The sequence below is a fragment of the Lactuca sativa genome, chromosome 4 (assembly GCF_002870075.4).
Source record: "Lactuca sativa cultivar Salinas chromosome 4, Lsat_Salinas_v11, whole genome shotgun sequence".
NCBI classification, from domain to species: domain Eukaryota; kingdom Viridiplantae; phylum Streptophyta; class Magnoliopsida; order Asterales; family Asteraceae; genus Lactuca; species Lactuca sativa.
In genome coordinates this window covers 296,868,448-297,012,626 of record NC_056626.2, presented here as the reverse complement: position 1 = coordinate 297,012,626, position 144,179 = coordinate 296,868,448, and the positions used below count along the sequence as shown (strand labels likewise).

The 144,179-nt window shown below is 39.0% G+C and overlaps 1 protein-coding gene and 3 pseudogenes across 1 annotated transcript; all 4 read right to left on the bottom strand.

The window, feature by feature from the left end:
- Window positions 1-10,181: 10,181 nt before the first annotated feature.
- LOC111882887 (protein CELLULOSE SYNTHASE INTERACTIVE 1-like) lies at window positions 10,182-24,835 on the bottom strand (annotated as a pseudogene).
- A 956-nt stretch (window positions 24,836-25,791) lies between these two features.
- Window positions 25,792-27,439, bottom strand: LOC111882896 (tyrosine decarboxylase). The gene has a single exon (XM_023879272.2). It carries the CDS (start codon window positions 27,437-27,439, stop codon window positions 25,946-25,948), a length of 1,494 nt encoding a protein of 497 aa, XP_023735040.1. The 3' UTR covers window positions 25,792-25,945.
- Window positions 27,440-46,518: 19,079 nt separating this feature from the next.
- Window positions 46,519-47,274, bottom strand: LOC111882886 (AP2/ERF and B3 domain-containing transcription repressor RAV2-like; annotated as a pseudogene).
- An 856-nt stretch (window positions 47,275-48,130) lies between these two features.
- On the bottom strand, window positions 48,131-104,388 carry LOC122197530 (protein CELLULOSE SYNTHASE INTERACTIVE 1-like; annotated as a pseudogene).
- Between the last annotated feature and the right edge of the window lie 39,791 nt (window positions 104,389-144,179).

The following is a 144,179-nucleotide window of genomic DNA, read 5'->3' as shown; positions in this document are numbered from 1 at the left end:
TAAAATATGTTTCTTCGAAAATGTTTTGATAACGTATTTATCGTGTTTTTTGTGGGAAAAAAATTCCGCAACATTTTTATGAAAAGAAGTACTCTGATTTTTACAAAGCATAAACAAAATCGGTCTTTTCTGGCCGTGAAAAATGGGGATGTTACAGTTGGTATTAGAGCATTAGTTTAAGCGAACTAGGAATATGGATTTATTTTTAGACTTAAACTTAGAATGTTGAGCAATGATTGTGAGGAGTGTGTCTAATAGATTTAGGTGATACACCTGAATAGACACAAGCACTAGCTTATTTTAGGAATGATGCCTAAGTTGCTTTTATGTGCTAAATGATTTGTTATGCTATAGTTTGATCGGATCTATGGTCTGTTGCCGACTGGATCTAGAAACCTTATGTTTATAGGATTCTAAACGTACGAATACGATATTAGAACTAGCATATAAATGTTTCGAAGTGATAAGGATAATTAAACATCAATCCTAAATAAAGATCTAGATTCACCTTATTCGGTGTATAGATCAAGATGGCAAGGACCCGTAGCAGAAACGTGAATGCAAATGAGAATAGGAACCAACCCCTGGTGATTCAGCAAATACTTGTCGTAGTAGAAGATATACCCGAGCCAATCACCATGGCTGGAGTACAAGCCATGATTCGGACTATGTTAGCTGAACATAGGGAAGAAATGAGGCGGATGTCGAATATGGACGAACCTACTATGCCCACTGAGCAACCCGAGCTGATTCCCAAGCAATCAGAGGAAGGTAACTACAGCCGCCAAGTGAGTCATGTGGGGACTCAAGGTGAACGAAAGGATGGCCTGGAGAGGAGAAACGCCAAGGATGGGCGAATGTACAAGAATTTCTTGGGTGCGAAACCACTGAGTCTCTCAGGAAGCCCGAAGCCGGTTGAGATTATGGATTAGATCTCTGAGATGGAGATGGTATTTGAGAGCTGCAGCTATAGCGAGAAACATAAGACTATCGTCGCAGTAAGGCAGCTAAAAACTGGAGTCTTGAGCCGGTGGAAGTTATTGGCAGATACGATGCCAAGAGGAGAAGCCCTAAGGATGTCATGGGAAGAGTTCTTGGAACAATTGAAAATGCAGTACTGCTCAGAGATAGATCTGATAGACCTAAACAACGAGTTTCAGAACCTAAAGAAAGGGAAGATGAGTGTTGATGAGTATCCCACCGCATTCACCGAGAGGATGAAGCTATTTCCTTACATGGCTCCTACTGAACTCTCCAAGATTGATAGGTTTGCTAACAGATTGCCCACTGACTTTGGCCCAATGGTCAAAATGGCAACAACCTTGAAAACATTTGTTAGGGCAGCTAAGAACGTAGAGACCCAGCTAAGAGAAAAGGGTCTAGAAAAAGATAAGGCAGGAGAGAAGCGGAAATTTGAAGGATCTTCAAAATCCAACAAAGAAAGGAAATTCTCAAAGACTGAAGGAGGAGGAGGAGGTGAAACTAAGTGGTGCGAGAAGTGTAAAAAGAAACACTTCGGGAAGTGCAACGAAGAAGTGACTTGTTACAAGTGTGGAAGGACTGGTCACTATTACAAGGATTGTACACATAATGATAAGGTATGCTACGAATGTGGAGGCAAGGGGCACCTGTCTAGAAATTGCCTAAAGAAAAACGAAGCAGCAAGGACAAACACACCACCAAGGCCAAGGGCATTCCACATGATCCACGACGAAGCGGAAAACAACGAGAGGAACCAAGGATGAGGAACCCATACCCGAAGATCGAGTTATGAGGCAGCCAAAGAGATAGAATCATATGATGTAGCCTATTAGAGGCATAGTCTAGGGTGAAATTGAACACCTATGTAATAGTTTCAAGAAATAATAAAGCCTTCGTTTTGTTATCTAATGTGTTAAATTGTTATGTGATTTTCTTGCATGGTGACTTGGAAAACTGCGAGACAATACTTGGGATGAGTATGAGTAGGTGTGAAAGGTAGTAGATGCATATACTACCGGAAGCACAGGACTCACACTTGGATCAGGGAAAGTCACAAGGTTACCAAGAAGCTAGTAATTGATATCGTTTTATTCAAGCATGTCGTTAACATCATTTCGGTAATGACTAAGAAGATTGTTGTTATTCCTACCCTAGTGGTCATATCAAATTGAGTCCGACTATGATGAGTATGTTACGTGGTTCAGAGAACCATGTTCGATGTAACATCCGACTTAAGCGAGAAGATTGAAGATAGTTAATGCGATTGTGATCGTTGTTAAAGTAAAAAACTTGTAGTTAGAAGTACTACGATGTGACTAAATCAAATAAGAACATGAAGATCATGATTGGAAGTCTAACATGAGATAAATAGCGGATGAAAGATCGAGCACCGCCTGTAGTCAAGGAGTCTAAGAGTTAGATACTCGTTCGAAGAAACATCAAAGTTATGACTTAGGATGAAGAGATAATGTATGGAGTCACCATGAGAGCCCTGTTTCGTTGATGATTCCGGGACGTAATCATCCTAACGGGAAGATAGTTGTAACGCCCGTAGATCCGGGCTAGTCAATTTGGAGATAATAGGGGTCGAAAATGACTTTTTGGCAAAAGATTATTTAGAATAAATAATCTTAACCAAGTTGTAGGATATGTTACAAGGTTTCCGTACATATAAAGAACGCCGAAATCCGAGTTATAACGCAGAAGTTATGGCCCGTCGAAGTTTTACGGCAAAATCGGCACGACACGGAGTGACGTAAATAGTGAAGTTACGATAGAAGACTTTTTGGCCTTATTAATCTAAAAAAATTCATAGAATATGTTAACCTGAGAGCGTCCATAAAAAGAACGCCCAAATCTGACTTCGTATGAGGAAGTTATGATTTTTCTAAGATTTGGCATAGCAGTGCACGACCTGAAACTCGAATTTTAGTTCGAGCGGTTTTTGGCCTACACGACCTAAATGAGAATTGAAGATCTCATTAATAGGAACTCAATCGTAAAAATATGGACGAAAACAGAGTCTGTATGTAGAAGTTATGAGTTTTACGTGGACATTTAACAGTATAATCACCTCGTATTGTTAAATTTAAGATCGGTTGAGAATTAGCTGACGGAGTCAAAATAAAAGTTGTAGATCTTATTTTTACCTATGGGTGGATATAACGAACATCAAAAAAGGAGGTCGTATGTGAAAGTTGCAGATTTTAGAAGTCGGAAGTGTGTTATGCGAAAATGGGTGATGTGGCACAATCTTGTCCATTGCTTTCTCCCCGAGTCTTGCCACAAGATGCTGACATGTGTCACCAAATTCAGCCATTTTCACCCTATAAATAGAACCACTCTCACCCTCATTTTCTTCACACCTTTCCCATTCTTTCTTCTCTTTACTCTCTCTCTAGAACCTCTCTCTAGCCCCGAAACCCCCCGAAAAGTCTAGGGATCCTCCCTAGCACGAGGCGGAAGCCCCGGAGTGCTCGACGGCTCCGAGAACAAGAGCTTTTCGGCTTGCGAGCACTGCTCCAAGCAAAACCCGGTTTTTTATAAAACCCGTTGTAAGTAAACTACGTCTATGCTATTTTTAATAACTTTTATTTAATTATAATAACGTTATTAGGAACTTATAATAAGTACTTGGACTATAATTATGGGTTATATAAGTATTGTTTAACGCTTATATAATAGTAATAATAGCTAGACTATTAATTAGTCTCGGTGAATAATAGACTAAACTCTAGTGGTAATAATACTAGGTTTCATCGAAGGAAAATAGAATCGTTAAAAGCGAATCGCTGCCCGAGTTTGGAATCATCACTTTAACAAGTGAGTGCATAGTTACTTTAATCTTACACATAGATATGAAGTATTTTAAGATAAATTACGTGTTATATGTGCATATTGTCTGAATACTTGTTGTCTATGCTGTTGAAAGATTTTTATACATGTTTTAAATGATTTAAACTGTATACGTCTTTTATATATACGAATATGTTGGGTATGACATGGGTAGATGAATGATTAGAGATAAAAGATGATGTGAGTACACATTGGCAGCTATAGACTTAGTGCCTAATAAACATTGGCAGCTATGGACTTAGTGCCTATTTGACAAATACTGGTAGCTATGAACTTAGTACCTGATAGGAATTGGTAGCTATGGACTTAGTACCTATTAGATAAACACTGCTAGCTATGAATTTAGTACCCGATGAATAAACTATAGCAGCTATGGAATTAGTGCTTTACGAACGAGCACTGGCAGCTATGGATTTATTTCCAGTCCTATAACCCTGGAAGCAAGGGACTTCGGAATAAACGAATGCAGGATAGATGAATCTTAGGATAGATCCTTAATAGTAAAGAAGATAATGGGGATGGGTAATTGGGTTGATTGTTTGATTGTTTAAACATAATAATTATATTATTGGGGGTTGAAAACCCTATGTACTCACCAGGTTTCCCAACCTAACCCACTCTGTTTATTTATATCATAGGTGTTGATATGAAGTCACATTACACTGAGAGATTAAAGAGATGTAGATCACTAGTGTAAATAAATGTAAGTTCCATTTATGCTTATGTTTCTGTATTAACGATGACATCCCAAACGTTTTAAAATGAATAAAATATGTTTCTTCGAAAATGTTTTGATAACGTATTTATCGTGTTTTTTCGTGGGAAAAAAATTCCGCAACATTTTTATGAAAAGAAGTAGTCTGATTTTTACAAAGCATAAACAAAATCGGTCTTTTCTGGCCGTGAAAAATGGGGATGTCACACATTTACTAATAGCATTTATTTGGAATATCTTAAATGATTGTTTAGGATGAAGTTTCTATGATCCTACTAATTATTATTCCAAAAGACATATTCCTAGAAAGTTCCTTTTCTAAGTGGGAGCGACATGGAACTTTAAAGGCTAAAGAACCATAAATAAATGCATAATAGTTTGGAACTAGCAAGTTTTTCAACAGTTGTTGAACTTGTTTAATAGTTAATGAGAATCTAATAGAACATATAGAGATGCATTCATGTATGATAATCAACTATGCGCTTGATTATTCTTCCTCGGTATAGTACGTCTATAAAGAGTAAGTGAGATTTTAAATGAGAAAACATATATGAATGGAGATCTTTTCAGATTTAAGCCAACATCTCATAAGTAAGAATCTTTTTTTCTTATAATCAAATTACATAGTGTGATTTCTTTAGAAATCAAGATGACTTTTTTGTTTTCTAGAAAGCTAGTGGGAGCATAGTAATATTGATAGTCTTCAAAGGTTCAAGATATAAGACTCCAAGATATTTTATCTTGTCAGTACCACATGACATAATTTTGAGCATGCCTCAGAATCATGGTAAAATAGTTGAGCTAGATAGTATGATTGTATTCCATATGTTTCTACAATTGGATTAATCATATATGGCATGTTATGCGTAAAGTCCAGATATGTTGTATTCTTGGAGCATGATGAAAAGATACTAGTATAATTTGAGAATAAGTCATGGGATGACTGAAATGAACATTCTAAAGTACTTATGAAGAACTGAAGAAATATTCCTAATCTATGGAGTATTTGAAAGAAAGTTATATGTAAACTGTTACATATATGCTAAACTTCCAAATAGATTGAGATGGTCCTCAATCATAATCTTATTATGGATTGAGAAAAGTTGTATATATAAGAGTTCCATGTAAATTTTAGTTGTAGCTACATTACAAAGTAAGAATACATTGTTTTTCAAAGAACTACATATCAATATACTTGAATGATTAGTTCATTTATGACTATAAGTAATCCCACATGTGAGTATTGGTATCTAAGTAATACTTAAGCATCTAAAACATTGTCAAGAGTTTTCTTTATATACTAGATATATATGAAACAGAAAATCTTAGTATTCGAAAAGTTTATACAAATGAAGTTTGTTGAATCTACATAACAAAATTTATTCATTGGCTAAAGCATGAAAGTCACGTTGGTGCTATAAGACCTTGTTTTTTTGAGTGATTACATTTAATTGAAATTTAGTATTTGGATATTAGAGTAGTGCAAACATATAGTGTACTAACTTGATATAATGGATATAGTCTTTTCATTAAATAATCGTTGTGTGCTATATTAGCATTTTTAATCCTTGAATAACATGGTTATTCTAAATGTCCATAATCATTCATAGTTGTGTTGGATCTGTATGCCCAAGAATCATTAATGGAGTGATATTGCTAATAATATAAGATCCTATAGGGTCATACATTTATCAAGTTGGGACGTTTTGTATATTTATTATTAACATGATTATTAAAAAATAATATCAATTTGCATTTACTTAGAGAACAGTTATTTTTTTGTGAAAATAATAGTTTTAAGAGAGTATAAATAGTTATTATTTCATATGCTATGAATTAAAAAGGCGTGCACAATATTTTGGACTAGTTTGATTCTTTTGTCTTTTACCTAAAGACAAAGTTTATATTTTATAAACTGGGAGTTTATAAAAATAAATATTGCTCCTCTTTTCAAGAGGTATGGCCAAAAATATTAAAATATTGGCGTTGCTTTTCAACCTCCATGCCTTGTCTCCAATGCTTCTAAAGGCTAGAAATACTTTAGAGTATTTTCAATAAAAAGTCTTTACTTTGCATGTACTACATAAGAGATGCATGAGGCTTGCATTTTTGCTAAGTTTTTGGTCTTCTTTCCCCTATTCTTTCTCTCTAAAAATCGTGAGTATGAAGAAGCTCAAACTCTTTGAAGTTTGCGGCTTTACTTTGGTGATTAGAAGCCCTCTTGAGTTGTCTCCTTTAGTGTTTATTTGAGTTAAGCACTTAAAGTTTTAAGACACTCAAGAATACAAGAATGAACCAGCATTCCAAGTACCTTACTCTTGATGGTGAATACTTGTAGATAAATCATATTCTTTGATTATTGGTATCTTCATCAAGACCCCAAAACCAAGTGGGTTCAAGGGCTTCAATGGTTATCTCTAAAACATCCTATGGTTGTTTTTTATTTCATTCTAACCTCTATAAATGGATCCATGATGATTTGGTTTTGTTATGAACTAAAAATAAACTTGTTATTTCTAAAGTCTTCCGTAGCCGGTTTTTGTGAAAAAAACAAACTTATATTTCGTATCAAAACCCAATAGTGGTATCAGAGCCATCTTTTATATGCTAGAATGATGTTATTTTTGATAATATTTGTTTTTTGGAAAATAAGCATGGATTTCTTTTGGTTAAGAAAAATCCATATTTGTCTTCTTTGGCAACTTCATGGTTAAATTTGGTTATTTTTATATATAACCATTTCTCATGTATTTTGGTTATATAAAAGTTGATTTGGAAAAAACAAAGAGTTGTTTGTTATCATATTAGGTATGTTGTTGTGTATAAACAAACCATTTGGACCTTTGTGTTGTGTTTGCTTGATATTTATTTATTCACAAGATGAAATAGATAAATAGGTATTTTTTATTTGTTGATTTGTTGTAATAGATTAGTTAGACTACTTGTATTTCTTTTTAAATGTAACGAGATGAAAAAATGACCTCTTTGAAGATGACTTAACCATTTAAGACCATAATCCAAACCATAAGCTTCCACTTTTGGTTTTGGGCTTAATTATAGTCTTAATGATTTAAGTGTTGCAACTTTCACAACATGAAGATTTAAAGTCCTTTTGCAAGCAAGAGTTGACTTGGCATTGCTTATATTCGTTCATTTAACTTGCTTTTATGTTCATATATGCTTAATTGTGTTTGATTATATTAATATATCATATGTTCATTTATGTTTTTTTTTATCTTTGTTCATTTATGTTCATTCGTTTATCATGTTCATGAACATAAACGGACAAACATGAACAATGTAATTTTTAAATGAACAAACATGAACAAGAAAACTCGTTCTTTTATCCGTTCATGTTCATTTATTTGTTTGGTTAACTTAAACGAATGAACATTAACAAGCCTCGTTCGTGTTCGTTCGGTCCATTTACAGCCCTACTTCCAACAATCAAGGCCCAAGTATGCCTACTCGTCTTTGCTACATAACTAATCCTACGGTCATAAGCAATTTGAATGAACCAACTCGATATAATTATATTAATACAAAATTGAATTTCCACCTTCAATTGACCATTTTCTCTTTTTTTTAAATCCCACAAATGTTGGAGGGGCAATTAAGTCATTGGTGGTCCTCTAGATAACATGCAGGGACAAAGGTGGAATATGCGACTGGAAAGACTGGATTTCTTGTCCATTTTACTTTGAAAAAATTGCAAAAATGGTTCCTATGGTATGCAAATTTTTGGGGTTTTAGTCCAAACCACAAGTTTTTTGGGGTTTTAGTCCAAACCACAAGTTTCTTTGCGTTTTTGGTCTCTCGGTAAACTGAAAAGACTATTATACCCTTCTGATATATTTTTTATGCTTTTTCTATTTAATTTAAATGAAAAATAAAATAATTATCTAATTTGGGGCCTCTCTCTCTCTCTCATCAAGTAAAAAGATCGAGAAGGAGATCTAATCACCATCAACGCCTGAGCTGAGATCTGCAGAAACTTCAAGTGATCCTCACGGTACGTTCAAACTTTACCTAGTGGAAGTTACTCTAGATAAAGAACCAACATAAAAGCTCTTCCAAAAAGAACAACTTCCCATTGTTTATGAGGGAAAATCAGAAGGAATCACAAATTCCAAAGAGGAATGGATTGTCCAGTTCTCAAGACTCTTCAAGATACATGTGGGATTCGATACAGTTCCATATTTAGATCTTCATGAACTCGGAATGGAGACTTACTCGGAAGCATTGGAAGATACAATCACAACAGAAAGCTCCCAGAACCTTTTCGACATAGTTCGATCAAAATTCCAAGAAATGCCCGCTTTAGCTTTGTTCAACCTAGGTAACATCCACGTGAACAAAGCAAGAAAATCAATTGTCATTATAGAAGATGATAACACTAGAAAAGAATCAGTATTACAACAAGTGCAAATCAGATTTGAATTCTCCCAAAAAGAATACGAAAAAGCAGGGGAAAGATACGAACAATCAGCACAAGTCAAACCTGATTTTTACGAAGGACACCTGAGAGATATCTTTTGTTTGAATCTTGCATAATCCCATAATCAAATCGAACGAACCAGTAGATCATAGAAAATCTTTAACAACCGATTAATTTTGATGAATGTGCAGATTTTGCTCTATTCTCTGATTATGACCTAATAAGCTTCAAAAAGGCAAGTAAAAAGGAGAATTGGATGCTTGCAATTGATGACGACATGAACGCCATACTGAAACCTGTGTGATAAAACCCAATTCTAAGAAACACAACCTATTTGTTTCACTTTTAATTTGGGAATAACATACAAAGATCAGACTTCTTTTTAAATACTTTATATAGGCAATCGACCTTCTTTATGGAATTGGGGATGATTCAGGAATGTAGGCTGGTGGGTTTTATGAGAGATAATCATGAACGAGGTGGAGGCGGAATAATGAGGTGGAAGAGAAGATAGATTGAGGTCTATGATTGAATAAGAGGATGGTGGTCGATTTTGAGTTCTAGGTATTAAAACCTGATAAGAGAGAGAGAGAGAGAGAGAGAGAGAGAATCATTATTTAATATATAAAAATACTTATAAAAAAGAAAATGGAAAATAAATCTAATAAGGGCAATTTAGTCATTTTAATTTTACGAGGGACCAAATCTACGTACAAATATGGCCAAAAGGACTACAAATCCAAAAAGTCAGGGTTTAGACAAAACCCCAAAAAATGCATACCGTAAGGACCATTTTTGCAATTTTTGTCTTTTACTTTTAATATCAGTGTAACTCACTCCATATAGTTGTTTTCCTTTTTTGTTTGTTATTTCTATTTTGAACTTCCAGTTCCCTCCCTAGTTACTTGCTAGTCCAAGGTTCTTTTAATTATAAATTGTCGCTTAAAAAAACTAATCCAACAGTCATAAGGGTGTTCATGTAAATGATTGATAAACACGTAAATGATTAAAAAATACAACCCTAATATAATACATAATACAACCAAAAAAATTCTCATTATTTTGGTAGGTTGTCGTCAAATAAAAAATCAATTTCACATTAGTTTAAACTAACATTCACACATCTTACTAGAAACAACAAAAAGACACTGCAAACACAAGTCGGGTCCAGTTTGAATCAAAAGGTTAGAACACAACAATTACAAGAAACAACTGTTCATGAGGCTATACTTTGAAATCTACAATATAAAGCGTCATTTAAAAAAATTATATACAAAAAAAGGTTCAAAAACAAGTTACTTGTTTGACCATTGAAATTCTATTTCAAGATTCCTCAAGGCACCATTTTTGCTTTCGGGCAGCAAAGCATACTCACCTGCCACTACCCCCAACATCCCCACTTAGTGAACCTATATTGTTACTTCCCAAACGAACTCTACACAAAAAAAATATAAAATCCTCGATAATGTGTTTATTTTGACTTAATGTCCTTTATAGTGAGTTATTTAAGCATTCAACTTTCATTTCTTTATATTGTAGCATTCTACTTCAATTTTATCTTATTAAGACAGTGTAGTTTGAAAAATCTATTAAATTATAGTAAAACATTTGTTACATAGCAACACTATACGAGAAATGACAAAATGTCTAGGGACATTTTCGAGATCAGAGCGAAGAGCACATCCACGTCTTTTCCACAGACGAGAGTTGTAGAGTGAATCTATGTGTTGCCTTTTTAGATGGGTCATTATCTACGCATTTCATTGTAAAGCTCCTGCAGCCTATATACCTTTCCCATCGTGCTTTTATTTTTGTATGAGATGTTTAGCTTCTAGCCTTTAGGAAGACTTTCAAAGGACCGAATAAAGTTCTCATCCCACTTCGGATTAGAGCATGTTGCAACCACCTAAAGAAACAAATTCAACAATATATTAATAACTTATTTTTGAATTTTAATAAAAATATAGTTTAAAATTAATAAATATAAATGTACCTTGGTTTTCCTGGAAGGAGTGTTACCAAGTGTAAGCTTGCAGTACACAGTCAGATTACACACCGATTGTTTTCATATTATTATTGTGTTTAATTATGGCCATCAATGTCCCCGGTAAACATTGACAAACAAAAACTCGGCTTTTTCTTGAAACCGGGGTGTGCCAGACTAGATCAAGTACTACAACAAGGGTATTGCATATGCAGCAACATTTCATTTGGATCTAGAGATATCAGCAGGGCATGCAGACCACACTAGCCTCAAAATAAATAGTGCGTCCAATACAGCTTCATGAGTTGCTTCTATGCCAGTTTTGAGTGATGTCACTAAATGTGGGAAGCTTAATGTTGTGGGTTCAAAGGATCTTAAACGTGGGAAGTTTCCAAAAACTGCGTTTAGGGCTTTTAAATACTCCTCATGGACTGTCCCAGTTGCCTACAAATCCTTTTCAATAACAGCTGTATGAGTATTCAACATATGAGATAAAGGCTCAGTAGATAACATACCTTTTTTTGTTTGTTTATTATAGTATCTTTCAATTTTTTCTTTTATTATGATATTATACTTTGAAGAAGTCTAAGTAATAGCTGTGAAAATTGCTTTATATTTGCAGATGCACGACCATTTAAAATAAGGGATGAAAGATCATCAGAAGGAGATAAATTAAAGGTTAAATGCAAGAAATAGCATGGTGCTTTTGTTTATTTGTGTGTTGTATCCTGCTTTAATTTCTATCTTTTACATCATTGTAGTTTCGGGTTTCTTACTCAGGGTTAAATGCAAGAAATATAAGTGTATCTCCATTGATTTCTATATTATAGCATCTTACTTTCATTTGTTCTGGTTACAACATTTTACTTAGTTATAGCAATGTCATCGAAATACAAAGCATTTTTAACTACTTTGGGTATATTTTTCAAAATAAAATCTTTGTACTCTAATAAAAGAATATGTTTATTCTCTTTTTGCCATTTGTCATCCTATTATGACTTCTAATTAATGTTATGTCATTTGTCAACCTATTGGTTCTCCATTTCAAATTTCAAATTTTCCACTCTACTTACATTAAATTGATAACATTAGAATAAAAATTAAAAAAAAAATAGTACAGATTATAAGGTCATATAATTTCATGTATTTATTTAAATCAATGATTACAATTTTATATAACTAAAAGAACATCTCTTAATTAATAATTCATTTAAAATAATTGATTAATAATTTTGAGTTTTTACTATGAAAGTTTAATTAATTTTGTAACCGTAGGAACCACAGGTTATAAACTAGTGCATTATAAAGAAAAAGACTGAAATCACAATGCGACACTTTGGTAATTTTTTTAAGGTATGATGCCTTATTAAAAAAATTTTGAATGTACAAATGTTGTAACCGAAAGAAATGAAAGTACGATGCTATAATAAACAAATCAAAAAAGTTTGTTGCCATCGTTTGATTAGGGATGAGCAAAGGAACCGATCTGGCTAGAATCGGCCCGAACCGGACCCGGACAGGGACCGAAGTCGGCCGAAATTAAGAGCCAAACCGGACTGCCGGTTCTACCGGTTCCCGGTTCCTACCGGTTCTTGTCGTGTCTTCAATGTTGAAATCGATCCTTGATAAATAGCAACAAATTGTTCCGGTTTTTTACGATTCTACCAGTTCCGGTTCCTACCGGTTCCCTGTTTCAAAAATCTACAAGAATATTGTCACACCCCCAAACCAGAATGGCGGAAACATTCGGGGGTGGATGACTTCACGTAGTATCACAACCATTGAATATTGTAAAGAAAGTAACACAACCATCACATATATAATGAAAACGTATGTTGTTGCGTTATACATATTAGCAAAAGAATATTACAATGAGATGATAAATGTTTAATAATAAAACATCCTTAGTGTTCCCTTCTCCAAAAGTTGGTGGTTACCTGTATTACTGATTCCCTGAGAAATACAAGTGGTTTCGAAAAAGTGTCAACAATTAAGTTGGTGAGTTCATAAGTGTTTTGCATTGAAAAGTATGTCCTTTTTGATGGTAAATCGATGAACGAGGTTTTCAGAAAATCCAATATTTTCTATAAATGATTTGAAAAGTTTCCTGTGTTGGAGTGCGTTTGTGTTTTCCATACTTGAATAATAGTGATAAAATTTGTGTTAACGATAAAATGGAAAACTGAAATGCATATATGAATCTCGTAAATCAAACTTGTTTTTATACTTTTATGTGAGTTTTATAACCATACTATTGACACTGACGGCCTATAACAACATTCTTTAGGTGTTGTAGTGTTATGACATTTGTCACCCCAGACCTGCCGGTCTAACTATACCTAATAGTTTAGGTGCGGGATTGTCAATCCCGTATAGATCTATACACAAGTATCACGCTCTCTCTCCAAGAGATTATAGTATATAATACATTACTTGAAATGCATACATACGAGTACGTTGAAGTTTAAATGTCTCACATTACTTGGTATGAACAGATTTACGATAATAAAGACTTTACTTCTTTTGAAAGCATTTCATTTGTCGTGATGTATATGTAAAATGTATGAATCACTTGAATACAATGCTCATTATAGTTTCTCAAAAGTATGTTCCCATTTGGTAATAACAACTTTGTGATATAATAGCCCTTTAAACATAAAGTTATTTTTGTATCGAAACCTTATAAGAACGATAATATAATTATGTTTATAAAATGATACTTTGATTCGTAATGTACTTGTATTCCCCCCCCCCCCTAAAACTTAAAAAGAATTGAAAAGTAGGGGTATGAACTCACTCGTTAAGTTTGAAGAGAGAGGCTAGGGTCGAGCAGAACTTCGACCGCGGATGGTTGCGTCGTTGGGCTCTTCGGGGATCTCTGCAGCGTAAATCTTTCGTCGGGGGCTCGAGTGCGGAAACCGAGGTCGTCGGGACAGCTTCTTGTGCTTTGAAGTGTGTGAGAGTAACTGGAGATTTGAGAAAGTGTGCCTAAACTCGCAGCTGATGCCATCTATTTATAGTGCTGGGAGAGTGAGTACGTGGGGCGTAATTTTGGAGTACGCTGGGCGTACTCACGTACACGGCGCGTACGTCGTTACGCTGGGCGTAATATAGCGTCATGGCTTACGACTCCTGGCTAGCTAAGCGTAGAGGGGGCGGGCCGATGGGACTCGACTCTGGGTCTAGTACGCGGGCGTACTCCCAGAGAACGCGGGGCGTAACCCGGCCTGTCCTTTTCTAAATTCCGTAACTTTCGCGTACGAGCTCCGTTTTTCATGTTCTCTATATCCACGCGTAGGTGAGATTATGTTCTACAACTTTCATTTAGACTCCGTCGGCTAGTTATGACTTTATTTTTAATGATATATTTTTAATAGACTGGGCCTTCTAAAGTTCGTTAAAAATTCATAGGTTCTTTATTCGACGTCGGTTTTCGTTTGTCTTTTTATTGTTTTATTACCACTGAGGAGATCTTCAACTTCCGTTTAGGTGGCGATAGCTAAATAACACTCGATCTTCAATCCGAGTTTTTAGCCCTCTACTACTGTTACGAAACTTTCAAAATCCGTAACTTCTTCATACGAGGTCCAATTTGGGCGATCTTTTTATGCACGCTCACCTTTCAACGAGATCCACGACTTTTGTTTAGATACTTAAGGCTAAAATGTATTTTATTGAGATTTTTCTTTTTATGTCAAATAATGTTTTAACGTCGTGTCGTAAATATATGAGTGGTTATAATTTCTTCAATATAACTCGGTTTTGAGCGTTCTTTATGTTTTTGGAAACCTTGGCATGATATCTAATATTCGATGCAGCCCAACCTTGATACTTGAACGCTTTATTTTCGAGGTTAATTTTGTTGTATTTAGCTTTCGAGTGTTACAATGCTTTGGAAAAATATAGGGTTGTCACATCATCCCCCTGTTAAGGGAATTTCGTCCCGAAATTTAATCTAAGATAGTGTTTACTGTTTAAGGAAAAAGATGCTGGTACTTTTGTTTCATCTGATCCTCGCGTTCCCAGGTGTATTCAGGTCCTCACTTGGCGTTCCAGCAGACCTTTACAATGGGTATTCGGCTTTGTTTAGTCCTTTTGATTTCCCGATCCATGATCTCTACTGGTTCCTCCACAAACTGGAGGTTTTCGTTTATTGCAATTTCGTCTAGAGGGACAACAAGGGTCTCGTCGGATAAGCACTTCTTTAGATTTGATACGTGAAAGGTAGGGTGTACGTTGTGGAGTTCCTGAGGTAGTCTAAGTTTGTAGGCCACTGGACCGATCCTGGCAAGGATCTCGAATGGTCCGATGTATCTAGGGTTCAGTTTTCCACGTTTTCCGAAGCGTATTAAACCTTTCCAAGGTGAGACTTTGAGTAGGACATGGTCTCCAACTTGGAATTCCAAGGGTTTGCGTCTCTTATCTGCGTAACTCTTTTGTCTATCCCTTGATGCTTTTAAACGTTCTCGGATTTGAACAATCTTCTCCATAGTCTCCCTTATGATTTCTGGTCCAGTGAGCGTGTTGTCAGTTGCTTGTCCTTTTGCTAGTTGCGTGTCCCCCACTTCGGCCCAGCACAAAGGTGACCTGCATTTGCGGCCATAGAGGGCTTCGAACGGGGCAGCTTTGATACTGGTGTGGTAGCTATTGTTGTACGAGAACTCGACCAAGGGTAGATGTGTGTCCCATGCTTTTCCAAAATCGATTATGCAAGCTCTCAGCATGTCTTCTAGGGTTTGTATAGTTCTCTCGCTCTGGCCGTCGGTTTGTGGGTGATAAGCGGTACTCATGTCTAGTCTTGTCCCCAAAGCTTTTTGTAGCGACTGCCAGAACCTTGAGGTGAATCTACTATCTCAGTCCGAGATAATGGATATGGGCACACCATGCAGTCGTACAATTTCTCTGAGGTATGTCCTTGTTAACTTCTCCAATTTATCCGTCTCTTTGATCGATAGGAAATGCGCTGACTTAGTTAACCTGTCGACAATTACCCAAATGGTGTCGAGTCCGCTTGTTGTCTTGGGTAGTTTTGTTATGAAATCCATGGTTATCCGCTCCCACTTCCATTCGGGTATTTCTGGTTGTTGTAATAAACCCGAGGGCTTCTGATATTCCACCTTGACTTTGGCACATGTCAGGCATTTGCTCACGTAGGTAGCAATTTCGGCTTTCATGTTTTGCCACCAGTACAACTCCTTGAGATCGAGATACATCTTATCGGAGCCGGGATGTATGGAGTATCGTGTTTTATGGGCTTCGTCCATAACGATTTCTCTGAATCCACCAAACTTTGGTATCCAAATTCAATCCATGAAATAACGAATTCCGTTGTTCTTGGTCTCAAGGTTCTTATCCATTCCCGTTAGGGCTTCTCCTGTCACATTTTCGGATTTCAAGGCTTCTATTTGGGCTTCCTTGATTTGCGTGAACAGGTGTGATTGGATCGTCATAGTTAGGGATTTCACTTGGTGACCTGAGTACTCCTTCCGACTGAGTGCATCAGCCACTACATTAGCCTTTCCAGGGTGATATTGAATTTCGCACTCGTAATCACTTAGTAGTTCTATCCATCGTCTTTGTCTCATGTTGAGTTCCTTCTGATTGAGGATATGTTGGAGGCTTTTATGATCAGTGAAGATGGTACATTTTGTGCCGTAGAGATAGTGTCTCCATATCTTCAGAGCGAAGACGACTGCCCCTAGTTCAAGATCGTGCGTTGTGTAGTTCACTTCGTGCGTCTTTAGTTGCCTTGAGGCGTAGGCGATGACCTTCCCTCTTTGCATTAAGACACACCCAAGTCCTTGGTTTGATGCATCACAATAGACCACGAAGTCCTCCGTTCCCTCTGGCAGGGTTAGGATGGGCGTACTACATAAGGCTCGCTTTAGTGTCTGAAATGCGCTGTCTTGTTTTTCTCCCCAGTCGAAGGTCACATTTTTCTGGGTTAGGGTGGTAAGTGGCTTGGCAATCTTTGAAAAGTTCGGTATGAATCTTCGGTAATACCCGGCAAGTCCCAAAAATTGCCGGATTTCTGTAGGGGTTCTTGGAGTAGTCCAACTATCTATTGCCTTTATCTTGGAGGGGTCCACGTATATTCCTTCTTTGCTTACAACATGTCCTAGGAAATTCACTTCTCGAATCCAAAATTCACATTTGGAAAATTTTGCGTAAAGTTTCTCTGCCCTTAGTGTTTCCAGTACTTGGCGGAGATGTTGGTTGTGTTCTTCCTGGCTTCTTGAATAGATAAGTATATCATCTATGAACACGATCACGAACTTATCCAGGAAGGGACGACATACTCGGTTCATCAAGTCCATGAACACTGCTGGAGCATTCGTCAATCCGAAGGGCATTACTACAAATTCATAGTGACCATAACGTGTTCGGAAAGCCGTTTTGGGGATGTCTCCTTCTAGTACTCGCAGTTGGTGATAACCAGATCTTAGATCGATCTTTGAGAAGTAGCTTGCTCCCTGTAGTTGGTCGAATAGATCGTCTATGCGCGGTAAGGGATATCGGTTCTTGATCGTGAGTTTGTTCAGTTCCCGATAATTGATGCACATGCGAAAGGATCCGTCCTTCTTTTTCACGAATAGGACTGGCGCTCCCCATGGTGAGAAGCTCGGTCTGATGAATCCCTTGCTCAGCAGTTCGTTTAATTGACTGGATAGTTCCTGCATCTCGACTGGGGCTAAACGGTAAGGTGACTTTGCTACAGGGGTAGCTCCGGGGATTAAGTCGATTCTGAACTCGACTTGATGTTCCGGTGGGATTCCTGGAAGATCTTCTGGGAAAATATCCGGGAAGTTGCAGACTTCTGGAATGTCTTTAATGTTTTTCGATTCTCATTTCTTGTCTACTACGTGGGCTAGAAAGGCATGATATTCCTTACGAAGATACTTTTGTGCTTTAATACAGGAAATGATTTGTAAACTTGAACTAGGTTTGTTGCCATAAATGACAAGAGTTTCGCCGTTTGGCAGATTTAGGCGAACAACCCTTTCGTGGCAAAGGATATCGGCATGGTGAAGGCTCAACCAGTCCATACCGATGATGACATCGAAACTTCTTATGGAAATGGGCATAAGATCGACTCGAAACAAGCGCTCGTTTAAATTTAGTGTGCACCCTACGTACAAATCGTTTGCGTGTTCTGTTTTACCGTTTGCCATTTATACAGTGAATATTTTATTGAGTGGTTGGGGTTTTTGATTAAGTAGGTGTTTGAATTTATGACTCACAAAACTTCTCTCCGCACCGCAGTTAAAAAGTATGCATGCATAAGTGTTGTTGAGTAGGAACGTACCCGTAACCACCGTGGGGTCTGCTATTGCTTCATTCTGTCCTACTACCAACACTCTCCCTACACCGCCAATATTCCTTTCCTTGGGATAATCCCTCCTGAAGTGTCCAGTCTCTCCGCACCCATAACACGCCCGGCTTACTCCAGTGCCTGAAACTCGAGTGATTGGTCGTGTCGGTGCTTTACAGAAACGGGTTGTGTGCCCTTTCCTGTCACAGTTCTTGCAGTGCATCTCGCGACAAATACCATGGTGATGGTAGTTGCACTTGCTGCACTTGGGCAGATTCCCCGCATATGGTTTTGTTGGTGCAGAGGTAGCAGGAGTTTTGGTGGGGGTAGTAGCAGCATGAACCGCAACCATTTGCTTCTTTGAAGGTTCTTGCGAAGTTTGCCCCTTCCTTTTGTTCCAAAATTTATTCTTGTTGTTGTTGTTGGCATTGATTTCATTGTTGCTGTTCCCTTTGGTTGGTTCAGCCATAATCGCCGCGACTCCTTGACAGACACCATGATCAACAAGAGATTGCGCTAGTTCCTTAGCGCTGGCGAAAGTCAAGGGTTTGGAGGCTAATACACTTCCTCGAAGTTTGGGTGATAATCCCCAGATGTATCTCTCGACCTTTTGGCTCTCCAGGGTTAACATTCCTGGGCAAAGTGTTATTAAGTCACTGAACCTGTTGGTGTAACCTGCTATGTCCGAACCTACCATCGAAAGGTTCCACAGTTCCTATTCAAGCTTCTGAATCTCGCCTCTTGGGCAGTATTCTCGAATTCTTTTCAGGTTTTCCCAACCCATGGAGTTTGCCAACACCAGGGTTAGTGTCTGGACGTGGCCGTTCCACCATGTCAGGGCGCGTTCAGAGAAAGTAAAAGCGGCAAACTTTACTTTGCTTTCTTCAGGACATGCACAGATTTCGAATACAGCTTCCGTTTTCTCTATCCATTGAGATAGAGCCAATACTCCCCCAGTCCCATAAAAGGGAATAGGTTTTCCGTTGGTGAAGTCTTTGTAAGTGCATACCCCTGAACGGCTTTGACCTTGGCCATTTGTAAAACTGTTTGTTCCTCCCCCCGATCCATTGTTACTCATTTGTGCCATTGTTGCAGTTACAGCAGCGGTTACAGCAGTCTGGAACATAACGGTGTCCATAATTGGAGGAGGTGGTGGAGGTGGTGTTGAAGTTGAGTTTCTGCGTGTTGATCTACGAGGAGGCATGTTCTGGTAGAGAAAAATAAGAATGAATACTATAAGTTTCTAATGTTTTGACAATCGTGTGTTAGTTGTATCTTGTAATTTGTTTTGACTTTAGTTTATGGTTTCAAGGTAGGCATAGAAATTTAAAACTCGTAATTTTTGAGAGGTATATAATAAGAAATACTTCATATTCATTCATATAGGTCACACTTGAGGTGTGTTACATTACATATCTTGTTCGGGAAAATTTGACCCTCCTAGAGGTCTCCGATTGCAGATACAAAAGGGAAATAAGGGAAAAACTTTTATCCGAAATCCTAATCTATAACAAAATTGTTGGGCATCGAACGAGCTCTACTTGCGGCGTTTGGAGCTAGACTCGGCATCCGACCGTTTGACTCCCATTAGTCGCCTCTCGAGATCTGCTTGTTGTTCCTTCATTTCTCTTATTTTTGCCAGAGCCGTTATCATTTGGTTCTGAAGTGTCCCCGTGTAGATTTGGGTATTCTCATGTAGTCCTTCCAAACGGCGGATGTCAGCGGCGTTACCTTGGGTAGCAGCATTGATCTCGCGAACTCTGGCTGCTTGTTGGTCCGCCTGGTAGTTCTGGTTAGCTATAGCATTCACGACGACAGGAAGTGCTCGATCAGCTGAGCCTCCCCCACTAACATTGTAAAAATCTCGGCACATGCCGAAAGGAGGGCGTACACCTTGCTGGCGGCTCCAGTAGTAGAGGTGGCTTCCCCAGATGGGGATGGGTCCCGGTTGATATGGTCTGATTACGGGAGGATGAGGGATGGGAGGGTCGTACACTTCTGGCTCGGAGTCTGTCCCGCTAGAAATCTCCTCGATCTCTTCGTCGACTTCGAATTCCTCTCCGACTTCGACTTCGAATTCTTCCTCGATAACCCCTTCGGGTTCTTCCTCGATCTCTTCTTCGATTTCCTCTGGGTCTTCTTCTATCCAACCGCCGTTGCCTTGGTTTGGGTAGTAGGGATCTCCTGGTAAATGGAATCCGGCCATTTGTCTGTACTAGGATAGATGTATGAGAACGTTATAAGAAAAGAAATTTCTATTTAGCGACTTATTATTTTTAACTATAACTTTTATTGTACAACTATTTTTAATAATACTTCTATATTATTTCAACTTGGCGAAACTAAAATAATTTTGTATTTGGTAAGTTTTCGGCTTATTGTCCACTATAACCATTCCTCGACGTACGTTGGTCAAATCTAGGATAAATATAGTTGATCAGGCTATATTTATTCTCGACATGATTACATACCCCGGGGATCAATCGTAGTGGCGTAACTTGCCTTAATACTTTTTAGTAAAACTTGTTATGATTCGAGATTAATGCATGCTTTGTAAAAATGTATATCTTTTAAAAGAACGTATTTTGTTCAAGAAAATGTTTTGTCAGAGGGTTTTTGGCCCCCCTTGCATTTATAGTTTGTATATCGTATGTGGTTCGATATACTTAGTTCACTATAAACAATGCTCTGATACCAATCTGTCACACCCCCAAACCAGAATGGCGGAAACATTCGGGGGTAGATGACTTCACGTAGTATCACAACCATTGAATATTGTAAAGAAAGTAACACAACCATCACATATATAATGAAAACGTAGGTTGTTGCGTTATACATATTAGCAAAAGAATATTACAATGAGATGATAAATGTTTAATAATAAAACATCCTTAGTGTTCCCTTCTCCAAAAGTTGGTGGTTACCTGTATTACTGATTCCCTGAGAAATACAAGTGGTTTCGAAAAAGTGTCAACAATTAAGTTGGTGAGTTCATAAGTGTTTTGCATTGAAAAGTATGTCCTTTTTTATGGTAAATCGATGAACGAGGTTTTCAGAAAATCCAATATTTTCTATAAATGATTTGAAAAGTTTCCTGTGTTGGAGTGCGTTTGTGTTTTCCATACTTGAATAATAGTGATAAAATTTGTGTTAACGATAAAATGGAAAACTGAAATGCATATATGAATCTCGTAAATCAAACTTGTTTTTATACTTTTATGTGAGTTTTATAACCATACTATTGACACTGACGGCCTGTAACAACATTCTTCAGGTGTTGTAGTGTTATGACATTTGTCACCCCAGACCTGCCGGTCTAACTATAGCTAATAGTTTAGGTGCAGGATTGTCAATCCCGTATAGATCTATACACAACTATCACGCTCTCTCTCCAAGAGATTATAGTATATAATACAGGACTTGAAATGCATACATACGAGTACGTTGAAGTTTAAATGTCTCACATTACTTGGTATAAACAGATTTACGATAATAAAGACTTTACTTCTTTTGAAAGCATTTCATTTGTCGTGATGTATATGTAAAATGTATGAATCACTTGAATACAATGCTCATTATAGTTTCTCAAAAGTATGTTCCCATTTGGTAATAACAACTTTGTGATATAATAGCCCTTTAAATATAAAGTTATTTTTGTATCGAAACCTTATAAGAACGATAATATAATTATGTTTATAAAATGATACTTTGATTCGTAATGTACTTGTATTTCCCCCCCCCCCCCTAAAACTTAAAAAGAATTGAAAAGTAGGGGTATGAACTCACTCGTTAAGTTTGAAGAGAGAGGCTAGGGTCGAGCAGAACTTCGACCGCGGATGGTTGCGTCGTTGGGCTCTTCGGGGATCTCTGCAGCGTAAATCTTTCGTCGGGGGCTCGAGTGCGGAAACCGAGGTCGTCGGGACAGCTTCTTGTGCTTGGAAGTGTGTGAGAGTAACTGGAGATTTGAGAAAGTGTGCCTAAACTCGCAGCTGATGCCATCTATTTATAGTGCTGGGAGAGTGAGTACGCGGGGCGTAATTTTGGAGTACGCTGGGCGTACTCACGTACGCGGCGCGTACGTCGTTACGTTGGGCGTAATATGGCGTCATGGCTTACGACTCCTGGCTAGCTAAGCGTAGAGGGGGCGGGCCGATGGGACTCGACTCTGGGTCTAGTACGCGGGGCGTACTCCCAGAGAACGCGGGGCGTAACCCGGCCTGTCCTCTTCTAAATTCCGTAACTTTCGCGTACGAGCTCCGTTTTTCGTGTTCTCTATATCCACGCGTAGGTGAGATTATGTTCTACAACTTTCATTTAGACTCCGTCGGCTAGTTTTGACTTTATTTTTAATGATATATTTTTAATAGACTGGGCCTTCTAAAGTTCGTTAAAAATTCATAGGTTCTTTGTTCGACGTCGGTTTTCGTTTGTCTTTTTATTGTTTTATTACCACTGAAGAGATCTTCAACTTCCGTTTAGGTGGCGATAGCTAAATAACACTCGATCTTCAATCCGAGTTTTTAGCCCTCTACTACTGTTACGAAACTTTGAAAATCCGTAACTTCTTCATACGAGGTCCAATTTGGGCGATCTTTTTATGCACGCTCACCTTTCAATGAGATCTACGACTTTTGTTTAGATACTTAAGGCTAAAATGTATTTTATTGAGATTTTTCTTTTTATGTCAAATAATGTTTTAACGTCGTGTCGTAAATATATGAGTGGTTATAATTTCTTCAATATAACTCGGTTTTGAGCGTTCTTTATGTTTTTGGAAACCTTGGCATGATATCTAATATTCGATGCAGCCCAACCTTGATACTTGAACGCTTTATTTTCGAGGTTAATTTCGTTGTATTTAGCTTTCGAGTGTTACAATGCTTTGGAAAAATATAGGGTTGTCACAAATATGATCCCGGTCCCGGCCCGACAGGTTTCATCGGGTTCTGGTTCCGGTATCGATTCCGGTTCCGGTACCGGTTCCGGCCAGTTCCCCGATCCATATGTTCATCCTTACATTTGATCCTTTTTTTAATAAAGAATTGTACTTTAGTCATTTTGAAAGTAGAATCTAGTAATAGAAAGAAATGGAAGTCGGATGCAACAATACATAGATAACTAGAAGTAACATGGTATTCCTTGGATAGCCTAATATGTGGATACCAGTTACGGTGTAATTGATGGATTTTGAACATTTTAACACTCCTATGATGTACATGCAACCCTATAAACATCAGATCTATGTTTTCTCTATTATACATGCAAATATTCAATATTCGAAGGTTTCATCCTAACTAGCATAATATGAAGCAACTATATTATAAAAATCTAGTAGAATGACATACCTTTTGATGAAGCTTGATGTTTTTAACCTTTAAGAGACTAGTGCCCCAAGTGTTGTACCTCAAATGGTTCACACAACACCAAGAACTCTTGGAATAACCTGAGAATAAGGATACTTTCACCAAATCGGTTTTTCCCTCTTGTGTACACACTCTAGTGCTCATTTCATGAACATGGGACCTCTTTATATAATGTGGAGGATTAGGGTTACATTTATGTAAACCCTAATGCCCATGACCTTTCATTTCCATAGGATCAATGGGTTAAACACTCCATCGACTATCCATGAAAGCTTAGCCCTACCTAAATGAACTTGGCCCACCATTTATGTAAGAGTTCATATTTAATTAGTTCCTTTTGATACTAAATTAATTATTGATCAATATTAGTTAAATAATATGATTTCATATTAATATTTATAATATACTAATATAAATCATAAGTATCTTTTTTCTCATTTTGTATATCCAATTGTTCTGATGTCATGCAACCCAAATGGACCATGCCAAATCGGGTCAAGTACATACCAATTATAGTTATGGACTTAGACACTAATGCAATAGTAATGCCATAAAATACAATATATTTTCATCTATTTGTGTATTATATCATCATATTTCATTTCATTCTATTAGAGCATTGTACTTTCAATATTTTCTTATTAGGCAATTATACTTAAAGAAAATCTACGCAAATATAGCATTTTAATTTCAATTTTTTCTTATTAGGACATTATACTTTAAAAAATCCACTCAATTATGGTAGTAAAAATTGGTTTGTATTGAACACATTGTTATCACCAAGTACATTTTTCAAGGTATAATGTTGTGGAATGAAGAAACAAATATAGGATATATGTGCCCAAGTAGATGTAAGAATTTATGGCTTATAGCTCTAACAGTCTCACTAGACGCATATTCTTGGATGGTATTGTTGGAAAAAAGAAGCATGATAAAATTGGTTGCATAAAAAACACTAATTATAAATTGAAACAAACACTTTATTTTTCTAAAGAAACTTTATACAATCAAATGCATGAAAAAATTGGTTGCATAAAAAAATACTAATTATAAACTACGAGTTATCAAAGAAAATATATTTGGTTATTTCTTTTCCAAAAAAAATATCAAACATATTTTCCGAAACCAACGTTTACCAAACATGATAATAAACATCTGTAACATGTAAAATAGACTTTGATATCATTTAAGAGTTTTGAAAAGTTAAATCTTTCAAACATGTAAAAAAAAGACTTTGATACCACTAAACGAGTATTAGAAAGTTAAAATCAATAATTTTTATAATACAATTTATAAACAGCAAATAAAAATGATTTAAAATAATTATTATTTTAAGATTATTTTAACAAAACCACCAATGATCCATTAATATGAACTTAGAAAGAGTATGAACAAATTATAGCGTGTTTAGAAGACTATCTTTAAATATTTGATCCTATTTGATTTTGAGGAGTTGTTTTCACTAAAAATTACTATATAATTCTCACAAAACATTGATGTGCCTTATAATCACAGTAACGTGCGTTACAATTCTGTTTTGTAAGATTAATCTCTTTTATTCAATAATATTAAATTTTATTTTACATTGTCCCTTGCCAAAAGCTTTGCGGACGACATCTATACCTATTTTGGCGACTTTTTTCTCTTCCCCACACATGTTTTTTCTTCTACCAGGTCGTGTGATATTTTTATTTTTTATATAATTATAATTATAAATATAATAGTTTAGTAGAAAAAGAAGACTTGACATAGTTTTTTCTTTTAAATTTCATATGTCGTAATATGTTTATTTAATTAAATGTTATCTTTAACTAATTTTTTTATAAAAAAAAAATTACGATGTGCATCACTTTATAAAAGTGTAGGTGTATATTAGTTATTTAAAAAAACACATTTGAGAGAGAGAGAGAGAGAGAGAGAGAGAGAGAGAGAGAGAGAGAGAGAGAGAGAGAGAGAGAGAGAGAGAGAGAGAGAGAGAGAGAGAGAGAGAGGTGTTCAACAACTTCTTAGGATTTTTTTGGCATGTCGTCTTAAAGGGCGACTTTTACCATCCAGCCACCGTACGATATGGGACATTCACTACGTGTAGCTAACTAGCTATAGAAATATGTTTATTTATCTTTTTCATTTAGAATTATTTTATCATAATAATATTTATTGAGGTAAACCCCATTTATTGTATCTCACGTAGACATGTTAATTTCAGAATGCCAAGATAGAGAACATGAGATATATGTTGAGTTGCTTCTTTTAAATGATTACATAGATTCGTCTTTAATCTTCCCGTGGCTGACCATTAGAACTGGTCTCTGGTCTTTGGTTCACCGAGAAGGGAAGTTGCTTCACCTTGCACCAACTCCCAAGCCATATTTACATGTCTGTCTTCGGTGAGACCTGCCCCCACAGAAAATCGGATAATATAAACTCCTCCAACCACCGAATGTGTCATGTAAACTCGCCCGGTTGCATTCACCGATTCCAATAACATCTGGTTCAATTCATTTGCTTTATGGTCGTTGTCATGGTGCTGACTAATAGCATATGGAGAAACTCTAAAACAAACCATAGAAAAGTATCTAGGCGCCATAATCTCAAACCTAGCGTCCATGTTGACGAGCCCTTCAAAATCCTTGGCCATTTTCACATGCTTTCTTATGTATTCCCTCAAAGCAGTCGTCCCATAGCTCCTTAGCACCATCCATAACTTTAAGGCTTGAAATCTTCGTGCTAGTGATATCTGCCAGTCTTTGTAGTCGACGACTTTCCCTGATTCAGTGGATTCGTTTGCCATCAACTCTGAGGTTGTGGAGAGTGGTTTGGTAAATGAAGCTTTGTCTTTAACCCAAAGGCAGCAGCAAGCCAGATTTGTGAGCAGCCATTTGTGAGCATTAAAACTGAAGGAGCTTGCACCCTCGACACCATCAAGGAAGTGACGAAACTCAGGGCAGATACATGCACTTCCAGCATAGGCAGCATCCACGTGAACCCACATATTATATTTGCTAGCCACCTCACACAAAGGCCCCAATGGGTCCACGGCTGTCGTTGAGGTTGTCCCAACAGTTGCACATAAATAGATTGGAATTAAACCATCTTCAAGATCTCTTTTAATCATCTCATCTAGGGATTCTGGAGACAGTTCAAAGTTCGTTGACCTAGTTGTCAAGACTTGTCGAACATTCTCAGGTTTTATCCCAACAACTTTTGCTGACTTGTGGAAGGAAAAATGGGTTTGGTCAGAACAGTAGACTGCAAGATTCTCTGTGTTGTCTCTTCCAATTTGATCAAGTGTCTTCTCTTTGGCAGCAAGAATTGTGCAAATGAAGGCTTCACAGGTACTGCCAAGCAAAACACCACCACCTCCACCGTTATTACTTGAAGTTGAGAACGACTGGGGAAGCTGGAGTAATTTTAACAACCACTCCATGACGATGATCTCTAGTTCTGTTGCTGCAGGGGAAGATTCCCAGTTGAATCCGACAACACTAAAACCATTGAGAAGCATTTCCCCTAGAAAGCTTGCCGTGTTTAAGCTGGCTGGAAAGTAGGCAAAAAAATTTGGACTTTGCCAATGTGTTATGCCTGGAATAATATCCTTCTGCACATCCTTCAGTATATCTTCAATTGACTCAGGGTACATTGGAGCACAGTCGGGCAAACTTTCTAATAGATAACCTGGTTTAACTTGGCTTCTAACAGGGTACTTTTCTATGTTCTGGTAATAATCGACAACGAAGTCAGTGACCATATGGCATTGCCTCCTGAATTCTATTGGGTTCAAGGGATTCATTGTTAATTTGTGATATGCCAAAGAATATAGTTGCTATATATATACGATTCTTGGATACATAATTAAATTCCCCCTACAATGACTAGTAGTGTGCTTTTTTTAAATAATACCTCTCTGCGGACAATTAAACATCTACATTTACTATACTACTACGTTATACTATTAGGTGTAAGACCCATGTACAAATGGGTTAATTAAAAAATATATAAATATAAAGGTTTAAATATTTAACAACTTTGGATTTATAAGAAAATAAAAAAAAATAATAACTTATTGAAATTGAATTTTTTTTATCTTTTAAATCTAAATAAATAAGCAAAATAAACTAATGATATTTAATTTGGGAATTTTGAAATAAGAAGGTAAATCTATTAATTAAATTGATATTCATTTATTACTACATTTATTGTAATTATGACATTAAATCAGTATGTGAAATTTTTTAAAATAGAAAACTTATAAAATGACATGTGGAAAAGAAATTAATTAAAAATAACCAAAAAATGACATTTGGCAAATTGAATGAATGTGTAATATGTATCAAAAAAAAATTCATTTATTAGAATAGATATATATGGGAAACATAATCACTAGTAGTGGGTTTTTCCCAAACAATAACTTCTTTGTGGATTATGAAACATTTGCATTTATTAAATTTTAAATATACGGAAAGTTATATGCGTGATATGTTGAAAATATTCAAACAAGTGACTATAAAATCTCATACGTTGTAATTCCAAAGAAAAGTTGTTTTCCGGCCACCATTATTAAATCCTATTTAATTTGTTGACAAAAGAGAACCTAAGGTGATGCCTCCATTCCAGGGGAATGTCCTAGCTTCAAACCACACTACCTTTGAAAGTGCCAAGTGGCTGGCACAGCGGCTCGTGGATCACGGAGTCCGCACCCCATCAACAAAAACAACCCTAGCCATCCCAGTACCTCCGAAGACAACTGACAACAAGCGGAAACACTAGGGTAACAAGAAGGAAAAAGCGGTGCGGAATTCTGCCAAAAAGCAAGAGGTCGTTGTTGTTCATGTTGCAATAACACCTACTGCTACTGCACCAGCAAAGCAGTATGCTGGAAGCTTGCTCAAGTGCAACAAGTGTAACTTCCACCACACTGGACCCTACTGGGAAATGCAGTGCTCTAACTGCAATAGAAAGGGACACGCTATCCGTTTCTGCAAAGCTCCGACAAGGCCAATCAATCAAGTCCCCGGTGCTGGAGTGGGCCAAACTTGCTACTGTTGTGGCGAGGTGGGCCACTACAAGAGGAACTGTCCGAAGGCAGGGAACACGGGCGGCGTGGGAAGAGTTTGGCTATAGGCCACGAGGAAGCTGTAGCCGACCCCATAGTGCTCACTGGTACGTTTCTCCTTGATAACTCTTATGCATGCATACTATTTGATAGCGAAGCGGAGAGAAGTTTCGTGAATCAGAAATTTGCTCATTTAGTTAAACAACAACCACGCGCACTTAAAGAACCATTCATTGTAGAAATGGCTAACGGGAAAACGGAGAGCACTAGCAGTATATACATATGATGTATTCTAACTCTAGACAGCCATTCATTTCCCATCGACCTCATGTCGGTCTCAATTAAAAGTTTTGACATCATTATCGGCATGGATTGGTTGAGTCTTCAGCGTACCGACATAATGTGTTTTGAAAAAGCTCTTCGCCTTAATCTTCCGTCTAGTGAAACCCTTATTATCTACGGCGACAAACCCGACACGAGCCTTCGTATCATCTCAAGTATTCAAGCCTGGAAGTACTTGCGTAAGGAATATCGTGCATTCCGTGCTCACGTTGTCGATACGTGCCAAGAATCGAAGGACCTAAAGAACATTCCTGTAGTACGTGACTTTCCCAACATCTTTCCAGAAGAACAACCAGGATTACCACCGCAACGTCAAGTCGAGTTCAGAATCGACTTAGTTCCAGGAGCTACCCCAGTAGCCAAATCGCCCTATCGTCTAGCACCAGCTGAGATGCAGGAACTTTCCGATCAACTTAACTAACTGCTCAGCACGGGCTTTATTAGACCAAGTTTCTCACCATGGGGAGCACCGGTCATACTCGTGAAGAAAAAACACGGATCGTTCCGTATGTGCATCGACTATAGAGAACTCAACAAGCTTACTGTCAAAAATCATTACCCTCTGCCTCGCATAGATGATTTGTTCGACCAACTGCAATGGGCGAATTACTTCTCCAAGATTGATCTGAGATACGGGTATCACCAGTTGCGAGTGTTAGAGGAGGATGTTCCGAAGACAGCCTTCTGAACTTGTTATGGACACTACGAGTTTCTAGTGATGCCATTTGGATTGACGAATGCACCCGTCGTATTCATGGATTTGATGAATAGGGTGTGCCATCCTTACTTGGATCAGTTCGTCATTGTATTCATCAATGACATAATTATATACTCTCGTAGTGAGGAGGAGCATAGTAAACATTTGCGGTTGATCTTAGAAACGCTACGGTCAGAGAAGCTCTATGCGAAGTTCTCTAAATGTGAATTTTGGATCCGAAGAGTCGAATTCTTAGGTCACGTGGTTAGCAAAGAGGGAATTCACGTGGACCCTTCCAAAATTAAAGCCATTGAGAACTGGTCAGCACCGAAGACGCCTACAGAAATTCGTCAATTTCTAGGCCTCACTAGCTAGTACCGCAAATTCATACAAAATTTCTCTAGGATCGCGAAACCGCTCATTACATTGACCCAGAAAGGCGTAGCCTTTCACTTGGAAGAGAAACAAAAGAAGGCATTCCAAACGCTAAAGAGAGCCTTATGCACCGCACCGATACTATCCCTCCTAGAAGGATTAGAAGACTTCGTGGTCTATTGCAATACTTCCAACCAAGGGCTCGGTTGTGTCCTCATGCAACGGGGTAAGGTCATCACCTATGCCTCAAGACAGCTGAAGACACACGAAGTAAACTACACCACACACGATCTCGAACTAGGAGCAGTTGTGTTTGCTCTGAAGATCTGGAGACACTACCTTCATGGTACGAAAAGCGCTATCTTTATAGACCACAAAATCCTACAACAAATATTCAACCAGAAGGAGCTCAATATGAGACAACGACGGTGGGTCGAGCTACTCAATGACTATGAATGCAAAATTCGTTATTATCCGGGTAAAGCCAACGTAGTAGCAGACGCCCTAAGTCGGAAAGAATATTCTGGTCGTAGAGTCAAATCGTTGACAATGACTATCCATTCGCATCTTTCCACACAAATTATGGAGGCTCAACTTGATGCCTTGAAACCCGAATACGTGACGGGTGAATCCCTGAGAGGGATGGTGAAAGAACCCAACTTTCGTATTTTTGAAAGACCCAAACTTTCATCCTTCACAATATCATTACTCCAAAACATGCTATTTGCATAAAAGCAATATTTTACATTGATAAAGGGAATTACAAACTATTGGATACAAACCATCTATTACAAAGTGTTATATATATTACATAACTACCCAGGATATTGTAATTTATACAAACATAAACTGTAGTACAAAAGTACTATTACAAACTATTCTAAATCTTTCAATAGTATGTAAACATACTAGTTACTTATCACCTGCAATTGTTAAACATTGATAGGGTAAGCGGTGACGCTTGGTGAGTTCAATAATAGATACAATATAACGTTATGCCATATATATACTTCAATGTGGCAAAATCAAAGAGGAACAACTAGACATATGTGAAATCATGTGACAAGCGTTCATATCAATCAAAGACTTTATTCAAAGATATACTTTTCAATTCTTGATATGCATCAATAAAGCTTTGGCCCAAATGGCATAGAAGACATGCAATTTCTGATTAACATCTTGTTAGATTTCAGGCTTATAGTCATGTCTAACCATTTGCCAATGCCATAGAATAGAAGTCATTCTCTTACGGTGACATGCTCTACATGGCCAGAGGCTACGTACCAGTACCAATGTGAATCTAAGTCCTTTCACTGATCACATGGTCAAAGGTATTACAATTGCTATAAACATAGCGAATAAAATCACATGGGAAAAATAACTCAGAATAATAACACTGAAAAGCACATAGCACATATAACACATAACATACAATTGTTCTTATATATTGAACTCACCTTGAATTAACCGGGGGTCAAAATAGTAATTTGGGCAGCACTTCGGCTTTAAATATGACTTTCTATGTTGAAAACCGGGAGCTTAATTGAAAATCGGGCTCTGCGAAGGTAGGGCTTCAAAACCGAAAAGATAAAATTTTTGGGCTTCTCGGGGGTCTCGGGACGTGTTTCGGGTGCTAAAATTGATACCGGGGCTTCGGGGAAAGTCAAAATAGTGAATATATGAAATTAGGGTGAAAAAGTGTTAATTTTTCAAAGTTACCCGGGAAGGCTCGCAGCCTCCCTTTATATAGGGTGAGAGGCTTCGGAATTAGTGGCTGGGAGGTGTCCACGTCGCACCTGCGAGGCTCGGTCCGGAGGGGGTGACGAAGCTGCTCGGTGGCATCAGCAACGAAGGGCAGGTGGCACGAGAAGCGAAGGCCACGAGGCCTGCTGCGAGGCTCGGACAGGAAGCGATGCGAAGGGCGCGTCAGGGGCTCGTGGCTGCTTCGGATTGGGACATGCGTCGCTTCTCAGGCTGGGCCACGTCTCCGGTGACGCACCTGCTTCGTGCGAGGTGACGTGGCCGGTACTATTCATGCGATATTTCTCGTGTTTCGGGCCCCGAACTTCTAAAATCCATAACTTTCGCATACGAGCTCCGTTTTTGACGTTATTTATATGCACGCGTAGCTAAAATTACTCTCTATAACTTTCGTTTAGACTTTGTCGGCTAATTTTCATTATTTTTAATATTATTATTTTTAACAGACCGGGACAGGAAGATCCGTTAAAAATTCATAACTTCTTCATCCGACATCCGTTTTTGTCAGACTATTTACCGTTGTACTACTAATGACGAGACCTTCGATTCTCGTTTAAGTTATGTTGGCTAAAAACCACTCGATCTAAAATTCGAGTTTTTAGCTGTCTATTGCTAAGCTGAAACTTCGAAAAATCATAACTTCCTCATACGACGTCAGATTTTGGCGTTCTTTTTATAGAATTTCTCGGTTTAACGAATACTACGACTTTCATTTAGATTACTAAGGCTAAAAAGTAGTTTATCAAAAACTCACTTTTTACGTCATTCGGCGTCGTGCCGGTTTTGTCGCGGATCTTCGGTTGGTCATAACCTTTTCGTTATAACTCGGATTTCGACGAGGTTTTCGCCTACAAGTTTCTACCGAGATTTTCTACAACATCAAATAATAAAATTTTACTTATTTAAAATTTTATATTTTCGCTAAATTTCACTATTTTGGCTATTAATTGGAATCTCATAAGACTTCCAATATTTCCTGAGTGATTCTAAACATAGTTTTACTTCATTTCTAGTAAAAACCATATGTTAGAACTCAACACTCAATTTCACATAGTAATTCATGATTTTATTCATTACAAAACGCGATTTCAAAACGTGTATGTTACAGATGGATAAAAACTTGGAAGTCGAGGGTGACGGAGCCTTATATCTCATGAACCGGATCTGGACACCGAAACATGGTGGCTTCAGAGACTTGGTCATGACCGAAGCGCACAACACTCGATATTCTGTCCACCCAGGTTCAGATAAGATGTATCTGGATCTTAAAAAGTTATACTGGTGGCCTAACATCAAAGCAGAGATTGCTACCTTCATGAGTAAATGTCTTACTTACGCCAAGGTTAAGTTCGAATACCAAAAACCCTCTGGTTTACTACAGCAACCGGCGATACCGGAGTAGAAGTGGGAACGGATCACGATGGACATCATAACCAAGTTTCCCAAGACAACGGGTGGTCTCGATACCATATGGGTAATCGTTGACAGGTTGACAAAGTCCGCATACTTCATGCCCATCAAGGAGATTGGCAAGATGGAGAAGCTCACAAGAACATACATTAGGGAGATCGTACGACTGCATGGTGTCCCAATATCCATTATCTCCAATAGATATAGTAGATTCACTTCATGGTTCTGGCAGTCGCTACAAAGTTCCCTAGGAACGAGGTTGGACATGAGTACAACCTACCATCCACAGACCGACGAACAAAGTGAGAGAAATATCCAAACATTGGAAGATATGTTGCGATCCTGTGTGATCGAATTTGGGAAGGCATGGGATACTCATTTACCCCTTGTCGAGTTTTCCTACAACAATAGTTATCACACAAGCATAAAGGTTGCACCATTCGAAGCCCTCTACGGCTGAAAGTGTAGATCCCTTTTGTAAGTCCCTAATTTTCCTGTGTATCAATCAGATCCGTTTGATGGTGCGGAATCCCAATCAAACGGATGATGTCATATCACAATAAGAAGAGAAGAAGAAGAGGAATATTAAGAATCTTGATTGTATTGATGATATGAATGAAATTCCTTACACAATAGATTCTCTCACACAATATGCTCTCTCTTCCACTCTCTTGGCCATACAATCTCTAGGGTTCATCAATCACTACTCCTCGCCCTAACACCTATATTTATACTTGGAGAACATGGGCCGGATAACATGGGCCGTAAACTCAACCGTAAACATGACCGTAAACTCCAAAAATATTATAGAAAAATACATTTGCCCAGAAAAGCAAAGTATAAACCATATTTTGACCCAAAAATCTCCCCCTTGGTTTATAGCTTTCTTTTCTTAATGACCCAACAAGCTCCCCCTAAAAAGTAGTTGGCTTAATCTTCATTGGGAGCTTGGCTTCAGCTTTAACCTTTGATTTCTTCACATCATCAGGATGAACATATGAATCTTCAATGAATGACTTCATCTTGAGCACTTGATGTTTTCTTTAGAATTTGGCATTGAACGCACATTGGGTGAGGAGGCTTGACGTACTAATTCTTGAAAGATGGCGCTTTCAGCTTGAGAATCTTCAGAGAGAACATCAGAGAGAACAAATCTTCTGGATCACTTCAACAGGTTCTTAGATAGCAGCAGACTGATTGAGGAGGCTTCAATGCAATCCATCACATAATCTTGAATTTCAGCTTCACTTTGCTTCTGGGGTTGAAAGATTGAATTTGAAAGAATAATCTTCATTTCTTGCTCTTTCGAATGAGAATTCTTCGATGCTCACGGACGAAGCCTTTGACTCAGAAAGCTTCGATACAAACTCCATGAATTTCATATTCACTTGAAATCACTTTTCAAGACAAAACAAAACTAAATGAAAACTTAGAACAAATTAAAACAGAAACAAAAATATATTTTTTTGGATTTTTCTGAACAAGAAATATAACTTTTATTTTAATTTTCTGATTTTTGTTTGTTTTTTTTTTTAATTTTAACTCTCCCCTAATATTTAAATTAGAAGAACATTATGAACAAACTTAACAAAAATAAAATGATATCTAACTTTAAGAGTGATTTGGGATCAAAGTTGTTGGACAACCTTATTCCACTTGTCGGTACCCTTATCTTCACATCTTCGTCTGATCGATCGTCAGTATTGTGGTCCACTTAAACACGAAAAATTTGTGATAGTTTTTGGACAATTTACCAATGACATGATTCAAGCATACACCTAATTATAAATTTTTGTTATCATGATTGGTCCTAAATCTTAAATAAATTTACCTTATGACCATTTAACTGACTACAACCAGGGATATTATTGTCCACCTAAATCGAGCAGCGAGATCTACAGACAATCTGTATGTGTTCAATTTTAAGTGTACCAGAACGTGTTTCCCACTTCCTGACATGCCCCAGCCATCAAGAACTTCCAGAGTACTCCTTACACTGGGTGAGCAGACAAGCATTCAGAGAGAAGATAGATTCAGAATTATATAACTAATTACTTTAGAGGGGTTGAGAAGTAGAAAGTTGCATATGCTGTGTACCAGGTCGGATTTGAGGTCACACAAAAGAGACAACATATGGCTAACAGATAAGAGGAATTTCATAGATATAACATGCATAGAAACAGAGTTGCATATGTTGCAATCCAGGTCGGATCTCTTCCAATCACGCAAAGGGTGCAACATATGACTAACAGACAGAAAGAAAGAAAATGATATTCTACAGACCTAATTTATCGGAATTTACTAGTCGCCCCATCCAACCAAAATTAAGGACAGAATCCGCACATCGAGGAAACGTAAATCCACAGTTCTAGATACGGGTTATTTAATGTGACCGATAGATTCCCATGTATATCTCCCTGTTCAACCTATCCGAGCGTCGTGACATCAGGTTAAACGGATCTAACTAGGTCAAAGTTTGTCAAGTCCTTAAATTCATTAGGTTCAACTCTTCCTAGTCAAGTCCATTTAAAATCTTTCGTGCCTACCAGCACATTGAGTACAGAGCGTAGACGATTCAACTTAGGTACGTTACACCAATTCAGATTGCCCATTATCACTTGCTAATTTCATTTCCCAAAATATCTCCTGCAAGCACATTCCATTAAAACCACATTTTTGATTTTCTGATTTTCTAATGTTTTTGGATTTTTAAAAATTTTCTAATTTTTGATTTGTTTTTATTTCTCCCCCTAAATTTGTGCATATGAGAGAAAAGAAAGTAAATGCGCAAATTTAAACTATCCTAAAACAAAAATTAGTCTTTAAAGCGAATCAGCTTAAGAAAAACTCAGTAGTATAGAGAAGAAAACGCAAACCGTAATTCACCGATTGAATCTGCATTCAGAAGGTCTGAGAACAGCACACGTAATCTCAGAACAGATTCGAAAATTCTTTACGTCATTAAGCACTAACCCCATGAGTGATCCCTTCCTTTCTTTCCTTCCCGCAAAGGACACATACTCTTAAATAATGTTCTGAGTGTTGTATAATTGAGAGATGTCTCCTATCATGTGCCTGGAATAGCCACTACCAACAAACTGAAGTATGATGTTATGCCTTCATAGCTGCTCCGACACAGAGCGAGATCAGTTAGTCTTTGGAACCCAGTCCATTTTGAAACTGGGTCGACCTTTGTCATCAACGCACGATACTCTCTCCCATGACATATCCTGCTTATCACAAACAGAAGATGTAGAAACGTTAGAAGCGTTAGGAGATTTGGGAGAGTGACCCTTCGGAACCCATCTGTAGTCGGGTTTAACCCATTTCTTTTTTGATCGGATGGGTGGCTCAGTACTTGATTTGGAACTTGAAGCCAGCTGTCGAGATGACGTTGACCTAATCGGTCTTTGTTTCACTGGAGCATCTCTTGGATTGGGCTTCTTGATCGGCATTCCCTTCTTGCCCTTGGGATTTTGATTCTTGGCCTTGGAAGATTGATTCTTGGCCTTCTGCGCGTTCCAGTCACCATTTTCTAAACGTGACATGGAAGGGTTTCCTTTGAAGTATCTCCCACTTGGCACATTTTTCCATCCTTGTGCGTTGTAGGGAACGTATGTGCAATTAGGACAATTTTTGGCAATGTGTCCAGGTGTTCCACAGTGAAAACAAGTCTTTTTCTTCACTGTGAAGTTGTTTCTTCCTGCCCCTGGTGGCGTATCCTTACCTTGTCTCTTATTGATCCCAGATGCACACTTGCAATAGGCAAAGTTATTTTTCAAGGGTTGTATCCACTAGAGAAGTTTGGAAATTTTAAAGAGTTGGATAAAATCACGGAATCATATGGTTTGTCTGAACAAACCTCATCTGAGCCGGCGTCTGCGGAAAAATCATCTCCAAATAACATTGTCATTGATATTTCAGAGGATGAGGGAACTGAAAAGGAAGACACACCAACTCCTGATGCTCAAGTAGCTTCAGAACATGAAAAGGAGTTAGGTCATGATCAAGATGATGCAGAAAAGAATGTTGATATGGGAGAAAATGTTGTGGAAGACAGGAATGACTCTTTCAGTGATCTTGACCTCACAGGTTTCAATCATGATGACATTGCTGCTTCCTTAGCTAGCAGTGCGAATGTGGTGTCGCATGAGAACCTTGATGCCATTTTCAACAATGTCGATGACGTTGTTCCTCCAACAACTGAGACCAGGAAGTCAAGTGGAACATTTGGAACTGAAACTCCAACATCAAGACAAATGGTGTCTACTTCAATTCCTATGGAGATAGTTATAGGATGTTCCCCTCCTGTATCTATTTCTCCTACAACTGAACCATTTGTGAGTGTTTTTACTCCAGAGTCTGACCAACCTCAGTCTAAGAGACAAAGAAGAGATGTGAGACAATCCGAGCTGATAGCAAGTTTGATTAGCGGCCTTCCTACCCCTCCTGTTACTACTGCTACCACCAGACTCACAACAACCAAGATGTTTCCAACAGGTTCAAGCTCAGCATTTAATTTCGGTGGTCCCTCTACACCACCTGGTTTCTCAATTCCAAGATATAATCGAGATGCTGCATCCGAAAGGTTGGCGTTGCACATGGCTGAAGAACAACTTCTGACGCCAAATCCTCGAGGAAAGGGTGTTTCCATTGAAGAAGGTGGTTCTAGGGGCGACAATCTAACCCTTTTTGGTTTGTAAAAGGAAATTTCAGTTCTAAGCCAAAAGAATATTGAGCTAGATATTCAAGTGACGGAACTTCACACTGAGAATGCTAAGCTTAGTATTCAAGTCTCCAAGTTGCAATCTGATAAGTCTAGTCTTGGGGTACAAGTGGCTGAGCTTAAAAAGGATAAAAGGTTGAAGACTAAGCAGATCTCTGACTTGCAAGATCATTTCAATCTGCTAACTTCAAGCTATTTTCAATTGAAAAAGAAACTTGAAGAAGACCTTGGAGACAAGTATCAAACACCTGTTGAAGAACAAAGGATCCATCTTCACGTGCAAGCTTTCCCAGTTGATTTGCCTGTTGGTCAATCATCTGGTGTTGCTAATTGTGGTGATGATGAACCTCCTCTGGCTCCACATATGACGGAAACCATTCGTCGTGATCAAGAAGAAGAAGTAAAGAAAGGGTAACTGTTGTTCAAAAGGAACTCTAACCTAAATGCTTCTCGAGACGAGCCATTAATCACAATGACAGATCTTGAAGTGGTTCGGTTCCGAGATACTTTTCGGGACCGATCGGGAATTGCTTCTTGGGGATTCCATGATCCCCTTAAGATGTGGATTGTAATACGCAAGAGTGGTAATTCTAAGTTGTACAGAGATATCCATGCTTTTAGCTCATTTACAAGGATTGATTTGACAGAGTTATCTCGAGCTCCATTCATCAATCTAACGAGCAATCCACAAGTTACTCAATTTAAGCATTTCCTTGATGATCAAGTCAAAAAGGGGTTTCCATCCATGCCGACTGCAGAATCTGTGATTTTTGAACATCTAGATGTTATGGAACAATCAACCAACAAGCTGTTGCAAGTAGTGATGTGGCCCGCAACGAAAGAAGTTAAACAGTTTCCGGTGCTTCAAGCTTATCCAGATGGGTCTCTTAGTTCGTTGGAGTGCTGGGTTTTGATGAAACTACTTCTGGTGCAGTCATTAAGCTCAAAAATGGATGCATCAGACTCTATGATCGTAAAGACCTGTTACAATTCCGGAAGTGGGATATTCATTATCTCAGCAACTTTCAAATCAAGGTTGTTGAAGGTATCTATGAAGACGGTGCGAAAGTGTATACGATAAGGGTTGCTGAAATTTTGAACAAGCGCATGTGGAACGGAGCCATGGGGCAAATGGATATTATGATAGTTAACAAGGGATGACCTTGGGCTAGTCCAAACCAAGGGGAAGATTGAAGGGCTTAGAATAATGGTTTGGTCTAGGTTTTGTAGTTAGTGATAGGGGTGTGTGTGTAATTAGTGTTTACTGTCTTGTTTGCGGTTGTAATAGAGTTTACGGCCGTAAACTCCTCACGGTCTCGGGTGTCTATAAATATAGGGTTGTGTAAGACGTATTGGTTGTTGATGCCTTTTGTATTTGGGGATCCACCAAGTTGTATCATACGTTTAAGGTTATAAAACATATGCAAGCTTGGTTTGTTACATCTTTGCTTATTGATTCGTTTTGTGTGATTGTTATTTGCTTTTGATCACTGGTGAGATCCGATTTTGGACTTTACATTCTGTGTTGGGGGCTAAGGTGGGTGACACCTAGTTAGCTAAAGTATGAGTTCCTGACAGCAGTCTCATAGGTCCGGATATCATTCAGGAAACGACAGAGAAGATCGCTCAAATTTGTGAACGATTGAAAGCCTCTAGAAACCGACAGAAAAGATACGTAGACAAGCGAAGGAAACCTTTGGAATTCTAGGTTGGTGACCATGTTCTTCTGAAGGTCTCACCCTAGAAGGGCTTGATACGCTTCGGAAAGCATGGAAAGCTAAATCCAAGATACATAGGTCCTTTCGAGATCATCGCTAAGATCGGACCTATAGCTTACAAACTCAACCTACCCCGCGAACTTAGTAATGTACATTTTACTTTTCACGTCTTGAACTTGAAAAAGTGTCTATCCGTTGAGACTCTCGTAATCCCACTCGACGACATCGAGATCAATGAGAGCCTCAACTTCGTGAAGGAACCAGTAGAGATCATGGATCGAGAGGTCAAGCAAACGAAGCAAAGCCGTAACCCAATAGTGAAGGTTCGCTGGAATGCCAAGCGAGGACCTGAATTCACTTAGGAGCGTGAGGATCAAATGAAATTGAAATATCCTCAACTTTTCGCTTAGTTATTTGTAACTACTTAATTTCTTAAACTCTAATTTCCGGAGAAAATTCTCTGTAACACGGGGATGATGTGATAACCCGAAATTTCTATCTTGTACAACTATTTAACTCAATCAAAGTCAAACTTGTTTCTGTTAACTTTTAGCACCGTTTAGAGTCTGTTTGAGCATTCTAAGCCTAGTACATCAAAGGATTAACTATTAGGACGTGTCAACTGAAGTTCAAAACTATCAAACATGCCATAAACCCCTTTATAAGGAGTTTCTGGCCAGGGCACATGAGTTTACGGCCGTTAACTGATGGTGGCCGTAAACTCTTGGCTATAAGTATGAAGCTTGGCCATCTTTCATCACTTTTACCATTTCCAAGCCAAGAAATCGGGTTGTGCTCTCAACTATCATCAAGGATCTTCACTTTTCCTTCAAAAATATAAGTGTTTTATCCCTTGATTTGTTACTACTTCTTGTTAACTATCATTACCCATTGATTCCATCCATAAATTCATCTCTTGGTTAGATCTTCAAGAAACACCAAGAACACACACTAGTGTTTTGGTCCAAAAATCAACATTTTTAGCGTCTATATCGTAAGTATTACTTCCTTATACTCGATATCTAGTTGAAACACATGTTAAACACCTTGAAATTGTCTATTTCCCATGAACAAGAGGTGTTTATGGCCAAGAGCATCTCCCTTGGCCGTAAACTCTAGTTAAATGTGCAAATGAGCCTTAAACTCTTTCTAAGGCTTGGAATTGAGGCTAGAATACTTCCTTGAGGTTTGTAAGACCTTAAAAACACCCATTTGGCACAATTCATCATGAGTTTACAACCGTAAACTCATGTGGTCGTGAACACATTAGCCGTAAACCCTAGGGTCGTGAACACTTGGCCACAAACACTAAGTGTGGTCGTAAACTCACCTTATACAATCATTTGTGATTTTTACCTTTCCATTCAAGTGTACCCTAGTCCCTAAGGTGTTTCCCTTACTTGATTGGTTGTATAAACACTAATTATATACATATATGTGTCATTATATTCTAAATAGGATTCGTGTGTGTGCTCAAGTCTTCACTTGACACTTAGCATCCTATACCACTCTTTCATCCAAACCACTCACTATATGTGAGTTCATACCCCTTAATCTACCTTTTAAATGATTTTAAATGCTTTTACAGGGGGTAATACAAGTTGAACATTATAGTTATCTAATCAATCACATGTGACTAATGACTATCAAACATATGGATTTCATATACTTCAAAATGTTTATCAAACAAATTTATTACAAAACATGGTATCAAACTCTTTTACATGTTAAACTCTTTATTAAAATCTTTTTATATGCTAAACCTTTCCTTTAAACTCTTTTAAAATTATATATTTTTAAAACCATGTCTATGCAGATATAGTTATATAAATAAGGTTGAAAGGACTTAGGATTGATGACTCACTTCATTTCCTGTTCCTTGTTTGGTTGTGGACTTAGAGTACCCTATTGTTTGTCCAAGTTTCGTTTGATCCTTAGTTATATATTATCTATATGTATATAGATATAAGAGCTTTTACCTCAGTTCCAACACCTTTGGGTAGCAGAGGTGTATATACATACTCAGTCATTCAAACAACATTACTAGTAAACTATAATAGGTATAGTTTAGAGGTATATTATTTACTATTTCTAGTACAATGAAACATACATGAGTCAGTTCATTCATGAGTCAATACAAACTTACTATTATGAGAAACAGAAAGAACATACTATTATGAGAAACTAAGAGCACATACTATGATGAGAAACAAAGAGAACATATTATACACTATACAAAGAGAACATACTATACACTATACAGACATGGCGTAGTATACATATACAAGAATACTATAACATAAATGTGATCCACTACTTCGGTGCATGGCGTCACTGCTGTGTCTCGTTTTGTAACCAAAGTCTCCTGGATGAAGAGCGTGAATTTGTGTATAGATCTACACTGGACTGACCATCATACACCTTGCTACTAGCTACAGTGGGACCTGCAGGTCTATGGGAGATGAATGTCATAACTTTTCGACGTATTTGAACGTCGTGTTTCCACTAGTCAATCAAGTATGGTTACAACATATCACATTTTACCTTAATTAACAATTGATTTAAGGTAGTTAGTACAACAGTAGCCAATACATACAATACTACAGTACTACATTATTTTCCTATTGCATTCACTTTGTGATCTTCTCGCATAACCGATAATGTAAACTATATCTTGTTAATGATAGTCATATTTAGGAAAATACACACTTTTACATGAGAACAAACATACAGAACAGTCGGGTCTTAGTAGAAGACTACATTTCAGTAGAAAATATAGGATTTTCTAGGAAGTACAAACATTTACATTACACTGTTACAAAGATTTGCTTCAAACTTATACAAACAAATGACACAAAAATACTTACGAACTCACCAGCTTTAATGCTGATAAATTCTTTCAAAATAACTTGTATTCTTAGGTCATTAGTAGACAGGTACCAATGCTAGGTTTTGAGAGGACGAAGCAGCTTCCAGACTCCTCTTTATTTTGATTATTCATTTTTGGTGTGTTATAAACTATACACAGAACACTTGTATTTGAATTATACTATTAATGTAATGGATGATGTTGTTGCTTGTTTACTATTATGCATTGTTGTGATATTGTACATGATGTCCTTTGCCCCAGAACCTTTCCACCGTTCCGGTTTTGGGGTTTGACAATTTATGACTTCAAACCAACCAAGCATTTCTTATCAAGCAAAACCTGCTATGAAACTAGATCTACAACCAAAGAATCATTAAGATAGAAACTTGAGGACTTACAAATGGTCTAAAGAATGATTCCAAAGATGGAGAGGAGATGTTGCTTGATCCTTAGGCTAACACCTTCTTCTTTTTCTTCCTTGAAAATGCAACAAAACACCACAAAAAGTTGAACACATAAGAACAAAGGCTAGGGTTAGGGTTTCTGATCTTGAGAGGGTAATGGAGGCTGAGTGATCACGAAAAACAAGCCATAATGCCCTTTAAATAGGGCCCACAGACCAAGGATTATGGTTTTCTACAAAATCAGCTGCCACGTTGTTGCATTTATGGCCACGCTGTGGCGCGTCATTAAATCTTGTGATCATGAAAACATCGCCATGCCGTGGTGAAGCTCCACCATGCCGTGGCCATCTAAGACTGAAAACTTAAAGTATAATAAATCGACTCATACCTAAAATGGTAGTTATAACTCTCCACCACTTGAATTAGACTTCGTCATTGAAGTCTGGTGCTGTAAATAACTTGGGGATAACGCTCCTTCATCTCCTCCTTGGGTTCCCATGTCCACTCGTAACCCTGTCGGTGCTACCATTGCACCCTTACCAACTCAACTACCTTGTTGCATAAGATCTTGGTCTTCTTGTCAAAAACCTTCATGGGTCTCTCCATATAGTTTAGGCGCTCATCCACCTTGTTATGTCGATATTAGTTGTGAAAATTCAATTTGGTGGTTGTCTTTAGGCGAAGCGTCTGTAAATAGTGAAGGTCCACATGACTTCGTTATATTAATGAATTTACTAGGCATCTGTGAGTTTCATACTGTTATGTATAGTCCTAGTATTTTTTGAATTTGTGAGTACCCTATAAATAGGATACGTACCTAGAGGGTAAATTAACTTCCGTATTAGCCTTTCATTGTACGAAAATTCTTTCTGTTTTTCCGGAATAAATGTGATGAAACCAGATCTTATTTAGATCAAACTATTATTACTCTATTTTCTTAATGGATCGACTAAAACTCAATTCTAAACAACTTATCAATTTGTACTAAATCAAGAATCATTACATCGACTAAATAATCCTTTCACATTTTTATCTTATTGAGTCGATCTTCCAATTCAATATTTCCGCAAGATAGAAACGTAATTGTTCATTTAATCGATTATGCATCGGTTTTTGTCAGTTGATCATGCATCTAATTCATTTCTCATTAACAAATTCCTCATTTCACTCAATTTGATGGAAAATCTTAATGTTAACAAAATGATGAATTTCACAAACTTGCTTGGATCTGCAACCAAGGTTCCAATGTTGATTCCTGAGTACTACGATCAATGGGCGGATTGTATGGAGTATTATCTTAATGCTATCGATGAAGACCTTTGGAGATCTGTTTAATCTGGACCATATCATGTAGATTTAATTCCAGTTATTAGAAATGTTGCTATAACTTGTTTTCGTAAAAAAAATGAACAATCAGTATTCAACCAAGTTGCATGAGAGGTTGCGATGTTCAAAATAAAACAAGTAAAAAAAATGAAGATCAGAGTGACACAAGTGATTTACAAGGAAAGCCCTTGATCCTTGTTAGGATCTCCGACATAAAACCTTGGGATGTAATGATGATCACCTGCCTTGATGATTTTATTGATTGAAGAAGTTGATTACAGAGATGAATGTAGATGTAAGTACAAATATTATGTAAAAGCTAAGTAATTGTGGTCGTAGTTTGATGAATACATGTGTTATTTATAGTCTAATACTAATAACAAGAGGTCCAATAGCTCTTGGATCCTTCGAGATCAGCTTATAGACGTTATTTGACTTGGCGTTCTAGGTCTTTTGCATGGTCAAGATGATTCTTCACTGAGAATAAGTCTTTAGATAACTATTTCTGCACATGTGAGAAAAATAAAAAAAAAAGCATATAATTGTTATATATATATATATATATATATATATATATATATATCTATATATATATATATATATATATATATATATATATATATATATATATATATATATATATATTAGTAAAATAAATGATAATAATCAGGATCCTGAAGTATGTCTTAGGATCCTTAGGTTTGAGGATCCTAAATGTAATTTCGAGATCCTGGCCCTAACAATTGCCCCCAAACTATTCTTGTGAATTATTTTTAAGTTAGTTTGCAAATATTTAAAGGGATAATTTTGAAAAATAAAAGTGACAAGGGAGTTGAATTTTAAACCCTAAGGAATAGGATTTATCCGTTCAATAACCATCACTAAATGGTCAAATAGACCTTTCTCTCTCCCCTGCCACCGACATAAATAGAGACAATATATTAGAGATTCTTCCCCGAATCTTTTAGCTTTCATCTAAGGGTTTACCAGTCATCTTCGAAGGTATACTTCTCACTCTTTGTCCTTAGTTTTCTTTTCTCTGACCATGGGCAAGAAAATGACCCTTTCGCATAAGGACATTCTCGCTCCTCCTAAGGATGACTTTACCGATCAAAATATCCAGTCTTATGACAAGATCTGTTCTCTTGATGAGGATGATATCGAGTCACTAAAATCGGACGACACTTTTTCTGATAATGTTGTTTTCAAACTTTTCAACCTGAAGTATCAACCTGATTTCATTTCCTCCTCTTGGGTCTGCTTCCCTAAATACCCATTTTCTTTAGGTTTGAAGTACCCCTTTACTGAAATCATCTCCAAGTTCTTTGAGGCTATTAAAATCTCCTACATCCAAGCCATGCCTATTGTTTGGAGTATCTTGTTTTGGATCGACAAATTGAACCAGTCCAAAGACCCAAACATAGGTTTAGCCGTGTTGGATCATGTGTATGATCTTAATACCTTTGGATGTTCTTGTTTTCTTCTCAGACTCAAATCCCACAAGTCCCCTCTCATTCTGAAAACAAAACACAACGATGGAGCTTGGAAGGAAAAATATTTTTTTGTGAGACGTGATTCTATCTTTGGTGGGTATTCCCTACCGAAGACCTGGGTTAAAAAGGGTAGGAATAATATATCCTTTTACCGAGGATCTTGGAATTCACATTCCATTATTTTGTTTGATATTTTGTAGCTTTTAATTTTAAATAGCTCATTCTCATTGCCGAGTACACCGAAGAGAAGACAGAGAAGTTCGTTGTTGTTTCTATAGGTCTTTCAAATTTGATTGCTCTAGTCTCCATGAAGGTTCTTCCACCACAACTTCAATGGGTACTAGTAAGAATTCTTATTTTGCCTATAATGATTTATAATTGAAAACGATCATGAACTAATTAGGATCCTATGTGATGTGTAGGATCGAAGGTTACTCGCTCCAATGCTCAGTTTGGTTTGTTTGATCTTGAATACGATATGTCCAACGGCCGGATTGTAGTCAAGAAGGAAAAAACCACCTTTCCAAATTGGGTAAATGTCACTATAGCCCATTCAACTATCGTCATTTTTCCTATTTGGTCTCTAAAGTATTTTTTTTTTTTTTGCTTAATAGGTCATTAAACTTACAACTTACATGTCTATTAAGTCATTTTCATTAGTTTTTAACAGATCTTCCGTTAACCAGTTATTATAATTTACAAGAATGGTCCCTATGATTTCAATTTCATTTGTGGTTGGTCATTTGTTAGCATTGTTCGTCACATGCACCACTACCGTTCTTGAACATGTTGTAAAGTTGCTTGTTCTTGAATATTAGAACTACCTGACCCGTTTTTTGTCTTCCAGTCGATGTAAAGTTGTTTGTCTGAACTCGTGGATCTCTGTAAGCTCACAATGTCACAAGCTTTTGAGTTCTTTTCCTTCACGAATCGACTCCAACCTTTGGTTAAAATGTAGCTCTCTCTACTATTAAAGTATGAGTAACAAAATCACGAAATCTCCATACTTTCATCCCGATGTCTTCGAAATGTAAAAGAACACCTTTGGAAGTGCTTCCGGTTTGCAACGGGAAGTGCTTCTCTGCATGCTGCTGTGGTATCACTAACCGGTTCAGTTTTCCAATGTCGTTGGGGTGACTGTCTTCTTAAAAAGTTGTTCACGCGCGTTGACCGGGTTGTCACCCGATCTAAACCCGTTTGTAAAAGGTTTTTTTTAAGCTGCAACTTCTCTAACTTTGTTCTAGTTCATCATTGTATGTGTGTTTCCTCAACATATCGACGATCTCAGCTTTTGAATGAGAACTCAAGAAACTAGCTTCCAACCCCGCTTCATCGGCGTCAAGAACCATGCTGCCCCCACTGCCGATCAGTGGAGGCATAGTCACCAGTGCTGCAACTATTGAAGTTGCTTCTATAGTTGTTCTTTGATCATCAGTGGAACTTCCTTCCATTATAATTAGTGTTGTTGAAGGAGAGAGTAGCAAGAAGAAGAATGAGGTTTTATATATAGAGAGAGAAATATGATATATATATATATATATATATATATATATATATATATATATATATATATATATATAAATTGGGTGTAAGAGAAAGGTTGAATATAATAGTTGATGGAATTTCCCAATGTGAAGGGTGGTGGTTTTCGGAATTGAATGGTGGCGACGTCGGTGATGAACTATGCTGGTATGGGACCAACCACGAAAGAAATTCAGATCATAGGGACCATTCTTGTAAAATATAATAACTGGTTAACGAAGGATCTGTTAAAAACTAACGAAAATGACTTAATAGACATGTAATTTGTAAGTTTAATGACCTATTGAGCAAAAAAAAATACTTTAGTGACCAAATAGAATAAATGACGATAGTTGAATGGGCTATAGTGACATTCCTTCCAAATTTATGGTGTTACAGAAAATTTATTAAAATAAATTTCTAATAAATAATCAATTGTATCAAGTTGTTGTTAGTGTGACCCATTAGTATCATATGTTATTTACCAATATCACTTTAATATGACTATTGAGCATACTTGACCTTTCAAAACAAGCATTCACACATCTTACGAGAAACAACATAAAGGCACCGCAAACACAAGTCGGGTCTAGTTCGAATCATTAAATTACAACACAACAATTACAAGAAACAATTGTTCTTGAGGCTATACTTTGAAATCTACAATATAAAGCATCATTTTTAATATATATATATATATATATATATATATATATATATATATATATATATATATATATATATATATATATATATATATATATACAAAAAAGGCTCAAAAACAAGTTACTTGCTTGACCATTGAAATTCTATTTCAAGATTCCTCGAGGCACCATTTTTGCTTTCGGGCAACAAAGCATACTCACCCGCCACTACCCTCTGCATCCCCACTCAGTGAACCTATATTGTTACTTCCCAAATGAATTTTGCACAAAAAAATATAAAATCCACGATAATGTGTTTATTTTGACTTAATGGCCTTTATAGTGAGTTATTTAAGCATTCGACTTTCATTTTTTATATTGTAGCATTGTACTTAAATTTTATCTTATTAAGACAGTGTACTTTGAAAAATCTATCAAATTATAGTAAAACATTTGTTACATAGCAAAATACTATACGAAAGATGACAAATGTCCAGGGATATTTTCGAGATCAAAACGAAGAGGGCATTCACGTCTTTTCCGTAGACGAGAGTTGTAGAGTGAATCTACGTGTCACCTTTTTAGATGGCTAACCATCTACACATTTCATTGTAAAGCTCCTACAGCCTATATACCTTTCCCATCATGCTTTTATTTTTTGTCTAAGATGTGTAGCTTCGAGCCTTTAGGTAGACATTCAAAGGACCAAATAAAGTTCTCATCCCACTTCGGATTAGTGCATGTTGTAACCACCTAAAGAAACAAATTCAACAATAAATTAATAACTTATTTTTGAATTTTAATAAAAATATAGTTTAAATTTAATAAATATAAATGTACCTTGGTTTTCCTGGAAGGAGTGTTACCAAGTGTAAGCTTGCAGTACACAGTCGGATTACCCACTGATTGATTCATATTATTATTGTGTTTAATTATGGCTATCCATGTCTCTGGTAAACATAAACAAACAAAAACTCGGCTTTTTCTTGAAATCGGGGTGAGCCCGACTAGATCAAGTACTACATTAAGGGTATTGCATATGCACCAACATTTCATTTCGATATTGAGACATCAGCAGGGCATGCATACGACACTAGCCTCAGAAGAAATAGTGTATCCAATGCAGCTTCTTGAGTTGCTTCTAAGTCGGTTTTGAGTGATGTCATTAAATATGGGAAGCTTAATGTTGTGGGTTCAAAGGATCTTAAACGTGGGAAGTTTCCGAAAAGTGCGTTTAGGGCTTTTAAATACTCCTCATGGACTACTCGGTTGCCTATAAATCCTTTTCAATAGAAGTTGCATGGGCATTAAAAATATGAGATAAATGATCAGTGGAAAACATACTTTCGTTTGTTTGTTTATTATAGCATCTTCTTTCCAATTTTCTATTTTATAATGATATTATACTTTGAAGAAGTCTAAGTAATAGCTGTGGAAATTGATTTGTATTTGTAGATGCACAACCATTTAAAATAAGTGATGAAAGATCATCAGAAGGAGATAAATTAAAGGTTAAATGCAAGATATAGCATGGTATTTTTGTTTTTTTTTTTTTTGTGTTGTATCCTGCTTTCATTTCTATCTTTTCCATTATTGTAGTTTCCGGTTTTTTTCTTAGGTTTAAATGCAAGAAATATAAGTGTATTTCCATTGATTTCTATATTATAGCCTCTTACTTTCATTTGTTCTGGTTATAGCATGTTACTTAGTTATAGCATTGTCATCAAAATACAAAGCATTTTTAACTAGTTTGGGTATATTTTTCAAAATAAAATCTCCCTATTCTAATAAAAGAATATTTTTATTCTCCTTTTATCATTTGTCGTCCTATTAGGACTTCTAATTAATGTCACGCCATTTGTCAACCTATTGATTCTCCATTTCATATTTCAAATTTTCCACTCTAATTACATTAAATTGATAACATTAGAATAAAAATTAAAATTAAATTAATACAAATTATAAGGTGATATAATTTCATGTATTTATTTAAATCAATGATTATAATTTTATATAATTAAAATAATATCTCTTAATTAATAATTTTTTTAAAATAATAGATTAATATATTTGAGTTTTTACTATGAAAGTGTCATTAATTTTGTAACCGTAGGAACCATGGGTTATAACTTTTGTATTATAAAGAAAAAGATTGAAAGCACAATGCGACACTTTGGTAATTTTGTTAAGGTATGATGCCTTATTAAAAAAATGAATGTACAATGTTGTAATCGAAAGAAATGAAAGTACGATGCTATAATAAACAAATCAAAAAAGTTTGTTGCTATCATTTAATCCTTTTTTAGTAAGGAGTTGTACTTTGGTCATTTTGAAAGTAGAATCTAGTAATAGAAACAAATGGAAGTGGGATGCAACAATACATAGATAACTAGAAGTAACATGGTATTCCTTGGATAGCCCAATATATGGATACTAGTTACGGTGTAATGCCATAAAATACAACATATTTTCATCTATTTGTGTATTATATCATCATATTTTATTTCTTTCTATTAGAGCATTGTACTTCCAATTTTTTCTTATTAGGGAATTATACTTAAAGAAAATCTACGCGGATATAGCATTTTACTTTCAATTGTTTCTTATTAAGACATTATAATTTCAAAAATCTACTCAATTATGGTAGTAAAAATTGGTTTGTATTGGACACATTGTTATCACTGAGTACATTTTTCAAGGTATAATATTATGGAAGGAAGAAACAAATACAGGATATATATGTGCCCAAATAGATGTAAGAATTTATGGGTTATAGCTCTAAGAGTCTCACTAAAAGCATATTCTTGGCTGGTATTGTTGGACAAAAAAAAGCATTATAAAATTGATTGCATAAAAATACTAATTATAAATTGAAACAAACACTTTGTTTTCCTAAGGTAACTTTATATAATCAAATGCATGAAAAAAAAATTGGTTGCATAAAACAATATATTAATTATAAACTATGAGTTGTCAAAGAAAATATATTTGAGAAGTTCTTTTCCAAAAGAAATATCAAACATATTTTCCGAAACCAACGGTTACCAAACATGATAATAAACACCTCTAAGAAGTAAAAGAGACTTTGATACCATTTATGAGTTTTGAGAAGTTAAATCTTTCAAATATGTAAAAGAGACTCTGATACTACTAATGAGTATTGAAAAGTTAAAATCGATCATTTTTATAATAAAATTTATAAACAACAAACAAAAATGATTTAAAATAACAATTATTTTAAGATTATTTTAACAAAACCACCAATGATCCATTTACATGAACTTAGAAAGATTATGAACAATTATAGCGTGTTTAGAAGACAATCTTTAAAGACTTTGATCCTATTTGATTTGGAGGAGTCGATGAAAATCACAAAAACTCAATAAAAAATTTCTATATAATTCTCACAAAAATTGATGGGCCTTATTATCATATATGAGTAACGTGCATTATAATTTTATGTTATGTAAGATTGATCTCTTTTATTCAATAATGTTTAATTTTATTTTACATTGTTCTTGCAAAAGCTTTACGGACGACATCAATACCTATTTTGGCGACTTTTTTCTCTTCCACACTACCTGTTAGTGTCGAATATGTTGTAATGTGTACCGACCAAAAATTTCAACCAAATTAAAACATTTTAATTCATTCAAAAACCGTTACGATCATACATATTGTTCTCAAAATAGTTTAAACATCAGTGTATTTTCCCCAGAATCATATTACATAAAGCATAAACATGAGGAGCGGTACGATCACGCCTTCGCCTTGCCACGATCTCCTGAAGCACCTGAAACAATAAACCACAACTGTAAGCCCGAAAGCTTAGTGAGTTCCCCCAAAGTACTCATACACAAATAAACATATGCATCCAGCAAAGAACAACATATTATGGGTCCAATCAACCTTCCGGTTGGAATACCCTCGGCCCTCAACCATCGGGTTGGAATGCCTACATAACACGAGCCCAAATCATCCTATCGGGATGGAATACTCTCGGCCAACAACCATCGGGTTGGAATGCCCAAACACCTATACATACAACAATAGCTACTATGGGTCCAATCATCCCTTAGGATGGAATACCATAACGCCCGTAGATCAGGGCTAGTCAATTTAGAGACGATAAGCGTCAAAAAAATGAATTTTAAATGGAAGATTATTTGGAATGATTAATCTTAACTAAGTGGTAGTATATGTTACAAGGATTCCGTACATATAAAGAACGCCGAAACCCGAGTTATAATGAAGAAGTTATGACCTGTCGAAGTTTCGCGACATAACCGGCATGACACAACACGACGTAAAAAGTGAATTTACGTTAGAGCGATATTTAGCTTTAGCAATCTAAACGAAAGTCGTAGAATACGTTAAACCATGAGCGTGCATAAAAAGAACGTCCAAATCTCACTTCGTATGAGGAAGCTATGATTTTTCTAAGTTTCGACTTAGCGGTATGCAGCCCGAATACTCGATTTGAGATCTAGCGGTTTTTAGCCGAAACAGTCTAACAAGAATCGAATATCTCATTAATATTAGTAAAAAGATAAAAATATAGGCAAAAACGGATGTCATATGAAGAAGTTATGAATTTATAACGGAATTTTCCTGTCCCGGCCTACTAAAAATAAATAATAAAAATAAACTCAAAATTAGCCAACGAAGTCTAAATGAAAGTTGTATAGCGTAGTCTCACCTACGCGGGGATATAAAGAACGTCGGAAACGGAGCTAGTATGAGGGATATATGGATTTTTGAAGTTTATTAAATAATTAAAATATTAAATTTAATTATAAATTTCCGATATTATCCAAAGGGGGGGGGGGGGGGGGGAGTCAGCGATCTTATAGGATTTACGCCCAGCGTAAATCGTGAATCCAGACCCTATATAAAGGGTGCGAGGCTGCCTTATTCCTTTTCTCATGTTCTCTTCTCTCTCTCCCGTTTTTCCTCGATTTTCATGCAAGAAATATCCCGAAGCCCCGGTATCATTCCCAAGACATGAAGCGAGTCCTGAGGCCCCGAAGATCCCGAAAAGTGAAATTCCCGAGCCGAAGTCCTGCCCACGAGGAGACCGGTTTTGTGAAGATCTTCTAGATCTGCCGAAGAATACTACTTCTACAAGTCGTAGTGCTGTCCGAGCATCGTCTAATCAAGTGAGTGTGTAGTTACTTTCTTCTAACACATATATATGAATTATTTGCTATGAAATACGTGCTATGTGTTTCTATATGATTTGTCTATTTGAGATGGGCATGGAATTGATGTTTTATACAGGTGTTAAATGATTTAAACTGTGTAAGTATTTATATCTACGAAAATGTTGGGTAGAACATGTGTAGATGGGATAGTTTGTGACTATGGAGTTAACGCCTATTGTATAAACCTTGGTGACGATGTGACGTCGTGCCTATTTGATGAACCTTGGTGACTATGGAGTTAGCGCACGTTGAGTAAACCTTGGAAACTATGGAGTTAGCAATTGTTGAGTAAACCTTGGCGACTATGGAGTTAGCGCTTGTTAAGTGAACCTTGGTGACTATGGAGTTAGCGCCTGATAGCTATGGATTTAGTACCTAATAGATAAACTTTGGCAGTAATGGAATTCGTGCCAATTCCTTAGGTAAATCCTTAGGAATGAATGAATGAAGGATAGTTGGTTCTTAGGGTAAAACTTTAAGAAATAAAGAAGATAATGGGGATGGGTATTTGGGTTGATTGTTTGATAATTGAATAATAAATGTATTATTGTGGGTTGAAAACCCTATATGCTCACCAGGCTCCCAAGCCTGACCCACTCAGTTTTCTTTGTATCACAGGTATCAATACGAAGACATATGTGACTGAGAGATTAAAGGAGACGCATATCATTAGTGTAAATAAATGTAAGTTCTGTTTATGCTTATGTGTCTGTATCGGAACATGACATCCCGAGATTTTGTTATATAATGAAAATACTTTTCTTTAAGAAATGCTTTGATAAATTCTTATCATATTTTGTTTTGGGAACAAATTCCACAACGGTTTTCTTTAAACGATTACTCTGATTTTAAAAACAAAGCATAAACAAATCGGTCTGTTTTTTGGCCGTGAAATTGGGGATGTCACAGTTGGTATCAGAGCATTAGTTTAAGTGAACTAGGAATTTTGTAGGAAATTTCTAGACTTAAACATAGAATGCTAAGTAATGATCGTGAGGAGTTTGTCTAAAATATGTTAGGTAGTACACCTAAATTGACACAAGCACTAGTATAATTTAGGAATGATGCCTAAATAGCTTTTATGTGCTAAATGTTATATGTTTTCCATATATAATGTTATTTGTTCGGATCTATGATCTGTTGCCAACCGGATCTGGAAACCTTATATGTTTAAGATTCTAAGCGTACGTCTATGATATTAGAACTAGCATGTAACGTTTCGAAGTGATAAGGATGATATATGTATCTATCGTGAATGAGGATCTAAAATCACCATTTCGGTGTACAAATCAAGAATGGCAAGAACTAGAAGCGGAGTTGGAAATGCAAAGGAGAACAGGAATCAACACCAGTGATTGAGCAAATACCTGTTGTAGCTGCAGCACCTGAGCCAATGACGATGGCTGGTGTACAAGCAATGATCCAGGCGATGTTGGATTGTCAAATAGAGGAGACCAGGAGGTTGCTTCGACAGAATCATGAAGAACTGTCAATTCAAGTGGAAGAGCCCGAAGTAAATGGAGGGCATTCGGAGGGGGGGAACTACAGTGGAACCATTGGTCAAGCGAACCCACCAATAGTTCGCCAAAACAACCAGGATGGAGGAAGTGACGGATGTGGGTGCAAGTACAAGGATTTCATGACATCCAAACCACCGTGTCTTTCTGGGAACCCGACACCGGTGCAAGTCATGGACTGGATCTCCGAAATGGAGACAATGTTTGAAAGTTGCGAACGTAGCAACAGACAGAAGACCGCTCTTGCAATTCCTCTGTTAAAATCTGGAGTACTGAGCTGGTGGAAATTACTGGCTAGTTCGATGCCCAAGGGGGAAGCTAGCAAGATGTCTTGGGAAGAGTTCGTGGTGCAACTAAAAATGCAATACTGCTCTGAGCAAGATCTCCTAGAAATCAACAATGAGTTCCAGAATCTGAAGAAGGGAAAATTGAGCGTCACTGAATACGCTACGAGCTTTACGGAGAAGATGAAGCTTATTCCATACCTAATTCCAACTGAACTTTCCAAGGTCAACAAGTTTGCTAATGGATTACCAGCGGACTTTGGTCCGATAGTTAAGCAAGCAACCACTCTGAAGGCCGCCATCTGGGCAGCCAAGAATGTTGAGACCCAAATAAAAGAAAAGGGTCTAGAAAGAGCTGAAGTTGGAGAGAAATGGAAATGTGAAGGATCTTCAATAATCAACAAGGAAAGAAAATTCTCGAAATCTGTAGGAAGAGATGAACCTAAGTGGTGCGAGAAGTGTAAAATGAAACACTTCGGGCAATGTAGCGAGGAGATGACTTGCTACAAATATGGGAAGACAGGGCACTACGCCAACAAGTGCGCACCTATCAAGGAGGTGTGCTACAGATGTAACGAAGAAGGACATATTTCGAAAGACTACCCAAAGAAAAACACACCTCCATAGCCAAAGGCATTCCACATACTCCTCGATGAAGCAGAAAATGATGGGAGGATTAAAATATGAAGATTTCATTTCTATATATAAAGTCTGTATCAGGAAGTGTAGCCTATTAGAGGCGTAGTACAGGGTAAACTTGAACCTTTGTGTAATCGTTTCAAGAAATAATATAAACCCTGGTTTTGTTATCTGATGTGTTGAATGATTATATGATTTATGTATGGTGACTTGGTTGACTACGAGACAATACTTGGGACGAGTATGAGTAGGTGAGAATGGTAGTAGAGATCTATACTACCAGAAGCACAGGACTCACGATTGGATTAGGAAAAGTCACAAGGTTACCAAGAAGCTAGTAACTGATTCCGTTTTATTCAAGTATGTCATTACCCTTGTTTCGGTAATGGCTAGTAGGATGATGGTTATTCCAACCCTAGTGGTCATATTAAATTGAGTCCGACTATGATGAGAGGTCATCGAGACACGACCCATCGGTGTGTTACAATAGATAAAGGAATGTATTTATCCTAAGAAGAAGGAGTCCACAATAAGGATTTGTTTTGTAACTTGAAGGTTACGATTGAAAGTCCAATATAGTATGAAAAGCAGATGAAAGATTGAACATCACGGTTATTAATTAGGATGGAAATTTAATGTAAGGACTATTTCGTTGATGATTCTGGGACGTAATCATCCTAAGGGGGAGATAATTGTAACCCCCGTAGATCAGGGCTAGTCAATTCAGAGACGATAAGCGTCAAAAAAATGAATTTTTAATGGAAGATTATTTAGAATGAATAATCTTAACTAAGTTGTAGTATATGTTACAAGGATTCCGTACATATAAAGAACACTGAAAACCGAGTTATAACGAAGAAGTTACGACCTATCGAAGTTCCGCGACAGAACCGGCACAACACAACGCGACGTAAAAAGTGAATTTACGTTAGAGAGATATTTAGCCTTAGTGATCTAAACGAAAGTCATAGAATACGTTAAACCGTGAGCGTGCATAAAAAGAACGTCCAAGTCTGACTTCGTATGAGGAAGTTATGATTTTTCTAAGTTTCGACTTAGCGGTATGCAGCCCGAATACTCGATTTGAGATCGAGCATTTTTTAGCCGAAACACTATAAACAAAAACCGAATATCTCATTAATAGTAGTAAAACGGTAAAAAGATAGGCGAAAACGGACGTCATATGAACAAGTTATGAATTTATAACGAAATTTTCCTGTCCCGGCCTAATAAAAATAAATAATAAAAATAAACTCAAAACTAGCCGTCGGAATCTATATGAAAGTTGTAGAGCGTAGTCTCACCTACGCGGGGATATAAAGAACGTCGAAAACGGAGCTCGTACGAGGGAGATATGGATTTTTGAAGTTTATTAAATAATTAAAATATTAAATTTAATTATAAATTTTCGATATTATCCAAAGGGGGGGAGTCAGCGATCTTATCCGAGTTACGCCCAACGTAACTAGGATTTACGCCTAGCGTAAATCATGAATCCAGACCCTATATAAAGGGTGCGAGGCTGCCTTATTCCTTTGCTCATTTTCTCTTCTCTCTCTCTCTCCCATTTTTCCTCGATTTTCGTGCAAGAAATATCCTGAAGCCCCGGTATCATTCCCAAGACCCGAAGCGAGTCCCCAGGCCCCGAAGATCCCGAGAAGTGAAATTCCTAAGCCGAAGCTCTGCCTGCAAGGAGCTTGGTTTTGTGAAGATCTTCTAGATCTACCGAAGAATACTACTTCTACAAGTCGTAGTGTTGTCCGAGCATCGTCTAATCAAGTGAGTGTGTAGTTACTTTCTTCTAACACATAAATATGAAGTATTTTCTATGAAATACGTGCTATGTGTTTATATATTATTTGTCTATTTGAGATGGGCATGGAATTGATGTTTTATACAGGTGTTAAATGATTTAAACTGTGTAAGTATTTATATCTACGAAAATGTTGGGTAGAACATGGGTAGATGGGATAGTTGGTGACTATGGAGTTAGCGCCTATTGTATAAACCTTGGCGACGATGTGGCTTCGTGCCTATTTGATGAACCTTGGCGACTATGGAGTTAGCGCACGTTGAGTAAACCTTGGCGACTATGGAGTTAGCGTTTGTTGAGTAAACCTTGGCGACTATGGAGTTAGTGCTTGTTAAGTGAACCTTGGTGACTATGGAGTTAGCGCCTGATAGCTATGGATTTAGTACCTGATAGATAAACTTTGGCTGTAATGGACTTCATGCGAATTCCTTAGGTAAATCCTTAGGAATGAATGAATGAAGGATGGTTGGTTCTTAGGGTAAAACCTTAAGAAATAAAGAAGATAATAGGGATGGGTATTTGGGTTGATTGTTTGATAATTGAATAATAAATGTATTATTGTGGGTTGAAAACCCTATATGCTTAGCAGGATCCCAAGCCTGACCTACTCAGTTTTCTTTGTATCACAGGTATCAATACGAAGACATATGTGACTGAGAGATTAAAGGAGACGTATATCATTAGTGTAAATAAATGTAAGTTCTGTTTATGCTTATGCGTCTGTATATAATGAAAATACTTTTGTTTAAGAAATGCTTTGATAAATTTTTATCATATTTTGTTTTGGGAACAAATTCCGCAACAGTTTTCTTTAAACGATTACTCTGATTTTAAAAACAAAGCATAAACAAATCGGTCTTTTTTGGCCGTGAATTTGGGGATGTCACAAATACCCTAGGCCCCTCAACCATCGGGTTGGAATGCCAACATACTATGAGTCCAATCATCCTAACTGGATGGAATACTCCTGGCCCACAACCATCGGGTTGGAATGCCCCACTTCCTATACATACAGTACCTACTACTACTACTATGGGTCCAATCATCCCTCGGGATGGAATACCCCAGGCCCTCAACCATCGGGTTGGAATGCAAACTACTGTGAGTCCAATCATCTTACCTGGATGGAATACTCCTGGCCCACAATCATCGGGTTGGAATGCCAATCTACACTAGCAGACATGCACACATAACAAGCATACATAAAACACTCTACAGAACCAATACACTAGGGCCCTATCATCTTACCAGGATGGAATACCCCCTTCTACTGCTCAACATTCATAACTCGCGCGTACCTCCTACCAGTGTACATAGTGCAAGACCAACTACCGGTCTATAAATAATCACTACCCAACTACCAGGGCGCTGATTCAAAAGAACTAGCCATCATACAACTATCCCTTTCTCAAGGATACTAAGTTAACAAAGCATATTCTCATATCACTATCTCATCCACCAGGATGCTAGCAATCATATCATCACATAACATAACAGGCTCTAACAACAATTCAAAGGGCCGGCCTTGGTGCCTTAGACCGTTGAGTACAGTGAGGAAAACTCACCTTGCAACTGCCGGAATCCCACAAATCTCTGACTGCTGACTCGCCGGAAATCCCAACTATCATATGAAAACCATCCCATTAGAAACCATCACAACTTTCTAGACCAAGGGCCCACAACACTCATTAAGTCCATCATCCTCCTATTGGGCCAAGACCCAAAGTCATTTCCTCATGCAAAGCCCAATATTGGCCCAATTTACTAAATTGGGGCCACCTCACCAAATGGGCCTAGATCCAAGGTCCATAATAATTATTGAGTCCAAAATACTCCATCCATAATGTTCAGTCACGGCCCAAGCCCCACTAGCCCAATAACAGCCCAATCACTTAAGGCCCAAAATCAAAACCCAACAGAGGGAGTACGCTGGGCGTACTCCTCTTGGTATGCTGGGCGTACATCGATGCTCGCGGACTGGAATCGGGACACAGACCAGCTACGTTGGGCGTACATCAATTTACACGGGGCGTCATCTCGCTGAACTACAATTCCACATAAGTTCTTAATGGCTTAAGCTCTTAAGCCCAAACTTCAAATCCATAGACCAAATATGCCTAGGATTCATAAAGTCTCAAACTCCTCTTGGTACGCTGGGCGTACATCGATGCTCGCAGACTGGAATCGGGACACAGACCAACTACGTTGGGCGTACATCAATTTACACGGGGCGTCATCTCGCTGAACTACAATTCCACATAAGTTCTTAATGGCTTAAGCTCTTAAGCCCAAACTTCAAATCCATAGACCAAATATGCATAGGATTCATAAAGTCTCAAACTTTATTACTTGGGTTGTCCATAAAGCTCTTAACCCAAGGTATTAATCCATTAAGACCTACTTATATCCCACATGAGACAACCAAAGCCATTAGGACCACGTTTTTCTTACTCAAGACCTCTCTAATGGTCTGAAAGGACAGCTCATCTTACCAAAATCACGTCATGCATCAAGATGGGGGCTTTTGGGACAAGAATGGTGTCAAAACTTCACCATGCTTAGATCTACACAAAATAGATGTCAACCAAGAAGCTTTATACCTTTAGGAGCTCTTGAACCACCAGAAGACTTCTGATCTACACGTTGGCCTTCTTCCTCTACTCACTAGATGCAACACCTTCTTCTCAAAACACTCCAAATTCACTTCAAAAGCCCACACACTCAAGAAGTTGGCTATGCATTGGGGAAAGGGTTCTAAATAGTGGAGGCTAGGGTTTGGGAGGGTTGTGAGCTCTTAAGGTTGTTTAAATAGCCTCCACACCCGAAATATTAGGGTTTCTGGATGATAGACGTACGATGGGCGTAATTCCATTACGCTGGGCGTACGTCGAGGGACCCCGCGTTTCATTTAACTCTATTACGTTGGGCGTAACCCAGCCTACGTTGGGCGTACCCACGCGTGTCTCATGCCTGCATGGCCTTACTCTGTCAACTTTTTCCATCAAGTGCCATAAGTGACAATATCTTCAAAGTGCCATAGCTCCTTTATTCTAAGTCCGTTTCCGACAAACTTTATATCCACGAAAAGGTGGCGAAAAACCCTACACTTCTAGCAACACACCCTGACCCGAAACCTTTTCGAATAAAACCCATTACCCATAAAAGACCGAAACGCCCTTACTCTTTGATCTCGGGGAACCATAAATAACTACTCTTAGAACGGGGCGTTACAATTCTCCCCCACTTAAATATGATTTCGCCCACGAAATCGCCAACTGCCAACTCCGGCTATCCATAATCCTGAAAAGCACATTCACGCCCTTAAAGCGTGATGACCACCAAGGGAGACTAACCCCACTGTAACTCCCTCTCGAAGAGATACCTACCCCTTCTCATGCAGACTCAATACTTACCTCTCCGGAAGCCCTGAACCCAGAAAGTTAAATTGGATCCGTCTCCCAGACAGGCCGTCCAAACTAACCATTCCCTAACCTCTTCCCATTTCTATGAAAAGAAACTACTCAACCGTAGGAACCCGAATTCCCAACCTGAAAGCAGGACTACGAGTCCTACTCTACTTTCGACCACACTTGTTCTCTCTCTTAACTCATATTCGACCGAACATACATCGATACTCTTACCACACCAACACTCACGCCTGGCCCAATCAGCCACGGGCTGGAATACCAGGTATGCCTATGACGGGTCCGCTCATCCCCAGGAGGGAATACCATCGCATCCCTACACATCTTTGGTCCAATCAACCCCCGGGTTGGAATACCAAACACATCAGGTCCAATCAATGATAGGGTCCGATCATCCTCATGATGGAATACCCCAGATTGGAATACCTCCATATACATAGCTCAACCTATAACCATACCTAGAACCAAGGACTCTGTCCTTGCGTCACCCTCGAACCCTTCAGTTTGCCACATCTGAGTGTAACCCCACTCATACCTGCTTATCACAATATCTAGGTCCTTGACCTCCGACTGCAATATCTTACACCGTTCTCATCACTGGTCCAGACTGCTCCCGAATTTGTTAACCTGCTATCCCACTTTGCTCTGTCCAAACCTCCAATCTGGAGCCACTATCCCTCTCCTCTTACAAGGAGACTAAAAACATGCCCACGCATCAGCCAACATTGCCACCACGATAGATCCTCGCTATACATTACCCCTTAGCGGTGCTCACCGCTATCCCATATAATGCATACATACTCAGAGGCTGGTCTCATACCCAGTGACCCACACATAACCTGCCGCATTTCCTCGACACATGTAAGCCCTTACTATAACTGAACCGCCTCATCGCATCATCCCAATAACCGACGCTCAAGCCGCTCTAGACAACCTTCTACAACCAGCAGCTTATCTGAGAATTTACAATTCTCCCCCACTTATGGTACTAACCACCATCTACTGCGGCGAAGCTAACACGCATGCTCAATCGATCCCACTAATACACCGAACTTCGAGGAAACTTAGTTCCTGCTGAAAGTTCCTAAATTCTCGAACCATAACCTTCCTTTCTCACGAATTCCACAGTGGATGATAACCCTCTAAGAACCCTCAATGCTCGCTCCCCTCTAATACATACAACACTAAACATCTCATGCAAGAAACGACAGCTTATAATCACAGCATAAACAATATAACGCAAAAAAACATACCGACTCTCACTTCTGGCTTAGATCTGATCTCCTCGGTCACAAGTTGATAAGCACGCCCTAGAGCCTTCAGAGGCTCTGCTCGACCCTGACCTCCTTCAGTAAGTCTCAAAAGTGGCTGGCGTTGGGGCCTGCACTGACCTGGCAGCCAGTAGAGGACACTGGGCCTTCATATGGCCCACCTTATCACAATGATAACAAAGTCGAACCCCAGCCGCTGGAGTCGACTGCCTACAATCCCTAGCTATGTGGCCCTCCTTGCCACACTTGTGGCACCCCGAAGAAGAACGGAAACCACCCACGTGTACCTTGCCGCACTTCCCGCAAGTGCGACTCCTCTGACCTCCCTGTCGATAATCAGCGGGCCTCATCCGCTTCGGTGCAGGCTGCGACTGCACCGGGGCCCGCCTCTGCTCTCTCAACTGGAGCTCAATCTCTAACTCGCACCGCCTGGCGGCTTCCTACAACTCCAACAAGGTACTACACCTCTGCGTGGATACAAACTGCCTGATGTCCCTCTTGAGCATACTCAGATATCGAGACATCTGAGCTTGCTCCGAAGCAAACTTCGGGAAAAACATCGCCCTCTCAGTGAACATCCTGGTAATCTCCGTCACTGAATTTGATCCCTGCTTTAGTTCCAGTAACTCCTGAGCCAACCTCTCTCTCTCTCAACCTGCAGAACATAACGAGTATTGAACATCTCCTGGAACTGATCCTACGAAACCACAACCCGTTACACATCAGATCCAGTGGTCAACCTCCACCAATCCTTCGCCCCGAGCCTTAGAAGGTTCAGAGCACACCTCACCCTCTGATCCGCAAGGCATGAACACATGAAGAAACAACCTTCCACGTCTGACAACCACCTCATAGCAACGATCAGATCCTAAACTCCATCAAAAGTAGGGGCTTCGTATTGTCGAAATCCTCATACTGAAAACTCCGACTGGCTCCTCCTCCTGCCGTTGCCACAGCTGTTGCGGCTGCCACGGCCGCTGTCTCTGCAAGAGCTGCATAGCGCTCATCAAAATACTCAACCATGGCGGTCTTGATCGACCCAAACAGTTTTAGTAACTCAGCTCGGAACCTAGCAACAACCTCATCATGTAGGATATTACGAATCCTAGCATCCAACTCATCCGTACTCATCTGGCCAATGACATCGGGTGATACTAGTCCATCCAGGCCACCCTCTCCTGATCCCCATCCCGAACTGGATCCTACCTCCAAACGTCTCGCATCCGCCATACTGAAATGAACCATAAAAATCTCAGATTCCTCGCATGACCACCGAGAACTAACCTCAATCAACAACCTAGGGGTTGTGACTTCCTTTACATGCGTATGGGTCTTGTGCTTTCAGTAGTACGGGCCCATTCTACCTTCCACACCTACCCATATTTGTCTAAAGTATCACCACAACGCCCTAAGCACAAACATACATAGCAAGCACTCAATCCTCACCCCTAGAGGAATACCGAATAGCTCATAACAACGAAACCCTATGCTAGCAGGCATCATAAATTAGGCAATTCTATCATGCAATTCCTGAAGATCCCTAGCCTAGTACTAGCATGATGTTCTAACATATCTCAAAACAAATAACTTGTATAGTATTTTGGGGTAACTTACTGGCTCCGGCTGATCGTACCCTCTGTGTCCTCCTTTACTTATTTTGAAAACCATTTTAAAAACCATTTTTGAAAACCTCTCCTTGATTTGAGATTGGATTCACACGAATGTTCCTCCAATTCACTCAAACCAAGGCTCTGATACCAACTTGTAATGACCAAAAATTTCAACCAAATTAAAACATTTTAATTCATTCAAAAACCGTTACGATCATACATCTCTTTCTCAAAATAGTTTAAACATCAGAGTATTTTCCGCAGAATCATATTACATAAAGCAAAAACATGAGAAGCAGTACGATCACGCCTTCACCTTGCCACGATCTCCTGAAGCACCTGAAACAATAAACCACAACTGTAAGCCCGAAAGCTTAGTGAATTCCCCCAAAGTACTCATACACACATAAACATATGCATACAACAAAGAACAACATACTATGGGTCCAATCAACCTTCCGGTTGGAATACCCCCAGCCCTCAACCATCGAGTTGGAATACCTACATAACACGAGCCCAATCATCCTACCTGGATGGAATACTCTCGGCCCACAACCATCGGGTTGGAATGCCCAAACACCTATACGTACAACACTACCTACTATGGGTCCAATAATCCCTTAGGATGGAATACCCCAGGCCCCTCAACCATCGGGTTGGAATGTCAACATACTATGAGTCCAATTATCCTACCTGGATGGAATACTCCTGGCCCACAACCATAGGGTTGGAATGCCCCACTTCCTATACATACAGTTGTCACACCCCGAAAACCAAAGGCGGAAACGTTTCCGGGGTTGACTCCATGTTGAGTATCAAATCCAATGCACATAGTAAAGCAGTAATCACAAAACATTACATTACATAATATTGTTTACATTTGATTGAAAGTAAAGTTGTACATGTATTATACATATGTAATATAGACAAAAGTAAAGACGAATCTTCGGGATGCTCCGTCTTCTCCAAAAGGTTGCGATGTACCTGTCTAACGTTGACCTGAGAATACAAGCGGTTTGAAAATCAGCATAAAGCTGGTGAGTTCATAAGCAGTTTAGTTTTGAAAAGGCGAGTTCCTTTATGTTTCGAGAAAACTTGTTGATGAAGAAAATCCCATATTTTCTTATTAGAAACAGTTTAGTTATCCCTTGATACAATTTCGAAAACGGTTGATTATGACCTTCCAGGAAAATCCCATATTTTCCTTATAATTATAGTTATTCGATTGTTTCTTTGTTCGAGTGTGTACTGTTGTGTTACCCAGGAAAATCCCATATTTTCCTATATGTTGAGTTGTCTATTCGCATCTAGATTTGTTACTAACTGTTATGATATCCCAGGAAAATCCCATATTTTCCTATATGTTGAGTTATCTGTTCATTTCCATTTGATACTAGTTATTACCATGTGTATAATATTAGATAAGTATTATAACCCTTAGTTATTCTACCTTTGGATGACTACTATCTACTAACTTAGTTGTATTTTCGAAGTTTTGGAACCACACAGAAGTGTACATTACAGTAATTTCAAAGTTCTGTTAAGTTCCAAAAGAGTACATTTCACTGTGTATTCGAAGCTCTGTCGACATTCTGAGGAGGATATATTCGAAGCTCAGTAGAGGTCCAGAGGCGTATTTTCGTATTCATAGTCGTATTCGTATTCGTAGACGTATTCATATTCGTAGACATATTCGTTCTAAATTACATTCGTATTCGTATTAGTATTCGTATTCGTACCCCTATTTGTACTCGAATTCGTTATTCGTATTAGTATTAGTATTCGTATTCATACTCCTATTAGTATTCGAATTCATTATTCGTATTAGTATTAGTATTCGTATTCGTTATATTTGTTATTATTAGTATGATTTCTTTTACAAAAGATAATGTAGATCAAAACACTTTTCGAAAGAAATCTACAATTAACCTGCAATTCGAAACATCAGTTATCATAATCTTTGGAAATCATGACATTTAGAAACTAAAATCATTAAATTGTAAATCAGTTTAAGTACAAGAAACACTTGTACTTTTGCTTGTATTCCCCCCTGAAAACAGTTAAAAACAGTGAAAAAGGGTAGGAGTATGAACTCATCGGACGAGAAATGTGACGATTTCGGATGCTAAACTTTAGTCCGGGGCTTGTAAATGCGCGAGGTTCCTAAGTATAATTTAAAGATACACATTTGTATCTAATTAGGACTTAGATTAGCTATTTGTTAGGGACACTTGCTTCAAGTCGCGAAAACACTCCGATACAAGTGTTTGGAGGGACCCGGGTGGCGTTTAAGGATGGGAAATGACACTAGGGACTTGGGACTTGAGTTTACTCCCCATGAGTAAACTTTTAAATGAGTTTACAACCACAAAACACACACATACATGAGTTTACGGCCGTAAACTCATGTGGGTGTGGTTTTGGGTGTTTAAATGGCTTAAATGGCTTACATGGACATGGGAAATGGTTCTAGGCTTTGTTCTAAATGCATGGAATGGATTAAAATCACTAAAATGATTAATTTATGGGAGTTTACGGCCTAGCATTGGCTCCTAGCCGTAAACTCCTTAATCCTTATGAAAATGATGCTAAATGTTGTTAAAACCAATCACATGTGATTCTAAAAATTCCCACAAGCCTAGAAATGAGTTTATATGGGACATATGAGGGATTTATGGAGTTTACGGCCCATGAAACCCCCTTCATGGCCGTAAACTCTAATATGTCATGCCACAATGTGTTTCAAGGTCTAAAACTTGCATGAATGGACTTCTAAAATTCATCTAAAGGCTGTAGGGGTGTTTAGTTTGCAATCTAACACCAAAAATTTTGGAGTTTACGGCCCAAGAACAGGTCTTGGCCATAAACTCTTAGAAATCCCATAAAAGATGTGTTTAAGGTCTTTAAAGTATTTTTGGTTGGTCCCTTGATTTATTCCAAGGCTTTTGGTGGTGTTGGATGGCTTTCTAACACCTTAGAATTGTATTTAAGCCAAGTTTTGGGGAGTTTACGGCCCAAGCACTATCCTTGGCCGTAAACTCATCTAAATCCCCCAAAAAATAAGTTTCAAGTGTCCAAATGCTAATACCAAGGTCCTATAATTCATATCTAAGCCATAGGGGTGATTTGGAAGGGTTTAAAGGCATGAAAAACCCCATTAACATGAGTTTACGGCCCAAGCTTATGCCTTGGCTGTAAACTCCTTCAAAGTCCTCCAAATCATAGTTTTAGGTGTTCTAAGTCCATATCTTGAAGTCCCTTAGCCATATCTAAAGTCCAAATGAGTTAAGGAAGGAGTTTAAGGGCTAAAAACTCCTCTAAATGGTGTTTACGGCCTAGGCAGCCTCCTGGGCCGTAAACTCACATATAATGTCCAATTTTATGATTAAGTGTCTAATTTGGAAGCTAAACATGCTATAGATTAAGGCTAGGAAGGTACCTTAAGGATTTGAAGCCTTAAAATTGAGTTTTGGACACTTAATCTTTGGATTTAGGAGAGAAGTTAGAGAGAGAGTAGAGAGAGAAGGAAAAAGCTTCAAATGAGAGATTAAACATTCTTATATAGTTCCTAAAACTTGGACACGGTGGAATTCTACCCGATACCGGCCTTAAACGATGCTTTAGGTCGCACCCGATTGAGTTTCCGTCACCCGGCGGGGACGTTTCTAAAACTCATGTAACAATGTTTTTGGGCTGATTTCTTGAGTTCCTAAATGGATGGGACACTCATTGAATGATAATAAACATATTATTTCAGTTAACTAAACCCAAAAACAATATTGGGACATTTCGATTTCCGACGAGTAATACGGGTAGAATAGGTTTTCGACGATGAACAACTTCGGGTTGTTACAACAGTAAATACTACTACTACCATGGGTCCAATCAGTCCTCGGGATGGAATACCCCAGGCCCTCAACCATCAGGTTGGAATGCCAAACTACTGTGAGTCCACTCATCCTACCTGGATGGAATACTCCTGGCCCACGACCATCGGGTTGGAATGCCAATCTACACAAGCATACATGCACACACAACAAGCATACATAAAACACTCTACAGAACCAACACACTAGGGCCCTATCATCCTACTAGGATAGAATACACCCTGCTACTGCTCAACATACATAACCCGCACGTACTTCCTACCAGTGTACATAGTGCGAGACCAACTACCGGTCTATAAATAATCACTACCCAACTACCAGGGCGCTAATCCAAAAGCACTAGCCATCATACAACTATCCTTTTTCTCAAGGATACTAAGCTAACAAAGCATATTCTCATATCACTATCTCATCCACCAGGATGCTAGCAATCATATCATCACATAACATAAGAGGCTTTAACAACAATTCAAAGGGTCGGCCTTGGTGCCTTAGACCCTTGAGTACAGTGAGGAAAACTGTAACAGCCCGGATTTCCAGGTATACTTTATGTTTATGTCTTTGGTGTTTTGAGAGGGGACTCGGCAAGTTGGAGCTCAGACTCGCCGAGTAGGATCGCGGTTCTGGACGCGGGTTCGCGCCTGGACTCGGCGAGTCCAAGGTATGGACTCAGCGAGTCTGAGCTATTTAATGAAACCCTAATTTCTCGGGTTTAGGACCTATTTAAAGGGCCTTTAGGCCGTCATTTGTGCTCACCAGTCCCTTGAGTGAAACCCTAGCAAGTGTGAGCGTTTGGAGCAAAGTAGGAAGCCATTATTGACCTTGGAGGTATCTTTTTGCAAGGAAAAAAGAAGAATTAGCTAAGGGAAAGCAAGGGGAGACACTTCCTGAAGGCTTGAGGTCCAGAACATCGCATTTGAGGTATATTCTTCGAGCTATTTCTGCTATGTTGAGATTTATGTTGATTTAGGGCTTATTGAGCCCTTTTATGATAAGATCTAGTGCTTCCTTGGTCCCTTGAGTGAGTTAAGTTGTAGATCTGGACCTTTGGAGGTCCAGAGTGTCCCTTTTGCCTATGCATTTATGAATCTATGAGGGCTTTGGATTGGAGTCTTTGTGCTTAAGGTCAAAACTCCATTTATGAGACATAGGGTGTGTTATGAGCATCAAGTTATGGACTTTACATGATGAATTAGCGTAGGAAGGCCAGATCTATGAGTTGTTGGAGCGGATCTGACCTCAGAAGCAAGTTTGAGTTGGTGCATGGCATGGACTCGCCGAGTCTGAAGAACAGACTCGGCGAGTAGCATAAAGATTGTCCTTGACCACTCAGTGAGTGGTCCAGCCGAGTTATGAGTTGACTCAGTGAGTCGGGGCGAGTTAGAAGTTGACAGGTGGACTGAGACAAACTGGAACTCGCCGAGTTGTTCTTGAGACTCGACGAGTTGAGTCGGGGTGGCCCCGCGATTCTTACCAGCTGGAACTCGTCGAGTTAAGGGAATACTCGACGTGTCAAAAAGGGAATCCTAGAGAGTTGGTGAAAACGTCTAGACTCGCCGAGTCGCCTTAGTGCACTCACCGAGTCCGGTCAAAGTTGACCGTTGACTGTTGACCAGAGTTGACCAGTGTTGACTTCTTAGGGGTAGTCAACCTTAGTGTTAAAAAGTGTTAATTAGAGACATATGATGTTATAGGAGGATTATAGCTCGGAGGATCGAGCACGACGGATTTCAGGATTCGTGAGTCATCGAGATACGCGAGGTGAGTCTTCTCACAATACTTTACCTTGAGCAGGTAATCAGAGTTATGTGTCAGAGTATGTGTATGTTATGTGTATGCTATGTGTTGTACTGCATGATGTCTATGTGATTTATGTTGTGCATGTTTATAGAGTTGGAACCAGAAGGTTCCCAGAGTTAGAACCTGAGGGTTCACAGAGCTTGGGTGCACGGACCCATAGAGTTATAGCCTCAAGTGGCTAATATATGTGATATGTTTGTGGTATTTTGGGGAACTCACTAACCTTTGTGCTTACAGTGTTAGTGTTGTTGTTTCAGGTACTAGCGCTGACTGTGGGAAGGCGCCGGCTTGATCTGTACACACGCATGGGATTTTTGATATACATTGATCTAGGGATTTTGTATAATGTGAATTGAGATTTAAACTTGATGTTTTTACGAAAACTTAATGAGAAATGTTTTTATAAATTGTGAAAAATTTATTTTGAAATTCACGGTGTTACAAGTTGGTATCAGAGCCTTGGTTTGAGGGATTCGAGTACACCTTCGGGCGTATTTGAACTCAAACTGAGGATTTGAGAAGTATTTTCAAAAAAAAAAGTATAAAAGATTTTGAAAATGCAGAGCAGAGTTGTGTGTATGATCAGTCCAAGCCCGAATGGTGATTTCCCAAAATACCCTTATGTTATGTGATATTGATACTGATATGATGTATTCGCATGTTAGAGTAGGCTAGGTATTCCTATTAGGACTAGAGTGGCCTGATTTGTGATGCCTTAGCCTAGGAAGAGGTGAGCTGCTATGAGATGCTTGAGAGTGAGTAGGTAGCAGCAAGGAGCTTATGAGAGATTTATTAGAAGGAGGTCTATGCATGATAGAGTACTTGGAAATTGGGATCCGAAGAGGAGGACTTGGGGTGTATTCTGATACGGTGTGGACAGTAGTATTGGTCCCGTACTACTGAAAGCACCGGAGCGGTGTACAGCCCAAGTAAAAATCTTTGGAATACCAAGAATCAAGGAGGAAAGAGTTGACGAGTGTGAGTATGCTCGTAAGGGTTCTAATTTATCATATGTTGTATTTCAGAGGTAGATCATGGTGAGGACACGCTTGATGCCCGAGAGCAGTGGTACCAATGATGAGGAGATCCGTCGGATCATTTATGAGGAGGTGGCTGCGGCCATCAGGGCAGAGATACCGGAGATGTTTGGGTCTATAAAGACCACGCTGATTGAGACGTTTGATGAGCGTTATGCCGCTCTTTCTGAGGCTGCTGTTGCAGCAGCTACTGCAGCGATTGCTGCTGCGAGGCCGCAAGGTGGTGATGCGTTACTGTTCCGAGAGTTCAGCAACACAAAACCACCAGAGTTTGATCGGACCCAGGATCCGGTGGCAGCGATGAGGTGGATATCTGATATTGAGGGGTGCTTCTTCACTTGCTCATCTCCTGAGCATTTGAAGGTCCGGTGCGCTGAACCAGCTTCGCTTGGGAGCGAAGGACTGGTGGAAGTTTGTGACGGCGCATTATACGCCTGCTGAGCTTGCGGCAGTGACCTGGGAGAGGTTCACTGTCATGTTCCGAGATGAGTACGTTCCCCAGGTGGAGAGGGAACTTTTGGCACAGGAGTTTCTGACCCTCAAGCAGGGTACTGAGTCAGTTACAGTGATCACGAGGATGTTCCAAGAGAGGGCGATGTTCTGCCCTGAGCACGTGTCCACTGAGCAGGCACGTATGAGCTGTTATTTGAGCATTTTGAGGAGGGATATTCGGGAGTTCGCGGCGAACTCCTCGTACCGGACATTTGCGGAGCTTCAGGAAAATTCCCGGAAGAGGGAGATTGAGCTTGAGACTCAGGCCAGGGAGGAGGCGGAGTCTCAGGGTAGGGATCGGCGACCGGCACAATCTCAGCCGGCAGCCAAGCGGGCCAAGCCCGCTGATCCCAAATCAGGGAACCAGAAGGGTCGCACTTGTGGGAAGTGCGGCAAGGGTCATGATGGAGTCTGTCGAGCGGGATCTTGCTACAAATGTGGCAAGGAGGGGCATATGGCCAAGGATTGCCCCAAGGGGTTTGCAGTGTGCTTCCACTGCAATCAGACCGGACACCGGAAGGCAGAGTGTCCGCAGCTGTGAGGGTCATCTCAGGGAGCACCTCAGGGATCTGCCCATGCCGCCATCAGAGCTACAGAGAGTCGGCCAGTGAAGGCCGAGGCGCCGAGGGCACGAGGGAGAGCCTTTCAGCTGACCGCGGAGGAGGTCCGCGCAGCGCCCGATGTCATGGCTAGTATGTATTATTTCATATATTTATTTTGATGTTGAGATATTATGCTTATGTTATGTTATGCGTAGGTACTTTTCTTGTGAATTCTGTACCTGCCTTGGTGTTATTTGACTCGGGTGCGAGTCGGTCTTTTGTATCTTTGGCTTTTAGTCAGCATATCAGTGTTAGTCGTGAGGCGTTGAGTCGGACTCTGAGAGTTTCCATAGCTGATGAGAGGGTGATATATGCCACGGAGGTTCTCCAAGGTTGCGTAGTCGAGATATTCGGTGTTGAGTTCCCGATTGATCTGATTCCTATTGCTATGGGTGATGGTTGTGTCATTGTGGGCATGGATTGGTTGAGCAGATTCGGTGCGGTCATCGACTGTGAGCGACAGCTGGTGACCATACGAGACCCTAGTGGGGGAGTTCTTTCGGTATACGGCGAGGGTACACGTTCAGGATCGGCGTTTTGTTCGGCCGCTAGAGCAAGGCAGTGTCTACAGCAGGGCTGTAAGGGTTTTGTGGCGTATGTGATGGATACGCGGGTGGTTTCCGAGAGGCCAAGTTCAGTTGAGGAGGTTCCGGTAGTGCGTGAGTTCCCAGATGTATTTCCCGAGGAGTTGTCGGGTGTGCCTCCTGTGAGGCAAGTAGAGTTCAGTATTGATTTGGTTCCGGGGGCTGCGCCTAGCACCTCCAGAGATGCAAGAGTTATCCTCGCAGCTTCAGGAGCTGCTGGGGAAGGGATTTATTCGGCCGAGCAGCTCGCCGTGGGGAGCACCTATCTTGTTTGTCAAGAAGAAGGATGGTTCACACCGGATGTGTATTGATTACCGGGAGTTGAACAAGCTGACGGTCAAGAACCGTTACTCATTGCCGAGGATCGACGATTTGTTCGATTAGTTGTAGGGAGCATCTTGGTTCTCCAAGATCGATTTGAGGTCTGGGTATCATCAGGTGAGAGTGCGGGATGAGGACGTCCAGAAGACAGCGTTCAGGACGCGTTATGGGCATTATTAGTTTGTGGTGATGCCTTTTGGGCTCACCAATGCCCCGGCGGTGTTCATGGATCTCATGAACCGAGTGTGTACGCCGATGCTGGATCAGTCGGTGATTGTATTTATCGACGACATTCTGGTATATTCAAGATCTAGAGAGCAGCATGAGGAGCATCTGAGAGAGGTCCTCGGAGTTCTGAGATCGGAGAGGCTCTATGCCAAATTCTCCAAGTGTGATTTCTGGTTGCGGGAGGTTCAGTTCTTAGGACATCTCGTTAACCAGGAAGGGATTTTAGTCGATCCGGCCAAGGTGGAGGCAGTGATGAGTTGGGAGGTGCCGAAGTCACCCTCCGAGATCAGGAGTTTCCTAGGGTTGGCAGGGTATTATCGGAGATTTATCAAGGATTTCTCCAAGATCGTAGTGCCACTCACCAGATTGACCCGGAAGGGTGTTGCTTTTTCATGGGGCCCCGAGCAGCAGGCCTCCTTTGAGACACTTCGCCAGAGGTTGTGCGAAGCCCCGGAGTTAGCTCTCCCGGAAGGGATGGAGGACTTTGTGGTATTCTGTGATGCATCGATTTTGGGATTGGGAGCGGTGCTGATGCAGAGAGGGCATGTGATAGCATATGCATCGAGGCAGCTGAAGCCTCATGAGACGAGATATCCCACCCATGATCTAGATTTGGGGGCAGTGGTGTTCGCCCTCAAGATTTGGTGTCACTACTTGTATGGGGTTCGGTGTACGATATACACGGACCATAAGAGTTTGAAGTATTTGATGGATCAGCCCAACCTAAATATACGTTAGAGAAGGTGGTTAGATGTGGTCAAGGATTATGATTGTGAGATCCTGTACCACCTAAGGAAGGCTAATGTGGTAGCCGATGCGTTGAGCCGCAGGGAGGAGAGCACTCCACTGCGGGATGTGTGTTTGAGATTAACCGTGATAGCTCCGGTATTGGACGCCATTCGCGGGGCACAGGCTGAGGTTGTGCAACCTGAGATGCAGAAGAGGGAACGGGTTGTTGGTTTGGTTTCAGAGTTCGTGACCGATGGTCGGGGTCTTATGACATTTTAGGGGCGTATCTGGGTATCGTTTGTGGGGGGAACGCGCACCACTTTGATGGAGGAGGCTCATCGATCGAAATTTTCGATCCATCCGAGGGCCACCAAGATGTATTTGGATTTGAGAAAGGAGTATTGGTGGCCATGTATGAAGAGGGACATCGCATGGTTTGTTGAGAGGTTCCTGACCTGCCAAAGGGTTAAGGCCGAGCACCAGAGGCCGCATGGCAAGTTGCAGCCATTAGAGGTTCCCGAGTGGAAATGGGAACAGATCACTATAGATTTCATCACCAAATTGCCGAGGACTGCCAGAGGAGTTGATGCAATTTGGGTGATTGTGGACAGGTTGACGAAGAGCGCTCACTTCCTTGCCATTAGTGAGAGTTCTTCAGCAAAGAAATTGGCAGAGGTGTATGTGAGGGAAGTGGTATCTCGGCATGGGGTGTCGATCTCGATTGTTTCGGACCGTGATGTGCGTTTCACTTCCAGATTCTGGAAGAAATTTCATGAGGAGTTGGGTACTAGACTGCATTTTAGCACCACATATCATCCCCAGACAGACGGTCAGAGTGAGCGGATGATTCAGACGCTTGAGGACATGCTCCGAGCATGTGTGTTGGATTTCGGGAGTAATTGGGATGCGTATTTACCCTTGGCAGAGTTTTCCTACAACAACAGCCATCATTCAAGCATTGGTATGCCACCCTTTGAGCTGTTGTATGGGAGGAGGTGTCGGACCCCCATTTGTTGGGGAGAGGTTGGGCAGCGAGTGATGGGCAGTACAGAGATCGTGCTTCAGACGACAGAACAGATTCAGCAGGTCAGACAGAGGTTGTTGACCGCTCAGAGCCAATAGAAGAGTTATGCAGACAGACGCCGGTCCGAACTTGTGATTCAGGTCGGCGACTTCGTTCTCCTGAAGGTCTCTCCTTGGAAAGGAGTGATTCGATTCAGGAAGAGAGGCAAGTTGGGGCCCTGGTATATTGGTCCATTTCGTGTGATTGCGAGGGTAAGCCGGGTAGCCTATCGTTTGGAGTTGCCAGCAGAGTTGGGGCAGATTCACGACACTCTTCATGTGTCGCAGTTGAGGAAGTGTATAGCCGATGAGTCGGCAGTGGTTCCATTAGAGGATATTCAGGTGGATGCGAGCTTGAATTATGCCGAGAGACCAGTGGCCATCAGAGATCGGAAGGTCAAGGTTCTGAGGAACAAGGAGGTACCTCTGGTGTTGGTTCAGTGGCAACATCGGAAGGGATCAGAGATGACCTGGGAGCCGGAGCGTGAGATGCGTGAGCAGCATCCGGAGCTATTTTCAGAGCGAGACTTCGAGGGTGAAGTCTAGTTCTAGTGGGGGAGAGTTGTAACAGCCCGAATTTCCAGGTATCTTTTATGTTTATGTCTTTGGTGTTTTGAGAGGGGACTTGGCGAGTTGGAGCTCAGACTCGCCGAGTAGGATCGCGGTTCTGGACGCGGGTTCGCGCCTGGACTCGGCGAGTCCAAGGTATGGACTCGGCGAGTCTGCGTTGTTTAATGAAACCCTAATTTCTCGGGTTTGGGACCTATTTAAAGGGCCTTTAGGCCGTCATTTGTTCTCACCAGTCCCTTGAGTGAAACCGTAGCAAGTGTGAGCGTTTGGAGCAAAGTAGGAAGCCATTATTGACCTTGGAGGTATCTTTTTGCAAGGAAAAAAGAAGAATTAGCTAAGGGAAAGCAAGGGGAGCCACTTACTGATGGCTTGAGGTCCAGAACATCGCATTTGAGGTATATTCTTCGAGCTATTTCTGCTATGTTGAGATTTATGTTGATTTAGGGCTTATTGAGCCCTTTTATGATAAGATCTAGTGCTTCCTTGGTCCCTTGAGTGAGTTAAGTTGTAGATCTGGAACTTTGGAGGTCCAGAGTGTCCCTTTTGCCTATGCTTTTATGAATCTATGAGGGCTTTGGATTGGAGTCTTTGTGCTTAAGGTCAAAACTCCATTTATGAGACATAGGGTGTGTTATGAGCATTAAGTTATGGACTTTACATGATGAATTAGCGTAGGAAGGCCAGATCTATGAGTTGTTGGAGCGGATCTGACCTCAGAAGCAAGTTTGAGTTGGTGCATGGCATGGACTCGCCGAGTCTGAAGAACAGACTCGGCGAGTAGCATGAAGATTGTCCTTGACCACTCAGTGAGTGGTCCAGCCGAGTTATGAGTTGACTCAGTGAGTCGGGGCGAGTTAGAAGTTGACAGGTGGACTGAGACGAATTGGAACTCGCCGAGTTGTTCTTGAGACTCGGCGAGTTGAGTCGGGGTGGCCCCGCGATTCTTACCAGGTGGAACTCGTCGAGTTAAGGGAATACTCGACGTGTCAAAAAGGGAATCCTAGAGAGTTGGTGAAAATGTCTAGACTCGCCGAGTCGCCTTAGTGCACTCACCGAGTCCGGTCAAAGTTGACCGTTGACTGTTGACCAGAGTTGACCAGTGTTGACTTCTTAGGGGTAGTCAACCTTAGTGTTAAAAAGTGTTAATTAGAGACATATGATGTTATAGGAGGATTATAGCTCGGAGGATCGAGCACGACGGATTTCAGGATTCGTGAGTCATCGAGATACGCGAGGTGAGTCTTCTCACTATACTTTACCTTGAGCAGGTAATCAAAGTTATGTGTCAGAGTATGTGTATGTTATGTGTATGCTATGTGTTGTACTGCATGATGTCTATGTGATTTATGTTGTGCATGTTTATAGAGTTGGAACCAGAAGGTTCCCAGAGTTAGAACCTGAGGGTTCACAGAGCTTGGGTGCACGGACCCATAGAGTTATAGCCTCAAGTGGCTAATATATGTGATATGTTTTTGGTATTTTGGGGAACTCACTAAGCTTTGTGCTTACAGTGTTAGTGTTGTTGTTTCGGGTACTAGCGATGACCGTGGGAAGGCGCCGGCTTGATCTGTACACACGCATGGGATTTTTAATATACATTGATCTTGGGATTTTTTATAATGTGAATTTAGATTTAAACTTGATGTTTCTACGAAAACTTAATGAGAAATGTTTCTATAAATTGTGAAAAATTTATTTTGAAATTCACGGTGTTACAAAAACTCACCTTGCAACTGTCGAAATCCCGCAAATCTCTGACTGCTGACTCGCCGAAAATCCCAACAATCATATGAAAACCATCCCACTAGAAACCATGACAACTTTCTAGACCAAGGGCCCACAACACTCATTAAGTCCATCATCCTCTTATTGGGCCAAGACCCAAAGTCAAATCCTCATGCAAAGCCAAATATTGGCCCAATTAACTAAATTGGGCCCACCTCACCAAATGGGCCTAGATCCAAGGTCCATAATAATTATTGAGTCCAAAATACTCCATCCATAATGTTCTGTCACGGCCTAAGCCCCACTAGCCCAATAACAGTCCAATCACTTAAGACCCAAAATCAAAACCCAATAGAGGGAGTATGTTGGGCGTACCCCTCTTGGTACGCTGGGCGTACATCGATGCTCACGGACTGGAATCGGGACACAGACCCACTACGCTGGGCGTACATCAATTTACACGAGGCGTAATCATGCTGAACTACAATTCCACATAAGTTCTTAATGGCTTAAGCTCTTAAACCCAAACTTCAGATCCATAGGCCAAATATGCCTAGGATTCATAAAGTCTCAAACTTCATTACTTGGGACATCCATAAAGCTCTTAACTCAAGGTCTTAATCCATTAAGACCTACCTATATCCCACATGAGACAACCAAAGCCATTGGGACCTCATTTTTCTTACTCAAGACCTCTCCAAAGGTCTGAAAGGACAACTCATCTTAACCAAATCACATCATGCATCAAGATGGGGGCTTTTGGGACAAGAATGGTGTCAAAACTTCACCATGCTTAGATCTACACAAAATAGATGTCAAGCAAGAAGCTTTATACCTTTAGGAGCTCTTGAACCACTAGAAGACTTCATATCTACACGTTGGCCTTCTTCCTCTACTCACTAGATGCAACACCTTCTTCTCAAAACACTCCAAATTCACTTCAAAAGCCCACACACTCAAGAAGTTGGCTATGCTTTGGGGAAAACGGTTCTAAATAGTGGAGGCTAGGTTTTAGGAGGGTTATGAGCTCTTAAGATTGTTTAAATAGCCTCCACACCCGAAATATTAGGGTTTCTGGATGATAGGCGTACCCTGGGCGTACGTCGAGGGATGTAACAACCCGATTCTCAGGTATCGTTCAACTATAGTTTCTTGGTTTTGGCCCTACTCGACAAGTTCGTTGCGCTACTCTTCGAGTAGCAGCGGGATTGGATCGCAACTTAAGTGACTGACTCGGCGAGTCCACTAGTGGGACTCAGCGAGTAGGAGCTGGCAAGTGAAACCCTAATTCCTGGGGTTTGAGTCCCTATTTAAAGGAGCCTTAGCCTCCCTTGGGCCTCTTTACAGTCTCTGAGAGTCCCTAATTTGAGTGTGTTTACTTTTGTGAGTGTGTGAAGCTTGATTTGATGATTTTGAAGGAGAAAGCTTGAAGGAAGAGGAGGTTGGAGCAAGTAAGGTGGGGAAATCAGCACTATTTTCAGTTGTCATCTTCCAGAGGTATCCTAAATCACCATCTCTTTTGTGAGTTTTCCTTTTTATGAAGTTCTAGGGTTTTCTATGGACCTTAAGGGTTAATAAGTTGAACAATGAGTTGGATCTGAAGTTGTAAATTCATATCTGAACCCTCTCTAAGCTCTAGCAACATAAAGTCTCAAAATTGATCATGTATGAGGTCCCTATTGGGCATGAAGCCCCATTAAAAGCTTAGACTTGGCATTTAGAGCCTTAAAGGCAATGCATGTACGTAAAGTTTGTGACTTTACGTGATAAGTATGCCATAGAAGCCTAGATCTATGAATTGGAGCCACTGCATGGCTCAGAATAAGTCTGCATGGAAAAAGGACCGAACGGACTCGACGAGTCATAAGGATGACTCGGCGAGTCTGATGAAGAAAGCCATGAACTCGCCGAGTTGGATGAACAACTCGGCGAGTCCGATGAAGATCGTCATGAAACTCGGCGAGTTGATGAACAACTCGGCGAGTTGGATGAATTTCCCCCAAAGTTATGCACACGTGTGTACCCGTCGAGTTTCGTTTAAGAAACCCGACGAGTAGCTTTAGAGTTCAGTCAAAAAACGAGGGAAACTCGACGAGTCACTCAATGACTCGGCGAGTGAACCGGAAGCCAAGGAAACTCGGCGAGTAGCCGAGGGAACTCGGCGAGTCAGGTCAACATGGACTGTTGACCTTGACTGTTGACTTTGACCATTGACCCAAGTGGATCTGTTGACTTTTGAGGACAGTTCTAGAAGGATCAGAATCTTACGTATACAGTTCGTGATAAATATAGGTGGTGGGATTCGTGACAGTAACCCGAAGGTTGGAGCTGAGTTCTATGAGTCGACATTTCGAGGTGAGTTATCCTCACTATACTAATGGGTCTAAGGAACCAAGGCCGGCCCATTGGATTCGATATCCTAGTAGTTATTGTTATGTTGAGTTTGAGTTAGTGATGCATGCCAGTTGATGTGCTAGTCGGGTAGATCTGTAGGACTGCCTGTGATACTGATTGATTACCTGTATGTGCATTTATCTGTTACATGTCGACATGTTATGTGGGGTGGGTTGAGGTTGTACTACTCCGTGCGGTAGCCAACAAACCTGAGAGTATTCCAAATATGAGCTGAGGGACCGGTAGGCATTCCAGACTCATACTGAGGACTCGAGAGCATTCCAGATACGAGCTGAGGGCCCGGTAGGCATTCCAGACTCGTACTGAGGGCTCGATGGCATTCTAGATACAAGTTGAGGGCCCGTTAGGCATTCCAGACTCATATTGAGGGCCTGGGGGTAGTCCAGCTTGTAAAGCTGGGGACCCAGTGTATGTTGTTCTGTTTTTGATTGACATGATATGCTAATGTTGATATTGCTATGTGGACTGTATGTGTATCAGTATTTTGGGGTGACTCACTAAGCTTTCAGGCTTACATTTTCAGTTTATTATTTCAGGTACCTCAGGGGATCGCGGCAAGGCCAAGGCGTGATCGTACAACTCCTCCCATTATGTTATATTTCTGGGAAAAGACTCTGATAATAAATGTTTTGAAAACAAAGTTGTAATATTTTGATGAACTTGACATGTTTTTAAAAGTTTAAATTTGTTTAAAATTTTGGATGTTACAAGGGACCCCGCATTTCATTTAACTCTATTATGTTGGGCGTAACACAGCCTACGCTGGGCGTACCCACGCGTATCCGATGCATGCATGGTCTTACTCTGTCAACTTTTTCCATCAAGTGCCATAAGTGACAATATCTTCAAAGTGCCATAGCTTCTTTATTCTAAGTCCGTTTCCGACGAACTTTATATCCACAAAAAGGTGGTGAAAAACCCTATGCTTCTAGCAACACACCCCGACCCAAAACCTTTTCGAATAAAACACATTACCCATAAAAGACCGAAACACCCTTACTATTTGATCTCGGGGAACCATAAATAACTACTCTTAGAACGGGGGTTACATAATGTGTCGAAGTCTGTATTAGCAGTTTCATTAGTCTTTTATCTATTTACTAAGGCATTTTGTATTTCGAAGTTTGATGTTTAGTCCTTAGTATTTTTTGTATACTTTCTGATTCTCCTATAAATAGGAGTTGTACTCAAGGATAGATAAAACTTTTCCAGGCTTTCTATCTAAACATTCTCTGTATATTCGGAAATATAAGTGAGCTATAAACAAGATCTTATTTACTCCTTGTGTTCATATACTGTGATTACTCTGATTTCTTTTATACTCGATTAAATCTCAACTAAAATTGGTATTAGATCAGGAATCATCTTTTTGTGATCTGATTTTCATTCCATGTCAAAAGGATTTTGAATTACTGTTTGATTCAAAAAATTTCGCATCCTTTTTGTTTTCTGAAAATCATCTTAGATTTACAGTTGTGATTCGATTCTACAATTGACTTGTTTAATCAAGTGTTCGTCTTGTTATTTCTGTTCAATTCATCCGTTAATTAAAAAATTCCTAAAGTTTTTATAAGAATTCATCTACATATCCATGGAGAATTTTAACATGAACACAATGACATCGTATTCTCATCTCATTGGATCATCTACAAAGATTCCAATGCTAATTCTAGAATATTACGATCAGTGGGCTGATAGAATGCAGGATTACTTGAATGGTATAGATGTGGAACTATGGAAATGCATTACTGATGATGTAATTCTACCTTCTTCTGTTGAAAGCATTGGTACATCATCTTCAACTCTAAGCGTAACTAAACAAATTGAGAAGTTGAAGAGGAACGAGAAGAAATGCATGAGAGAGCTTCGTGATGCTCTTCCTCCAATGGTGTACAATCATGTTCGCTCATACACAACTTCAAAAGAAATATGGAATACATTGAAGGAGAAATACCAGGGGAGTGAGAAAACCAAAATCAGTTATGTGAAACAATGTCTGATTATATTATGTGAATTCAAGCAAAAAGACAGAGAAACTATTGAAATGTATTATGATCGTCTGAACGCGTTGAACTACAAATGCACAAGGTATGGAATCAAAAGGACCAACATGGAATACAACATTATGTTTGTAATGGGGCTCAGAAAAGAATGGAGGAATGTAAGCTTGATGATTAAGACACAACATGGCTTTGATTTTTCTACCTTAAATGATGTTTACAACTAGCTAAAGACTCATGAAACCAAAGTGAATGAAATGGCATAAGAGTAGAGGATGAGTTTGGGTGGTCCTTTAGCTCTAGTTTCAAAGGTTAGTGGTAGAGAAAATGAGAAGGAAATTACTAAAACAGAGGGTTCTGAAGATGAAGGTCTTATTGTCAATTCAGATGATGAAGTTGTTGCATTCTACTCCAACAACAAGGTGAAAAAGTTTTACAAGAAGCGATTTAGTTTGAAATTAAATCTGGAAAAACGAAGGGAACTCTTTCTAGTAAAGGTAATGAGGAGAAGAGGTTTGAGAAGAAAGAAGTAAAAGCTGAGGATTCGAAAAAAAAAAAGAAGTTGAAAGGTGATTCAGAGATAGATCGTCATTATTGTCATGGAGCAAACGACATGGCAAATGATTGTATGATGTGAAAGAAGAAGAAAAGAAGAACAAAGTGAAGGATGAGGCCTATTACTCTGAGAAGCTGGAAGAACTTAAGGAAAAGGCGAAAAATCTTTCACTTGTGGCTAGAGGCAAAGAGGAATATGAGGGAACATATTAAATATGGTCTTCGGGGTCTGATGATGAAGAGATGAGAAATACATCCCATGGGGCAATGTATGCTAGGTATGAAGAAGTTGAAGAAGAGAATGTGACTGGCAGGTGTTTGGTTTCGAAGTCAGGTGATACTGCACCAATGACTTCCAAGGTACGTTCTTTACTTCAATCTTTTAATATTCCTTCATCTACATATGATTATGTATTAACTGAGTTTGATACTTCTGTTGCTTATATGAATAATCTTGTTATTTCTGCTAGCAATTTAGCTAAGAAAGCTAGTACTCAGTTACTAGAAACTCAAAGAATCTTGGAAACAAAGAAGTATAAAATAGAGAGTTTAGAGTTACAGATAACGAATATTATGGTAGACATGGATAATCTTAACACTGATAATAAGATTCTTTTGAAACAGAGAAACATATATTGTAATACTACTAAAAGACTATACGGAAAGTTAACTTAATTACATCATTCTTGTGAAATCAGTAAAGAACAACATAGGATGCTTCTACCATTCTTAGTTTTCGAAAGGGAAAGAGTAGATGAAACTTCTTATGATTGCGAAAAGAATATTTCAGATTTTGATAAAGTTCCAGATAATCGATATGCATATGGAATTGTCAAAATTGATGAATGTTTGGACATTGATGAATTAGTTGACACTGTGAATGATACCTTAACCAAAAACGAACAATTTCAAATTTTGAAAAGAACCGAGAATTCGAAATATGACAATCAATCTAATTTTGCTGATATTGAACATAATTCTGACAATTTTAGCGAAATCAGTGAAATTGAAGATGTTGATTGTTCTCAGTTATCTATCATTAATGTCACATGTTTGAGTAAAGGCAAAGAGAAATATAATGATTTGTTAGCCAAGACTGACACTGATCAAACATCCACTTCAAAAGTTTGTGATTTTGATCATTTAAGTGTCAGAGATAGTCAAACTGATAGTGATGATGAAAGGTCAAAAGTTCCAAAACCATCTAAAGATGTTTCCAAAGAATGTGAAAAATCAAGAATTGTTGTTGATCAGGTGTATGGTGAAACATAAAATTTCGACAAAGTGATGACTGAAAAATGGGCTCATTATCTCGAAACAAATGCAATTGTGTATACCAAATTCAAATGCACCGATGATGTCATTTTTCCAAATCAAGTGTTTGTTACGACTGTGAATGTAATATGTTTTTGATAAGTGGAGATCTAATTGCAATCTCAAACCATTTCAAATGATGCAATATGTTTTTGATAAGTGGGGATCTAATTGCAAGGCTAGACAAAATTTTATGGAAATGGGAAGACCAAAGAAATGGTTTTGGAAGATGAAAACCGAAAAGACTGGGACTGTTTAGTCCAAGGGGCTATTTGGACTATTTAAATATAAGGGTTGTTTTGCTACTTTTATCTAAATGCAAGGTATGCTTACTACCATAAGGATCACCATTCTCTATGCATATATATGCGTAACATATGGTACTGCTTTGCTCCACAATGATTCACTACATACCTTATGTAAAACACATCCATTTGTTCAAAGCACATCCATCATTTCAAACCACGCACATTGTTGCATCGCCATTGTTGAATTCTATTACTTTCTTAAAAGAGGCGTTAGATTTTGAATATTTACAGTTTTGTTTGAGGAATTGTGAGGAGTAGTAGTATATTTTAGAATGTGTACGTGGGAGAAAGGAATCTATCATTTTTTAGAACCAGCAAATAGTTAGTAGGTAACCCGACCCGATGGATCAGGGATACCTGGCCGGCCACCAAGAGGGACATCATTCATCTCCAAAGGGAATGAAGAATCAAACACACGTCAATCCGGAGAAAATTCCGCCACATGTGCTCAGCCAGGAGTCAAACTCCTGACCTTGCCCACGACCTTGCCCACTGGGGCCTTTAACCCGGATGCATCACAACCAATAAGGTTGGTGATCACTTGTAGAAAGGAATCTATCTAGATATAAAGGAGGAGATTTTAACTTTTAAGTATTCTTTTTACTTCCTTCTATAATAGTTCTATTCCATCTTTAAATTATAGGGGAGTAAGGGGGTTTCGGTTGCTTAGTGGCCTAAACCAAATCATAGCCAAAACATTTGGTTAATACATGTTATTAATTAACCAGCGATTAGTTTCATTTTTAGTTAGCGGTTTAATCGGTAGCTCAGAAGCAACAGAAAAATGTTATCATTAAAAATTAAAATCTAAAACAGAAAATATGCTCAGCAAAAAGTCTTCTGCTGTTCGGCTGCTCCTTAGATTTGATCTTTGGCGGCTTGTTTGACTTTTGACTTCTATCTTTTGTTAGCATAAAAACTAAAAAAAGAAAGAAGCCCTCGTTTTGCTTTCGTATTTGGACTACGACAAATATAACTTTTGAAAGAGGTTGTGGACCCACAAGAGGAGGTTTTAACAAAAACGTCCCGCCTGAAAATGTATTTACCGGTATTTTAAATTTTGTTTACAATTAAAATAAAAACCCGCCTACAGCCACCTTCCCAATGCTGGAATTTTCTGTAGCCGCCCTGCGTCATTTTTTTTACTTTTTTTTTTTTTTTTTTTTTTGTTTCAAATGTCATATGTTTCTTTTACTCCAGGTTAGTTTTGTTAGTTTTGTATATACCAAGTTTTCTATATATTCTTTTACTTCATAGGTTTATAGGCTTTGTTATCTCATGCGAATTTATGATTTTATGAATTTTTTTCCTATATCTATTTCCTTTTTCTAGGATTTCGGTTTTGTAATCAATGGAGTATATTTTATGATTTAGAGTTAAAATGAGAGGAAAAAAAATCTGTAGACAATACTACAAAATGGTATATATGTACATTAAAGTAGAAATAGAATAAATTAATTTTCATGGAATACATCCGATGTACTTATTTCTATTAGTGATTGCACATACTCGATTTATATTAAAGATGTTTGATTATGCAATTTATGTTTTATTTTTTATTTGGTATCGTTCTTTTATATCAGTTTCCAATAATTTCTTGTAAATAATTTTTATTTTACAACGTTATGATGGTAACAATCATTGCTTTGCAAGTGGTTAACTTGTCTAATTTACCTTTTTATGAAACATAAGTTTCCTAAATCATGTGGAATGGTATTGTTATCAGTTACTATAAGTTTTCTAAAGAAAATAAAGAATTTTTGAATGCAACATAATTTCAAATGAATGCTATTTAAAGAATTTTGAATACAACATAAATCAAATGAATGCTATTTTATATTAATATAGTAGGTGTAAAACTCGTTTATTAGACGGGTTGATTACAAAAAATAAAATATTAAAATATAAATAATAGTTATTTTTTAAATAAAATTTTAAAATAAGGAATGAATAAATATATTAATTGCAATTTAGTATAATATTTATTACATTTGATATTATATATATATATATATATATATATATATATATATATATATATATATAAGTATAATTATTATATTATGTGGCTTTTTAATTTTAAAATTTGAAAAAAACCATAAATTGACATGTGAATATTATTTATTTAAAAAATATCACAAAATGACAAATGTCAAAACTTATTAGAGATTGAAAAGATGATAATTATTATTATTATTATTTTTGCTACTTGACATGCTATAGTTGTTTTTGTAAAATGATATCACAAAGTAAGCTTTCATTGAACCAAAATCTAAATTTTGTTTGTTTCCATCAAACTTTTAGGATCCGTATCCTGCGACTTATGGCTTCTGAGGTGAACTTAAATATGAGGAGTTATTGGTATGTAAAAGTTGAAGATCTATTGAGACCCGACATTAAAACATTTGCCAATGCTCCAATAACTTGACATACAATTGATGATATTAAGGAGGTGCTCCTTACTTTTTTTTCATCTTCATTCTGCTCTTCTTTCAGTAAATAAAAGATAATTATATGTATTTTTTTCACATTATGTTAACGATAAGAAGGAAATAAGGTTGAATTTTTGTTGTTGGTTATAAATTTGTAATGTGTACTTTAAGTTGTAAGAAGGGACAATAAACAACAGTTTATCTTGGTTGAAGGTTATGGAGAACTTTTGATTCTTGTAAACAAAGGTCATACAGTATCGGCATGTAAACAATTATTTATTCTTTACGGTTTTATCTTATACAAACATTGATTTGTATATTATAGCATCATACTTTCATTTTTACTTTGAAAGTATGTTTCTATTTCTTGCATCATCTTTTTAATAATTACTCGGTTGGTTGGTTGGGTTGGCAGTTGATTGAGACAGAAAGTCTCACATGAAGAATTTCCTGGTAATGACATTTTATAATTTTTTGCTTAATGTTGTGTCTGTTTTATTACTTGTGTTGATCTTTTCTTAATGTTTTTGATGTCCACAACCTGCTTAAAGAATTTAAAATCAATATTCGAAAGTGGTCTTAAACACATACAAAGCCTACATGTCCATTTCTCTTCTGGATTACCAACTGATGGTGAAGTAATTAGTGGTAAAAATTTCTCATTATTTGTGTATTATAACACCATACTTCCAATTCTTGCTATTACAACAAAAATTTCTAATTAGGACATTCATCGTACTCTGAAAACATTTACCATAGGTTTTAAAAGTACATTGCTAAAACAAAGAAACGAAAGTAGGACGGTATAATAAACAAATTTAATTGATAAAAGTATGTTGTTATTTCTTGTGTTTAATCTTTTGGTTTCAAATTTGTTATTGCTTTGGGTTTTCCAAAGTACAATGTCTTGGTAAGAAAAAAAACTATCCAGGGGCAACACTCGGGCTTCTTTCCTAGTTATAATTATAGATATAATAGTTTAGTAGAAAAAAAGACTTGACATAGTTTTTTCTTTAAAATTTCATATGTTTTAATATATTTATTTAATTAAATGTTATCTTTGACTAATTTTTTTATAAAAAAAATACGATGTGCATCACTTTATAAAAATGTAGGTGTATATTAGTTATTTAAAAAAACACATTTGAGAGAGAGAGAGGTATCCAACAACTTCTTAGACCATCTCCAATGCATTGAACTCATATGAGTTCAATGGATTGACACATGTACATTCCACTCACTATATAACTTTACCCATTAAACTCTACACTCCATTAAACTCTATACAATTTAATGGATTCCCTAATCATTTATCATTTTCTTTTTATTTATTGTTATTTTTTTAAATTTAATTAGCATGAAAATAAAAATTAAAAACTACAATTAAAATTTACATTAATTAAAAATTTAAAATAAAAAATAATTTTAATATATATATATATATATATATATATATATATATATATATATATATATATATGTATGTATATGTCTGTGTGTGTGTGGGGGGGGGGTGAGGAGAGAGGGTATAGAGTTCAATGAGGATTGAACTCCCTATTCTATGGAATCCTAGTCATTTTCCCACAATGGGGATGAAGAGTTAAGAAACTCTTTGATCGTTTAGATCTTTGAACAGGTTAATCACAGAAACGTTAAACAGAAAAATCAAACCCAAGAATGAATCAAAATATGTCGAATGATTCAATAGATTCAAGCCTCAGCAGAGCTCGACAAAGAACTTCCGCTGTAGAGGCTATTAGGGTTACAAACGATAAAGATAATATCTTTTAAATAATCGACTTAAAATCTACGTACTAAGATGCATGCAAGCATCTATAAATACTAAACCCTAGAAATAACCCACAGATGGACAGGCCCAATCCGGAGACAAAATGGACTAAAGAACGAGCCCAAGACGCAACACCCATCGGACCCTACAATCTCCCCATTTGCGTCAATTGGAGCGAGACTCTACTTCGGCTTGCTGGGTCCAACTGCAAGAACTTTCTTTGTGGTTTCAAACAGACGTGGAATGAGGGCAAGGATGGTCTGTCTGAAGCGAATGTACCACTGGATCATGTCGTCAAAATAATTCTTGTCATCTGCTGAATTCTGCTTGCATCGATGAATGATCCCCAGAACATGTTCCAAGCACGTTGTGGTGTGTAGGTGCTTATCTGCCAAGGCGAATAGGCATTTTTGGCCTTCATTCCTTGTGAACATGACAGAGTTTCGCTTCGGGTCGATTCTTCCCATCTGCATCATATTTAAATCACTCGCAGAGCCAACAGGAGAGATAGTAGGCTTTTTCTTGAAGATACTTGCGATCTCCTGATCCATCTTGGCAACCTCCATGATGTAGCATACAAGCATCCTTTTGAAGTGATCGATGATTGGCCCATACTCAGCTTCGTTGGTGAGGAGGATGTTATGCAAAATAATCCAATCATGTGGATTCAGGTTGGGAAGATCAGCAAGTGATATAGCATGTTCAGTTTTAGCAGAACCCCTCAGCACTTTGAACCGAACGTTTGTGAAGTTCCCCTCACGAAACGGTTTCAGGACCCGAACGTTGATGATCTTCTGAGCACTCCATCTTTGATACTGAGGTTGAGCAGACCTCAGATAGAATTCAACAAGCTCCCTATCAACCTTTGGGTGAGGATGAGGGACATCAGCAACATGATCAAAGGCACGGAAAATGAAGGCCTTTCGGGTCAGTGGCATATCGAACTGAGAGTCGACAGAATTGATCCGATCCAAAGAAACCACAGGTTCGAGCCACAAGATGCTAGGAGTTTCAGTTGCTTCTTTGATAAGCTTCTCGAGAGTCCACTGAGGAAATAGAGTTTTTCTACTCTCAAGAAGATCATGAGCCTCCTTCATTTTTCGTTCGTTCGCCTCGGCCTCTCTGGCAACGCGAGCGCTCATGTCAGCATCCTTTTCCCGGCCTTGTTTCTTCAAGAGATCAGTGATGGTCTCTTTATCACCATCATCATCACTGTCTTCAGCAATCTTCTCCCCTTTATCTTAAACACCCGAACCTGAGGCTTGACCTGCTAGAGGAGGTTCGGTTGCTTTAGTTGCTGTGGAAGTAGGAGGCGGTTGAGACAGATCTTCTCCCCCTTGTTTCGGATGGGCCACGAAATCAAGAAGCCCTTCAAGTTTTCTTAATAGGGCAAGAGCAGGAGCAAGCTTCTCAGCTAGAGTACGCTTCACAGAGTAATTTAGGATAGGATCATGTGCTTCGATGATGTTGGAGAGGGCAACGTGGACATCCGAAACACACGATGAGATAACCGCAGGCTCAGATCGGAGAGATGAAACTTCCTTTTCTGATTGGAAAAGATGAAGACTCTTGACCTTGAGAGCAGTAGTCTTGCGAGCAAGAGCATCCATCACTGAGTTTTCTGAAGCGAGATCTTCTTGCAGCTTTGTCAAGCGCTCCTCAACAGTCGCCTGGAATAATTTATTGTCATCATTAAGAGACTGATGAAGACTGGCAAAGGACTGCAGTTCGGAGGCAAATGAAGTTACCAGCTTCTCGACAAGAGAGTCAAGCTTCGCTGCATTGGATTCAGCGGCTCCCTGTAAAGACTGCAAAAGAGTATTATCATCAACAAATAGTTTTTCGACTTTTTCGGTCGCGGCAACACACGCCTTGGTAGAAGCGTCGATAGCAGCAGTGGCAGAGTTGATAGAGGCTTCATGAGCCTTGGTGAACGTATCAACTAGCCCCTGAATAGCAGCCTCTGAGATAGTGGACCGAGAGGAAGATGAGGAGGAAGCAATGAGACTATCGATTTTCTCATGAAGTACCTTGAGATGCTTCTTGGTGACAGGAGCATCATCGTCATCATCACTTTGAACTTGATACGGACTATAGTAGACCGAGTCAAACGTCATGTCCTCTCCTCCAAGAAAAGGTTCATCATGTTCTGCTGAGTGATTGGGAGATGAAGGAGAGGGTGGAGATTCGGTTGTGGTAGTAGGTTCGGGTGTGGATGTATGTTCGGTAGCTGGTGGTTGTTGTCGTAGCTTCAGTGAAAACAGGAGGTGGTACAGGGATAGAGGTGGGTGGTATTTGAGTAGTGGAGGTTATGGGGGGGGGGGGGGGAATGGAAATGGAGATAGAGATTGGAGGAGAAGATACTTGTGCAGTTGAAACATGTACCCCAGGTGAAGGCGAACATGGAGGAGTGTTACCTCGAAGTGACTCTTCTGAGTCTGAACTCTCATCCTCTGATTCACTGGAGGAGGAGGCAAGAATTATCATACGCCTGGGTTGAGTCTTCCTCTTCTTTGGTGGAGGGGATTGAGCTGCCTTGGAAGGTTTTCGCTTCTTTGGAGAAGGACCTTTTGCTCCTTTGACAACTTTCTTGTCTTTCCCCTTGTCTTGTTTCTTTCCCCTGGGAGCAGGCCTGTCAGCGTCGTGGATGGATTGAATCATTTCAGGAGTGAGCTCTCTGGGGCCTGAGCGAAGAAACTCCTTGTAAGTTCTGATGATGCGACTGTCCTTTGGAACACACGCATACATTGACTCAGGAATTGAGCCAACGAACTGAAATTTGGAGGAATCAGACACTATGATCTTCGTTGTGTGGAAAATTCCAATCGTGGAGAGTGGAGAATCAGCAACGATGGGGACATGATATTTGTCCATTGCCCACTTTGTGATCAGCGTCCAGAATTTGGCATAAGAGATCTCAGTATGGCGAGAAGTAGACGCAAGGCTTTGAATCAGCTGCTGCCATAAAACCGATCCATAATCGAGATTGATGTTGTGGTACAGCCCATAGAGAATTGTCATGAACAGCCGGCTCGCCCCATCAGAACCTGCACTTCGTTCTAATAGTCCTTTGAATAGCACAGTGAAGAAACCATTCCACTGAGGAGGTAAACATGATTTCTTGAACTTTGTAACGGTGGTTAGAATCTCGGTATAACCCATGTTGTAAAACATGGAGAACAACTGTCCCATAGGAATGAATTCAGGATTAACCTTAGACTCATCAGGTTCAAACCCTAGAAGAGAATAGAATCGTTGTTTGGAGATGGAGGACTTGGAATCAAGAATGTCGAAGAAAATTCGATCGACAGACTTGCATAGTGGGCAATTGAGAAGATCTGTGACAAACACTCCATTGGAATGAGTTCGACCTTGGTTAGTGCTGGAACCAGTGGAGAGTGCTTGAGACACTCCACGATTGGGAACATGAAATCATCGTAGACTTGTGGGGTGAGATCAATGATCAGGCTTTCTTGAGGACGGATAGGTAGAATGTGGGAGGTAGCATGAACTGAAGAGGAGTCCGTCATTGAAGAGTAGTTTTTGGAGAAGATGATGAACAGTGGGAGAAAGTGATCGTTTCTTGCTCTCTGAATATTTGGGGCGGTAAAGAGGTAAAAGACTTTAGGATTTACCCTTTATACTGTGGGTAGAAGAGAGAGAAGAATCTGCTCCCAAATCTTCTTAAACAAAACGAAGCGTTTCCTTAGGTGATTGACGCGTGACAGTTTAGAACCCCTATGATTACGCAGGAGAGAGAAGAACTCTTCTGTTTCACACGCCTTCTCATCAAGCACCGTTTGAAATACTAAAGCGATTCCTTTTCACACGCCTTCCCACAAGTGTCGTTTGAAATACTAAAACGATTATACTTTCGGCTGAGTCAGCAACTTATCCTTTTAATATGAGCTGTCTTCATAGATAAAGGTAAGCACGTGTAGCATTAATAACCACATCTCGTTTAGAATATAACATTAAATCCTATAGCTAAAAATAGCTTATAATTAACGAAACCAGATTTACGGAAAAACGAAAAGATTTTCGTGCATAGAGTGTCAAAGAGAAAGAAATAAAGCAACACATATGTGGGAAATTGTGATGTCAATAAAGACACGAAATAGTGGATCCCAGGCACGAATCTTTTCCTTCAAAGTCAAGAGAGACCTTAAAGTGTTTATGTGGTTTCCTGTTGAATTACGATCAAGCACTAATTAAGAAGTGTTGAAAGGCATCTTCTAATAAGGCTAATTTGGGAGGCTTTCGCTTCAGTTCAGAATTCCTGATCTTGACATAAGACAGAAATCGACTGAAGTACGTGTGAGACCCATGTGGTCTTTTGAACAAGTAGGTGTGGATAATATTTAGGTGACATGTTGAAAATACTTTTAGGTGAAATCTCAAACAAAAAATTAAAATTGGATTCTAAGGGAAGAAATGTTATGGTATTTAACAATTTCATAAGAATCACGCAAATGAAAAATTAGAGATTTCATGGTACAACCACTTGGGTGAATTCGTTAATTGATGAGTGAAAACTAGTGCAAATTTAATTGTTCACCATCAATGCATAGTAGGTATTGAATTGTGGGTTTCACTTAGCACGTAGTGGCACGAAACTAAGATCATAAACACAGAAATTGTGTAACCATAAACCTTAGTGGAAATTTCTGAGAGTCTCAAGGGTTACGTGTATGAAGCGAATATGATGGAGAAAAATATTTGAGATGGTGTAAAGAAACCAAAGTACCTCTGCTATTAAAATAATGAATAAGCAGAAAACTCTTATCTCATATGAGAAAAGAGTAAGGTAGCTCATGATTAGAATAAATGTAATAGCCTAATTGGGAAGACAAGGTTTGTATATACCAGGTCAGTAAGACTTTATTCAGAATCAGTTGAGGCTTTGGACAACATGCATCAACATGCTTCTAGGGACACTTAACTATTAAAAAGTGTGAGAATGATACCTGCCCCATCGATCATCCACAAACGGTAAAAACAAACAGAAGTAAAGATAAAAAAATATTTTTGGAGTTTATGAAATTTTGATTCAAAGAAAAACAACAATAAAACAAACAAAAAAAATTTTGGAACCGAACCCAAAATAGACCGAACGCTCGGTTCATTTTGGTTTAAAAAATATTTTTAAAAAAACGGAAAACAAGTGTACAAATAGTTTACAACCAAAGAAACTACCTTTTCGAGATAAGCGAAGACAAGTACAATAGGACCGAACCCGAGTGTTCGGTTCATTTTGGTACCTATGCGAACTGAACCTGAAATAGACCGAACGATCGGTTCATTTCGCTTCTAACTTTTAGTTTTGAGAAGGTGTTTTTGGTACTGACTCCGATTCCATCATACCTAGTCCTTGTAGAATTTTATTAAAACTTGTTTCAGGAAGGACTTTGGTGAAAATGTCAGCCAGTTGATCAGTAGTTCGAACAAAGTGAATCTCTACGTTTCCGTCTTCCACATGATCCTTAATGAAGTGATACCTCAATGCAATATGTTTGGTTTTTGAATGTTGCACTGGGTTATGACAGATCCTAATTTCACTTTCTGAGTCACAATATAGTGGGATCTTTTTCATATTGAGTCCATAATCCTGGAGTTGGATTTGGATCCAAATCACTTGAGATGTGCAAGAAGCAGCTGCAATGTACTCTGCTTCGGCTGTAGACAGAGAAACACATGTTTGTTTCTTAGATTGCCAGCTTACCAACTTCCCGTTGAGGAATTGACAGCCTCCTGTAGTGCTTTTCCTGTCTAAACCACATCCTCCAAGGTCTGCATCTGAGTAGGTTTGAACAAAGAAACCTGAGTTTGAAGGATACCAGAGACCGAGAGAGGTGGTTCGCTTCAAATACCGGAGTATATTCTTCACTGCCAGCATATGTGGTTCACGAGGGTTTGCTTGAAACCTGGCACAATAACACACAGAAAACATTATATCAGGCCTGCTAGCTGTGAGGTACATCAGGGAACCAATCATTTGGCGGTATAGCGTTATGTCAACTGCCGGTTTTTCCAAGGATGATGTGAGCTTAGTACCGAACGCCATAGGGACTCTGACCTTTGAATCTACCATCATGCCGAATTTAGCAATAAGAGTCTTGGTATATGCTTCCTGGTTGATAAAGATGCCGTCGGGTCCCTGTCTAATGTTTAAACCAAGGAAAAATTTAATCGGACCCATTGAGCTCATTTCAAATTTTGTCTCCATCAGCTTTCTGAATTCAGCTATTAGGATGGGATTCGTTGAGCCAAAGATGATATCATCGACATAGATCTGAACTATCATAAGGTGGTTACCTTCCTTTTTATGAAAGAAGGTTGGGTCAACTGAACCTTGTTTGAATTTAGACATCTTTAAGAACTTAGTTAGTGTTTCATACCATGCCCTAGGTGCTTGTTTCAGACCATAAACTGCCTTATCTAGGATATAGCAGTGATTTGGAAGTTTTTCATTCACGAAACCAGGAGGTTGTTCCACGTAAACCGTTTCTTCAAGTTCCCCATTCAGAAAAGCGCACTTCACATCCATTTGGTTGACCTCGAAGTTCTTGTGTGCAACATAGGCAAGAAATATTCAAACAGATTCCAGCCTTGCTACCGGAGCAAATGTTTCTTCGTAATCAATTCCTTCTTCCTGGCAGTAACATTTCACCAATAGCCGATCCTTATTCCGGATTACATTCGCCTCCTTGTCCATTTTGTTCCTGAATACCCACTTGAGACCGACGACTGAGGCATCTTTCGGTGTTGGAATGAGATGCCAGACCTTATTTCTTTCAAACTCATAGAGTTCATCTTGCATTGCCTGGACCCAATCAGAATGATCAAGGGCAATAACAGTCTTCAGCTCAACTTTGGACACGAAAGAATTAAACATGCATAACTCTACTTTGGAGAATAGGGAAGTTTGCTTTGCCTTCACTTGAGATTTGGTTAGGACTTTTTCAGATACATTACCCACTATCTGAGATACAGGATGATCTCTGGTCCATTTGGTGAGTGGAGAATAGTATGGATCATAGGATGGATCCAATTCAGCATTGACCATTTCTTCCAACTTTGATGGAATATCATCATCATAGAACATATCGGAATTCTCCCCCTCGACAAATGATGAATCATTTGGACCTTCAGGTTGATTTGGACCTTCGGGTGCTACTGAACTTTCGGGTGTAGCTGGGCTTTCGGGTGCTTCAAAGATTGGATTCTCCCCCTGAATATGTGAGTCCTGTTGATTTGAAGAGAATTGATTCTCCCCCTCAACCGAAGTGCCGCTCTGAGGAGGTTCGTTTTGAACTGGTTCTTCTTCTCCCATTTGTTTGGCTGCATCTTCGACAATCTGCTTCAGATGATCGATTTTGTTGTCTGCTGCTTTGGCTTCCGAGAGAGTGGCTTTCTCAGGTTCATCAAATAAGTCTACGAACTGGTCAAATAAATTAGCAATCAAGGCTGTGACTTGACCTGTTTGAGAGAAAATCTCTCCAATTGCTTCTTCGGTAGTCTTTAGTTTCTTGACGTAATTGTCATCGAACGTCACATAATAGGTTTCTTCAATTCTTCTAGAACGTTTATTTAAAACCTTGTATGCCTTTGAAGTAAGAGAATTTCCCAGAAAGATTCCTTCATCAGCTTTAACATCAAACTTGTTGCGATGTTCTTTGGAGTTGAAGATGAAACACCTGGAATCAAACACATGGAAGAATTTGACATTCGGCTTCCTATTGTTGATGATCTCATAAGGAGTGAGAGAGAAACGCTTGTTGAGATAAGACCTATTCTGCGTAAAACATGCTGCAGCAATAGCCTCATCCCAGAAATATAAGGGAAGAGAGGCAAAACTTATCATGGTTTGGGCCGCCTCACACAAGGATCGGTTTCGCCTTTCGACAATTTCATTCTGTTGAGGTGTATAAGGGGCTGAGAAGTTGTGACTGGTCCCTTTTTCTGCCAAGAAGTCTTCGAATTCTTTGTTCTTGAATTCCAGTCCATTGTCGCTCCTAATGTTTCGAACGAATTTCCTCAGTTGCACTTCGACCTGCTTGATAAAGATTTTCAGTTTGGGAGTCGCCTCAGATTTGTGCTTTAGAAAGAATACCCAAGTAAAACGTGAGAAGTCATCAACAATAACAAGGATATACTTGTTACCGCCAATGATCTCGATTGATGATGGACCACATAAGTCGATGTGAAGCAACTCAAGTGGTTCAACAACTTTTGTGTTTATAATCGATGGGTGACTTTGGCGACTTTGTTTCCCCATTTCGCATGCAGCGCACAAGTGTTCACGATTAAACTTGAGCAATGGAAGACCCCGAACATGACTGCCGGTGACAAGCTTGTTGATGTCTTTGAAGTTGAGATGTGAAAGCCTTCGGTGCCACAACCAACTTTCCTCTGAGTGAGCTTTGGATAAAAAACATATTGTTGGATTCCCTTTGATTGGTCTGAGATTCAGTAGCCGTTTGATGATGAACCGAAGCTGGATTTTCGGGTGTTGTTGGTTGGTGGCCAGAAACTGGGTCTTTTATAGTAAAAGCTTGACGGGCTGAACTCAGGTCTTTGCCTGTTGTTGTTTGGTGGACCGAACCTAGCTTTTCGGTTGTTGTTGTTGCTTTCGGGACCGAACTTATCCTTTCGTTTTTGTTCTTCCTGTGGCCCGAAAGTTTTCCTCTGGTTCTTTTGAATTGGAGATTCAAATTTCCTTTGACTCTTGTCTTGTTCTCCTTTTGACATAGAATTTTTGTCAAAGTAAGTGTAGTGAGAATTTTGGGAGCGCCAAAACTGCTTTCACTCAGAGAGATTTTTCTTGTATCTCAAGTTTCTCTGCTGCTTTTGATTTATCATCTGTTTCGGTTGTCTATGGATATTTTCCTTTTGTTTCAGCTTCTTAGCAACAGGTTCACTCTTCATGGAAGAGGTTTCGCTTGTGGAGGTGACTTCTTCCACTAGAATCTCTTTTGTGCCACTGGTACTTGGTACGTCAAAGTTGGTAGGCTTATTCAGAGGTTCGGGCACATATCTACCTTTGGCCTTCCAGGATGTTCGCTCCGACAGACCAACTGTTTCGTCTGCGTTGTCTATCGGTGCTGACCAGAAAAACTCATCACAGCCATCTGCATTATCTTCGTTTACTATGGCAGTGAGTTCGGCTGTCTGATGTTCGGTTACTCCTGTGACCTTATACACCTGATTGGGAGTTGTTCTAACCTTCTGAAAAACAACAACCTTTTCTTTAAGGATTGGGGACTTAGTTTTGGATAAGCGAGCGAATTCCACAGAATTTTCAGAAATTAGGTTTTTGTGGTTTTCAGGCTCGCTCCTGATGAACTCGGAACAGTCAACTTCGTCCTCTACATAAATTTCACTCATATCATCGTCCTCATTAAATTCAGATGCGTTTTCAACATCAATTTTGTTTTCTGAACTCAAATTGGTACTTAATGATTCGAATTTTTGTATGGTTTCGGTCCTGAGTTTCAACTTATTACTTTCATCCAAAAGATTTTTAAGCATGTCCTTATCGTCTTTGGACTTTATAAAAGATTCGATTTTTTCCAGACCATACATGTAAGTAGGGTTAACATCATTGGAAGATACAACACTTTCACAGTTGTATGCTTCGGCATCAATTTCATCCTCCTTAAACTCAAGGAAGGGTAGAATCATGCAATGTATCTTCTGCCCTATTTCACAATTTAGATGCAGTTGAGTAATGTTAGCATAAAGCCTTTTGGCAACCAAACAAAAAACATTCCTTTGTTTTAACAATTTGAGATTGTCTCTTTGCAAATAAATGTTTTCATCCCTAGACTTAATCAGCTCCAACTCTTTCTGCTCTATCCACATCCTTCGCTCCTCACTCTTGGATGACACCCTGCTTATTTGGTCAGTTAGATTAGAATTCGTGACCCGTGTTTGCGTTAAAGAACTATCTATTTCAAATTCTTGAATTCAAGTTATTTAATTCCTTTTCATATGATTTTTGTGGAATTTTAAATGAAACAAAAATAGATTGTACCTTCTTGATCAGTTCATCAAGTTCACTGATCTGCACACTAAGAGGTTTCGTTGTAAAGCACAAGTCCTCTCGCTCCTTGGCCTCTTCATTTCCACCATCAGTGTTGTATCCCCTCATCTGAGATACATCTGTCACCATAAGACATCTTCCATCAGTTTCACCACTTTTTGCAACATAAGCCTTTCCATGAGAAGGCTTTCTCACTTCATCGTCTTCTGAGTCAGTCGACCACACCTGCACGCCACCGAACTCATCATCATCTACCGAACCCTGCACAATAAGAGCATTCATAGAGGGATTAGTAGCAGCTTTCTTCCTTTTTATCTCTTCCAGTCTTTTCATAAGACTTGCTTCTTCATCTTTCTCTGCCATCTTCTTCAGCATGCAATCTTTTGCGTAGTGATTTTTCCTACCACAGTAGAAGCAACTGACACCAGAGTCAGCATCACCCTTCGCTTCCTTTTTCGATTCCTCAACCTTCGGTTCATCTTTCACCTTTTCAGAACTGTAGCTTCCCTGCCAATTATGGTTTTTGTTGGTAGGGAACTTTTTCTTGATGAACCTTCTGGGATTTGACACCATCATAGCATAGTCTTCGGCTGTCAGATCGTGATCTCCCAGATTTAGATCCTCTTCGTCTTCTGCTACACTCTTTCCTTTGGACAGAAGCGCCAAAGACCCCAGATTTGAAACTACGCTTTTCTCTTGCAGCACTGTCTTTTCCTGGGATTTCAAAATCCCCACCAGTTTCGCCAGCGAGTTTGATTTGAACTGCTCGTGTGCTTTAACCATTGACACAACAGCTCTCCATTCGGATCTTAGGCCATTCAGAAAAGTGACCTCTGTTCGATGAGCTTCCTTTCAATATCATGTTTGATCATCTTGTTGAGAAGATGATTGAAGCGATCAAATGTCTGCGTAACCATCTCATCAGGATTCTGCTTGAACTCTCCAAATTCAGATAGAAGTAAAGTCTGAATTGAGTGCTCCAGATCTTCATCTGTGGAATATAGCTCTCGCGGTCGATCCCAGATTTCCTTTGCTGTACTGCAAGAACTCACCAATCTAAATGTGTCGGATTGAAGAGCGAATCGAATTAGTCTCAATGCCTTAATGTTGCATTGAAACTTCTCCTTTTCGTCCTGAGCAACATCCTTCACGTCTTTCAACAAATCATTGTACTCCTTTTGAGTTTTAATGATTCTAGATGTTCCTGAATGAGCAAATGAGCCAGATATAATAGCTTCCCATATCAGATACCCATTATCTTCAGATCCAATGATGTAGTCTTCAAAGTGGTGCGTCCATACCTCGTAATCTTGAGTGTAGAGAATTGGAATCTTAGTTGTAGATCCTATACTGTTTGAGATGTTAATAGGACTGGATTGAGAATCGTCCATGCTTGATCGTTTAACCTGTTATAAGATCAGACTTTGTAATACGTAATATTAGGACGAGATGAATAAATGATGAGATACGTCAATTATGAAGTGACGGCTCAATAAATATCAATGAATGCGGAATAAACCCTAATCACTTCTTTCACAGAAGAGATGTGTATGAATTACACAGTCTCCTGCTCTGATACCAATTGAAGAGTTAAGAAACTCTTTGATCGTTTAGATCTTTGAACAGTTTAATCACATAAACATTAAACAGAAAAATCAAACCCAAGAATGAATCAAAATATGTCGAATGATTCAATAGATTCAAGCCTCAGCAGAGCTCGACAAAGAACTTCCGCTGTAGAGGCTATTAGGGTTAAAAACGATAAAGATAATATCTTTTAAATAATCGACTTCAAAATCTACATACTAAGATGCATGCAAGCATCTATAAATACTAAACCCTAGAAAAAACCTACAGATGGACAGGCCCAATCCGGAGACAAAATGGACTAAAGAACGAGCCCAAGACGCAACACCCATCGGACCCTATAGGGGATTTTAAGTTTAATGAGATTAAACTCTCTATTACACACCCCATTAAACTCCCATTGGAGATGGCCTTAAGATTTTTTTGGCATGTCTTAAAGGGCGACTTATACCATCGAGCCACCTACGCTTGTAGCTAACTAGTTATAGGAATATGTTTATTTATCTTTTTCATTTAGAATTATTTGATCACAATAACATTTATTGAGGTAAACCGCCCTTATTGTATCTCACGTAGACATGTTAATTTCAGAATGCCTAGATAGAGAACATGAGATATATGTTGAGTTGCTTCTTTTAAATGATTACATAGGTTCGTCTTTAATCTTCCTGGGTGGCTGACCATTAGAAGTGGTCTCTGGTCTTGGTTCACCGAGAAGGGAAGTTGCTTCACCTTGCACCAACTCCCAAGCCATATTTACATGACTGTCTTCGGTGAGACTTGCCCCCACAAAAAATCGGATAATATAAACTCCTCCAACCACCGAATGTGTCATGTAAAATCTCCCGGTTGCATTCACCGATTCCAATAACATCTGGTTCAATTCATTTGCTTTATGGTCGTTGTCATGGTGCTGACTAATAGCATATGGAGAAACTCTAAAACAAACCATAGAAAAGTATCGTGGCGCCATAATCTTAAACCTAGCATCCATCTTTACGAGGCCTTCAAAATCCTTGGCCATTTTCACATGCTTTCTTATGTATTCCCTCAAAGCAGTCGTCCCATAGCTCCTTAGCACCATCCATAACTTTAAGGCTTGGAATTTTCTATTAAAAAACAGTATTCTACCAAGACTCGACAGTGTTATGTTTTAAAGAGAGATTTTCCCTGAAATACTATCATTACCAAAATACGGTATTTGACGTTAAAGAAAGTAGGAGAATATCAATAGTAAAAACATTAGGGAAAATAACACATGCCTCAGCAGAGAATACTGTTGACTAAGGCAAAAGAAATCATAGACTCCAGGAGAGTATCAATGAATGATACGCCTGACTCAGTCTAACAAAAGGAAACACAGACCCCAGACGATATCAAATGTACGATACGGCTAGCAAGGTCTAAAACAAAGGAGCACAGACCCCAGACAGTATCAAATGAAAGATACAGCTACCAAGGTCTAAATAGTGAAACACAGACCCCAGACAATATCAAATGAAAGATACAGGGGTAAAAGCATGTAAAAACATTTAAAAGGTTAATTCAGGGGTATGAACTCACCTGTTGTAAGTGGATCGGGTGGAGGTGCCGGTTGGGTGCTCGATGTCAAGTAAAGACTTGAACACACTTAGTGACCTATTAACATATGATGACATATGTTTACATACAATTAGTAATTATAATACTAATTCAAACACGTAAACGCATCCTAATGTGCGGAAAACACTTTGGTTAAGTGCTAGGAGGCTATAGGGTTGCAAATAAGGGAATGTATGGCCTAGATAGGGAGTTTACTCTCTTTATAGAGTTTACGGCCCTAAGACCATATCCCCATGAGTTTATGGCCATAAACTCATGGGTGGTGTGCTCTTGGATGCTTTAAGGTCTTATAACACTTGTGGAACTTGGCTAGGTTCAATTCTAGGGCATAGGAAGTGGTTTACGCTCCAAATGGACCATTTTAGGGACTTTACGGCAGTAAACATGGAGTTTATGACCGTAAACTCTCACTTGTTCAATATCTTCATGTATTTAGGTCTTAAATGGTAGGAAATAAAGTTCTATGCATTTTTCGAAGCTATATAGGGGAGTTTAGGGCATCATTTGGCCATTCTATGGAGTTTACGGCCCATGGACCAATCCTAGGGGGGTTTACGGTCGTAAACTCCTATGTCCAATGTTTCTTTGATGTTTAATGCCTTTACTTCAATGGGGGTTGCTTCTAGACATTTTCCCAGGCCATCGGAGGTGTTTGAGGGCAATTCTAACACCTTAAAGGGTGTTCACGGCCTATGAAGAGGGGTTTACGGTACAAGAGTGTTCTTAGGCCGTAAACTCATGTTTACTCTCCAAAATGCAAGGTTTGGTGTTCTAAGCTCGAAGGTGTAAGTCCACAAGTCATATCTAAGCCCTAGGGGTAATTTAGAGGGGTTTTGGGGCTTCAAAACCCCAGTTAATGGTGTTCACGGTCCAAGAGTGTTCTTGGGCCGTAAACACATGAATTTGCCCCTATTTGATGTATTAAACACGAATTTGCATGTTAACTAAGCTACACAACAAGTTAGGATAGATTACTTACTAGTTTGGGGCTCGGAATGGGCGTTTTTTGATCGAAAACAAGTTGTAGAGAGAGAGAGAGTGTGTAGAGAGAGAGTGGAAAGTCTCAAACGGACTCCACTCACCCTTATATAGGGGTTTGAGTTGGGGCTCACTGCAAATCTACCCGATACTGACGTTAAACGGGGCTTTTGGTCGCACCCAATTAAATGGTCGTATTTTGACTTGGTTGAAACTAAAACTTTTCAAGGGATTAATGAGGGTGTTTCTAATTTGTTTCAACCCTTACTAAGTCATTATAAAAGTCCCAAATTAATTAACCAATCCAAAAGGTTAACGGACAGTTTAATAAAACGAGGCTTATTAACGGAAGGAGGGGTTAAAAATGACGGAATAAATTTCGGGTTCTCACAATACTGTATACCGACGACTTGTCGTCGGTATAGAGTCGTCGGCGTAGTCGTGTCGGCATAGGTCAATAGAGTCATCGGTATAGATGTCGTCGCGATAGCTTCACCTATTCTGACGACTAGTCGCCGAGAAAGAGTTTGTCAATCATATTTTCGGGGTTAAAAAATAAAGTTTTATTAATTACCTATAGCGACGACTTGTCGTCGGCACACCTATAGTGACGACGTATCGTCACCACAGGTTTAATCTATTACGATGACTAGTTGTCGCTATAGGTTTTTAACAGGAGTCAATGACATACTTATACAAAACATGAATCTATTGACAATTATCGTTGAAATTGGATTAACATGAACATTACCACATAAAAAACAAGTTTATAAGTTCAAAAGCAGCTTAGGGTAATGTTCCTAGTCCATTTCTAGCCAAAACACTCGAAAATATGTTGTCTGGGGCTCCTACTCGTCGAGTATATCAACCTACTCGACGAGTATGATGATTTTCTTCATGGACTCGGCGAGTCCAGTGCCCAGAAAGCCAGAAAGTCGATTTTTTCAGCATTTTTCAGCAATCTGCATCAATTATAATTGAAAACAAGCCTAGGCCCTGATACCACTGTTTGGTTTTTGAGCATTCTAACACTCCTAAGTGTACATGCAACCCTAAATACCATGGATCTATTATACATGCAAATATGAACTTTCCAAGGTATTCATCCTAACTAGCATAATAACATTGATTCATATGAATATATCAAGTTAGAATTACATACCTCTTTGATGTAGAATGTCTTCATGAAGCTTGAGTGCCTAGTGCCCCAAGTGTGACACATCAAATGGTTCACACAACACTAAATACACTTGGAATAGATTAGAGAGAAATCCACACTTCATAAAAATCGGCTAGCCCTTCACATATTATCTAGTGCCAATTTTGTCAACAATAAGATGCTTATATAGTTAGTGAAAATTGGGGTAAACCCTAATTGTCATGGCTTTCCATTTCCTTGGATCCATAGGTTCAAATATACCATGGAGCATCCATGGAGAATCTTATGGGTTTTAGCCCAACTTGATAATCCATGGAGTCATAGCCCACTATACAAGTATGGATGATTTACACAATCAACCCATATAGTTAATTAGTCTTCTTTTGATCACTTAATTTATCATAGATTAATTCTTGATCAATACTAATTAAATAATCTTATTAATATATTAGAACTTATAATATATTAACAAACCTTAAGTGTTATTTCTCTCATTATAGTCTATCCAAATGCATGATTTCATGCAACCCAAATTGACCATGCCGGGTCGGGTCAAGTCTTACCAATTATAGTTATGAACTTAGACATTAATCCAATAATATGTGCCCAAGTAGATGTAAGAATTTATGGGTTATAGCTCTAACAGTCTCACTAGACGCATATTCTTAGAAGGTATTGCTAGAAAAAAGAAGCATGATAAAATTGGTTGTATAAAAAATACTAATTATAAATTGAAACAAACACTTTGTTTTTCTAAAGAAACTTTATATAATCAAATGCATGAAAAAAAAAATTGGTTGCATAAAAAATACTAATTATAAACTACAAGTTATCAAAGAAAATATATTTGATTATTTCTTTTTCAAAAGAAATATCAAACATATTTTCCGAAACCAACGGTTACCAAACATGATAATAAACATCTCTAACATTTAAAATAGACTTTGATATCATTTATGAGTTTTGAAAAGTTAAATCTTTCAAACATGTAAAAAAGCCTTTGTTACCAGTGAACGAGTATTAGAAAGTTAAAATCAATCATTTTTATAATACAATTTATAAACAGCAAATAAAAATGATTTAAAATAATTATTATTTTAAGATTATTTTAATAAAACCATTGAGAAGCATTTCCCCTAGAAAGCTTGCCGTGTTTAAGCTGGCTGGAAAGTAGGCAAAAAAATTTGGACTTTGCCAATGTGTTATGCCTGGAATAATATCCTTCTGCACATCCTTCAGTATATCTTCAATTGACTCAGGGTACATTGGAGCACAGTCGGGCAAACTTTCTAATAGATAACCTGGTTTAACTTGGCTTCTAACAGGGTACTTTTCTATGTTCTGGTAATAATCGACAACGAAGTCAGTGACCATATGGCATTGCCTCCTGAATTCTATTGGGTTCAAGGGATTCATTGTTAATTTGTGATATGCCAAAGAATATAGTTGGTGTATATATACCATTCTTGTATACATAATTAGATTCCTCCTACAATAACTAGTACTGGGCTTATTTTAAATAATACCTTCTTTGTGGACTATTAAACATCTATCACTAGTAGTGGGCTTTTGCGAAACAATAACTTCTTTGTCGATTTTTAAACATTTGCATTTATTAAACTGTATGTATATGGAAAGTTATGTGCGTGATATATTGAAAATATTCAAACAAGTGACTATAAAATTTCATACGTTGTAATTCCAAAGAAAAGTTGTTTTCCAGCCTCCATTATTAAATCCTATTTAATTTGTTGGCAAAAGAGAACCTAAGGTGACAATACTTTCGTGTACTATGAGTTACACATCAAATGAAAGTAACTGTTGTTGGAAAATTTGTTTTGCATCAAATGAAAGTAACTGTCATTGGAAATTTTGTTTTTCTATGTGGGATGTCCGGGGCTTATTGAAGCTGGACAAAATAAAAAATAGGCTTTTATCCGCCTTCTGAGACGACTTAATACCAAAAACAGTTTTTTTTTTTTTTTTTATTTTTTTTTTTAGGAACCGGCGAAATTTATTAAAACTACAGCCTAAAGGAAATTTAGAGGCCCTGTCCATCACCCGCAAGAAAGGAAGCAATAACAGAAAAGGAACAACTTATAAACCTTTCCTATAATCAAATTGGACAAGATTGGGTTAATAGACTTGAGTTTGGATTTTTGGGGTCGGGCTAAAGCTAAAATTAGGATCGGACTAAGATATATATATATATATATATATATATATATATATATATATATATATATATATATATATATATATATATATATATATATATATATATATATATATATATATATATATATATATATATATATATGGTTAGGTTATAATATGGATGAACAACTATTGTGCGGACGTGTAAACAGTACTATTCTACGAGAATTACTAAGAGAATAGATTGTTTAGTAATGTGAATACGTTCAACCTCACACAACCATCGTCATTTTCATGCATTCTCACTAATTCTTATTCATTTTTGTTCTCACACATCGTTTTTCACTCATTTTCATTCTTACATGATATGATTCTAACAACATTCTGACAGAATGAGAATAATAGAAAAAATATATCTATAATAACCTTATAGACGATTTAATTAGTGAGAATATGAATAATGACAATAATTAAGCAAGATTGAACGTATTCACTTTATCAAACAACATATTTTCTTTGTCATTTTCACAGAATAACATTGTCCAAACAACTGCACAATAGATGTCAATCCACATTTGAACCTAGTTCTCTCTCTCTCTCTCTCTCTCTCTCTATATATATATATATATATATATATATATATATATATATATATATATATATATATATATATATATATATATATATATATATGGATTGGTTCCTACGATGACTCATTTTAAAGTGAGAACTCCTGAGGACACCATTAAAAATTGAAAAAATCCAAAAAAAATACAAATCTTAAAATCAAACATAAATCTATGTCCATAAGAAAAAAATTTGGAAAAAAAATTTGAATCATTAAAATTGATTCATGATTCAATTTTAATTTTTTATTTTGCATCATTATGATCTATGATTCAATTTTAATGATACAATTTTTTTTCCCAATTATTTTTCTCCCGGACATAGATCTATGCTCGATGTTATGATTTGTATTTTTTTATATTTTTTTTATATTTTTTTTCAATTTTTTTAATGTGTCCACACGAGTCCTCACTTTAAAATGAGTCCTCACTTAGGATAATCATAAAGTTGCATCCCTTATCACTTCAAACCAACCAAGCATTTCTTATCGACCAAAATACGCTAAGAAACTAGATCTACAACCAAAGAATCATTAATATAGAAACTTGAGGACTTACAAATGGTCCAGAGAATGATTCCAAAGATGGAGAGGATTTGTTTCTTGATCCTTGGGCTAAAACCATCTTCTACTTCTTCCTTCAAAATGCAACAAAACACCACAAAAATCTTAACACATAACAATAGAGGCTAGGGTTAGGGTTTCTGATCTTGAGAGGGTAATAGAGGCTGAGTGATCATAAAACCCTAGGCATAATGTCCTTTAACCACAAAAAGCTCAACACATAACAATGGAAGCTAGGGTTAGGGTTTCTGATCTTGAGAGGGTAATGGAGGCTAAGTGATCACAAAACCCTAGCCATAATGTTCATTAAAAAGGGCCCAAAACCTAAGGATTATGGTTTTCTCCAAAATCAATTGCTACGTCATGGCACTTATGGCCACATCGTGGCAGGTCATTAAATCTTGTGATCATGAAAACATCGCCACGTCGTGGTGAAGCTCCACCATTTCGTGGTCATCCAACATTGAAAACTGAAAGTATAATGAATCGACTCATACCTGAAACAGGTGTTACAACTCTTCTCCACTTGAATCAGACTCCGTCCTCGAAGTCTGCTATTGTAAATAACTCGGGGTGATGCTCTCTCATCTCCTCATCCGATTCCCATGTCCACTCAGAACCCTTTCGGTGCTGACATTGCAACCTTACCAGCTTCACTACCTTTTTGCTCAAGATCTTAGACTTCTTGTCAAGAATCGCTATAGGTCTCTCCATATAGTTCAGGCGCTCATCCACCTTGTTAGGTCGATATTAGTTGCGAAAAGTCAATTTGGTAGTTTTCTTTAGCTGAAGCATCTGTAAATAGCGAAGGTTCGCATGACTTTGTTATCTTAATGTATTTACTAGCGAAGCGTCTATAAATAGCAACAGTCCACATAATTTCGTTATCTTAATGTATTTACTAGCCATCTGTGAGTTTCATATTGTCATGTATACTTCTAGTTTTTTTATTCTGTGAGTACCCTATAAATAAGGTAGGTACATAGAGGGTAGATTAACTTTTGTATTAGCCTTTCACTGTACTCAAATTCTTTGTGCTTTTCTAGAATAAATGTGTTGAAACAAGATCTTATTTCGATCGAAGTGTTCTTACTAAGTTTTTCTAATTGATTGACTAAAACTCAATTCTAAATAACTTATTAAATGGTATCAGAGCAATAATCATTACATCGATTGAATAATCCTTTGAAATATTTTTCTTATTGAGTCGATCTTTGCTATTCAATATTTCCGCAAGATAGAAATGTAATTCTTCGTTTAATCGATTGTGATTAATTGATTATGCGTTAGTTTTTGTCATTCAATCCCACATCTAGTTCATTTCTCATTAACAAATTCCTCATTTCACTCAATCCAATGGAAATTCTCAATGTTAACATAATGATGAATTCCGCAAACTTGCTTGGATCTGCAACCAAGGTTCCAATGTTAATTCTTGAGTACTACGATAAATGGGTGTATCGTATGGAGGATTATCTTAACGGTATTGATGAAGAAATTTGGAGATCTATTTAATCTAGAACATATCATCTAGATTTAATTCAAGTTGTTGGAAATGTTGTTGCAGAAGAAGACATGATTGCACATGGAAACAAGAAGAAAGTGAATGACAAAAGAAGTCTATGTGAACTGGGAGGATCTCTTCCACCTGATTTTTACAATTGTATTCGAAGTCGCTCTACAACAAAGGGGATTTGGGATACTTTGAAGGAAAACTATCAAGGAAATAAAAGAACAAAGAAGAGTTCTGTAACGAAGTGTTTGTCTGAATTGGCAAAGTTTAAGCAAAAGGAGAATGAGAGTATCGAGGCATACTACGATAGGAAAAATGATTTGATCTTCAGATGTAACTAATATGGAGTAGTTCGTACAACCTTGGAGTTAAATATCACCTTTGTATTCATACTCAGAAAGGAATGGAGAAACATTTTTCTGATGATAAAGACATAGGAGAGTTTCGACACATACTCATTATTGAATCTCTATAATATTCTCAAATCGCATGAATCGGAAGTAATGGAGATAGTTGAAGAAGACAAAATGAATTTTGGACGTCCGATGACACTTATATCTAAGACAAATGCAAAGGAGGATGAGTCTGAAGAAGAAGAAGAAGAGAAAGCAGATGTAGAAGGTTTTAGTCTCAACTTTGAAGATGAAGTTGTTGCCTATTATTCAAATAATATGGTGAAAGGTTCTACAAGAATCCGATAAGTGGAAATTTCAAGAACAGTTTGGAGAAGAAGTCGATGACTAATCTTGGTGCAAGTCATAAAGGAGTTGCAAAATTAGAGAAGAAAGAAAAAGAGTAGATGGTTAAGAAGCAAGTAAAGGGTAATTCATGGTACAATTGAAACTATTGCAATGGTCACAATCATCTGGCAAAATATTGTATGTTGAGGAAGAAAGAGGTGAAGAATGAGAAAGTGAAGGATGAATCCTATTATGCAAAGAGACTTGAAGAAGTGTGTGCTCAATAAAAGAATCTCTTTCTAATAGTAAAGGGTGATGATGATAGTGAGGGCACATATCAGATATGGTTCTCGAGGTCAGATGACAGGGAAATGGGTTATACCACCCATAGTGTTGTTTGCTAAACATGAGGAAGGTGAATCGGGAGGAAAGAGCGGGTTCATGGATGATGAGGACGATTGTGATGATGGAAGGATAAAGAATGTGAAGGGAGAGGAGAGTGATGAAGAAGATGAGGAGCAAACTGGGAAGTGCTTCGTTACAACCGCACCAAAATCTCCATTGATAGCAAAGGAGCATGATCATTTTGTTTCTCTCAATATTCCTTTAAATTCTTATCATGATATTTCTTTTGATTTTGATGAAACTTGTTCTTATCTTAATGACATGTTGATTTCTACGAGTAATGAAGCTGAGAAATCTAAGGCCTTACTATACAAAGCTAGAAATAAGTTGGAGGAGAAGAATAGTAAGTTAGAATTAGCCATAAGTGAGTGAGCCATACCTTTATAACGATGAATGGTTCTTGATTCACATCAAAACGTATGACGGTTCACTTTTATTGGGAAGTACAAATTATCCATTGGATGGGACGTTCTATGTGATGTCTCGTGGCTCAAGAAAAGTGATCATCATTTTTATACATGTGGAAGTTCACTAATTCACTTTCCATGAGGCATTGTCTCATTGGAACGATGTTTGAATTTGAATTTGACATTGGTTATTTAAGGACGACGTGATCATTCAGTTTCCTTTTTCACATTCTCGGCATTTACGCAAAAACCCTAAATTCACTTTGCAATCAAGTCTCAAATTCTCTCTCAATCATTCATCATGTCTACTCAAAACACCGTGGTTGATTAATTCAACAAAAAAGATGAAGAAATCTCTCAACCAACTATGAAGATTCCGAGCAACAATATTTGGTTCAACCCATTGATCAAGGATTATCCCAACAAGTTGAAGATGCTTATTCAAGTGTTGAATGGTTCAATTCTCACTCATGCTTTAACTACTTCTTTTTCTATACCCATGAAATGGTTATCTTTGGCTTCTTTAACTGATGTGTATAATAGAACTACAGGGATTGTTACATTTATGTTGATCATGAACAAGAGAAAACGCTTGACTAAGAAAACATTTTCCCAGATTTTGAGAGGTTATAAGTGAACAAGTAGTGAACATGTTCAATGAAATGGGGCATCATCCAACTCTTTCAGTTGTTAGCCATTTCAAGAAGTCGAATCTTCCAGAGGTATGTAGGTTTTTCTTTGGCTTCATTCTTCGTTGTTTAGCAAGGAGGATTTTTGGGTTAGATAAAGCTAAACTCAAGTTCTACACTATTATCGTTGGTTTGTACTATGGCCTAAATGTGGTTTATGCGTCATTTCTCTAGGTTAAGTTTGGTAACTCATTTTCTCATTCGAAGATGACTAATGCAGTATCTAGTGCTCGTTTTTAGAGTTTGGTTTTATATGAGGTTTATACTTAAGAAGGTATTCCACTACTTGTTGATGATGATGTTGCCACATTTGCTCAAATGACTATTCCCAAATCTGTCGTAGATGATCCGGTTGTCTTTCCTTTGGTTGGTCGAATTCCTGACACAAATCTTAATTTGGTGTCTCCTACCAATAAGATTTTGATTAACTACAAAGCTTATATGGATCCAACTTCTACTGGTATTCTTCCTAAGAAGGTTACTTTTAAAGCTGTGGATGGATCTTCCAAAGAAGCTAAGCTCAAGTCGAAGAATAAGCGAATATATTATTTTTGCACCTGCTGATTTTTTTTATGGAATGCAGCGTTGCTACCTTATAGATGTTTCTTTGTGCTACAACTAGCTTTGATGGTGGTCTTCTAGGCCACCCAACCTTCTAAAAATAATAATACTAATACATAAATACATAATATAATAATATGACACATATTGAGATGGCAAATAAACAATACATGTATGCAAAAATCAATAACCATAAACAATTTTAAAATAAATAAAACATAAACTAAATAGTCCCATAGTTCATATCACATATCATTAGGACCTAGAAGCTCCTCTTTTAAGAATGCATCCGGATAAGAAAACCACGAGATGGACTCTTGTTTAGTTTTTTTAACACTGACACATATCTTATGTAGCAAAGGACAATCCTTAAGGTAATTTGCATTATATAAATCATGTTTATTTTCAGTCTAATCAAACAAAACTTTAACCATTTTGTTAGTTTTTATGACTGTATCCTTTAACAAAGGTATGCAACTCATACCCTTTTCATATGTTATGCATAAAAAGAAGGATAAATCCCCATTAGACGTTTCATTTGTTATACATAAAATTAACTCTTCATCTTTGCCTGTATGCAATGAATTACTATTCTATAATAATCGGATGAGAATACATCAGTGTTGTTTTATAGCGTATAGAAGTAATCAAGATAAAAAGTGGAAACAGTGATAGGGATTGCCATTGTAATTAGATGAAGCATACTATAATGATTAACATATATAAAGTATATACAATTTATAGAGAGAAGTAGCATCTAAATGTATTAAATTAAAGTAAATCACATCGTGTGAAATTTTACATGGGAATATGCTTCGATAAAGATCAATTACAAAATAAAATGAAAAATATGAACCTGTATTGTGCGAATATCGGTACTTTGGAACGAATTCCATTGTCAACCACTAGAGTTCATTTTGTTAATCTCCTCCTACAAATTTGATCGGAAACAAGGTCGGTCGATGGAGACGGAACCGTGATGATGAGGAAGGCGATAACTGATGGGGTGATGATTGTCGGAGGGGACCATGGATTCTAAAAGGTGGTTAGTTCAGAGATGCACATCAGACATTGTCACAACTAGGAATTTTGGTGCCTTGTAACTATAACACTTAAAACAACTATGAATCAATAACATGAAAGCATGCATGATGCTTATTCTATAACAAGAAAACTTCATCAAATACTTCATTCTAGCCCTACAAGTGGTCAACAAAGAATTGGAAACCTTTGAAATTCTAATTTGAGTTCACTTTGGACTAGGATTTCCTTATTGGGCCTAATGGACAAATAAACTTCCAACTTATCCATCTTGAATCTAGAACTCTCTAATGGACCCTAATTGGACCCATATACATGAAACTTAACATTTTTGGGCCTTATGAACCCAAAATAAATTAGATTAACTTTAATGGGCCTTATTGGACCAAAACAAATTTATATTAGCCCTAATAGGTCATAAAAATCATTCCTTGATTTTTATTGGGCCAGAAATCAGCTAACTTAACCATAAAATGGACTTAAGCATTCAAGGCCCAAATTTTCTTTTCTTCCCTCTCCATTCTCGGCCCAAGCCCACCAAGAGGAAGAGTTGACTTGTGTGGGTGCCACCTCATTTTTACATGGAGGTTTTCCATGCAAAGTCTCATGCTTCCATGCACCTATCTCATCACTCACTCTCTCTTCTCTCCTCTCTTTCTTCCTCTCGGCCAAACCCAAACACACACACACACACACACACTTCACTCAAAATTCTCTCAAAGAAACTCTCTCCATTCCTCTCCAAATTTTCGAGATCTAAGAGGCTTTTAAAGAGATTATTCCACAAAACTCATCATCTAAGGTAAGTTCATGTTTGGATCTATGACCTAGACTCTTTGTTTTATCAAAAACCCCTTCCTAATCCATACAAAATCATTATCACTCTTTTAGAAATCATCTAAGTTCGAGATCTTCCAAGGAAGGGTGCTAAAGCTAAGAAATAGCATCAAACTTCTTCTATTCTTCTTCAAAAACCGAAACTACAACTCAAGGTGAGCTTCATACCCCTCTATTTTTGGTTTTCATATGTTTTATGGGGGAGAATACAAGAAAATGTGTAGATCTTTGTGTATGTGTATGCTATGTGTGATTTTATGCATGTATGTGTGTGATGTTATGTGTTTTTGTGATAAATATGTAACAGAAAGGGGTGATAATTCGAGATCTATGACATGAGAAAGGAAACAAACATAATCTAAGTTATTTTACACTAATCAAGTCAAGAAAAATAGCTTATAAGGTTATGAGGAACATACTTTAAGCCCATTTTAGGACTTAAAATGTTAAAATTTCAAAACTTGGGGTAAAAACTACCAAGTCACGGTTTCTTGAGAGTCAAAAGAGTCAAAACAGTTTTTATAATCATTTTTCTGAATATTAGAATTTTCAAAGGACTTAAAATGCAAAAATTTAAGTTATTGGGCTAAATATGGGCTTTTCGGCCCAACAAGCCCAAAATTGCGAAAATTGAAGTTTTTAAGGGGCTGAATTGTAACATTCTATAAAACAAGGGACATGAAGTGAAATAAAACTATTTCTAAGGTCAAAAATGCTTTTAAACTCCAAAAAGGATCAAAAATGTAAACTTTTTGTATTTTGGGCCAAAACTATAAAAATTGCGATATTTGGGGTTCTAACCAAGAAACACCATTCTAGAAGGGCTGAAACTGTTTACTAAATATAATTTGGGTTAAAAATGTCTTTTCAACAAGTTTATGATACAAAAGTGTCAAGAAAATGTTTTTAAGGACTAAAAATGAAATTCTTTTATATAAAGGACTAAAAGTGTTATTTTTATAAAAGAAAGGTAGTGAAAAGGGTCAAAATCATACCTCTAAACAAATTAATTCATTAAGACAAAATACAAGATATCCGGCTAGCGACAAAACGAAAAACAAATACATCTTCAATACCAAATATCGTTATAAACGAATTGATTCGGTCCGGAATCAATACAAGACAACAAACGTTAAATCAAAACACTTTGTTGGGTCGTGTTTTGTATTAAGTATTGCGTCTATTGGGCTCGTTAGCTAGTCCATTATGTATCTCCGGTATGGGCCTGTCCATCCGTGAGTTTAGTAGGGTTTAGTATATATATAGGTGCTTGCATGCATCTTAGAAACAAACGATAGAATAGAACGATCAGAGTATTATTCAGCAAGTTTGTTATTGTCGTTCTTGTAACCCTAAAATCCTCTATAGCGGAAGTTCTTAGTCGAGCTCTGCTGAGGATTGTTCGATTTAATCATTCGACATATCTTGATCCATACTTGTGTTATTTACAGTTTTCGTATTCATCGCAATACCTGTTATAAAGATCTAATCGATCTTCAAGTTTGTTTTATAACTTATCAATTGGTATCAGAGCAAGAGGCTGTGTAATTCATACACATCTTTTCTTTGAAAAAGGTTGCGATTAGGGTTATTCCGCATTAACTAATATTTATTGAGCCGTCATCCCATAATTGACGTAACTCAGCATTTATTTGTTTTTCCCTAATTTAATATATTACAAGTCTGATCTTTCAAACAGGTTATACGATCAAGCATGGACGAGTCACAATCAAATCCCATTAACATCTCAAACAGCATCGGATCAACAACGAAGATTCCCATCCTTTACACCTAGGATTACGAAGTCTGGGCACATCACTTTGAAGATTATGTCATTGGATCTGAAGACAATGGATATCTTATTTGGGAAGCAATCGTGTCTGGACCATTCGCTCATTTGGCAATGTCAAGAATCATTAAAACTCCGAAAGAGTATAATGATCTGTTGAAGGACGTAAAAGATATTGCTCAAGACGAAAAGGATAAATTTCAGTGCAATATTAAAGCATTGAGACTAATCAGATTCGCTCTTCAATCTGATACTTTCAGGCTAGTGAGTTCATGCAGCACTGCTAAAGAAATATGGGATAGGCTGCGAGAGCTATATTCCACAGACGAAGATCTGGAGCATTCCATTCAAACCTTACGTTTGTTTGAGTTTGGTGAATTTAAGCAGAATCCCGAGGAAACTATTACTCAGACGTTCGATCACTTCAATCATCTTCTCAGTAAGATGATTAAACACGATATTGAAAGGAAGTTGATTGAACAAAAAGTTACGTTTTTAAACGGTCTTAGATCTGAGTGGAGAGCGGTTGTGTCCACTGTTAAAGCCCATGAGCAATTCAATCTTACTCATTGGCAAAGCTGGTAGGAATTTTGAAATCCCAAGAAAAGATTGTCTTGCAGGAGAAAAATGTGGTTTCAAGCTTGGGATCATTGGCCCTTCTATCTAAAAACAAAAGTGTGGTGGAAGACGAAGACCTTAACTTAGAAGACTATGACCTTACCTCTGAAGATTATGCAATGATGGTGTCAAATCCAAAGTGGTTCATTAAGAAAAGGTTTCCTACCAATAAGAACTGAAATTGGCAGGGAAGTTATAGTTCTGAAAAATTTAGGGAAGAACCGAAGGCAGAAGAACCAAAGAAAGAACCGAAAGCTGAAGGAGATTCGGGTGTGAACTGCTACTACTGTGGAGGAAAGAACCACTATGCCAAAGACTGTGTCCTAAAGAGAATGGCAGAAAAGGATGAGGAGAAAGATGAAGAAGCTGTGTTGATGAAAAAGCTGGAAGAGATCAAGAGAAAGAAAGTTGTCACTAACCCTTCAATGAATGCTTTAATTGTGCAGGGTTCGGTAGCGGATGATGAGTTTGGTGGCGTGGAGGTCTAGTCCACCGACTCTGAGGATGATGAAGTCAGGAAGCCATCTCATGGAAAGGCTTATGTTGCGAAAGGTGAAGGAAGCGGTGGAAAGTGTTTGATGGTGACGGATGTATCACAAATGAGGGGATACAACACTGACGGTGGGAATGAAGACACGAAGGAGCGAGAGGACTTGTGTTTCACAGCAAAACCTCTCAGCGTGCAGTTTAATGAGCTTGATGAATTAATCAAGAAGGTACAATCCATTTTTGTTTCATTCAAAGTCCCACAAAACTCATATGAAAAAGAATTAAAAAGTGTAAATTCAAGAATCTCATATCTAGACAGCAGTCTAACTCAAACACGGGTCACCAATTATAACCTAACTGACCAAATAAGCAGGGTGTCTTCAAAGAGTGAGGAACGGAAGATGTGGATAGAGTTGAAGGAGTCGGAGTTGATCAAATCCAAGGACGAAAATATTTATTTACAAAGAGGCAATTTGAAACTTTTGAAACAGAGAAATGTCTTTTGTTTAATTGCTAAGCATCTTTACACTAACATCACTCAACTTCATTTGAACTGTGAAATAGGACAGAAAATTCATCGCATGATTTTGCCCTTCCTTGAGTTTAAGGAAGATGAAATTGACGCTGAAGCATACAATTGCGAAAGTGTAGTTTCGTCTGAGGATGTAAATCCGACTTATATGTATGGTCTAGACAAAATTGAATATTTCATAAAGTCCAAGGACCATAAGGACATGCTGAAAAACCTTTTGGACGAAAATGATAAATTGAAACTAAGGACCGAAACCATACAAAAATTTGACTCTTTGAATGCCAACTTGAGCTCAGAAAATAAAATTGATGTTGAAAACGCATCTGAGCTTAATGAGGATGATGATATGAGTGAAATTTCTGTAGAGGATGAAGTTGACTGTTCTGAGTTTGTCAAAAGCGAACCCGAAAACCACAAAAATCTTATTTCAGAAAATTTTGTGGAGTTTGCTCGTCTGTCCCAACAAAATTCCCCGATCCTACTATAAATTGTGGTATAGTTAAATAAGCAGGGTATCGAACACAGGGAACGGAAAATTAAATTAAAAACTAATTTTATCTAAGTTAATTAAGAAGTAGGGTTTTTTCTCTAGTTTTACAAGACTAGAAACTTACTAACTATTACTAATTTGAGACTAGAAAACAATGACTTAACTAGATTCAATAATTGGAAAGGAACTTCTGTTTAGTTCAACTTGGTTAACTCTATCGTTGATTTCAAGGTAATAGTGCAATGGATTAATTCTTTCGTTGGTTACCGATTCAAGTGATTAGATTTGTGTTCACTACCCTAATCCTTAGCAAATAAACTAACTTAAACAGTGGCCAATTGTCTAATTTAATTATATTCACTAGATTAATTATTCGGGTTAAGTTAGACTTGAAATAGTTAACTAATTTATTCTTTTAATTAACTTCTTGTTTGATGGTCATCTTACAAGCTTGCACATGAATTTACTCAATTTTCTTATTAATTCTAGTTTCATATTCATTAATCCTAGACATGTAGCATAGTGATCACATAGCATATGAGATCAATAATCAGTAGATGTTCATGCTAATCAGTTATCTTATATTAACAGAAAATTAATTTTTATTCACACACAAGGTTCTTTAGCAAGCTAAAATAACAAAAATTCACCAACTTGGAATTAATCCTACCAATCAATCAAACCATATTGTCAACTTTGTATCCCCAAACAGAAGTCTAAAGGTTTTAGTTCATAATTAAAGTAAATAACAGCAAACAAACAAAGTCAAGTTGCTTAATCATAATGATAGAACAAAAGAATAAGTGGAATGATGAAATTTTGCCTTAATTACTCTCCGGAATTGACTTCTAGCTTCCTTCGTCGCCTTATAGGGTTTTTCTGGCTTCTCAATCATAGAAAAGTACTTCTGAATTGTCCCAGAACTCTCCTCAATCGATCTGTGGAATTATCTTTAAATATACGAATCGACGCGTCGAGTCAAGTGGTGACTCGTCGAGTCCCTCTCACATTCCCCATATTGCGATAACTCTCTGGGATCCCGAGTCATTATCTTCTCGATTCTTCGATTGGACTCGCCGAGTAGTCGATCTGACTCGCCGAGTAGATATCATTTTTAGTGTTTTTCTTCTTTATGCCATTCTTGATCTTCTAACTGTTTCTCCCGCTTCCTTTCGCTTCCGAGCTTCATCTTTGGACTGAAAAACATAATTTAACACTTTTAAGTACCTTTTGTCCATAATATGCGATAATTAAGCTAGTAAATGAATAAAAATGTATACTTAATATGAACTAATTATGCACATATCAAAAAGGCTGTTGTATACCAAAAGGTAAGAACGACTCCAAATCAGGTGTATAAGGTCACAGGTGTAACCGAACATCAGATAGCCGAACTCACAACCATTGTTAACGAAGATAATGCTGATGGTTGTGATGAGTTCTTCTGGTCCGCCCCTATCGACAATGCTGACGAAACCGTTGGTCTGTCAGAACGGACGTCCTGAAAAACCAAAGGCAGATATGTGCCAGTGCCTTTGAACAAGACTGATAACTTCGACATGCCAAGTACTAGTGGTACAAAAGATGTTCCTGAAGAAAAAGGAGTTTATGCAAAAAAAAAAGTCACTCCTTCAAGCGAAACATCATCAGTTCAAAGTGAACCGGCTGACAAAAAGCAAAAGCAAAAAGCCAATATCCATCGACAGCCGAAGCAAGTGAAGAATAAAAAACAGCAAATGAATCAGAGATACAAGAAGAATCTCTCTGAACGAAAACAGTTTTGGCAATCTCAAAACGCCCATTTCTCTTATCATGACATAAATTCGAAGTTAGAGAAAAGTGATGTTAGACCGCAAGAAAGTAATAACAACCGAAAGGAGAGGTTCGGTTCTGAGGATCATAACAACCGAAAGGACAAGTTCGGTTTTGAAAAATATGACAACCGAAGGCAAAGGTTCTGTTCAAAGAACACCAGCTACCGAAAGCAGAGGTTCGGTTCCGAGAGCAAAAGCAACCAAAGTTCTAGGTTCGGTCCCACAAATGACCAAAAACAAAAGGGTCACTTAGAACCTCAAGTCAAGAAAACATCTCAGTCTAAATTCTCTCGTTCTAATTCTTCTAATTCTTCTAATTCCTCTCAACTTCATTCTAAATCCAATTCTGTTCAAACTCAAAATCCAAAATCTTCAACAGATCTGAAAGTAAAATCGAAGGTTTCCTCAGTCAAGACAGATCAAAATCATCCCAAAGTCCAAATACCTAAACCTGAATCCAACCCGACAGCAACAAATCCCAATAAAATTAAGGTTTTCACCATTAAAAAGAAAGATGAAACAACGTTAATAAAAAGAACATATCTTGTTGACATCTCTCTTACTATTCCTGTACCTGTGAAAGGCTCACGTGGACCCAAGAAACTTTGGGTTCCTAAATTTGCTTGATTTTTGCAGGATATCAGTGACGAGCAGTTTGACGAAGAATGGTATATTGACAGTGGTTGTTCACGTCACATGATAGGAAGGAAGGAAGAGCTGAGGGAATTTCGGTCTCTTTCAAATGGTGGAAATGTCAAGTTCGGGAACAACTCATTCGGCACAATAAAAGGCAATGGAATGATAACAAATGGAGACTTCACGATTAGAAAGGTTGCATACATTGAAGGACTACAGCACAACCTCATCAGTGTATCTCAGCTTGTTGGAGGTACCGGTCTCAAGGTCTCATTCGACGATGAGGGTTCGGAAATAATAGAGAAGAAAACAAAAAGAGTTATTCTCAAATCAGAGCGCAAAGGCGAAATGTTTCCCCTGAATCTCAAACCCATCAAAGGAAATCCAGCTATTTGTCTCTTATCCAAAGCACAATCTGACGAAAGCTGGCTGTGGCACCGAAGGCTCTCTCATCTCAACTTCAAGGATATCAACAAACTTGTCACCGGAGGTCATGTTCGAGGTCTTCCATTGCTCAAGTACGATCGAGAACATTTATGTGTTGCGTGTGAAATGGGGAAACAGAGGCGTCAAAGTCACCCGTCGATTGTAAACACTAAAGTTGTTGAACCACTAGAGTTAATTCATATTGACTTGTGTGGTCCATCATCTATCGAAAGCATCGGCGGTAGCAAGTATATTCTTGTCATTGTTGATGACTTTTCATGTTTTACATGGGTGTTCTTTCTGAAGCACAAATCTGAAGCAACTCTCAATCTAAAGATGTTTATCAAGCAGGTTGAAGTGCAGCTAAGGAAAGTCGTTCGCAACATCAGGAGCGACAATGGGCTGGAGTTCAAAAATAAAGAATTCGAAGATTTTCTTGGCAGAAAAAGGAACCAGTCACAACTTCTCAGCTCCCTACACCCCTCAACAAAACGGGATTGTCGAAAGATGAAACTGATCTTTGTGTGAGGCGGCCTGAACCATGCTAAGTTTTGCTTCTTTACCTTTATATTTTTGGGCTGATGGTATTGTTGCAGCATGTTTTACGCAGAACAAGTCCTATCTCAATAAACGCTTTAATCTCACTCCTTATGAGATCATCAACAACAGGAAGCCAAATGTCAAATTCTTCCACGTATTCGGCTCACGGTGTTTCATCTTCAATTCTAAAGAACATCGTAACAAGTTCGACGTCAAAGCCGATGAAGGGATTTTCCTGGGATATTCTCTCACTTCGAAAGCCTATCGGGTATTAAACAAGCTTTCGAGGAAGATAGAAGAAACTTATTATGTGACTTTTGATGATAGCTATGTCAAAAAGCTGAAGGCCACTGAAGACACAGTTGGAGAAATTTTTTCTCAAATGGGCCAAGTCACAGCCTCGATCGCAAATCTATTTGAGAAGTTTGTTGAGTTATTCGATGAACCAGAGAAGGCTACTCTCTCGGAAGCTAGTGCATCAGAAAACAAAGTAGATCATCTGAAGCAACTCATCGAAGATGCTGCCAAGCAAATGAATGAAGGAGGATCAAGCCCAAACGACCCTCCACAGCACGACGCTTCAGTTGAGGGGGAGGATCCACCTTCTTCATCACAGTCGGGCTCACATGTTGAGGGGGAGAACTGTTCTCCATTTTCTCCCGAAAGCTCAGCTGTAGTGGAAAGCCCAGCTGTACCCGAAAGCCGATCTGCACCCGAAAGTCCTGTGGTACCCGAAATCTCAACACCACCCGAAACTCCTGTAGCTCCGGAAAGTCAAGATACACCTGAAAGCTTATCTGTCGGGGGGGGGGGGGGGGGGGAGAATGCAGATATGTCTTATGACGATGATAGTCAATCTAAACTAGAAGAGATGGTAAATGCCGAATTGGATCCATCTTATGATCCAAATTACCCTCCTCTTGTCAAATGGACCAGAGATCATCCTGTTTCACAGGTTGTCGGTAATGTCTCTGAAAAGGTCCTGACCCGATCACAACTAAAGGCAAAGCAAACTTCCTTATTTTCAAAAGTAGAGTTCTGTATGTTTAACTCCTTCATCTCAAAAGTTGAACCAAAGACAGTTAACACTGCTCTTGATCACTCCGATTGGGTTCAAGCTATGCAAGACGAACTTAATGAATTCGAAAGAAATAAAGTTTGGCGCCTCATTCCAACTCCTCAAGATGCCTCGGTTGTTGGTCTCAAATGGGTCTTCAGAAATAAGATGGACAAGGAAGGCAATGTGATAAGAAACAAAGCTCATCTAGTGGTGAAAGGATACTGCCAGGAGGAAGGAATCGACTATGAAGAAACTTTTGCTCCTGTAGCTAGGCTGGAATCCGTTAGAATATTTCTTGCCTATGCTGCACACAAAAACTTTGAGGTCTACCAAATGGATGTCAAGTGCGCATTTCTAAATGGAGAACTTGAAGAAACGGTGTATGTGGAGCAACCTCTTGGATTCGTCAATGAAAGGTACCCCAATCACTGTTATATTTTGGACAAAGCGGTATATGGACTGAAACAAGCACCGAGGGCCTGGTATGAAACGCTAACCAAGTTTTTAAAGATGTCCAAATTCAAACAAGGTTCGGTTGACCCGACCTTCTTTCGTAAGAAGGAAGGTAACCACCTTATGATTGTTCAAATCTATGTCGATGACATCATCTTTGGCTCAATGAATCCTAGCTTAACAGCTGAATTCAGAAAGCTGATGGAGACTAAATTTGAAATGAGCTCAATGAGTCCGATTAATTTTTTTCTTGGTTTAAACATTAGACAGGGACCCGAAGGCATCTTTATTAACCAGGAAGCCTACACCAAGACTCTCCTTGCAAAGTTCGGCATGATGGGAGACTCAAAGGTTAAAGTTCCAATGGCGTTCGACACCAATCTCACTCCATCCTTGGATAAGCTAGCAGTTGATATTATGCTATATTGCCAGATGATCGGCTCTCTGATGTACCTTACTGCTAGCAAGCCTGATATAATGTTCTCTGTTTGTTACTGTGCTAGATTTCAGGCGAATCCTCGTGAACCTGATATGCTTGCAGTGAAGAACATACTTCGGTATCTCAAGCGAACTACCTCTCTAGGCTTATGGTATCCATCCAACTCAGGATTCTTTGTTCAAGCCTACTCCGACGCAGACCTTGGAGGTTGTGGACTAGACAGGAAAAGCACCACGGGAGGCTGCCAATTCCTTGACGGGAAGTTGGTTAGCTGGCAATCAAAGAAACAGACTTGTGTATCTTTGTCTACCGCTGAAGCAGAATACATCGCAGCTGCCTCCTGTACATCTCAAGTGATTTGGATCCAAAGCCAGCTTCGGGACTATGGACTCAATATGAAAAAGATCCCTCTATATTGCGACTCTGAAAGTGCAATTAGGATCTGTCATAACCTAGTGCAACACTCCAAGACTAAGCACATAGCACTGAGGTATCACTTCATTAAGGATCATGTGGAAGATGGGAACGTCGAAATTCATTTTGTTCGAACCACTGATCAACTGGCCGACATCTTCACCAAAGCTCTTCCTGAAGCATCGTTCAACAAAATTCTACAAGGGCTAGGTATGATGGAATCAGAGTCAGTACCAAAAATTACCTCTCAAGATCCAAAGTAAGACGCGAAATAGACCGAACGTTCGGGTTCAGGTCTTGTGCTAATGTACCGAAATGAACCGAACGCTCGGGTTCGGTTGCATAATCTGCTTTTCGCTCATCACTCAAAGGTAGTTTCCTTGGTTGTAGATCTTATGTATAATTTTTCCAAATGCATTTATCTTATTGTCAAAGTTATTCTCTTTTTCAAACCTATTTTCTTTGGCAACCGAAATAAACCGAACGTTCGGGTTCGGTTCCAAAATTGTTCTCACCCGAAATAGACCGAACGCTCGGGTTCGGTTACAAAGTTTTTCACAATCGAAATAAACAGAACGCTCGGGTTCGGTTCCAACATTTTTTTTTTATTCATTTTTTTATGTCTTAATTTTTTTTATTTTTTTTATTTTATTTTTATTATCAAAAATTCCAAAAATATTTTTTCTTTTCATAAATTCAAAAACTCCAAAAATATTTTGTTATTTATTTTCTTTTTGGCTCTAAGTTTTTTTTTTGTGTTCGTTTATGGGGAAATCGTTTAATTAGCTAAGTGTCCCTAGAAGTATGTTGTTGTATGTGTCCAAAGCCTCAGCTGATTCTGAATAATAGCCTTACTAACTTGGTATAAACAAACCTTGTCTTCCCAATTAGGCTCTCATATTTATTCTAATCATGAGCTACCTAACTCTCTTCTCATATGAGATAAGAGTTTTCTGCTTGGTCCTTCTCTTCACAGCAAAGGTACTTTGGTTTCTTTACAACATCTACATTACATTTCTCCATCTTATTCGTTTCACCAATGTAACCCTTGAGACTCTCAGACATTACCACTGAGGTTTATGGTTACACAATTTCTGTGTTTATAATCTTAGTTTCGTGCCACTACGAACTAAGTGAAACCCAAAATTCAATACCCAATACGAATTGACGGTGACCAATTAATTTGCTCTAAGTTTCACTAATGAATTGACGGACGTACCTCCATGAAATCTCAAAATTTTCTTTTGTGTGATTCCTATGAAATTGTTAAAACCAATAACATTTCTTCCCTTGGGATCCAGTTTTAATTTTTGTTGAGATTTTATATATTTCCTAGTCAAATAAATTATCTCAAACCTACTTGTTCAATAGACTACACCGGTCTCACAAGTACTTCGTTCGATTTCCGTCTTATTTCAAGAGAATTCTGAATTGAAGCGAAAGCCACCCTCATAAGCCTAATTAAAAGAAGCCTTTCAACACTTCTTAACAAGTGTCTGATCGTTATTCAACGAGAAACCACACAAACACTTTAAGGTCTCTCTTGACTTGGAAGGAAGAGATTCGTGCCCGGATCCATTGTTTTGTGTCTTTATTGACATCACATAATCCCTCAAAAAGTGTTGTTTTATTTCTTCTTATCTTTTACACACTCAGCATGAAAATCTTTTTGATTTTCCAAAATTCTGGTTTCATTAATTTCAAGGGGTTTTAATTGGCTTGGTTGTTATAAAAGATTGTGGTGAATTTTAATCCACGTGGATGAATTTTTAAAAAGATGCTGTTACAATTTAAAGGGATAAGATGACAACATGATGACTCAGGCGGGAGTCGAATCGATTTGATTTCAAACGGCGCAAGAGGGAAAGCGTGTGAATCGGAACCGTTTCATCTCCAAACGGCGCCTGATGGGAAGGCGTGTAATTAGGGCCTGACACTCTCTCTCTCATGCGTGATCATCGGCTACCCCAACTGTCATGCGTCAGTCAACTCCGAAAAACCCTTCATTTTTCGATCGAAGATTTGGAAAGATTTTTCTCTCTCCTTTACCCTCACTATAAAAGGCAGTGTAACCCACCATTTACCTCTTTACCGTGCCTATATTTCCAGTGAGCCAGAAATTCTTCACCCTTTACTGTTCATCATCTCCTCCACTTTCTTCAAAGCAATGGCAGATTCTTCTTCAGTTCACGCAACATCCCACATCTTGCCCATTCTCCCACAGCAAAGCTTGATCAGCGATTTAACCCCTCACTCGTATGACGCATTCATGTTCCCCATCATGGAGTGCCTGAAGTTTTCTCCAATCGCTCCTGCTCTTTCCAGGGCTGAGACTGTTCCAATGGAGTTCTTGTCACAAATCTTTGCCACCGCTCACTACGACAAGCTCGTCGACAGAATCTTCTTCGATGTCTTTCAGCACAAGGCGTCGATTTCCATGCAGCGGTTTTGCTCGTTGTTAGGGTTTGACGCGGATTCTTCCAGGGTCAATCCGGAATCAATTCCCATGGGTCATCTGTTCAACATGTTCTACAACATGGGATACACGGAGGTGCTTACTACGGTGGCGAAATTCAAGAAGTCGTGCCTACCTCCACAGTGGAATGGGATGTTCACTGTTTTGTTCAAAGGTTTATCTGAACGAAGTGCCGGGTCTGATGGAGCCAGTCGTTTATTTCTCTCCATCATGTATGGGATCTACAATGGCATCAACATGGACTACGGGTCAGTTCTGTGGCAACAGCTTATTCAGAGTCTCTCCTCCACTTCCATACACTCAGAGATCTCGTATGCTGAGTTCTGGACCATTATCACGAAATGGGTGATGGACAAGTACCACATCCCCATTGTTGCTGGTGCTCCAATGTCTTCGATCGGTACCTTCCATACCACGAAGATCCTTGTGTCGGACGCTTCCAAGTTTCCCTTTAATGGGTCTATCCCGGAAACAATGTATGGGGATGTTCCTGCTGATAGCCGGATTATCAAGACGTACAAGGGGTTCAAACGCTCTGGTCCGAGAGAGCTTACTCCGGAGATGCTGAAATCAATTCATGACGCCGACAAGCCTGCTCCAAGAGGCAAGAAGGCTGATAAGGGAAAACAGGTGGTCAAGGGGGCAAAAGGCCCGTCTCCAAAGAAGAGGAAACCCACCAGGGCTGCTCAGTCTCCACAGCAGAAAAGGAGAAAAACCCAACCAAGGCGAAAGCTGGTTATCGCTTCCTCCTCAAGCGAGTTTGAGGGTGAGAGTTCTAATTCTGAAGGCTCTCAACATGGTAACACTCCACCACGATCTCCAACCCCTGAAGTTCATGTCTCTACTTCTCCTATTTCCTCTCCACCTAAAACCATTCCTACTTCCATTCCCCCCCATAACCTCCACTACACAAATACCAACCACTTCCTTCCCAGTACCACCAATATTTACTGAAGCAACCACAACCACCACTGTCGAAGTGCGAACCAACGTATCTGATACGGGGGTTCATACTAACGCATCCGAAACCACTCCAGCACCCGAACCTACACCCACACCCGAACAAAAAACCCAACCCGAACCTACCCATACTACCGAACCACCAGCTTCACCACCACCATCTTCTCCTACTCATGCATCAGAAGGTGAAGAACCACTTCTTGGCGGGGAGGATATGACCTTTGACTCGGTCTATTTCAGTCCGTTTTAGGTTCAGAGTGACGATGATGACGAAGCTCCTGTCACAAAGAGGCATCTCAAGGAGCTACATGACAAAATTGATTCGCTCATCTCCTCCTCTTCTACTTCTCAGTCATCCCTATCTGAAGCTGCAGTCCAGAAAATTGTTGAAGCTTTCTCCAAAGCTCAGCAAGCTTCCCTTGCTTCTGCCACCACCGCCATCGATGCCTCCACAAAAGCCTGTCAGGCTGCGACCGAAAAAGTCGATAAACTATTTACTGATGCCTCTTCCCTGTTGAAGTGTTTACAGGAGAGTGTCGAAGCCGCCAAGACTACGTTGGAACCCGTTATCAACCAACTGGCTTCATCAGTCGCAACTGAGTTGAAGTCCTTCGCTTCTCTTCGTCAAACAATTTCTGACGACAACTCAGCTTTCCGTACAACCATTGAAGAGCGTCTCTCCAAGCTTCATGAAGATTTGGCTGCCGAGAACACTCTCATGGATGCTCTCGCGAGGAAGACTACCGCTCTGAAGGTCAAGAGCATTCAACTCTCCCACTCTCAACAGAAGATTGAATCTCTTCAATCTGAAAGAGAGGTAATAAAATCATGTGTTTCGGATGTCCACTCTGCTATCTCAAACATCCTAGAAGCACATGATCCAATTCTCAACTACACTGTGAGGCGTGACCTTGCAGAGAAGATCGCTCCTGCCCTTGCCCTACTTAATAAAATCGAAGGGCTCCTTGATTTCGTGTCCATTCCGAAACAAGGGGGAGAAAAGGAAACAATGTCTCAACCACCTCCTACCTCAACAGCAACTCACACAACCGAACCTCCTCCAGTGGGCCAAGCCTCCGGTTCTGGTGTGAAAGACAAAGGCAAAAAGATTGCTGAGGAGAGTGAAGATGAAGATAAAGAGACTATCGCCGACCTATTGAAGCATCAAGGTCGAGACAAAGAGGCTGATATCAGTGCTCGTGTGGCAAGAGAGGCTGAAGAAGCCGAACGTAAACAGAAAGAAGCCCACGACCTTCTTGAGAGTCGGAAAACTCTTTTTCCTTCTTGGACTCTCGAGAGGATGATTAAAGAAGCCATCGACACACCAAGTATCTTGTGGCTGGAACCTATGATCTCTTTAGATCGTTCTAACACTGTCGACTCACAGTTCGACATGTCACTGACCCGAAAGGCGTTTATCTTTCATGCCTTCTTGAACGTTGCAGAGTTCCCTCATCCTCATCCACAGGTTGATCGGGACTTAATTAATTTCTATCTGAAGGCTGCTCAACCCCAATATCAGACTTGGAGCGCTCAGAAAATTGTCAACGTTCAGGTCTTGAAGCCGTACAGTGAAGGCAACTTCATCAACGTTCGGTTCAAGGTACTTCGGGGATCTGCCAAAACCAAACATGCTATTTCCCTTGCAGATCTTCCCAACCTTAATCCCCATGATTGGATTATCTTGCACAACATCCTCCTCACTAATGAAGCTGAATATGGTCCGATCATCGACCATTTCAAGAGGATGCTCGTGTGCTACATCATGGAAGTTGCATTGATGGATTAGGAGATTGCGAGCGTATTTAAGAAGAAACCTACAATATCTCCTGTTGGCTCTGCCAGTGATCTCAACCTGATGCAGATGGGTAAGATTGACCCGAAGAGGAACTCGGTCATGTTTACCAAGAATGAAGGACAGAAATGTCTTTTCGCCTTGGCTGACAAACATCTATACACCACTGCCTGTTTAGAGCAAGTTTTGGGGATCATCCATCATTGCAAGCAGAACACAGTGGATGATGTCAAGTACTTTGATGAGATGATTCAATGGTACATTCGGTTCAGACAGACTATCCTGGCGCTTATCTCACGTCAGTTTGATACTACGAAGAAAGTTCCCGCTGCTGGCCCAAGCAAGAAGAAGAAGTAGTCTCGCTCCAATTTGATGCAAAGGGGGAGATTGTTGGGTCGTGTTTTGTATTAATTATTGCGTCTATTGGGCTTGTTAGCTAGTCCATTATGTATCTCCGGTATGGGCCTGTCCATCCGTGAGTTTAGTAGGGTTTAGTATATATATAGGTGCTTGCATGCATCTTAGAAACAAACGATAGAATAGAACGATCAGAGTATTATTCAGCAAGTTTGTTATTATCGTTCTTGTAACCCTAAAATCCTCTACAGCGGAAGTTCTTAGTCGAGCTCTGCTGAGGATTGTTCGATCTAATCATTCGACATATCTTGATCCATACTTGTGTTATTTACAGTTTTCGTATTCATCGCAATACCTGTTATAAAGATCTAATCGATCTTCAAGTTTGTTTTATAACTTATCACACTTCAATAGATACGTTATGACTACAAAGAGTAAATCTACAAACTTTGGGCTTATAAGTTTCAAATTATGTTTGTTGGGCCTTGCAAGCCCACCAACATGATCTTTGGGCCCAAAGGGATAACGCTTATATGTTATTGGGCCTTCAATGACCCAATATTTTATAAAAGGACTTTCAATAGCTTTATGTGCTAGTGGGCCAAAGTGTCCCGCTAGAAAAGCTAGTAAGGTCATGGTAATAAAATGCGAGTTGGACCATCATGTCTTTCGCATCCACGACAGCCTAAGGAACTTACGATAGTAGTTGGACATAATACTCCCCTCCTCTTCATTTGTTAAGGCTTACGAGAAATCAAAGTAGACAAGATTAGGAGGATGTACAATATGGATTAATTCAATATTCATTCGTTAAGACAATACAAAAATCAGTAATCACGAATAAATTTCAGCATCGGGAAAACATCGAGTTTTCCGGGGAATTCAATACTACTCGTTCGAAATATTATAACTATAATACAAAATACCCTTCATATATATATATATATATATATATATATATATATATATATATGTGTGTGTGTGTGTGTGTGTCTGTGTGTGTTTAAACTCATTCATGCATCAACTTATGGATCTCACACTTTCATAAACAAAAGTCTTTTCGGAAAATATCGGATTTTCTGAGTTTTACAAAATAAACAAATCATTTTATCACAACATTGCTTATGAACTCACCAACATTTCATATGTTGACGTTTTTCCAAAATAACTTGTATTCTTAGGTAACAGGTAAGCGGAAGAGTTATAAGAAGTAATGTTAGATGTTATGTTGTTAAATGTACTCAAACTATGTAGGTTATGAATGTGTAGTGTTAAAACAATGTACTTGATGTGAACAATTTCAGTTGTAATATATTGATGCATGGTGACGTTTATGTTATGATTCATGTATATTCATTGTGAAGATATTCAATTTAAGTCACGCGAGCCCTCAGACGTTTCCGTCGTCTGGTTCGGGGGTGTGACAATTGGTATCAGAGCATTGTTTATAGTGAACTAGCATATCTAACCACACATTGATATGCAACTATAAACCAAAAAGGGACTAAACCAGCTCTGAACAAAACAAAACAAATAAAAACACAACTATAAAACATCTATGCTTGTGTGAATTATGAAACAGAACATAAAACCGAACCAAACAACATAATGCTAGCATGTCGGTTAAGCCAGGACTGTTCATAGTCATATGAAGGAATGAATGTAGCCTGATCAACTACATTCCTCCAAGGTACAACTATCACATGTCCCGAGGAAATCGTGATGGCTAGGGAACCTAAAAGCATACCCCTTTAGCACCAAAAAGAGAACAACAACTTAATCTATACAATAATAGAAGCGTCATAGGGGTAATGATAGTTTATTCGTATACCTCCCCTCAGTCGCTATGGAAGGGGAGCAGCAGGGCATTCAGTTTCATTAGGTCTTAATGGCTCACGGGATGATTGAAGATGAGCCTAAAGGAGTTCAAGGGGGAGCACACGATGCTGGGCTTGATGAGTACCCAGACACTGACTACGAGTTCGATGAGGCCGATGATGACATGGAGGAAGGACAAGACTCAGGTGAGGACTCTGCCACATCACCTCTCAGCGAGTCGCAGCAGGACCACCCCGTCCCACCAGTGAATCCCGCAAGGGAGAATCGCTCCCCCGAAGCTAAGATTGCCGCCCTGCGGCAACAGCTATTCACCATGGAAGCACGTGCAGTGCAAGCTGAGCATGAGAGGGATGAGGTCATTGGAGAAATGACTGAGATGGCTCAGTTGTTGGCTCAACACTTCGGCATATGATCTCGCTACTAACATAGGGAGCTCCCTAGAGTGTTAGGAATAGACTTATCTTACTAGTACTAGGATCTATACTATGTACCACCGACTCTATGTTTAAGTGACTACACTACTCATAGAGCCGTTATGCTGCCAAATTTGCACCACTTATATATTGCTCTTTCGAGCAAAATTTTCACGTATCGAAAAATGCGGATAATAGTAATGAAAGGTTTTATGTGTTCCACTGTGATGTTGTAATCTGCTATGTGTTATATATCCATGATTGTATGCTAAATTGTGAAATTACTTAAGTTCGCGCCACACACCTAGTTTATAGGATCACAATCTCACAAAAGCACAGACACTTAACATTTTTCCGTTCCATGACAGAAAGATGCCTCGACGACCAACTCGCGGTAACCCTGGACCAACCCCTCCAGAGGTTGACTCAACTGCATTCCAAGCAGCTGTGTCTGCTGCGGTCACCGCAGCTATGGCACAAATTCACCAAGGGAACAATGGAGGAGTCAACGGACAAGGGGCCGGAAGTTCAAACAACAGGATAAATCAAGGACTGACCAAAACATACTCCTACAAGGATTTCACCAATGCCAAGCCGCGAACCTTTTATGGCACGAGTGGTGTCATAGCCCTGAAAAGGTGGATTGAGAAGGTGGAATCAGTGTTCGAAATATGTGAATGCCCCGAGGAATTGAAAGTGAAGTTTGTCGCGTGCACCTTTGTCGACCAGACTCTCACCTGGTGGAATGGGCATATAGAGGCCATGACTCTCCCTATAGCCAACTCGATGCCATGGACGGAGCTGAAGGAAATGTTGATGGATGAGTACTGCCCTCGCAGCGAAATTCAGAAGATGGAGCAAGAGTTGTGGGATGTCACCATCCGAAACTCTGATATAGATGCATACATATCAAAGTTTAGCGAGTTGTCATTATTGTGCCCTGGCATGATTTCGTCTGAAGGAAAGAAAATCGAACGATTCATCTGGGGACTTACCTCCCTAATTCAAGGAAATGTGATCGCTGCAAAACTTGAAACGTTCGACAGCGCCAAGAGATTGGCCAATAAGTTGTTCGACCACAACAACAAAAAGGATGAGAAGCCAGTAGAAATCGAGGGCAAGAAAGAGAATGACAACAAGAAAGGGAAGAACAATAAGAGGAAAGGGCGACAAGGCTCAGAATCAGCAAAGAAGCAACAAACGGTGGAGGTCAATGTTGCAACCATTCAAGTACCCTTCACACCACATGCTCCAGCCTCAGCTAATCCAAGTGCTCCTAGGCAGTATTCTGGGAATCTCCCAAAGTGAAACAAGTGCAACTACCATCATAACGGCAAATGCAGGGAAATGCATTGCACCAGCTGCAATCAGAAAGGTCACAGTGCAAAGTATTGCAGGACCTATCCTCCCCAGAATCAATCGCAAGGAAACAACAACAACAACAACAATAACCGCAACAACAACAAAAACAACACCAACAATAGCAGCAATAATGCGGGGTCAAGCCCCACATGCTACGGATGTGGAAAAACAGGGCATATCGGTCGGAAGTGCCCCAACGCCAACAACTTTGGGAACGCAGGAACAGGAAGGGTGCTAGCTATGGTTCAGGGAGAAGTAGTTCGGGATCCCACTGTTGTTACTGGTACGTTTCCCCTAAACCATACCTATGCATGCATCCTATTTGATACCGGGGCAGAACGGAGTTTTGTGAGTAATAAATTCAAACACCCGTTAAATCAACAACCCCAGAAGCTTAATGAAACCTTTACGGTGGAAATGGCTAATGGGATGACAGAATCCACTGGGGAAATCTATATCGGCTGTACCCTAACCTTAAATTACCACGTCTTTCAAATAAACTTAATGTCTGTTTCCATTAGGAGTTTTGATGTGATTATTGGCATGGATTGGTTAAGCCCCCACATGCTGAAATTATATGTCACAAGAAGGTCGTTCGCCTTCATCTCCCAAATCATGAAACCCAAGTTGTTTACGGGGACAAACCCAGCAAGAACCTTCGTCTTATCTCGTGCATTCAGGAGCAGAAGCATCTACGAAAGAAAGAGGTCAAAATTCAAGACATTCCAGTAGCTTGTGAGTTCCCAGACGTCTTTCCCGATGATCTTCTGGGGATACCCCCAGAAAGACAAGTCGAGTTTCGAATCGACCTTGTACCAGGAGCTACCCCAATCGCCAAATCGCCCTACAGATTGGCTCCTGTGGAGATGCAAGAGTTGTCCAGCCAACTCAGTGAGCTTTTGGATAAAGGATTCATCCGACCCAGTTTCTCACCTTGGGGAGCTCCAGTTCTCTTTGTCCAGAAGAAAGACGGTACATTCAGGATGTATATCGACTACAGAGAACTTAACAAACTTACTGTCAAAAACCGATATCCACTTCCACGAATCGACGACCTATTCGACCAGCTCCAAGGAGCTAGTTACTTCTCAAAGATAGATCTGCGATCCGGATACCACCAACTCAAGGTCCGGGAGGAGGATATTCCAAAAACCGCCTTCCAAACTCAATACAAACATTATGAATTTGTCGTAATGCCCTTTGGTCTAACGAATGCTCCTGCCGCATTCATGGACCTGATGAATCGAATCTGCTGACCTTTTCTTGATAATTTCGTAATCGTTTTCATCGATCATATCCAAGTATATTCCCGAAGCAAAGGAGAACACGGCCAACATCTTCGACAAATCCGATAAACCCTGCGAACCGAAAAGTTGTACGCAAAACTCTCCAAGTGCGAGTTTTGGCTCCGAAGTGTGAACTTTTTGGGTCATGTTGTTAGTCAGGAAGGAATACATGTGGATCCTTCTAAGGTCAAAGCCATCGAAGGATGGGCAATCCCAACAACACCCACAGAAATTCACCAATTTCTGGGTCTCGCAGGCTATTATAGAAGATTCATCCAGAACTTCTCTAAGACCGCCAAGCCACTTACCTCGCTTACACAATGTAACGTCCCAAAATTTAAGACTAAAAATTTCTTTTAATAAAACATTACTTAAAGCAAAATCATTAATCCAAAACATAATCAGAGTATTAATTTCCAAACACATGCTCGTTATCAGAGTAAAACATTCCCAGGCTATCTAATTTGTGGTGTGTACCATGCGATCACCCCGAGCTCTTCCCTCCGCTACCGGAAGTACCTGAAACCAAAACTGAAACCGTAAGCACGAAGCTTAGTGAGTTCCACACCCTACCACATACCATGCATAACCACATACTGCACATATTGGGCCACGCCCGCTATCCTGGGCCTCGCCCCCTGCCATGGGCCTCGCCCGCTACAACGGCCCCGCTGCTCCAGGCCCTGCCTGGCTTCGAGCCCCGCTCGGATACAAATCTGTTTCACTTAGGCCTCGCCTATCACAGGGCCTCGCCCGCTAACAAATAATAGCACATAAACATATCACAACACATAAGCTAAACACATACTAACGGATCCTGTCCTAAGGCCTCGCCTATCCTGGGCCTCGCCCTTGTCCTGCTACTGATGAGTCATGGAACCCCGTCCATGCTCCTACTGATAGTGAGATACGAGCCCAGCCCACACTCACTCTTTCCCTAACTTGGGCCTCTCCCCTGATATGTTGCTAATGAGATGTGGAACACCATCCACACTCTACTATTAGTGAGATTCGGGACCTCGCTCACACTCACCTCCCTACCAGGCACATACAAGTATCACACAGACAACAAGTATAAACTATCACGTAAACCATTCCTTGGGCACCCACCCGCTATCATTGGACCTCGTCCTGAATATCATACTAGCATACTGTGCCTAGGGCTAACCCGCGGGTCTTCTTACTCATAACTACATGGGCCGGCATTGTGGCCGTACACCCATTCACACAAAGGGAAACTCACCTCGAACTGCTAAACTCGCTGATAACCTTCTGGATGCTGCCCGATAACTCTCTGAACTCCTGCTCCACTAGCTTCTTGAGCTACCAATATCAATGCACACTTAGTCGAACTGACCCCCGAAAGTCAACCAAGTCAACGTTGGACAAAGTCAACCTTCCTGGTCAACCCTACTTGCCGAGTCTATCTACTGACTCGCCTAGTTCATATGCTCAAATTCCTTTCATTCGCGACTCGACTCGCCGATTCAGTCCATGACTTGCCGAGTCTACCGATTTCCGAGTCCTGACCTGTCCGACTCACCGAGTCTCCACTCGACTCACTGATTCGAGTCTCAACTCGAAGGGTTTGGGGTTTCGTGACCTGTCTCGCCGAGTCCAAGAACAGGCTCACCGAGTACAAGGCAATCTTCATTTGACTCGACGAATTGTTCATCCCACTCGTCGAGTTCCTCCTAATCTTCATGCTACTCGCCGAGTCCACTCAAAGGACTCGCCGAGTCCATTCAGATCTTCATACATGCAGAGGACTTTTGAGTCATGCATGGACTCCAAACTGTAGATCTACCCTTCCCAAGCCTATTCCTCACGTAAAGTTGCAAACTTTACGTGTAGAGAAGGAGATCTAGGCTAAATACACCATGAACTAGGGTTTAAGGCAAGGAGGCTCTATAATCAACTCAAGGGCAGATACTTTATGCTTCACAAGGCCAAAATATCCTTAGATCCGAAGTAGCAACTTCAGATCTGGATTCTAACTCAAATGGATAACTAATCATGGCTAAAAAGCCCCAAAACTCATAACTAGAATAGATCTAAATGAAGGAAACGACTTAGTACCTTCAATAACTCAGAAAGGTTCCACAAACTCTAGATCTAAGGCTAATCCTTGAAGCTTCAATGATTTCCCTCTTTCTTCTTCCTTCAAATCACCCAAAAATGGCTTGGAAGCTTGAATGAGTAACAATGGGGCTTAGGGTTCGGTGTTCTGGGTGAGGGAGGCAGTAAAGGAACCCTAGGGGAGAGAATGAGACGTTTAAATAGGCTCCAAGTCCCGAATTTAGGGTTTTCCTCGTTCAGACCAGACTCGCCGAGTCTCCTTGGCCAACTCACCGAGGCGATCACTTACTCCTTGACCCGGATCCTGTGACAACCCGAAATTTCCATTCTGAACAAACCATTTGAAGCCAATAGAAGTAGAGCAGTTACAGTGAAAACTCAGATTTCGAGTATAAGTTTGGCAGTTTTCAGGATTTTACACTTAAGGAGATATTAGGAAAGTGGATACACTAGGGTTTTGTGCAACACTGTTATTCCAATACTCTAGGACATTAGAATTCGTTTCAGGAATAAAAATATTTTCTGCTAAAAATATCTCAGGACTATAAATAGAATTCTGAACCAAATTGGTTCATTAGTTGAATTCCATTTAGAGAAAAGTCAAAATTCTCTCTCACAGATCTTCGGGTTTTTATCCCAAATTGTGAGTAACTCTTTCTAGTAGTGTTAGAAAGCTTTAAATGTGTTCATAACATAGACTACATAGCTAAATCATTCGATTTAGGAGTTTACTCCCCAAGGTGTTCTTGGGCGGTAAACTCCCGAAACCAAGCCTAGATTGTCCCCCGTGATAGACTACTGCCTTGGACTTGTATAGGAGTGTATTAGGGACATGAAATCAAGCAAGAATCACCCAAGTTTGCGATTTCACGGACCAAGTGTATCTTAGGCCGTAAACTCCAAAAAGTATGCACAAAATGGTGCTTTTAAGGCACCTAAGGCTTAGACTTGATTTTAGACATGTACCCTAAAGTGTTTAAAGCCTAGAAAACATAAGGAATCACAAGTATTAAGGAGTTTACGGACAAGACAAGTTCTTGGGCCGTAAACCCCTATAAAGGGGTCAAATGACACCCTAACTCCTTCCTTATGCCTAGAACCCAACATAGATCATAACCTTGGAATGTTTGAGACTTGAAAACACCATAAACACCCTCCCAAGGGAGTTTATGGCCGTAAACTCCAAGGGATTATGGTCCCAAGGTCGTGAACTCCTAAACGGAGGCAAATGTCACCCAAACACTTGATTTAGCCTTGAAACAATTCACCACTAGGGTTGTATTAACTCTAAGATTCATTTAGAGACCTTAGTGAGAGTTTACGGCCAGGATTTTACTCCCCTGGGCCGTAAACTCCAAATCATATGGTCATTAGACCATAAACTCCCATTAGAGGCATTGCACTCCTTTGTTGCAACCCATTTGCCTCCTAGCACTTGACCAAAAGTGTTTTCCTCGTGTTAAAATGTTTATACTTGTATAATTAGTGTTTTAATCACTAATTATTTATATACATATGTCTTCATATGAAATTAGGATCATTGTGTGTGTCTAAAGTCTTCACTTGACACCAAGCACTTGTCTGATCCTTCCTTACGATAACAGTCCGTTCAATTCCAGTCACTTACTGCAGGTGAGTTCATACCCCTTAAATAATGTTTTAAACTATTTTTAAATGTTTTATGGGGGGGATACAAGTAGAATCATGCTAGTTATTATATGAATCACATGTGATTAATAAGTAGAATTATGCTAGTTATTATATCAATCACATGTGATTAATATGCAGCATTCAAATGATTTACTACACATTAGCCGTTTTACCAAACGGTTTCCTTCAAATGATTTTTATAAACATTTTATATGTTTTAAACTCCTTATTACACTGTACATTTTACTCTGTATATTACATTTCAAACTTATTTACAATTGTGTTTCAAACAAATGTTTCTTTATACTAAACTGTTTTATCAACCCATGCCTTCAAATTGTTTTATAGATTGACATCAAGTTGATCTTTTCTTAAAATAATAATTATGTTCAAATGTTTTACAAAACTTATTTATGCTTTTATATTATAAATTGCATGTCTCTATATGCATAGTTATATAAGAAATGTTTAAAAGACTTAGGAAGGCTATCCACCCTATTTCCTTTTCGCGCTTGAGATGTGGTCTGGTGGGATATCAGGTACTCGTCCGAAAGTCATTTAAATATTAGTTATATATCATGTGTACATGTATAGTCATAAAAGGTCCTTCCAGTTCATCCTATGCCCTTCGGTAGCAAGGGTATACATCCATGTCCATACGTACCAGTTAGATTACTAGTAAACTACCATATGGGTAGTTTAGGAAGATACTAGAACTATTACTAGAATGCCATATCATACAATGAGTCAGTTCATTCATGAGTCAATACTTTCTAGAACATTACAGTACATTACTATACTTGCTAGTTAGAGAGCACGTACATTACAGCTAGAACAGTTCATTACATTACACTTACATTAATACGTTAATAAAATTGTGATCCACTGTATCGGAGCATGCCTTAAATGTCATGGCCCGAGTTGTAGCCAGAATTCTCTTGGAGGGAGAGCGTGAGTTTGCGTATAGATCTATACTGGATTAACTATCCTACACCTTGCTGCTAGCTACAGCCGGACCTGCAGGTCTGCGGGTGCCAAACATCATTCCGTTATTATGACCATTCGTATGTCGTTGTTACCAGTCGATAGTATGGTGCAATTAATCACATGATGCCTTAATATAAATCCGGTTTAAGGTAGTTAGTACAGCAGTAGTTCCTATAATACAACACTACAGTACTAAATTTATTTTCCCTTTACATATATTTTGTGATCATTTCACTTAAACATTTAATATAAAACCTATATTTTGATAATGATAGTCACACTTGGGAAAATACACACGTTTACAAGAAACGAACATTTAGAACAGTTAAGTCTTGGTAGAAGACTACAATGAGAACAGTTAGGTCTTGATAGAAGACACGCTTTATATAATAGTAGGAATCATAGGGATTTCTAGGGTTTTTCAGACGTTTACAGTTGTTTTACAAACATTTTACATTTTCAATACTTACAATTCATATACATTTTCCATACTTACCGTTCATAACCTTACAAATTCTTACATACAAACTAAGACACTAAAATACTTATGATCTCACCAGCTTCAAAGCTGATACTCGCTTTCAAGATTACTTGTATCCTTAGGTCATCATAGACAGGTACCGATGCAAGGAGAAAGGAAGATGGAGCTTGTTCAAGACTTATCTTTCATTTTGATTTATGCTTTAGTGTTTATCAAAATTTGACAGAACACTTGTATAATAATTATATTATTAATGCAATGGATGATGTTGTTGCTTGTTTACTACTTTTCATTGTTGTGATACTGTACATGACGTCCTCCGCCCCAGAACGTTTCCGCCGTTCTTGGTTTTGGGGTGTGACAGATCCCGCTCGGACTCGCCGAGTTCCTCCTTGGACTCGACGATTCGTCCCTTAAAATTAGGGTTTTCTTTCCTTTCTTGGCCTTCCTGACTTTGGGTGTTACAACTCTCCGCCACTTAAACTAAACTTCGTCCTCGAAGTTTGCTATGGCCAACCGCCTGCGATCTTCTTCCATTACTCTACTAATTGATCCAACACCAGCTGCCTACCTTCGCTGGTCTTTCGCCCAGACATTCCGACTAACATTAATCCTTGCGGATAATAATCTCGGGACAAACCTGACCCTGAACATTCTGGAAACACAACTTACTCAACCGACAATCCTTCTGGTACTCTCCGAGTACTGCACTGACCCCATAAGGGTTCACCCTTTCCTTTCTTGCGTGATTTCCTTGCCTTCCCAGGGCGATGCTCCATAACCAACTATTTCCTCTGTCACTGTGAAGATCCTATCTTCACCAACTCCATTACTCCCGCTACCTCTAGTACAGGTCATTATTGTCAATATCCACTGGGAATTTCTTTCTACTATAATTTGGCGTCGAGCACCCCACGATCATCTAACTGAATTCCACCATAGACTGCTTACCCGCACTGCTACTGACTGAAAATTTCTGCTATTCCTTATCTGGCTTCTGGATGAAGTGAGACCACCCTGGTCCCTACCAACCTAACGATATCTGGATTACCGGCTCCCACCGTGTCACACCCCAAAACCAAGAACGGCGGAAACGTTCTGGGGTGGAGGACGTCATGTAAAGTATCACAACACAGTATAACAGTAAATAAGCAAACAACATCATCCATTGCATTAAATATATAATTTTAATACAATTTTTCTGAACAGTTATAGACACCAAAAAGTAAATCAAAATAATAAGATGAGTCTTGGGTGCGCTCCATTTTATCAAAAGCTGGCCTCGGTACCTGTCTACTGTCGACCTGAGAAAACAAGTTATTTTGAAAGAGTTTATCAGCATTAAGCTGGTGAGTTCATAAGTAATTTAGTGTCGGTGTTTGTATCAAAACGTTTGAACGTGGTTTTGAACATGAGTTTGTAAACATTGGTGATAAAAGTATGTGAATGTTTGTAAGTGTTTGTAAAAGTTTGAATCTCTCAGAAAAACCTATATTTTCTATTAAAGTAGCCTTCTACCAAGGCGTAACTATTTTGTATGTTCGTTTATCGTAAAAGTGTGCAATTTTCCCAAGTGTAACTATCATTAACAAAATATAGTTTGTACATTAATGTTTAAGTGAAATGATCACTAAATGTATGTAAAGGGTAAATTATTGTAGTACTGTAGTGTTGTATTATAGGAACTACTGTTGTACTAACTACCTTAAACCGGATTTATATTAAGGTATCATGTGATTAATTGTACCATACTATCGACTAGGTAACAACGACAAATGAAGGTCGTAAAAAGGTATGACGTTTGGCACCCGCAGACCTGCAGGTCCGGCTGTAGCTAGCAGCAAGGTGTAGGATAGTCAATCCAGTATAGATCTATACGCAAATTCATGCTCTCCCTCCAAGAGACTCTGGCTACAACTCGGTCCATGACATTTAAGGCATGCTCTGATACAGTGGATCACAATTTTGTCAACGTATTTATGTATATGTAGTGTATTGTTACTCGTTCTAGAATCGGTGTATATGTTCTCTCCCTAGTATAGTTGTATATGTTCTTCCTCTAGTATAGTTGTATATGTTCTTCTTCTATTATAGTTGTATATGTTCTTCCTCTAGTATAGTTGTATATGTTCTCATACTAATAAGTATCGACTCATGAATGAACTGACTCATTGATCTAGTAATAGTATAAGTATGATCCTGTGCTACCCCGATGGTAACTTATTAATGATGTAACTAGTATGATTGAATATGGAAGCACTTTTATGTCTATATATGTACACATGATATATAATTAATATTAAAACGACTTTCGGACGGCTACCCGATATCCCACCAGACCACATCCAAATCGAGGAAAAGGAAACAGGGCGGACAGCCTTCCTAAGCCTTTTAAACATTGCTTATATAACTATACATATACGGGCATGCAATTTATAATAAGTATAACAAAGTTTAAGTAAAAGTATTTGATAAGTAAAAGAGTTTGTAAAGCAGTTTGAAGTAAAACAGTTTGAACAGTAATAAAATCATTGGTTTTGTAGTTATTAATCACATGTGATTGATGTAATAACTATAAGTATTCAACTTGTATCCCCCCCCCATTAAAGCATTTAAAACATTTAAAAGTATTTCAAAGGTTAGTTAAGTGGTATGAACTCACTTGTGGTGAGTGGATTGGATTGAAGTGTCGGGTACGGTGTTAGGTGACAAATGAAGACTTGTACACACGCACGAGCCTATTTATCATATAATGAACATATATATAACTAATTAGCCAAATTATACTAATAAAATAAGTTGGGACACTCTAGAACATGAAAACACTTTGATTCAAGTGTTAAAGATCACAAGGATTGCATCCAAGTGTTAGTAGAGCAAAGCTAGCGTGTTTAGGGTTCAAGGGTAACCTCCCTTGGAGTTTACGGTTTTGATGGCCATAACCCAAGGAGTTTACGGCAATAAACTCTAGAGTTTACGGTCGTAAACTCTAGTCTTAATGACCAAGTGTTGTTTTGTGGTTTAACAAGCCCTTTGAAGCATTTCTACTAGGTGGTTTGGTCTTTGGAAGGAACTAGGGCAACAAAACACCTCTTTTGAGGAGTTTACGGCCTCATGGCATTTTCCTTTGGGTTTACTACCATAAAACCTTATGGAGAAGGGTATTGCCATGTTTTCAAGTCCTTAACACTACAAGGTAATTATCTAAGCTAGTTTTTAAGCCTACGGAAGGAAAATAACCCATTTAGACACACTTTAGGGTGTTTACGGTTTTGGGAGATCCCCAAACCGTAAAAACCTATAAATGTTGGATTTTGGTGTTTTTCAAGGCTTAAACACATCAAGGGAAGGTTTAAACATATCAAGGAAGGCTTAAACATCAAACTAGGGCTTAGATAAGGACTTAGGCACACTTTGGTGCTCTTTATGGTGTTTACGGCCCAAGCATCTCCTTGGACCGTGAACACCTCTAGCCTTGTGTTCTTGGCATAATTCTTTGATGTTTCAATGTAATACTAGCTTAATAACACTAAGGGATGGAAGTACTTACTATAATGAAGCTTGATTTGAGCTAAAAGGCCAAGAACACTTAGTGTGTGTTCTTGGTGTTTTGGAAAATCTATACAAAATACATAAATGAATGGATGAATAGACGCACAAACACTAGATTAAGTGTTTTAGTAACTTGAAATGGTTAGAACACTTACAACTTTGAAGATTTGGAATTAAATCTAGGATGATACTTGAGAGAGTTTTTGGAGTTTACTCTTTTGTGAACTTGGGGAGTAAACACAAATGACTAACTTTTGGGGAGTAAACTCATACATAGGTATGAGTTCATGGTTTTTGGGTGAATTTTCAACCCAAACATAAAAGTTTGGTCGGGAATTTCTAAGATTCGAAGTGTTTTTGGTTTTTAAAATTCAAAACCCGAGACGGCACTTTCTTTCACCCGTTCGTTTAAAATAATATTAAAATAATCAAACGAACTTTATATTTCTAAAAAATAAGAAATAATGACATTAACTTATGATACGAAGTGGTTGACTTTTAGGGTTTGACTGAATGGAAATTTCGGGTTGTCACACACCGGTCGCTAGTCCTAACACAACTCCTAGTCGCTCCCAGCGACTTTCGAAGGAGCTTCGACCACCTATAACTGCTCAATCTATTCTGCCATATAGGCACTACAATCTTGGGATCCTCAATTCCCTATCTTGACACTAAGGTCCCTACCAGGTGCCACCTAGGCTGCTAAAACTCACGGGCCTCCCCCACGGGTCTCACCCAACCATACTACTGAGCAACCCTGCTCTCAGGTCTCACCTATACTGCTATTCTCATACGGGCCTCGCCCACGAGTCTTACCCAACTATATCCTGGAGCGGCCTCTCCCAAGGTCTCACCTCTCTAGGGCTATACAGGCAAACTCCCTACTATTCTCATCCACTACCCATTCTCGATCCCTATCTGATCACTAGGAGATAAGGGCCTCGCCCCAAATCCGCTAACGAAGCTACTATGGAATGCTACGGCTTACCCGCAGTCTTACATCACCTTCTATCTTTGACTGCTAGCGAATGCTACAGCTGCCCCATAGTCTTATAACACCTGCCACCACTGACCGCTGCTGGAGAAAGCTGCGGCTCTCCCGCCGCTCTACCATGCTCTACATGCTGCCTCTACCACTGTCTACTAACACGAAAGCATCCCATGCTATCTGTCCTCAAGATCTTCATTCCGACTCACTCGAGTCCTACAGGCGATCCTCCAACCTGAATTCCCAACCACATACTAACCATCACCATTACACGCACTAACTGATGGGGAATTTCTCAAACTCCCAACCCTGGACTCCTCAATCCATCAAACACTGTACTAATTCTCTTCCTTCTCAGAGATTGCGCACTCATTCTGGATCTGCGTGCTCTTACCCTTGTACACTCGGAGGATTCTTCCCCACTTCGATCCTGCTTACCCCTTGCTGCTCAATGCTCGAAAAGAAATCCCAATCCTTGCTACCATCCCATAATCAATCTGCTGAGGAACCCCAAGCTTACCATAGCTAGGGATCTAACCAATCCATTTCTAAAACTATATGGCTCCAAACTAGCAAGACATACCGAGTCCCTCCCAGGCATGCTACAGTTACTGCATCTTAAGTAACCTTCTCAAATAGGGCCCATCCTTTAACTACCATTCAAATATCCAAGGTATGCAGATGTCATATAACTCGATCATGATCAAGCCGCACAAAAATAAAATACTCATATTGATAATGATGCAGAACCATAACAATATAATCATGCACAAATAAAAGGACTAAAAAAGGAAATCGCATCCCTGCAACGTCCGATGTTGCTCGCGCCTCCAAGGCAGTCATCTGAAAAGCCCTGCCTCCTACCGCAGGCACCTCTGCACGGCCCTGACGGCCATCTGTGATCCTCCAAGTTGCAGGGGCAGGTGCCATCACCCGTCCTGTAGAAAACAAACTGGGACATTGGGCCTTCCTGTGGCCCCGTTGATTGCAGTGAAAACATATCAAGTCTGATCCCTGTGTGGTGGTAACAGTACAATCCCTGATAAAATGACCAGTCCAACCGCACTTGAAGTAGCCAGACTCACCACCACTACCACTCCTACATGCGCCCCTGTGCGCCCTGCCACACTTCCTGCACCGGCTATGGTCCTAATAATCCCTCGATCTCGAATATGATCCCTTGGGTCTTTTGCCCGAACCTGTGGCTACCTGAGCCTCATCTAGCTTCCTCTTCCGGATCTGCTCTAAATCAATTTCCCTTTCTCTAGCCCGAGTGATCATATCCTCTAACGTTTTGCAGCTGGATCTGCTCACAAACTGCCTGATGTCATCCCTCAACATCTCATGGTATCGGGCCTTCTTCATCTCCTCATCCGCAACATACTGCGGTACAAGAAGATCCCTCTCCCTGAACTTGGCGGTGATCTCCGCAACATTCTTAGTGGTCTGCGTCAAATCCTGAAACTCCCGTGCCAACTGTTGCACCTCAATAATTGGCGAAAACTCCGCCCTAAACCTGGCCGAGAAATCGCTCCATGTCATCGCGTCCAACGCGGCATCATCCCCCAAAGCATGACCGATCTCCTCCCACCAATCCCTCGCTCTGTCCATCAGAAGACAGGAAGCGAGTCTAACCTTGTCCCCCTCAGGACACCGGCTCGTACGGAATGCGTTGGCAACATCAGCCAACCATCTGCTGCTGGCGATGGGGTCCCTAGCCCCATGATAATCTGGTGCCCCGCAAGCCCTAAACTCTCGAAATGTCAAGGTATGCGCTCCCATCAAAGCCATCATCTCGGTACG

Bases quoted from the DNA above. Each gene is read 5' to 3' on its own strand.
- LOC111882896 (XM_023879272.2), bottom strand. From the start codon at position 27,439: ATGAATCCCTTGAACCCAATAGAATTCAGGAGGCAATGCCATATGGTC.